The sequence below is a fragment of the Coenobita brevimanus genome, chromosome 76 (genome assembly GCF_032717465.1).
Source record: "Coenobita brevimanus isolate Jiangsu-jjx chromosome 76, ASM3271746v2, whole genome shotgun sequence".
Taxonomy (NCBI): Eukaryota; Metazoa; Arthropoda; class Malacostraca; order Decapoda; family Coenobitidae; genus Coenobita; species Coenobita brevimanus.
In genome coordinates this window covers 20,755,201-20,899,379 of record NC_137029.1, presented here as the reverse complement: position 1 = coordinate 20,899,379, position 144,179 = coordinate 20,755,201, and the positions used below count along the sequence as shown (strand labels likewise).

Genomic DNA, 144,179 nt, shown 5'->3' with positions numbered 1-144,179 from the left:
TCTGTCACACAATGAAGTCTCCTGCCACAAAGCTGGAGATCAGGGTCTGGGTGTACCCCTCTCAGCCTACAGAAGTGCATAGCCACAGTCTTAGAAGGGGAAACCGAAAACCCTTGGATGTGGCCCAGGCAGAAATCTTGTCCAAGACAAGTTCCATACACTGCTCAATAGTAGACATGCGGGAACCAGAATACCATATAGCTAAGTCATCCACATAAAGGGATGAGGATACTCCAGGAGGCAAAGTGTCAACGATACCACTGATGGCCACCAAAAACAGGGAAACACTTAAGACACTCCCCTGTGGGACACCTTCCTCCTGGCTCAGTGGCACAGAGAGGGTAGAACCCACACGGACCCAAAAGACACGATCAGTCAAGAAGTCTCCAAGCAACACAGGCAGGCGACCACGTAAACCAAAGGCATGAAGTTGTTGAAGGATGCCATGGTGTCAAGCAGTGTCATAAGCCTTCTCAAGGTCAAAGAACACAGCCACAAGATGTTGCTTAGAGGCAAAAGCTTCTCAGATTGATGCCTCGAGCCTGATAAGGTTGTCTGAAGTGCACCGTAACTTAAGGAAACCACTCTGTGACGGAGAGAGAAAGCAACCCTTCTCCAGAAACCATATAAGCCTGACATTGACCAACTTCTTGAACAGCTTACACACACATGATGTTAAAGTGATAGGGCGATAGTTGGTGACCTGGGAATGGTCTTTACCAGGCTTGGGAATGGGGAGGACAATACCCATCTTCCAAATCCTGGGAATAGAGCCCTCACTCCAAACCCTGTTGAAAAGGTTCAATAAAAACTTAAGTGAATCAGTCGGCAGATGATGAAGCAAAACGTATGGAATGTCATCAGGCTCAGGAGCAGTGTCACCACACTCTGAGAAGGCATCATGCAGCTCACGGAGGCTGAACTCTAAATTATAAGTCTCTCCGCCATGAGAACGAAAGTCAAGACCCAGTCTCTCCTGATTCCTATGAAAGGCAGCAAGTGGCTGAGAAGAATCCTTTTTTGTGACAGCATAAAATTGATTTGCAAAAGCAGAGGCTACTGCATCTGGTGCAGACACAAGCTCCCTGCAAAGTCGCAACACCAGTGGGGAGGGGGGCGAGAACTAACCAGAAATCTTGCACACCTTTTTCCACACCATGGACATTGGAGTCGAGGATGTAACTGTAGAAACATACGACCTCCACGAGTTACGGCGAGCATTCTTCATGACCCATCTATAGTGAGCACATGCTTTGCGAAACTGTATTTTAAGAAAAACAACATTACGATTGGCAGAGTACCGACAGGCAGCTGCTTTGTAAGCTCCCTTTGCTATAGAGCAGTCATCATTCCACCATGGCATAGGTCTCCGGGAAAAAACACCAGAAGTCCTTGGGATAGAATGGACCCCCGCTGAGAAAATGGTCTTAGTAAAATAACGTTCGGCATCATCAATAGTTGAAAAATCAGTAACCCTGTTGGCAAATACACATAGTTCCTCAAAGAGAGACCAATCAGCCCTATCCAGACACCAGCGAGGCATATGGGCTGCAGGAACAGAGCTAGTAGACTGGACCATCACAGGATAGTGGTCACTTCCATGTAGATCATCCAAAACCTCCCAAGAAAAATCAAAGGCACAGTCAGAGGAAGAGATAGTAAGGTCAATGACAGAATACGTGCTAGTCTGATCATGAAAATGGGTTGGCCTTCCATCATTTAGGACAACCAAATCTAAATCCCCAACCAAAGAGACAAAAAGATCACCCCGGGGATTTGAAAGTGAGTCACCCCACAAAGGATGGCGGCCATTAAGGTCACCAAGGAGTAGGAAAGGGGGTGAAAGTTGGCTGATAAGGGTTTCCAGATCAGCACGCATAACAGGAATGGAAGGTGGAAGGTACAGACAACAGATGGTATAGCACCTCCCAACGTGCATCTGTACTACTAATACTTGAAAGGGGGACTGTATCGCAAAGGAATTAAAGGGGACATCAGAATGGCACAAAATTGCACATCCACCGCTGTGACCACCAGGAGGAGATGCATGGAAGACCTCATACCCCTTAATAGAAGGGAACTGTCTGTCCACCACCATTGTCTCCTGAAGACAGACACATAGCGGGTTCAGAGCAGAGAGTAATAACTGCAATTCCTCTCAATTTGCCATGGCACCTCTACAATTCCAGTGTAATATATTGGCTGAGAATGCCATAGTATTCATTGTGAAGAAATAATCAGGATAAGGGGCGAGACAACCTTGCCTCCCCAGAGTTGTGGACACTGGGAACCTTGACGGGTTTCTGCCTATTTGGTTGAGGGTTAGGTTAAATAGGTTTCTTCCCCACAGCTATGCCCTTGGACGAGGAGCCCAAAATACCTGATTTTGAAGATAGCAAAGTAGAAGAAGAAGCAGGCCAGACAATAGTCTTCTTCTGAGGTGGAGCAAAAGATGACTTGGTAGGGGGACCACAAGCTGCCTTAGTTGGATCAGAGCAGGCAGTGACATTAGGAAGAGGTGTATGACCATCAGTGTATCCCACAGGGCTGGAATCCTGAGATGCAGATGGGGACTAAGCCCCTGACCGTAGTGGGGATACCTTGGGGTCTGGGCCCACAGCGACACCATCCAACTCAGTAGCTGTGACCGGGAATAGCACCATCAGGGGGGCCACCCTGATCGGCATGGGAAGCTTTAGTTGGGGGTACATCTATCAATGACTTGGAGGATTCACGAATGCGTTTAGAGGAGGACCGGTGAGGGTTATGTTCCACAACCTGCACTAGTTCGGAAGGAATCACGGAGATATTCTTAGACATGCTAGCCAAGGTGTCTTCTCCATCAACAGTGTCTCCCAAAGCTGCAAATTTTGTTGCTGACAGGCACCGAGGGAATCAGCATCCTATCGTACGTGCTGGAGGTTAACCGAGTACCCGGACTCTCACGTTGTCTAGAATTCTGTTCACCACCACCAGAATGGCGGCCTGACTGGATGGACCGTGACAGAACTGAAGCGAAGGAAACTCCAGGTCGAATATACATAGAGATAACTCTGTGTTTAGCCTCTTTAAAGGTAATCCTCTTACGAGTGCACAGAGCCAAGACCCCATACTCAAATTTATATCTGTCACAAGATTTGGAGGTAGCTGCATGGTCACCCCTACAATTGACACAGGTCTCCATACTAGAACAGTTCAAATTCTCATGGAAAATTCCACATGTGGTACATATCGCTGGAAGCCCCTGCAATAGTCTACGACAGTATTTGCTGACGTGGCCAAACTTTTTACAGTGATAACAAAGTCTTGGACTTGGTATATATGGCTTCACGTTTAAAGACAACCAAGCAACCTTAATGGAAGAGGGACCCTGAGTGGCACTGAAAGTCAACAAAGGGAGAGCATAGGTGAAAGGATACCATCAATCTTCTTATGGAATCTTTCCACTTTGATGACACCATGGACTTTCAGTTCCTCAAGAAGTTTTTCTTCTGAGTACCGGAGCAGCTCTCGAGAGTAGACCACCCCACGAGACTAATTGAAAGTGGGATGTGGCAAGCATGTAACAGAGGTCCCAGATTCTTTGGACGGAGCACAGAGTTGATATCTCTTATCTGGAGAGGTGCCCTCCACAAGGAGGCTTCCATCCTGTTGTGATGACATTTTCGGTTCCCTACCACAAGCAGAAACAATAGTCCGGTACACCTCAAAAATATCTAAGTCTGCCACATGGATACCCTCCACTGCCCAGATCACCAGGTACCAAGTAAAATGGGCTGGTTCATACAAGCCAGGCAAGACCTCACGTGGGGACGGGAGAGTACTAGTGGGACCAGACGCCCTACGGGACTTTGAATGAGCCTTTTGTTGATAAGGTTCCAATGTGGTGATGAGGGAAGCAGTAGCAGAAGGTGGAACCTTATCATTAGATGGGTCAGAGGGAAGTCCAGGGGCAGATATATGGTTGTCATCCTTTTGGCCATGTTGGGGATTGAAAGAATATTCCATTATAGGCAACATATGACTTCATTCCCCCACCCCCCCACCCACCAGGGAGCCCAACAAGGGGAGGCCATATGTCAGGGACGGAGCCACTGACAACCCCAGGGGTAGCAGAGGAGTATATGCAGATAACCACTGGGGCACCTGGACATGGGTGACTCCAGGACAATAGGAGCCACCAGGCTACCCAGTGCCCACTTGACCCCAGCCAATGCATTACCAGCCGATTTACCTGGTCGGGCCCAACCAGGCCACCCATCTAGCCAGAATAAGGGACCAAAGAGGTGTATTGCTAGCTGCAGGGCGCATCATGCAGCATCGCTCAACTCCCAGGACTTCTGTCTCCTAGCATTACGGGACGCCACGCACGGCAAACACGTGGGGAGGCAAGAGTCTCGCCCTAGATGGCAAATGGTCAGAGACTAACATCACCAGCAAGCCTCCTCCACCAGTGATGTAGGGGAAACTTGGTCCATGAGACCTACAAATGCCGAATCCTACAAAGGTAGGCTTGCCTCCAAAGTAGGTGGCACTGAAAACCACGCTTCAAGCCCCGCCACCACGTCAAGGTGAGCCCCTGCAGCAGGGTCTTTACCTATAAAATAAATCTAAGTTAAGGAGATGATTGTGAAGTGGATATGGTTGAGGTGATAATTTTTATCCAAGAAACTGAAAGTTTGTGCGCAAAGTGCAATTTTGAGCGATATTCACTGATAGGGGAGGAAGAGGGGGTGTATGATGTGGTGTCAGAAGAAGGAATAGGAGAAGATGGAGTATCTCCAAGTGACTCTTCCCACAGTTTAAGTACTTGTAATATTCAGTCATCCCACACGCAGGAGGATGACGTCACAAGGTCTGTCCCATACCGGGGACACAGGCGCAAAGGGGTTAAGAAAGTGGTAGATTTGTCAGTGTTTAACCTTTTTGCTCCCAGAGGTTCTGTGCAAGGGATTTTGCTGGAAGGGAGCTAGGCGTACCGCCCTCTGCCTGTCAGCTGATGGTCGTGAAGCTCATAGGTCCCTGCCCTGGAGTTCCCTTCTTTATCAAATATACCCAGTTCCGTACCATATTAGGGACACGGGACGTAAAGGAGTTAAGATGGTCTGCATGGGCCCACTTGGAAATTCTAGTGAATAGCTCCTGTATTTCATATTTGTTACCATTACAAGTTATCACGCGATGTGGGGCTGTAGATTTATCATCTAAATTAGAGCTGAGTGTATTCGAACGAGCAAAGACTAGTAGGTCTCTGACATTGATGCTGATAGGTTATGCAGATTTATGTTACATGTCCTTTTTAGATAAGGGTTTCACATACTGTCACTTTCACTTTCACATAATCATCCAGTTTGTAGAGTGGATCAGGTTTCGATGATAGCAATGAATAGGGCAATTCTTAATCGAACCCAGACAGAACAAAGAATGAAGATTTGCAAAGGATGCATTGATGGAACTTCTGTAGAGGCTGCAACTGTGGGTATTCACTCATCCCAGCATGTGCTCTGAGAACCTTAGTGCCTCGAGCACTCCAAAACTTTTTTGTTTTGCCTCTCGACAAGGCCATTGGAAGCTGGATGGTTGGGAATGACATTGCATTTATTGATGTTATACTGTTTACAAATCTCAGCCAGAATATGATTTTTAAACTCTGTGCTATTATCGGTATTAACAGTAAACAGAGTAGTGCATGGACAAATAACATGATTGATGAAGGCACGTGCGACTCCCTTAGCGTTTTTGTCTTGGAGAGGTACGAGGGCACAGTAGTGTGAGAAATGATCAACTGCCACTAACAAATACTCTGCTCTGGATTCCGTAAGAAGTAATTTAAGGAGGCCGATAGAAACAGTTTCCCATGGACATGATGGAACTGCTTATTACAAGAAGGAGGCAGGCAGATAATCTGGTTGATCTTTTATGACGATTAGAGGAAATACAAGAATCAGTGAGCATTGATGTCCTTCTGCATAGTAGGCCAATAATATGAAAGGCGTGCTTGTCTAACACTGGTCTTTACTCAGATGGGATGCATGAGGTGTGTTGTGAATGATGTGCAGAACCGCAGGTATTAAATCAATGGGGACAATGACTTGGTGTACTTCTTTATTAGGCATGTCCTTTCCTGGAATGGATGTTTTCCTATACAAAATGCCACTGTCTAACATGAGATCAATTACTGGCACTGGCAGGGTAGTTACGATTGAAGTGTCTCCTGATTCTAAGAAATAAATTACCTTCGATCACAGAGCGTCGGTGCGCTGACAATTATAGACAATGTCTGAGGCTAGAGTGGTTTAAGGAGTATCATTGGGTTGACATGGTGATACTGCCGTGGTTACATGACGCGAAATAGCATCTGCAACTACATTTGATTTACCAGGCACATACTGAAAGGTTGGGTTAAGGTCTTGGATAAAAACTGACCATCGTGCTTGACAACTTGTGAGATTTCTTCCTTTGAACAAATCACAGAGCGGGAGATGATCTGGGAACTGGATAGCCGAAGCCCTAAAGTGCTTATGAGCCTAAACAACTGCTAAAGCTTCTCAATCAGTTACTTTAAGGAGTATCATTGGGTTGACATGGTGATACTGCCGTGGTTACATGACGCGAAATAGCATCTGCAACTACATTTGATTTACCAGGCACGTACTGAAAGGTTGGGTTAAGGTCTTGGATAAAAACTGACCATCGTGCTTGACAACTTGTGAGATTTCTTCCTTTGAACAAATCACAGAGCGGGAGATGATCTGGGAACTGGATAGCCGGAGCCCTAAAGTGCTTATGAGCCTAAACAACTGCTAAAGCTTCTCAATCAGTTACTTGCATCAATACTACTCCAATTCCTACTCCAAATGCATCTGTACAAAGAAGAAAAGATTTCTTATAATCAGGGAATGCCAGGACTGGGCATTAGCAATTGCTGTTTTCAGTGTTTTAAATGCTTTATTTTTCTTTTGTAATTTAGTCAGAGGAGCGGCGATTTGTGCGTAGCTAAATCGCCAAAAATAAATACTCAGACGTAGAAAACTTTTTACATCACCAGTACTAGTAGACTCAGGAAATTTAGAAACTGCTTTAACTTTCTCATCCGTGGTAAGCTTCAGCATCAACTACGTGTCCAAGAAATTTAATTTTCTTACATAAGAAGTCACATTTACTGAGATTAATTTTTAGACTTGCCATTTGAAGGCCATCAAAGACTTGTCATAGCTTGACAAAATGTTCAGGGATGGACTTGCTTACTACAGTTATGTCGTATCTATCTATCTATATACCTAGGCTGCTTCCCCCAAGGAAAGGGAAGTAGCCGAGACAGGACGACACACTCCCCATTTACTCATCCATTCAAACACATTCATTCGCATCTTAGCCCCAAAGGGCAGAACGGACAGATCCTCACCAGACCATATCCACACAAGAGTCAACTGCGCAATGCAATCAGTGACATCCGCAGCAGGGCCTGACAGCAGAGCTGTTTTACCCCTGCCACATCATAACAGACCCATCCCCTTACCCGCACCTGACCTGACTAGCTGATCAGACCAAATGCGGGAGAATATCCCCTCAGGGCTGCATCATCACTTATTCATTCACAATTTCTCCCCATTTATTTCTGTCACGCACAGCCACTCTTCCTTGCTCAACAGGCATCCCTCTCGCATCCAGTGCTCTCTTCACACTGTCTATCCATCCTATTCGTGGTCTTCCTCTCAGCCTTACACCTTTCACATCAGATCTAGTTATCTTTTCCACCAATCGCTCATTATTCATTCTCTCCATATGCCCAAACCATCACAACACCCTCTGCTCAACTCTACCAGCCATCTCCCGAACAACTCCAGTTCTCCTTTGCACTTCATCATTTCGCACTCGATCCATACGCGTCACTCCACACATACTCCTCAGACACCTCATCTCCATTACATTCAAACTTTTCCTCTCTGCTACACCCATATTCCATGTTTCAGCCCCATATAACGCAGTCGGTACCACAACACCCTCATACAGCCTTCTCTTTACATCCATTTTAAGCGAACGTCATCTAAACGCTTTTTTCATTCCTCCCAGCACCTTTCCTACTTCATTTATTCTAAACTTCACTTCTGCATTTATTCTTCCATCCACAGCAACATGTGACCCTAGATATTTAAAACGCTCTACCTCCTCAAGCAACTCGCTATTCAAAACTATATTCATCCCCCTACCATCTACCAACCTCGTACACTTCATCACTTTACTCTTATCCTCATTTACTTTCAATTTCCTCCTTTCGCACACCCTTCCAAACTCCTCTACAAACTGTCTCAGTCTCTCCTCTGAATCAGCCACCAGTGCAGTATCATCTGCAAACAGCAGCTGCTTCAGATTCCACTTTCCACCATCAACATTCACCAGACTCAGACCTCCACCTAAACTCTTGCATTCACCTCCCTTACAACACCATCCATGTAAATATTAAACAACCAAGGCAACATCATAGATCCCTGCCGCAGCCCCACTCTCACAGGAAACAAGTCACTCACAGCATTTCCCACTCTTACACACGCTCTACTATTTACATGAAAACTTTTCACCCCATTTAGTAACCTACCATCAAGTCCATACAATCTTAAAACAGTCCACAAAGCCTCCCTATCAATTTTATCATACCCTTTCTCTAAATTCATGAATGCCCAGAACACTTCCTTGCCTTTCGCTAAATACTTTTCACACACTTGTCTCACACCAAACACCTGATCCACGCATCCCCTCCCTCTCCTAAAGCCACACTGCTCATCACCAGTCACTCCCTCTGTACCCTCTCTAACTCATAATTAACACTCTACTATAAACCTTACCTACAACACTCAACAGACTTATACCCCTAAAGCTAGTACATTCATACTTATCACCCTTGCCTTTATACAACGGGACCACACAAGCACTTGCCCAGTCAATTGGCGCCATACCTTTCACAAAGCACACATTCAACAATCTTTCTAACCAGTCACCAATAGTCACTCCACCACCCTTCAGGCATTCCACAGCACACCTATCCATACCTGCAGCTTTCCCTGTTTTCATCTCCTTTACTGCCTTCTCCACTTCCTACTTCGTGATCAAAGAATCATTCAACACTCTCAACACATTTATTCCTTGCACCCTTCCATCTGCCACAATCTCAGCCACCCTTTCCTCCTCTACATTTAATAATCTTTCAAAATACTCTGCCCATCTCTTCCTTACTGCATCCATCTCAGTTAACATCCTTCGATCCTCTGCTTTTACTCGTTCTTCCTTCCCAGACTCTCCCTTTCGCACCCTTTTCACCTCCTTCCAAAACATTTTCTTATTCTGTTGAAAATTCTCTGTCAGCCGCCTACCCCACCTCTCATCTGCTGCCACTTTAGCATCACGCACAGCCCTTCTCGCCCTATTCCTCTTTTCCTTATACCTTTCATATGACATCTCATCCTTCCCCTGCAGCCACACCTCATATGCACGTCTCTTCTCAGCCACAGCCATACTTACTTCCTCGCACCACCATTCACTTCCTTTTCTTACACCACCACCCACACGTCTGACACCACACACCTCTTCTGCATGCCTCACCACGGCACTCTTAAACAACTGCCATTCCTCCTCCACACTGCCATTTTCCTGATCTTTCACTGCGTTCCACTCATCTTTCAATTTCTCCTGATGCTCTGCCATTTTCTCTCTCTTATCCAACTCACTCACTTTCAAAACCTCCCTGCCACGCCTAACCCTCCTAGCTCTCACCCATCTCTTACCTATTCTTAACTTTCCCTCCACCAGGTAGTGGTCAAACATACCTCCACCCTCCCCTCTCAGAACTCTCACATCCAACAATCTTCCTATTACATTCCTAGACACAACCACATAGTCCATCAAAGCTCTATCAAGACCCCTTCCACCCTCCTGTCTCACCCATGTATACTTATAAATATCTTTCTTCTCAAACAGCGTATTTCCAATCACCATCTCTCGCTCAACACACATCGCTATCATTCGTTCCCCATTTTCATTTTTTCCAGGCACACCATGCATACCAACTACACCTTCAACTGCTATATTTCCCACTCTAGCATTCAGATCTCCCATCATTACCACATTCACATTCGCTCCAAAACTCTGTAGACACTCATCAACATCATTTCAGAAAGACTCCCTCTCTTCTTCATCCCTTTCACTACCAGGCCCATATGCACCCACAACACCCACAACTCACGTTGAAATTTCGCTTTCATCCACATCAGTCTCGATGACACCTCCTTCCATTCAATCACACACTGATGTACTTCCGGACTCACTAAAAAGGCCACACCTTATCTTGCTCTTCCTCTATCAACACCTGAGAATCTTCCATTCACACTTCCAAACATAGACTCACCCTTCCCTTTCATCTTCATTTCACTCAAAGCTAACACATCCAACTTTCTTCTCACAAACATTCTCCCAATCTCCTCCCTTTTAGCCTCAATCATTACTACATCCACGCACATTCATAGACCCAATCTTCAGGGAACGGGGATAACTCCATCCCCCATCCCTTTCTCTGGCCTGTCCCTTTTTAGGAACTAAAAAACAGAGGAGGGGGTCCCTAGTCCCCTCACCCCGCCCTTTTTAGTCGCCTTTTATGACACGCAGGGAATACGGTGGCAATATTCTTCCTAACACAACCTGGCCGCAGAGTAGTAGTACCACCCCATAGTGCGGCCAGATTGTGTCCCCCCCGCCACAGGGGGGTAGGCAAAAAGAGAATTATCGATCATGCCACCGAATACAGAATGAATAAACCTCATGAACATCGATGGAGCATTTCTAAGGCCAAAAGGGAGTCCGTTAAATTGATAACGTCCAGAAAGGGCACTGAATGCAGTTAATGGCTGAGACGACTCTTTCATTTCTACTTGCAGGTAGCCACTGAGTAAGTCAAGCGAGGCGAAAACTACATTACACTCACCAAGTGATGCTGGTAAATCTGTTAAAACTGGCAACAGGAATCGATCGGGTTCAGTGACTGAATTTACTCCTTTCTTGGGTACTAAGAAAATTGGACTATTTCACGGACTGAGTGTTCAATGATGTCCTTCTGTAACATATCCTGTACTATTACATCTGTTTGTTGTCTCAAGCTTTGTGGTAGTCTAAATGCTTGGACATAAATTGGTTTCGTATCGGGAGCCAATTCAGTTCGATGTCTTACCAAGTCTGTTTTGCCTATTGGCTCGCCAGGCAAGGCCACAGCATCTCTATAGATCTGCAAATGATTGGCTAATTGTTCTTTATACTGGGGATAATCACCTGAATTGTACATGTTAGGCAAGGTCAGGTGCAAGGGTGATAGTAGGATCCTTAGAGTTTATAGTATATTCACCAGGTGGCTTATCATCATCATTTTTAGTAGTTACAGAGAATGGTACTGTATATCCTGGCATAAATGTACGGCGATGAGTAGGCCAGGAAATCTCCAATCTTTGAACCACTTTTAAACTTTAATGGAGCATTTGTTACATTCAACAAGTAAAGATAACACAAATTATATTTCAGTGCAGTACACAGTGTTGACTCATACGTCAACCCATTCACGCAACGCGTTTCAGGTAAGGTTAGTGTATCCGCTCCTTCTTTTACACTTAAAACACGGACAGAGACTTTCGCGAATTCGCGTGGTAACCAAATTGTGAATCCTTTTGTTATTGCTCATTCTGTCTTCGTGCACTACAGATTGTCACTGAGACTGTTTGAGGTAGTTAAATGAGACGTAGATGAGTCAACCATTGTGTCACTGTTAGAGGGGATGTCATGAGATGCTAATGAATGCTCTTCGTTACTCTTAATTGATGGTGGAGTCACAGTGGACGCAGTAATTGAATTTACCTGTGAAAGGACAGGGTGTGGATAATCCATGCCAGATACAGAAAGCCTCTGTACTTTAATACCACCACAGGCAGGTATTAGCTCAGTAGAATGTCTATCCATGCTGCCTATTCCAGTTAAACCATCTGCAGAATGACATTGATCATTTGTGACATGACACTCAGCCGTGAAGAAGATTAATAATTCAACAAGCTGTAACTCAAAAGTTACCATGCCATTCACGTGAAATTCCGAGCCATCAACACCGCAAAGACTAATTTGAGGTGGTCCAAGGATCCGGACCCGTTTAATCGTCCCTCTAATGCTGTTTAGGGAGGATTCTGATATTAGATTTACCATACAGAGTCCATGAAAAAATGATGTAGGTACCCCTTCACCTTTACCTAGAGTAACTGTACCTAAGCAAGTCAGAGGGCCAATTTGGCAAATGGAGAGCTCAGGTTCTTCTATCGTTATTTGGAATTTGTCCGAGAGCTGCACTCCTCATCCCCCGACTGACATCATGTAAGGTAATGACACTCATCAGCGGTGTGACCAGGTGACTCTCTTTGATTCTTGCCATAGGCACGGCAGGGTCGCGAAGGTGTGTGCTGTCACAACTACCGACGAGCTCGCCAATGTTTGCGATAACAGCTCGAGTCACGGTGACTAGAGACACTGCAATCCCTGCGCACAATCGAGAACTGTTGACCCCGACGCACAGTTGACTGGTCACGCCCACTTGCAGGAGATCGGCGCAGCGAATAGGAACAAGGATTAATGGAGGCACCCCTGGTAGTCGGCAGCAAACGCAAAAACTCCATTGAAGTGTGAGAGTTATGTACTGCACGTATAGTTCCATCTATGGTAAGAGTGTCTGAGGTGTGAAAACTCGCCTGCTGAACAGCATCTGTGCCTACCTTTTCAGTTATCTCCTTTGCTAATTCAAGTAATTCACCTCCTGGTTTGAATCCGATTTTTAAAGGCAGTTTCTCATTAGTGCTTTCAAGTCGGTTTGTGAAACTAAGATAACCCATCAAAAGACCAAAGTTCTTCAATTCCATACCATCTCTCCCGTCGTTGTTACGAAATACCCATGGGGTAACCCGCAACAGCTTGCCTATTTCAGAACTGGTAGCATTTGCAGCACTCACTGCTTCATACAGTTGTGCATGTTTTGCTGAAATTTTTAAATCATCCGTCATGTCGTTAAGAAGGGTGGAGAAACCAATGAGGGATCATGCTTTAGTATGAGAACAATAAATTTTATTAGTCCTTTACAAAATTCATCAAATGTTGTGCAACGGTCAAAGTAACCAGATCGTAATCCGGCACCCGTTAGTGTTTTGCCTTGATCTAACCGACGTTTGAGATAGGAGATCTTCACCGTTATGAGTTGCCGATTGTCTGTATCAGTCTTCACTTTGCAGATGAAATCAAATACTGAGACTGAACCAGTAAATATTGGGCTGTTTTGGTCGTCAAGAAAGACTGAATGTTAGGGTGGGGCCACGTTTGCCAGAGTTGAGTTTGAAAAAGCGAGGCTGTAGTAGTCTTGTTACTGAGTGGAGACTGAGAGGCAGAATGGGGTGACTAGAGTGGTGGTGAGAGGGTGTGATGGTGTTGGTAGGAGAGTAGTGGTAGCAGTCAGTGAAGGAAAAGTAGTTTGTGAATGAGATGGAAGATCTAGAGAGTGACAGCGAGAAGGAGTATCTGGATTATAATTATCTGGATTTCCCCCAATGTTAGAAGTGGTAGTAGTAGTAGGTGTTGTAGGAGTAGTATCAGTAATAATAGTAGTAAGACTGGCTGAGTGCAATTTCAAGTAAGAATTGCTGCTGCATAGCAGAGTTGTATTTCTGTCATCAACGCAGTCATCAACTTCACTATCATCCCTAATCGTCTGGCTAATAGGAGAGAGATCAACTCTAAGGAAGTATGTCCTGAATGAAAAGGGAGTCTGAACAGGAGAGAAAAAAAATGAAGAAAATAAACAATTACAGATATGAGGAGAAAACGAATTATATACATCGAACATTTTATGAAGGAGTATGATTTATATACTAAAATGCAGTACAGTGCCACAGGGGGAGCCCCAACACCCCCACAAGGAGCCCATAGAGGAGCAACGACAGCGCGCCGGGACTAGGAGCGACAACGGCATAAGTCCGCCCGGGCCACGTGCCCCTATGACCCGGAACTCGCCCTCCGCCACCATAGCAGGAATACCAGGCTACCTTCCGGGCAAGCCTTCCCCAACCAGCTTCGGAGTGGAGCTGTTCCTCCAGCTCCTGCCAGCACCCCTGAGACAGCCAGTAGCCACTCAACCCTCCTGAAGGAGATGGCCTGTAGCCGCTCTGAAGGTGCCTTTCTCGAGACGGCCTGTAGCCGCTCAACCCTTCTGAAGGAGATGGCCTGTAGCTGCTCTGAGGGGAATCAGGAGACGGCCTGTAGCCGCTCTGAGGGAAATCAGGAGACGGCCTGTAGCTGTTCTGAAGGTGCCATTCTCGAGACGGCCTGTAGCCGCTCAACCCTTCTGAAGGAGATGGCCTGTAGCTGCTCTGAGGGGAATCAGGAGACGGCCTGTAGCCGCTCTGAGGGAAATCAGGAGACGGCCTGTAGCTGCTCTGAAGGTGCCATTCTCGAGACGGCCTGTAGCCGCTCAACCCTCCTGAAGGAGACAGCCTGTAGCCACTCTGAGGGGAATCAGGAGACGGCCTGTAGCCACTTCCACCTTCGTCAGGAGACGGCCTGTAGCCGCTCCCACCTTTGTCAGGAGACTGCCTGTGGCCGCTCTGAAGATGCCCTTCTCGAGACAGCCTGTAGCCACTCAACCCTCCTGAAGGAGACGGCCCGTAGCCACTCTGAGGGGAATCCGGAGATGGCCTGTAACCGCTCCTGCCTTCATCAGGAGATGGCCTGTGATCGCTCTGAAGGTGCCCTTCTCGAGACAGCCTGTTGCCACTCTGAGGGAACTCAGGAGACGGCCTGTAGCCGCTCTGAAGGTGCCCTTGGGTCTGCTTGTAGCTGCTCCCTCCCCCAGGCCATGGCCAGTAGCCGGGCCTTGGTGACGGCCTATAGCCATGGCCCTAGAAGGCCATGGCCAGTAGCCGCGCCCTACTGCAGGAGACGGCCTGTAGCTGCTCCTCTGTCAGGAACTGACCCCTGTTCTCCAGTCCACGACATAGAGGGAGTCCCGAGCCTAGAAGAGTACTGGAGAGGCCCCGTAATTTCCCCTGGCCTCTGCTCCCTGCAACTGGCTCTGGAGAAGACCTACCTGATGGACCCTGATGCAGGCTGGTGCCTCAGCCCCTTCCTGACGGCACCGCCAAGCACCGGAAACCGCAGCCCTCAGGAACCCCAGACCGCCCCCAGGACTCCTGGGCGGGAACTCCCCGCACCCTGATGCCGGAGATTTTCGTCCTCCATCAGGCGCCTGAGTAAGAAGTTCAGGCAGTTATTCGGCCCCAGCCCTGAGGGCTGTACTCCCGCCCCCAGCCCCGAGAGCGCGGGGCCCCTTGCCACCCACAGCCCCAGATGAGAGAGGATGCCCCTGCGCATGATCCCATGGCCTCTGGATGTTGAGGCCCCCGGCGGAACCCAGCCCCATCAGTAATAAGGCTGTGACACCTCCACCGCCTTTTTACCTGACCGCCACGACGCCCAGATCCAAAAGGAGTGACAGTGATAGTACAGTGTCCGTGACCCAGTAACATAGAGGCAGAGCAATGAACTAACTATCTAACGAAAGTCAGTGATAATACCAAAGTGGTAGAGTGAGTAACAGTGACAGTGCAACCGCGAATACGGCCACCCAGTGAGAGATGGGTCTATCATAGTGAATGAGCTACCACCAGATAATACCTCCTAATACTAAAACCGTACCCAGACTCCAGTGCCAAGGAAACACTTACCTACAGGAAACAATATCAGTGACTCCTCGAATATATAAAACCCAGACTTCCTATAAGTAATAATACATGAACCTCTGCCCAAGGTGCTATTCATTTTGATCCGAGCAGTATCCTGCACGATACTGATAACCCATATCTAGTCGTAAGAGTTATCCAGTAATTGTCCAGTGTATTTGTATCAATGACATCTACTCATTCCCCTGTCCAACTTAGTAATACACATATAAGGTTGTTGCCTTGAGTTTTTGTGTCCTACCTCTCTCCTATTTGTCTAAGCTCCGGTCTAGAAAGAGAGCCCCGCTACACACTAGGAGGGAAGCCGACCCTTAAAACACCTAGCATTACACTGGTGGACAGCGGTGGTTCTTGACCCGGGCATATGAGAGAGGTAATTAGGAAATACTGAAAAATTGCAACCAAACCGCATGTGCAATTACCTAAGTTCGACCCCGAACAGTATGATGTTCACACATACCTGGCAAGTATTAAACTTTTGCTGGATATCGGTTTCGAGGATGACAAGCAGAAATTTACAGTCACATTCCCACTACTGGGCAAAGCAGCAGCTAATATAACACCCAAAATCGTCCTGGGGCTCATCTGGCAAAATTTCACGAAACTCGTGATCCAAGCCACCACCCAATCACTACGTAAAGTGGTGGCACTATCCCAACTGGATAGTTTAACTTCCAATGGCAACTTAGACGATACTTTAATCCAGGCTAGACGCCTAGTCATTGCTGCCTACCTGGAGGCAGATGAAGAAACCCGGGAGCAACACATCTTTAATACTCTTCTGAGAGTGCTCCCCAGCATAGTCAAAGAGCACTTTACGATCTATGACCCGACTGGAGACATGGATAAGGATGTTCAACTGATACGTCGCCTCCTGACCTCCCGCCCTGCACCCCAACAAATCAGCGTGGTAAGAAAGTTTCCCACAAAGATTCTGGCTCCCCCAGTCAAGCCACGTCTGCCTATGCCATGTACCAGCCCCACCACAGCACCCAGCCCACTTAGGGCACACCCCATCCACTGATGCCCTGCCCACAGGGAGAACCCCAACCTCATCTTAGTGAAACCTGGGAATTCTCTGCGTGCAGCTCCAGGTGCCCACTGCACAATATCAGAGATCAATCAAAAGCTGCATGACAGAAAGCTACCACCCCAGGCCAATGCAAAGTTTCCTCTCTCGAGGATAAGGTAATAGAGGATGAACCCGCACCTGTGGAGGAGACTGACCCCAGGGAACAGGAGCCGGAGCAAGAAGAAGGATGCCCCAGACAGTTGGATTTTTAGGACAGCCCGCGCACCTTCCCATGGTGGCATGGGCCATTTCCCCCAAATACCCCCTCCCCCCAGTTTACCATAAGACGAAGCTGAACGGGGTGAAAGCCAGACTTCTGGTCGATACGGAAGCGGCCAGATCCTGCCTGTATAGCCATTACTTCTCCCATCACAAATTGATCTTTGGCCCGTTATGCCCAACAGTTACTCACCCTGTGGATACGGGGGATGGCCCCCTGCCCATCCGTGGGGAAACACGGGCCCTGTGACTCGACACCCATCAACTGGTGTCAACTCAGCATAAGTTCATAGTATTCGACTCTTCCTGCTGCAAGTATGACGGATACCTAGGGTTGGACCTGTTGCAGAAGTTAGGAGCGACCATCGTTTGCCACAACAGACGGCTCCAGTTCCATAAATCACCCGACCCCCCCCCCCTTGGGCCATCTGCACCTACACGCCATGGCCCCGGCCGGAAGACTATGCCCCCCCTCCTCCCCCCACTGCCCCCTCCCCCCCTTCTTTTCCTGCCACCATTTCCTCTACCATCACCATTCCCCCCCACCATGAAGCCTGAGTGCCCCTTAACTGGCCCTCCAGCACCTTTGTCCTGTTCTCCCCACTCCTGCCTACTGGAACCCTCTCGGCCTGCCTTCTGCCCCCAACTTTCCTTCCCCTGCATCAAACTGCAATCCAGATTGCCAACCTCACCCTCTTGCCCCTCACCCTCCCTAAAGGGCTCATAACTGGAGAGATGGAGGAATCTGAGCCCTGCACCCCCTCACCCTCCCACTCCCCCATACCCCTGCTCCCCATCCCCGACCATCTCTCTGCTCACCAATCAGACACCCTCCACCGCCTACTCCTGGATTTCCAGGATCTGTTTGTGGCAGGACCAGCCGAAATCGGACACACCACCTACCTGGCTCACGAGATTCATGCGACGGGCATACCGATTCGACAGTAATCCCGGCAGAAGAACCCCAAACAGCGGGAAGAAGAAGACCGCCTGGTACAGGAGATGATTGAAGCTGGAGTTGTCTCCCCCTTCACCAGCCCCTGGTCCTCCCCCGTCGTCATCATGAAGAAAAAGAATGGCACAATGTGGTTCTGCGTCGACTACTGCTGGCTTAACAACGTAACCACCAAGGATGTCACTCCACTCCTGCGCATAGACGACTCCATGGATTCCCTATACGGCGCCTCCTGGTTCTTTACCTTCGACCTCCAGTCAGGATATTGGCAGGTCCCAGTGTGCCAGGAGGACAGAGGTAAAACCGCCTTCTCAACCAGCAATGGGAAACATTATGAGTTTAATGTTTTGCCTTTTGGCCTCTGTAACGCCCACGCCACCTTCTCCAGGTTAATAGAATCCGTCCTCAGTGGCCTCACGTGGGAGATCTGTCTCGCATACTTGGATGACATCATAGTTTTCAACCAGACCTGGGCCGACCACCTGCAGCGCCTCCGCCGGGTTTTCACCAGGATCCGACAGGCAGGTCTCAAACTCCGACCCACCAAGTGCGTCCTGGCCACCAGAACCGTCTCATTCCTGGGGCACGTCATCTCCCAGGCTGGCATATCTCCCGACCCAGACAAACTCCGCGCCATTGTGGACATACCCCCACGGGATCTGAGCCTTCCTCGGCCTGACGTCCTACTATCGCCGTGTTGTGAAGGGGTTCGCCCACTTTCGGGCATACCTCTCCAGGACCCAAGTCACCATCATCACTGATCACCAGTCCCACCGGTGGCTGTGGTAGTCTGATACCTACAATGCCCAGCTCATCCGATGGAGTGAAACCCTGGAGGAATTCAACTATGAAATCTCGTACCGCCCCAGCAAACTCCATACCAATGCAGATGCCCTCCCTCGGCTCCCCATCCACGCTGCCCAACCAGAGCCAAACCTCCTCCAGCAGTGGCATCGCAAAGAGTGACCTCCCTGGATCCCCCAGCACCTTTTCAAGAAGCTGTATCGCTGGGATGACCACTTACTTACCTCATCAGGGCATATCCTCCTAGCCCCTGACACCTCCCTCAATGCCCTACGACACCTGCATACCCACACCAGCATTCACCTGGGCACAAAACAAACTACTGCAGGTCTTCAATGACACCTACTGAGCGCCAAATCCTTACGCCCATGCCAAGGAAATTATCCAAACCTGCCGCGCGTGTGCCCTTGATGAAGACATCACCCATACCGCATGTCCATCGGGTCATATTACCGCCCACAAGCCTTGGCAGCTGTTGGCGATCGACGTGATGGGACCCTCACCTCCAAAATTGGGCTATAGGTACAGTTGCAGACATATCAAACAGAAACACCCCCTCCACCAGCGAGGTGGTGTAGTAATACTGACAGGTATGGAACTTCACCAGGTTTTGTTTGGTCGCTAGGACGAACTGAACGCGATTATCATTGCCGCTGTGCGCAGTTATTGGTGCTAATGTAGTATAAAAGCAACGTTCTGCCAGAAAATATGCTGATAATAGCATATCATGCTTATTTTAAGTTTTTAAAATTATGTCTCACAATACTCCCTCTAAATAATGGCAGTTATTATGAATGACACGGATTTCATGAGTTGATTAGTTTCTAGTCATGAACCATGAAACAGTTAACAATTCATCATGTAATTAATAGTTGTCAGCTTCCCCACAGCTATCAATAGACAGAAACTTATCATGACGCCGAATGTAGGACGTTTCGGCCACGGACGTTTGGGCCATGGGCCAACAACCATAGACGTTTTGAAGTGTGAAGTGTTCTAAACCTGACCTAACCTAGCCTAACCTAACCTAACCTAACGTTACCTAACCTAACCTAACCTAACCTAACCTATGCCCAAAACGTCCTTGCGTGGTGGTCCATCGCTCAAACGTCCGAGGCCGAAACATCCGAGCATACATGAACCTCTGCCCAAGGTGCTATTCATTTTGATCCGAGCAGTATCCTGCACGATACTGATAACCCATATCTAGTCGTAAGAGTTATCCAGTAATTGTGACGCCCATCATCCCTACTGTGAACTAGACATCGGTAAACCTCTTGAAATCGAAGCAAGTTCACTACATACAGGAGGTGTCACCACAGGAGGTGGCGCAACAGCAGGTGACAGGGTGGGGGGGGGGGATCTGGGAGACAGGGGAGGTGGGTGAGGAAGGGATCAATAGTGGTCGAACTGAGGCCTAGAGGAGAGGGGTGATTGGGTAGGGGACAGTGGACTTTGGTAGACAAAAGGAGCTAGACACATTATATATATATATATATATATATATATATATATATATATATATATATATATATATATATATATATATATATATATATATATATATATATATATATATAGATATAGATATTGTGTATATATATATATATATATATATATATATATATATATATATATATATATATATATATATATATATATATATATATATATATATATATATATATATATATGTGTGTGTGTGTGTGTGTGTGTGTGTGTGTGTGTGTGTAATTATATAAGGGGTGACAGAGTGCTACACAAGTCTGAAGTTTATGGGGAGGCATGCCTACGGTTACCATCGTCTGCTGCTGCATGCATGTTGTATTGCCTCTTTTCCAAAAACATTGACGTATTTTATTTGAGGCACATGGATTAACCACACTTCAATATTTTTCAGGTTCCAGGCGATGCTCCTCAGTATACACCTTGCACCTGAAACAATCTGACGTGGACGCCTGTATCATAAAAACTGACTTGGCACAAATACTCGTATTGATCATTATCTTGCAAGTTTCATAGAGTGTGAACGCTACACGGTTGTTTAGCAAAACAAAACACACTGCAGGTAATGTGTGTGCTAGCATTTAATACAAACGATTTCTGTAACATTAGTGGTAGGTGGATGTGTTCACCATCCACTCACTCGATGTAGTGTTGCTTTGGGTTTCTGCCCTTTCTTCTAGTCCTTCCTTCCTCTTCTGTCATTCCTTCATTCTTTCTCCCTCCTTTTGTCTACGGATGACTTTAAACTCCCTCTTTTGTCTTTCCTTCATTCTTTCCTCTTCCTTTTGTTTGCGGGTAACTTTACACTCCCTCTTCTGTCTTTCCTTCATTCTTTCCCCTTCTTTCTGTCTGTGGGTGACTTTACACTAAGTGACAAGCTAAATGGTTTCCTGTACACCAGGAAACCATACACTGCGCTGGGTGGTAACCATATATTCAAGTTTTGGCTCCAGGTGGTTTAATGAGTAATTAATGCGCTCCAATCGGATTAAGTCGGTGCAGGTTTATATCCAGTGGGTGGTTGGTGGTGGCGACCATCATCCACTCACTTGATGTAGTGCTGCCTACTTCTTCCTCAGCCTTTATCATTCTTTTTCTGTGCCTGCCCTCCTCTCTTCCTATTTCTCCCATCTTTCCTGTCACTTCTTATTGCTTTTCTTTCCTTTACAGGTGGCTTTACATTGAGTGACAAGCCTGATGGTTTCCTGTAAGCCAAGAAACCATTGACAACGCTGGGTGGTAACCATATAACCAAACAATTACGTGCTTCCTGCGTGTCATCAAGTGGGTTGGTGGAGGATTAGTGCCCCTTCCTGTAAAACAAATAACTCAAGAGTCAAATTGCCACCCCTAACGGGATTATGGCATCAGGCAATAGATAGATAGATAGATAGGTTGGGGTTTATTGCTCACGTAATGCCATTCAGGGATGAGTGAGGCTGATCACTCTTATCTTAAATGTCAGGACCAACTTGCCTAGTCCCGTGCTCCTACGTTCCTCATGGGGCAACAGAAGATTGGATGATTGATGGATGGATGCATGCATTTCTGTAACTAATGTCATAGTTGATGTAATACGCAAGTGCTAAAACTGGATGACTGCAGACATTACAACCATGTTCCACCATTATTGGCTCGAGGATTTGTGAAGAAATGTTTGGTTCATATGACAGTTGCTCATTATGAACCTAAATTTAAGTAATAACCACTGGCAAAGTGTAAAACCAACAACCAAAAACGGCAGAGCCTAGTGAAAATTGTAACATAAACCTCGGTTAAGTAAATCTAGCCCTATTTTACATCGGTGCCATAAAAGATATTAATGAGAACCATAGGGACTATCATTACTGTCAGACTGTTCATATTTATAGGTAATAAAGGAAAAATCTACATAGGCCTATCCCTATTCTGTTTGCAATATCAGTCGTCATCCATGGTGATACTGCATAAAGTCACGTCTACATTAGTGGATAGTGACTGGGGGCACGAGAGAGAAGTCCGTCATCGGGCAATTTGTGGCAAGTTTGACGGGCAAACCAACTGACAGCCTGTGCCCACTCTTGAGTGAAATCGCCAGACACTGCTCGGTTTTTTCACTTTCTGATTTCTTTCTTCACTAGTCCAGCGATTATTGTGCTATTCAGTGCTATTTTTCTCGTACGAACTGTGTTGGTCATTGTCATACCGCACTCAAGCGCTACAGACTACCTACTCAGAGACCACCTATATCCTCACAGACATCACAGTCGTGCCCGACAGACTCTGCCCGGTGCAGACACAGCCCGCAAGTCACTGTCCGCTCGTCCTGCCCATGTAAAAATTGTGCAATGAGGCATCAACTCCTGCCCCCGAGAGGACGGAATTTCACCATATGAACGAGTGTTCAGGGAAACCCCTCCTCCTGCCCCTTCGGCAGCATTTGCAACCCCCCACCTCAACCCCCACAACAGACCCGTTACATCATCTCAAACGCCGCCTGACCCACCTCCAAAACTATCTGGACCTCCGCCCCGACACCGCCTCCAGTGCTTATAGGCCGGGTGACACGTTTATGATAGCCCAGCTTCCCATCCCTCACAAACTTGCACCACATTTCATGGGACCCCACACCAACATCCGCGTCCCAAACCCCTATCAGGTAACCGTCGAGTACCATGGCACTCCCAGCACCCTCCGAAACCAGCATGTGCGCCCCTTTCGCGCTCCTGCTCCCACCGCTCTGGACCCATGCCCCATCCCACCCACTACCCCCGCACTGTCCCCCCCTACCACCTACGACTTCTACATCTCCTCCTCCCCCTCTCTCTCTCCCTCCCCCTCCCCTGCCACCTCCACCTCACCTTCCATCACACCACATCGCACATCACCTGACAACCCACCGACACCACCAACTCCCAGCCGCTTCCCCACCTCCTCACTATCTGCCATCTCCTCTCCCACACCCAGCACCGCATGTCCTGCCCACACCCCCTATGCCCACCACGCCCCCACCCCAGCTGCTGCCCACCACCGCCTCCACAACTCCCATCCCACCACCTGCAAGCGCCCCCAACTCCACCTGCGCTGCCCATGCACCCACGACACCACCACCCACTCACCCTACACCCCACTTCCCAGGCCATGCTGCTCACACCCCTGCCACCCCACAGCCGCCCTCGCGTGCCCCACGCACCTCACACACACGCCAATGCCACACACCCACATCTCCACCCACACCCACCCTCAAGACAACCATCGCATGCTCCGGTAGCTTCTCCCGCCCACTCGCCCGATACACCCACTCTCCCACCCCACCCACCTCACTGCAAAATCACACCCTTACCCCTGCCCTGAATCATGTCACACTCATGATACACCAATCACAAATCCCGGCCACCTACACTCCCCAGAGACACCACGCTGCATTACCCTGGCATAAAATCCCACATTCATCGTCCATCTCCAGCATTCAACACATCCCTGCACCGAGGACAACAAATAGTGCCATGAAGAGTCAGCGAGCCGTATGGGCACCACCCCTTGGATGGAAACAACAAATCCGAGGACCTCACCATCTCCTACAACTCCTCCGCTCCTCCACCGACTCATCCACCCTCTTCCTCACCTGCGACGAACAAGACAAAAACTCCACCACTGCTGCTTGGCACGCCCTCCTCCAACACCTATAGCCAGTCTACAACACCTATGACACCAAAGTTTACCACCTCCAGTCACAGGGACGTAGCTTTTTCCCAGCAGATGGTGGTAAAATGCAGTATAGTGCCACAGGGGTGCCCTGACGCCCCCACAAGGAGCCAACAGAGGAGCAACGACAGCTCGCCAGGACTCGGAGCGACAACGGCATAAGTCCACCCGGGCCGCGCGCTTCTATGACCTGGAGCTCGCCCGCCACCATCATAGCAGGAATACCAGACTACCTTCCGAGCGAGCCTTCCCCAACCAGTTTCGGGGTGGAACTGTTCCTCCAGCTCCTACCAGCACCCCTGAGATGGCCAGTAGCCACTCAAACCTCCTGAAGGAAACGGCCTGCAGCCGCTCTGAGGGAAATAAGGAGATGGCCTGTAGCTGCTCCCGCCTTCATCAGGAAACGGCCTGTGGCCGCTCTGAAGGTGCCTTTCTCAAGACGGCCTGTAGCCGCTCAACTCTCCTGAAGGAGACGGCCTGTAACTGCTCTGAGGGAAATCAGGAGATGGCCTGTAGCCACTCAACCCTCCTGAAGGAGACTGCCCGTAGCCGCTCTGAGGGAACTCAGAGACGGCCTGTAGCCGCTCCTGCCTTCGTCAGGAGATGGCCTGTAGCTGCTCCCACCTTTGTCAGGAGATGGCCTGTAGCTGCTCCGAAGGTGCCCTTGGGTCTGTTGGTTGCTGCTCCCTCCCCAAGGCCATGGCCAGTAGCCAGGCCTTGGCGACAGCCAGTAGCCACGCCCCAAGAAGGCCACAGCCAGTAGCCGAGCCCTACCGCAGGAGACAGCCAGTAGCCGCTCCTCCATTGGGAGCTGACGCCTGTTCTCCAGTCCACGATACAGAGGGAGTCCCGAGCCTAGAAGAGTACTGGAGAGGCCCCATAATTTCCTCTGGCCTCTGCTCCCTGCAACTGGCTCTGGAGAAAACCCACCTGACGGACCTCGATGCAGGCCAGTGCCGCAGCCCCTTCCTGATGGCACCACCAAGCACCGGGGACCGCAGCCCTCGGGAACCCCGGACCGCCCCCAGGACTCCCGGGCAGGAACTCCCTGCACCCCGATGTCGGAGATCTTCGTCCTCTATTAGGCACCTGAGTGAGAAGTTCAGGCAGTTATTCGGCCCAGCCCTGAGGGCCGTGCTCCCGCCCCCAGCCCCGAGAGCACAGGGCCCTTCACCACCTGCAGCCCCAGACGAGAGAGGACGCCCCTGTGCGTGATCTCGTGGCCTCTGGATGTAGAGGTCCCCGGCAAAACCCAGCCCCATCAGTAGTAAGGCTGTGACACCTCCGTCGCCCTTTTACCTGACCGTCATGACACTCAGATCCGACTGGAGTGACAGTGATAGTACAGTATCGTGACCCAGTAACATAGAGGCAGAGCAGTGAATTAACTATTTAAAGGAAGTCAGTGATAATACCAAAGTGGTGGAGTGAGTAACAGTGACAGTGCAACTGCAAATATGGCCACCCAGTGAGAGACAGGTCTATCATAGTAAATATGCTACCACCAGATAATACCTCCTAATACTAAAACTGTACCCAGACTCCAGTGCCAAGGAAACACTTACCTACAGGAAACAATATAAATGACTCCACGAATATATAAAACCCAGACTTCCTATAACTAATAATACATAAAACTCTGCCCCAGGAGCTATTCATTTTGATCTGAGCAGTATCCTGCGCGATACTGATAACCCATATCTAGTCGTAAGAGTTATACAGTAATTGTCCAGTGTATTTGTATCAATGACATCTACTCGTTCCCCTGTCCAACTTACCAATACACGTGTAAGGTTGTTGCCTTGAGTTTTTGTGTCCTACCTCTCTCCTATTTGTCTAAGCCCCAGTCTAGAAAGAGAGCCCCACTACACACCAGGCGGGAAGCCGACCCTTAAAACACCTAGCATTATATATACAATGAACATTGTATGGGTGTAAATGAGTTACGTACAGTTCAATGAAAAGTATGTTAAAGAAAATGGCAATTTTATGAGGAGTGACTAAAGAGTGAGAGGAAAAAAAAGATTGATAAAAAAAAAAAAAGAGAATGTAATGGAAAGAATAAAATCAGAAATGAAAAATAATAATTACAATCTTTACTGAAAGCTACAGACAATCTCTATAGAAAGTGAAAAGATGGTAAGAGAACCGTAAAAAAAATATTACGAACGTATTCCTTGAGACTGAGAGCGTAGGTGTTCACTCGTGTGAGCGATGTGTCAGGTTGAAGTGGAGATTCCACCCATCCAGGAGAGTGAGGGCAGTGATTGGAGAGAATGCCAAAGTGCGATGATGCAAGTCTTGACGTGGACGTATGAGAGTTGTGTAGCATTTCCCATCGGGGCTGAGCGGCTGAGTTAATTGGAGAAGGCTGATGACGCAAGTCGTGATGTACGACGCTGTGGTTGGTCAAGCTTCTGCCCTCGATGACATGGTTATGTCGATGAGTGTAGGTGTGGTTGGGGCCACAGTCTAAGTAATATACAGTCGTCTCATGCGCAGGTGGGTGACGTCATAAGGATGACGTCAGATGGCCTTCCATAGAAAACGAAAAAAGGATAACTCAAGTGTGACAAGTATACCCTGTTCACTCAGCTCCACTTGCTAGAGGCAAGAAACGTTTGAATTAAGGCTGCTCATTGGTTTATGCAACACTGAGGAGCCTGGTAAATCTACAGCTCTTCTTATTTTAACACATATTATTGTAATCTGCTTGCAATATAAGCAGCCAGCTTGAATATGGAATAATTTCCAAAGCTAAAGAGGTCAAAGTTAGCTTTAAAAGTTTGCCATTATGAAAGAAAATTAAAGTTGATTATAACGTCTAATAAAACGATGAGTGATATTTGAAGTAAATGCAGACATGTATTATATCACAACATGCGGACGTACGTGTACACAGTGGTTGGATAATATTCTTCAAATGTCACTCATCATCTAAAAAAATTTTATAATCTTTATTTTTTTTTTATAAAGGTAAACTTTTGAATCTAACATTGACCTCTTTAGCTTAGAAAATTATTTTCACATTTAAAGTGACATGTTTTCAAATGCCGCACGTCTGAAATTCCCGCAAGAGTCAGAAGAGACTGAGGGGAGACACCTTATCCCCACTGCTGCCTCGAGCCAACTGATGGGTGCGGGACCCCGTGACGTCATGCGCGGACTGCTCCAAAATTTGAACCAAGCGTGAGATGACTGTGATTACTTAGCTTGTGGCTGGGGCTTGGTGGGGGCTGACTCAGCAGGGTTTGGTAGGCTGTGGTGGTTTTGGTGGTTGGTGGCGATGATGAATGATTTTCCCAGCATGGCAGGACAGGATCTCACCACGACAGGACCTCACCAGGAATGCACAGGATACACACACAACCCAGTTTAACGTGTAGTGAGGCAGGGAGCGATGTAAATCGGAACAATAAGTAATTGTAGGCTCCAGAAGAGCAGGTCACACACAGAGGGAGATATGCACAGTATGACAGGGCACTAGGGAAGTGGTGGTTAGTTGTGAGTCAGGCGACAGATTGTATGACAAAGGATGTGGTACAGGTAGGATACAATATACAGGGCGTGTCTTGGCAGCAAGCTCACCAATAATTGGAGGAGACTTTTTTCTTCTGCCCACTTCGCTGCCACCACTTTTATACCTTCATTAAGTCAAGAAGGTCGTACCCAAAACCCAATGTGATTTAATGGGTTTGTTTCTTGACTAGGAAATTGCAGATGCGCTTCATTCGATCCCTGGCTCAGAACTGAAGGCAGAACCGGCTCCCCTCTCGCTCTGTCCAGGTCCGAAAACATTATTTCTGCAATATTCAAGCTTGGCGCCTGCTGATACTACAATTTTAGTTACATAGGCCAAGCTACACTTATATTTTACACTTATACGAATATAGTACTAGATACACTCTAATATATATATATATATATATATATATATATATATATATATATATATATTGCCAGACGCCTCAATCCCGTTTGGGGTGGCCACAAACAAATCGCCTCCAAGTCGCCCTGTCCCCCGCCATTTCACTGCCCTGCTCCCAACTCACACACCCCTCTTTCATATACCTCTCCACCCCATCCCTCCATCTCATCCTCGGCTTCCCCCTCCCTCTTCCCCCCTCTATCTCACTCACATACACTCTCTTCGTCAGTCTTTCACCCTCCATCCTCTCCACATGGCCAAACCACCTCAGTGTGTTCCTCATAACGCTCCCTATCACATCCACATCAACACCACAACGCTCCTTTATATCCTCATTCGTCAGCCTGTCTCTCCATGTGACTCCACAGGCTCCTCTTAAATAACTCATTTCCACTGCTCTCACTCTTGACTTGTGTCCTTCCAACAACGTCCAAGCTTCACTTCCGTACGTTAGAGTTGGTATCACAATACTGTCATGTAGTAACTTTTTCACTTCCATGCTCACTTCCCTGTTTCTTATCACTGCTTTCAAAGAACCAGCAACCTTTCTTCCTTGCTGTACCCTTTCAAGCACTTCACCCTCCAAACCTCCATCCTTACTCATCACACTACCCAAGTACTTAAACGTCCTCACATTTTCCAATTCCTCACCATCCAACCTCACTGTACATTCACTGACTTCACCTCTCTCAAAGACCATCACTTTACTCTTCCCTACATTCACCTTTAGATTCCGTTTCTTACACACTCTCCCAAACTCATCCACCAAGCCTTGCAGCTCCCCTTCGTCTTCACTCAATAACACAATATCATCTGCAAACAACAGTACAGGGAGTTTCCAAACACTATCCTCTCTCACCAGGGCCACTCCAACATCCACTACCCTACCTTGTACCTCTTTTATTACCCCATCCATGTACAGATTAAACAACCATGGAGACATGACACATCCCTGTTTCAACCCAACTTTCAAAGAGAAAAATTCACTTAGTTCACCATCCACACGCACTGCAGCCTTCGCACCATCGTACATACTCTTCACAGCATTCAACAACTTCCCATCTACTCCATATATTCTTAACACTTTCCACAATCCTTGTCTATCCACCCTGTCATATGCTTTCTCCAAATCCATGAAAGCCGCATACAACTTCTTTCCCTTCTCTAGAAACTTTTCCACTAAAGATCAAAGAATGAATATCTGATCTACACAACCTCTTCCCTTCCTAAAGCCTCCCTGTTCTTCTCCAACTAATTTCTCTGTTCTTTCTCTAACTCTGTCAATAAGTATCCTACCATACACTTTTCCTATTATTCTAAGAAGACAAATGCCCCTATGATTACCACACACTTCTTTTTCCCCTTTTCCTTTGTACAAGGGAATAATTATACTTGACTTCCAATCCTCCGGGACTCTACCTTCCTCCCAGGCCAATCTCCACATATTCCATATATATATATATATATATATATATATATATATATATATATATGGAGCCTTTGTGATACAGTGGTAGAGTGTGCATCTCGCATACTGATGGATGCGGATTCTCCTCCCACCAGAGTTGTGAAAATTTTGGGAAGCGTTCACCGAACCACTTACTACATTGGCGGACATAAGGGGTGTTGTGGGTGAACCAGTTTCACATACTAGACTGCTTGCACCTAGTCGGCTTCAGGCGGGCCGATTACACTTGGTTCACAGACTACAAACACATCCAAAGCCACTCCAACACTATAATTACATTTACAAGAAATGGTAGGGAGGCGGCCTGCAGTCCTAATGGACCCAGGATCGAATCCTGGCTGGGGCAGGGAACAGTTTAAGGATTTGAATTTCACGTAAAGCAGACTTTCCTGATCTACCAGAAGACCCGCCAACATGTCGTAAAAATACCCTCGCTAATACCAATACACCAGTCCTGTATGAGACAGCGATAGCATGTATTCAATATGAAGAGTGGGTGTTAGCGCCGTAGTGGTGACATGTGGAGGTGTAGGAGGACTACTGGGCCTTGGAATAGGTCACTGTCCCCAAGAAATAGGCCCTGAAGCCTTTGCCCAGAGTCGGACACGTTAAAAAAAAAAAAAAAAAACACTTCTAACCCTACATACAGTCTCCGCCAGACAGCCTAAGCCACGAGGTAGAGATACATTAGCTAAATCGTCCCTGCTTCGGTAGGGGTAGGCGGTCCTGCAGTGGACACTCAAAAGACTGATGATTATATATATATAGATAGATAGATAGGTAGACAGATAGATATAGATATATAGATAGATAGATAGATGGATAGGTAGATAGATAGAGATATTGATATATAGATAGATAGATAGATGGATAGGTAGATAGATAGAGAGATAGATTGATAGATCTATATCAATCTATCTATCTATATACAGTATATATATAATTATATCTATATCTATCAATCTCTCTCTCTCTCTCTCTCTCTCTCTATATATATATATATACAGGGTGTAACGCGACGTATGACAAAAACTTACACCAATGATCTATCATGTAATTCTGAGTATATTTTGTTCTATAAACATATGCTCTCTGCGACCCCTGTTCAGTACCCAGCATTCGGCTGTTTTGTGTAAAAGCTCGTCTTTTGCATGCGCCATTGGGTGAGAGCTTCGCAGGGCGACGGGAGACGAGTATTATTAGCTTATACTGTACTATACATAAAAATCCCATGTCCTATCAGTACACACGAGTTTTAAGAAGAAACTTTACGTAGTCTATTGATTCTTTAACATCGTCATGCATTCATGCAATTCTTTTGCACATATCGACTGTAATTAAGGATTAAATTCAAATTTTATGGCTTGCAAGGGAGTAGGGAGGGAGGGAGGACAGGCTGGTGTGTTGTTGCCAGTTATGTAATATTTAGTTGGTAGGATGTTGCTACCAGCATTATCATAACACCCACAGCTCATTTAGTGAAAAAAAAAACTTATTCTAAAGGGAGATTAGCCTCACTTTAAGTCAGGAAGAATTTTATTATTCACAATTTTTCTGCTGCAAGTAAACGTGGCGCCATTGGGTATCTCCACCTGTGTTCCTCTCTGCAGCACATAATCGCAGAATCCGTAAAAAAATACACGATATCTGCATATTCTTCACTGCTGTACGTACGTGGCATGCTGTTTCATGAACATGTGAAGCTGAACCCGGTGAACAACAGAACGCGGAGAACAGTATTTAAAGTATGTGCCTCCCCTGCAAATGTCCCCGTTCAAATGAGTAATGACACTGGACGCAGGGTTGCCAAAATCCTTATCATCAGTCTCGCTAGTTTAGTTCTGAAAACTTGCTAGAATGTCGCTAGATAATAAACACTGCAAAACATCGCTAGAAAATACGATAAAATCTCTAGAATATCACCTAAAAATGGCAAAAATATCCAGAATGTAGCTAGATATCATGTTGCCATATGTTAGTGCCGCAAGTAGAAGCAAGAAAATAGGTCTAGCAACATAGTCGTTACATTGGCAATCCTGTATCACTGTTCTCACGTCAGCAAATGAAAAAAATGGTGCCACGTTTACTTGCAGCAGAAAAATTGTTATGAATAATAATATTACTCCTGACTTAAAGTGAGGCTAGTCACTCAGTATGATAATGTGCTTTCACTGAATGAGCTGTGGGTGTTATGATAATGTTGGTCGCAACATCCTACAAACCAAATATTACATAACTGGCACAACACACCAGCCTGTCCTCCCTCCCTCCCTACTCCCTTGCAAGCCATAAAATTTGAATTTAATCCTTAATTACAGTCGATATGTGCAAAAGAATTGCATGAATGCATGACGATGTTAACGAATCAATAGACTACGTAAAGTTTCTTCTTAAAACTCGTGTGTACTGATAGGATATGGGATTATTATGTATAGTACAAGCTAATAATACTCGTCTCCCGTCGCCCTGCGAAGCTCTCACCCAATGGCGCATGCAAGAGACGAGCTTTTACACAAAACAACCGAATGCTGGGTACTGAACAGGGGTCGCAGAGAGCATATGTTTATAGAACAAAATATACTCAGAATTACATGATAGATCATTGGTGTAAGTTTTTGTCATACGTCGCGAAACACACTCTATATATATATATATATATATATATATATATATATATATATATATATATATATATATATATATATATATATATATATTGTTACATAGCCTATGATTTCATCCTTTGTATAATTCTAACGTACAGTATGCTGCATGTTTGATCACGATTCGCCTCGTGGCTTCCATAGTGACCAAGCTTCCGTGTTCTACCTCACTGCCCCCTTCTCCTCCCTTATAGTAGAGTAAGTCGTTCTTTCTGTTGTTCAGAGCAGGAGTGTCAATTCTTTGTCCCCTATGGCTTCATTTGCGCGTCCTTCTTACAAGTTGTATCAGGCTCTGCTGGCCCCTATATAATGAGCTCAGTCTCTGCATTAATTGCCACTTAGATCTACTCCTCATTTTGTTCACATCTCTGTCCTCCCCTGTACAGTTGTTATTATTTTTGTGAGTGCTCAGGAAGTCTCCAACCATCTAGCTGCTGTGTAATTTGAGTATAAGTGTTATTACATTTTTTCTTGTACTGTATAGCATAAGGTGTTAATTCGTGGGCCTTGTAAGGTTTTTGTGATTCATGTGGAAATTTTTGATGTCAGCCTTTATTAATAATATTTTGTATCTGTAATAATATATATTGCATTAACTGAGCATTATCCGGTTTTCTCATTTTATCAGGGCTGACTTAGATAAATTTACTCTTGCTAATTTCGTGTTAATAGAGGCTATTGCAGTTAACCATATATTTAACCTGTTTTTTGCCATTACATTATCCTTATGAGTCCTGAATGTTTAGTTGTTAGTTTGAGCATTAAACTTTAACTTGTAATTTTACCTAACTCTTTTGTTTTGAATCTGGGAATTTGCGGAATAGTAGTGATTTTGGTGTTCTCACTTGAAGTGTTCATTATCTCTCTCTGTTCCGTAACATAAATTTGGCGACCTCTTATCGGGATATTCAGGATATTATTATAAGGATATTGCTTGATATATTTGTGACTGTGATTTATTCATGATGTCTACTATTACTACTCTTGATGAAGCCAAAGATTTTTTGTCAAATGTGCAAACAGTGTGTGATGTAGAAAACAGAACAAAGAATGAACTTAAACTTGTTGCTCAACAATTGGGAATTGCTGTTCGCTCTCATCATTTTAAAGATAAAATTGTTGACATGATTAATGAAAGCTTCTTTAATGTAACTCCTCCAGATGAGCAAACGCAGATTGAAATAGCTAAGTTACGGCTAGCCCTGCAGGAGGCTCGTGCTAAGGAGGCTGAGTTTCAGGCAAATGCTAAGGAGGCTGAGTTTCAGGCACAAGTTGAACTTGCTAGGATTCAGGCAGACCATGAGTATCGCATGAAACAAGGTGGAACTGGATCATCTAGCTCTGATGATTTTGATGTGGCTAAAAATGTTAAACTTGTCCCTCCTTTTAATGAATCTGATTTAACAAAGTATTTTCAGTTGTTTGAGAGGGTAGCTACAGGTTTTAATTGGCCCAAAAAGTATTGGCCAGTACTCCTTCAAACTGTTCTCACCGGTAAAGCTCAAGTAACTTATGCATCTTTGCCTCAGGATCAATCTGATAATTATGATGTAGTTAAGAGCTTGATTTTTAAGGCCTATCAGCTTGTTCCTGAAGCCTATAGAGTAAAATTTAGGACAACTTATAAGCAAGATAAGCAATCCCATGTTGAGTATGCAAAAATCAAAGAAGATCTGTTAGAGCAGTGGTAAAATTCTAAGAATGTGGATTCTGATTTTGACAAATTTAAGCAGATCATTTTGTTGGAGGACTTCAAAAGGTGTATTAATAAAGATGTAAGCCTATATCTTGATGAGAAAAGAATAGATAATTTGTCTGATGCTGCAGTTTTAGCTGATGAATATGTTCTCACTCACAAGAGATATTCTAAAGAAAAAAGGAAAGCTGAGAGTAAACACGTTGCCTCTACTCAGAGTACAGGTAACAGGAAAGAGAATAAAGATGATGTTTCTCAGGAAGTAAATACCAGCTTCACCTCTAGATTTCAGAAAAGTAAATGTACTTATTGAAGTAAGCTTCGTCATACTACGGAGAAATGTTTCAGGAGATTGCGTGATGTGAACAAAAAGGAGACTTTAAATATTCAGTCAATTGGTCTAGTGTCCACCCTTGAGAGTTCCCAGAATTCTTTAACCGAGTTAACTGAACCTGCTTAGAGGGGTAAATTAAATTCTCATGATGGAGCTCCTCTTTTGAGCAGTAACGTGGGTGACACTCTCAAGAGTTCATGTGCTAATTTCCTGTCTGATGGTTTTGTCAGTCCTCTGGACAGTAATGACAGGAAATCAGTTAAAATATATCGTGATACAGGTGCTTGTCAATCCCTTATGCTGACCAGTGTTCTAGGCTCTAATGTTAATTCCTCTGATGAAACTGTAATCTTACAAGGTGTAGGGAATAATTACTTCTCTGTCCCTCTGTGCAGAGTGAATTTAGAGTCTTGTTTTGTTACTGGTTCCGTTATGGTTGGGTTGGTTGAGACACTCCCAATGTCAGGTGTAACTTTCTTACTTGGAAATGATATTGGTGGAAGTCAAGTGTGTCCAGCTCCTCAGTTGTCTAGTGAGCCAGTGGCTGCGACCCAGGATTGTGATGTCCCTGATGTGTTCTCTGCATGTACTGTCACTAGGGCTAAGTGTAAAGTTACTGGTGACTTAAAGGATAATGATGATGATGACACTTTTCTTGCTAATTTGGACCACTCACCAGATGAGGCAGTACCCCGTAGTGTTGATAATTTGTCTCGTCAAGAGTTGGTTGAGTTGCAGGTTCCTGACCCTGAGTTGAAAGGTCTAGCTAACTCTGCTTGCAGTGAGGAAGAGTCAGCTGGTGCTTCTACTTGTTATTATATAAAGTCAGGAGTACTTATGAGGAGGTGGAGACCCCCAACAGCATCAGCCGACTGTGAATGGGAGGTTGTACATCAAGTTGTCATCCCTCGTGTTTGTAGGCAGGATATCATTAGAGTGGCTCATGATTCCAGTTTGGCAGGACACCTTGGAGTGGGGAAGACTGTGGCACGCATTTTGAAACACATCTACTGGCCAGGTATCTTCAGAGATGTTTCCTGGTATTGTAAGTCTTGTCAAACCTGTCAAGTTGTAGGGAAGTGTAATTAAACCAAAAAGGTTGCACCTCTAGTTCCCATTCCTCCTTTTGAGGCGCCATTCACCCATGTGTTGGTGGATATTGTGGGCCCTCTTCCTAAGACTTTTTCAGGATTTTCTTATGTGTTGACCCTGATTGATATGGCTACTCGTTATCCTGAAGCCATTCCACTTAGAAATATCTCAGCAAAGAACGTGGTTAAGGAAATGCTAGGGTTCTTCACCAAGTTTGGTCTACCTAAGGAGGTACAGTCAGACCTGAGAATTAATTTCATGTCAAATGTTTTCAAGCAGTCTCTGAAAGAGTTGGGCATCACCCAGATCACGTCTTCAGCTTACCAAACCCAGACCCAAGGAGCGTTGGAGAGATATCATCAAACACTCAAAACGATGCTCAAGAAATACTGTTTGGAACATCAGAAAGACTGGGATAAAGGTCTTCCATTCGTTGTATTTGCCGCAAGAGAATCTCCAAATGAATCACTGGGCTTCTCACCTTTTCAACTACTGTTTGGCCATGCGAATGAATGTGTTTGAATGGATGAGTAAATGGAGAGTGAGTCGTCCTGTCTCGGCTACCTCCCTTTCCTTGGGGGAAGCAGCCTAGGTATATAGATAGATAGATAGATAGTTTGGCCATGAAGTAAGAGGACCCCTTAAGTTACTCAAGGAATGCTGGCTGTCGGAGGAAGATGACATCAACCTCCTGGAGTATGTGATGAAGTTCAAAGAACGGCTGTCCACTGCTTTACAGCTGGCGAGAGAGAATTTAGGAGCTGCTCAGGAGAAGATGAGGACTTGGTATGATAAGAAGTCCAGGTTACGCCACTTTCAGCCAGGAGATCAGGTTTTGATTCTGCTACCGGTGCATGGACAACCTCTTCAAGCCAAGTTTAGTGGTCCTTATTTCGTGGAGAAGAAACTCAGTGATGTCAACTATGTCATCGCCACACCAGATCGTAGAAAGAACAAGCAACTTTGTCACATTAACATGCTAAAGTTATATCACAGGCGGGACGAAAATAATCCAGTCTGCACTGTAGCTGTTCCACCCGAGTCTGCAAGTGAAGTTCTCCCATGCAGCATGAGCCTGAGTGATAGTTTGGGGATGAATCCTGATATCATGAATGATCTCCAGACTAAGCTTTCTGATCTAGCTCCCGAGGAAAGGCAGGAGTTTTCGGCATTACTGCAGGAGTACCCGCAAGTGTTCCGTGCCACTCCAGGAAGAGCCACTGTGTTGATGCATGATGTCGATGATGGAGACGCAAAGCCAATTAAACTGCCTCCTTACCGTGTGAACCCAGTGAAAGTTCCTCTCATCCAGAAGGAGCTTGGCTACCTGTTGGACCACAAGATGATTGAGCCCTGTCAGAGAGAGTGGAGTTCTCCTGTCACTCTAGTCCCTAAGCCAGGTGGGTCACAGTGGCTTTGCATCGACTATAGACGTGTTAATCAGATAACCAAAACAGACACTTACCCTCTCCCTCGCGTGAAAGATTGCATAGACAAGATCGGAAAGGCTAGGTACATAAGTAAGTTTGATTTGTTAAAAGGATAGTGGCAAATACCCATGACTGAACGTGCTAGGGAGATCTCATGTTTTGTAACACTAGGAAAGACTTTTGCATGTTCTGTAATGCCATATGGTATGAAGAATGCACCAGCCACATTTCAGAAGCTCATGAATGTTGTAACAGAGGGTTTGGCATGGTGTGTTGTTTATATTGATGATGTATTAATCTTCAGTGACAACTGGAAATATCACCTATACCATGTCAGTAAATTTCTTGAGCGTTTGGTTCAGGCTAATCTTGTAGCTAATTTACCAAAGTGTGAGTTTGGTCAAGCTAAAGTTCAGTACCTTGGGTACGTAATTGGTGATGGACACGTTGCACCACCAGCAGCTAAGGTTCAGGTTATAAGTGATCTTCCCAGACCTAAAAGTAGGAAAGAGCTACAAAGATTTTTGGGAATGGTAGGTCATTACAGGAGATTTGTTCTTAACTTTTCAGTTCTTGTATCACCACTTACAGACCTACTGAAAAAGGGAGTTAAATTTGTCTGGACCGATGACTGTGAATCTTCTTTCAGCAAACTTAAAACTATCCTATTAAGTCAGTCAGTGCTCGCTACTCCAACTTTTGCTAAGCCTTTTAAGATGGCTGTTGACGCAAGTGATACGGAAGCTGGGGCTGTTTTGCTGCAAGAGGATGATCAGGGTATTGAACACCCTGTATCTTATTACAGTAAGAAGTTCACTCCACCTCAAAAGAACTACTCAGCTATTGAGAAAGAGCTTTTGGCTTTGATTTTGGGTTTACAGCATTTTTCATTTTATTTGTGTTCTGGTTTTGACCCCATAGTCATTTATACCGATCATAACCCACTGAAATTCCTTAGTAAGTTTAAAGATAAAAATCAGAGATTGACAAGATGGAGTCTACTTCTTCAGGAGTATTCATTAGACATACAACATGTCAAGGGGAAAGAAAATGTTATTGCAGATTGCTTATCTAGACTTTAGACAGATTGTTTTAGAGTAATAAGAAATTTCCTTTGTAAATTTCTTTTTTTTGTGGGGAGATGTTACATAGCCTATGATTTCATCATCCTTTGTTTAATTCTAACGTACAGTATGCTGCATGTTTGATCATGATTCGCCTCGTGGCTTCCATAGTGACCAAGCTTCCGTGTTCTACCTCACTGCCCCCTTCTCCTCCGTTATAGTAGAGTAAGTCGTTCTTTCTGTTGTTCAGAGCAGGAGTGTCAATTCTTTGTCCCCTATGGCTTCATTTGTATGAAGCTCTGCCGGCCCCTATATAATGAGCTCAGTCTCTGCATTAATTGCCACTTTGATCTGCTCCTTATTTTGTTCACATATCTGTCCTCCCCTGTACAGTTGTTATTATTTTTGTGAGTGCTCAGGAAGTCTCCAACCATCTAGCTGCTGTGTAATTTGAGTATAAGTGTTATTACATTTTTTCTGTACTGTATAGCATAAGGTGTTAATTCGTGGGCCTTGTAAGGTTTTTGTGATTCATGTGGAGTTTTTGATGTCAGCCATTATTAACAATATTTTGTATCTGTAATAATATATATTGCATTAACTGAGCATTATCCGGTTTTCTCATTTATCAGGGCTGACTTAGATAAATTTACTCTTGCTAATTTCTTGTTAATAGAGGCTATTGCAGTTAACCATATATTTAACCTGTTTTTTTGCCATTACATTATCCTTATGAGTCCTGAATGTTTAGTTGTTAGTTTGAGCATTAAACTTTAACTTGTAATTTTACCTAACTTTTTTGTTTTGAACCTGGAAATTTGCGGAACAGTAGTGATTTTGGTGTTCTCACTTAAAGTGTTCATTATCTATCTCTGTTCCGTAAGAATATATATATATATATATATATATATATATATATATATATATATATATATATATATATATATATATATATATATATATATATATATATATTCTATCTATCTTTATATATATCTATATACTGTATATATCTCTCTCTCTCTAAATCTATATATCTATCTATCTATCTATCTATATATATATATATATATATATATATATATATATATATATATATATATATATATATATATATATATCTCTCTATCTATATCTATATCTATCTATCTATCCATCTATCATTCTATATATATCTATATCTATATCTATCTATCTGTATCTATCTATCTATCTGTATCAATCTATCTATCTCTATCTATATATCTATATCTCTATGTTTATCAATCTATCTATCTATCCATCTATCGATCTATATTTATATATATCTATATCTATATATATCTCTCTATATATATCTATATCTACATCCATCTATCTATTTATCTATCTATATCTATCTATCTATATCTATCTATTTCTATCTATATATCTATGTCTATCAATCTATCTATCTATTCATCTATCGATCTATATTTATAGATATCTATATCTATATCTATATCTCTCTCTATATATATATCTATATCTATCTGTGCTATCTATCTATCTATCTATCTATCTATACACATCTCTCACACTCTCTCTCTCTCTGTACTATATCTATATATTATATCTACCTATCTATCTATCTATCTATCTATCTATCTATGTATATCTATCTATCCATCTCCTTATATATTTATATATCTATATCTATATCTATCTATATCTATATATATATATCTATATGTACAGTATGTATGTATGTATCTATCTATTTATACTTATATATGTCTATCTCTATCTATCTATTTATCTATCTACAGTATCTATCTATCTATCTATCTATCGATATATCTATCTATCTACATATATATGTCCATCTATCTATCTATCTATGTCTGTCTACATCTATCTATATCTATTATATATATGTCTATCTATCTATCTATCTATCTATCTATGTATATCTATCTATCTATGTATATCTATCTATCTATTTATCTATCTATCTATCTATCTATCTATCCATCTATCTTTCTATCCATCTATTTATCTATCTATCTATCAGTCTGGTTTGTAAGAAATTAACAAATCATTGTAACATTAGGATGTGCCCATACTGTAGAATGGGCTCCCATCTGCTAACTACTGCCACTACTGTTATTACAGCTACTACTACTACTACGACTACTACTACTACTATTACTACTACAACTGCAGGTATCCTGGAATATCATCCCTTTTAGATTTTCCACTAGTGCTACCATATTTTTATACTGGGATACTGCCTTCTTTTATGATAAAGAAATATTTTGTAATTCTTTCAAATCGCCATCCGTATAGCAGAGTTAGGTACACAGTTTCCATGTTTTTTCTGAATGCAGAGTAAGAAACTGCATAAATACTTTATCTCTATGGTCCCTTAGAGTGAACTTAATAAATTTAAAGAGAAAAAAAAAACTCGTATGTGCATCATACTATTACATGTAGCACAATGAGTATATGCAAGTTACTAAGACAGAAAGACAGTTTACAGCAAACTTTAATTCCTCAATACTGCTTTCTGTAATGTGAGGTATTCATCGTTGTTGCTTTACTGTTTACCGTTCGATGCTAATTATTTGTCTTAAAATAGTTATATATCTATTTGCATTTCGACTGTTAACTCTTTCACCTGAGCGGTTTCTATTCAGCTGGCGGTAGCAATGCTGAAATAGATTCCATTATATTCATGGGAATAACTGGACTGCTTAACAGTCCTTCACAGGTAGTGTTTTTTAATTATGCTTGTCTGGTCGTTGACGCATAACATTAAAAAGATGTCACCGTAATAATGGGACAGAATACCGCAAAGGATGAATGGAATTATCGTGTGCTTTTCTCAGTATAATGAGAAACCGTAAAATCTTTTATAGCATTGCATTTTTTTTTTTTTCAGAATGACAAGTCAATTTATAGGTAAAAAGGTAAGGAGCAGGTCTAATTTGTATTGTACAGTTTCACAAAAATATGTTCCAACATAAAATGGTTAGTTCTTTATTAGCTGTAGGCATCTGTATAAATTTCAATGAGTCTGAAAAAAAAAATGCAATAATGCTGGGTACAGTTGATAACATATAAAACTGGGACGGCATCAATGTATGGCATAGATCTATAATCACATCTTTGTTGGTGGCATTAATATTAATAAACAAAGGTGACACGTATTTACTGAAATGACCAAGTACCTGATTCATCAACAGCGGAAATTGTAGCTACACCTCCGCTTCACAGACACGGTCCCGGGCTCATGAGTTGTCAACTGTACACTGACGGTCAAAAGTTCTGTCCTGATCCCAGGCACAACATGAATCTCTACCAACTGAGGTTCAAACAACAGTGCTTCAGGAGGGGGGGGAAGCGAGGTGCCTGGGTGGCAGGAGACGGGGTCAGAGGGAGGGATTCAGTGCTCACATCCATGGGTAGATAAGTAACCAATATTGCCATGATCTCAGTATGATTCACAGATAAGGTTATATTAAATTGATAAGTATGAACATGATAATATGCTGGTAACTATATACTTCGTCAGACATAATTTTATATAAGGTGATTCAAAGAATCATGGTTAGTACTACATGTTTCTCAGTCCTCGCAACGTGGAAGCAATCAGTTTGTATTTCATTTTTTAAATCATCGTTTCCGTAACTATGATTCGTTGGTTTCTTTGCAAAGGGGCCAGTCGTCGGTTATTACTGGATATGAAACTTTTCAGTGTATATTATGGTTATACTTTTCTGTCTTTAATAAGGTTATAATTCATACAACACTTACTGGTGTACTACCGTGATATTGAGTCTGTTCAGATAAGGAAGGACTTTAGGGCAAAAGCCTGATCATTTCAATCAGTTTCGGGACAAGATGCTCGGGATGAAGTTAGAAAATGTAGCGGCAAATAATAATTTGAAAACATGAGTTATACAAATACATTTATGTCAATCAAACACTATTAATGACACACATACAATAAAGAAGTTAGTCTATTTATGATAGAGAATTGGAATATTACTACTTACATATACAAGTTACCCACCTTGTCTGTATTAAGAAAAAGACATTCATGTATAATTACACTAATTTACGGTAACCCTGGATACCATTAGCTCTCACAGAGGAAACAAAGGGTTATATTGACATAAACATAATGCCAGGCTTTTGATAAATCATTGTCTACAGTATACACATGTCGACTACATACGGTATTACTTATTATGAAAGCTACCTCACAAGGAATAAAAGAAAATTACGGAATCAAGCATTCAAATGTTGCAAACACACCAATACAAGGTCCAGCCACCTTGAGCTTGAACAACTTCATCAACCCTCCTGGGTAGGGATGCTACTAAATTATGACAGACGACGGTTCTTCACAGACTCCCAAACCTCAAGGGCTTAATGTTCAAACGCTTGAACACTTATTTTCTTCATCCACGTCCCAGTCCTTGCACATAATGACCCATAAATTCTCGATTGGGTTTAGATCACAACCCTTTGAAGGCCAATAGAGGACTTCCACTTCCGGGTGCTGATTTATCCAATGCTTTACCACTCTGCAAATATGCACAGGACTCCTGTCGTGAACAAGTCTAATAGGATGAGGAAGTATTATTGTCATATTTCGTAGAGCTGGCAGTATAACGTTTTCTAACACGTCAATATGCGTTTGCCCAGTAAATCTTCCTTCTACAGTATTTTCGTCAATTCTCCAGGTCCATTGGCCCACATCCATCCCCCAAATGATAGGTTCACCCTTCCACTTTTGCCCTTCTGTATATTTTTCACTTCATACCGTGTGTTTACTAGTCTCCAGCACGTTAGAGGCCCTGCTTCCACCGACGTGAAGCATTTCTCATCAATAAATATTACCGTGTTAAAAAAATCTACGCCTGCTCCTAAATACTGTAAAGCAAAGCCTACTACTCTTTACTGGCTTGAGAGAGTTTTTATTTCTTGGCCGTCCTGTAACAGTGAATGCCTATCTTGGGAATGCGTCTTCTCGTCGACCGCGGATCGTAAGAGAGCTGTAACGTCCGAGTAACCTGAAATGCTGAACACTGACTGCTCGTGTACCATGTCCGCTATACGGGCGACGTCTTAACGAGTGAGAACCCGAGGTTTTCCATTGCAAGGCTTTGTTTTCACTGAGCCCTCCATTTGCCACCGACCAATCCATCGATTCACAGTCCTGACAGAGACACCTGTGAGGAGGGCAATTTCTCTTGATGACTTTCCCACTTCCCACATCCTGTCGATACGGCCACGGAGGGTAATGACCTCAGGATTGTTTGCACTGTTACCTTCACCCACCGGGTTGTCACGTCTCTCTGCCATTTCTACAGTGAATACAAAATAGTGCAATAGTTGGTAATGTAGTGTTAGACTATTCATAGTTCACTGTTGATTGCATTGCACGATAACAATGGTACAACCATCTTGCACTGCCTCTCTCGTCTACATTCACAACAACCTCTCTCTCTCTCTCTCTCTATTTAGATCAGCCACTCTTATCATTGCCCTACATGTCGTAAAAATACCCCCGCTAATACCAATACATCAGTCCTGTATGAGACAGCCCTAGCATGTATTCAATATGAACGGTGGGTGTTAGCGCCAAAGTGGTGACATGTAGAGGTGTATGGTATGTAGGAGGACTGCTGGGACTTGATAGCAGGCTATGAAGCCTATGCCCAGAGTCGGACACACACACACACACACATATATATATATATATATATATATATATATATATATATATATATATATATCTATATATATATATTCGTGCAATGGATAAGGGAAGGTTTGGAAAATGAGTATTTATGCTGATAATCAAGAGTCTATGCATAAAGCTGGTCAGACTGTTTCTAGATAATAATTATGTAACGAATGTCGTGGTATACGTAGCATAGGGAAACTTTCCACTATACCATTTAGTCTTCAAATCACCAGGTAGCTTTCCCTGTATTTTTTTTTTTTTTTTATCACGTATAGCACTGGATCCAAATAGGAGGTCTATAGACCCTCAGGGGAGGAAGTAAATAGGTGGGAAGAGCGAAATTGAGCGAAAAGAGGTAAGGAAGAGGGAGGTAAGGGTTGGAGGTTGACAGGAAGGATGAGAATGGGTGGAATGGAGTTCGAGATGTAAAAGAGAGGGATGGAGATACAGGGTAATACAACAAAATAATATCCAGAGCTACTTTCTTTGACTGAAGTTGGTAGTAGTCTGGCATAGTTGTATAATCTGCTTAACCTTACCACTTCATGCTGTCCGTTTCCTTCACCACTGCACTGCAGAGGCTGAAAATCGCTACGAGTATACCAAGGCTGACATTCACGTATTCTCAGTCTCATGGAATACTTGACCATACTCATATTATTGTAAGTCTTCAATATCACAGTCCAGCATTATCAGTGAATCATGCTGAGATCATTGCAATACTGGTTACTTATTATGACACTGAATACCTCCCTCTGACCCGTCTCCTGCCACCCCGGCACCTCGTATCCCCCTCCTCCCGAAGCACCGTTATTCGAACCTCAGTTCATAGAGATTCATGTTGTGCCTGGGATCAGGACAGAACTTTTGACCGCCAGTGTACCTTTATCATATCTGACCAAAATATGCTTCTAACCAACCCTTACGTATAGCCTCGGGCTCAGAGCAGCAACACTCACTTTGAAACCCTTACATTTAATGAAAAATATACTGTTAAAAATAGACAGTCAATTCTATACAATTAGTTAAAAATAATTTGTAAATGATCCAATATAATCATGACACATATTGCAGATTACTGATATCTTAATTTACCCTGAGCTGCACACAACGTTGAACAGATTATTGTATCAGAAATGAGGGAGAAGAGTGCGCTATTTCATAAATTTAGCTTTGATTTATAATAATACTTAAAATGAACAAGGGCATTGCAGAACCGTACCATAACTCATTGGCATATGGTACAATACTTATACTCTTCATGAAATCAATCCAGGTTTGATTACTGACATAGCCTGCACATGAATCTGTTTGATTCTGAACACTCCATATCAGCGAGGCCGTAAACTCCATTGATGAAGAGCATGCGGGCACAGTAGCGTAGGGGACCATCGGGGTCATTGGGGCCCCATTCTTCAGGCTTCACTGTACGCCCATCCACCCACATTCTCTCCTTCACGCCAACCCACACATCTGAGGACAATAAGAGAATAAGACATAATTATTTGTACTGTACTCAGACAAGAGATTCAGATGTTCTCTGTCTGTCTGTCTGTCTGTCTGTCTGTCTTTCTCCTAGTTGACTATCACGCTTTACCAACGACACAGATAAGTAAACCTTAAATGTGAAGAGAGATGTCCAGCAAATTTTTGTCAGGCTACGAACATACACACACACACACACACACACACACACACACACACACACACACACACACACACACACACACACACACACACACACCTCGCTGGCTCAGTGTCACGGGGTTTTTGAGAATTTAAAAATTAAGTAAAGGTTATGTGTTTTGCTTGAAAATAGAGACAAGGAATTGACTTGTGAAATCAAGCAGTAAGTTTTACTTTACGCCGGCTTACTTCGCCGATTCTCCAAGGATGAGAATTTATAAACTTTCTCAACAGTACACAGCAGAGTCTAATTACTCACGAGTGCTGTTTGTAGTACTGTCAGCCTCTCGAGAAAGTGACTCCACCCCTGACAATCAATAACTAATACTAATAGTAATAAACAGGTTCTTGCCGGTGCATTAACTCCTGGTTGGCACAACGGATTTAAGCTTAATACAAAAGGACTGGCCTAAGTACCAGTCATGAATAATGCAAAGCGTTTATGCAAACTAGGAGCTGCAACTAGAATAAGCTCATTGTGGAGAAATAAAACACGAGTTTACATTACATAAAGCTCAAAGAAAAGGAACTGTAAATTTATTAATTACAATGAAATAAATTTACGTTACATGAGAGTTTTATGTAGACAGAAAGAGAGAGGTGAAAAGATTAGTAAGAGAGAGTAAGAAGAGAGCAGATGAGGAATTTGGAGGGAACTTGAGTGTAAAGTGGAGGGACTGTAAGAAAATGTTCTGGAAAGAGGTGAAAAGAGTAAGACAGGGTGGAAGCGAAGTTAGCAGCGAGTGAAAGATAAAAATGGTAGATTACTAGTGGAGAAGGGAGAAAAAGTGAGCAGATGGAGAGAACACTTTAATGAATTGTTGAACATAGAGTATGGAAGTAATGCAAGTGTAAGTGGCTGGGGAATGGCTGGGAGGAGGAGGGAGGTGAGAAGACAGGAAGAAATCAGTAGGATAGAAGTTGTGGAAGCAATGAAGAAAGTTAAATTGGGGAAAGCCCCAGGAATTGATGGAGTGTGTGGTGAAATGCTGAAGTATGGGGGAGAGATAGCAGTAGAATGGATGTGGAAAATGTGCAGATTGGCCTGGGAGGAAGGCAGAGTCCCGGAGGATTGGAAGTCAGGTATAATTATTCCCTTGTACAAAGGAAAAGGGAAAAAAGAAGTGTATGGTAGTCATAGGGGCATCTGTCTTCTTAGTATAATAGGAAAAGTGTATGGTAGGATACTTACTGACAGAGTTAGAGAAAGAACAGGGGAATTAGTTGGAGAATAACAGGGAGGCTTTAGGAAGGGAAGAGGTTGTGTAGATCAGATATTCATTCTTAGATCTTTAGTGGAAAAGTTTCTAGAGAAGGGAAAGAAGCTGTATGCGGATTTCATGGATTTGGAGAAAGCATATGACAGGGTGGATAGACAAGGATTGTGGAAAGTATTAAGAATATATGGAGTAGTTGGGAAGTTGTTGAATGCTGTGAAGAGTATGTATGATGGTGCTAGGGCTGCAGTGCGTGTGGATGGTGAACTGAGTGAATTTTCCTCTTTTAAAGTTGAGTTGAAACAGGGATGTGTCATGTCTCCACGGTTGTTCAATCTGTACATGGATGGGGTATTAAAAAAAAAACAAGGTAGGGTAGTGGATGTTGGAGTGGCCCTGGTGAGAGAGGGTAGTGTTTGGAAATTCCCTGTACTGTTGTTTGCAGATGATACTGTGTTGTTGAGTGAAGATGAAGGAGAGCTGCAAGGCTTGGTGGATGAGTTTGGGAGAGTGTGTACGAAACGGAATCTAAAGGTGAATGTAGGGAAGAGTAAAGTGATGGTCTTTGAGAGAGGTGAAATCAGTGAAAGTACAGCGAGGTTGGATGGTGAGGAACTGGAAAATGTGAGTACGTTTAAGTATTTGGGTAGTGTAATGAGTAAGGATGGAGGTTTGGAGGGTGAAGTGCTTGAAAGGGTACAGCAGGGAAGAAAGGTTGCTGGTTCCTTGAAAGCAGTGATAAGAAGCAGGGAAGTGAGCATGGAAGTGAAAAAGTTACTACATGACAGTATTGTGATACCAACTCTAACGTATGGAAGTGAAGCTTGGACGTTGCTGGAAGGACACAAGTCAAGAGTGAGAGTAGTGGAAATGAGTAATTTAAGAGGAGCTTGTGGAGTCACATGGAGAGACAGGCTGACAAATGAGAATATAAAGGAGCGTTGTGGTGTGGATGTGGATGTGATAGGAAGCGTTAGGAGGAATACACTGAGGTGGTTTGGCCATGTGGAGAGGATGGAGGGTGAAAGACTGACGAAGAGAGTGTATGTGAGTGAGGTGGAGGGGGGAAGAGGGAGGGGGAGGCCGAGGATGAGATGGAGGGATGGGGTGGAGAGGTATATGAGAGAGGGGGGTGTGAATTGGGAGCAGGGCAGTGAAATGGCGGGGGACAGAGCGACGTGAGGCGATTTGTTTGTGGCCACCCCGAATGGGATTGAGGCATCTGGGAATAGATAGATAGTCTCAAAATGAATTCAAAATAACAAGGAGAGTACACTCACTCGCTCATTCAAACGCTAACACTTAAACCTAGGAAAAACGAAAAGAAATACCAGTCAGTAGAGGGGGCTAAGCAGAAACTGGACGTCAGTGCATAGGACGGACGCTGCACATGCTAAACCTCTCGCTGATTCACCATCTAGGTGGAGATTTCAGGAACTCGCTGTACACGAACCTTCTCTCACAACGCTGTAATCCTGACTAAGTTCGAATTATGGAAGGGGGCGAGAGATGGCCGTGCTTGGTTCAACGGTCAACGAAAATAAAGTGAGCGATACACACTCACAATAAATCACTCAGCGAAGGAGCTAATGTCACGTGCAAGGACGATCACGTATGATACAGTGAAAATTGTTCTGAAAACACTCCCAGTAGGGTGAATACAAGGACGGTTAAACTGAGTGATAAACAGTGGAAATTCCACTAGAATTCGCGGTTTTCACTCTGAATAAAATGTTACGAACTTATAAACACGCTCACGCCAATTCTTGACATTACACCCCATCAAAATCAATTTTTTTTTTCTTCAGAAAAAAAAATTTCGATATACATACATATAAATCCTAACTCAGTCACACAAGATTCACACTGTGGTGTGTGTACTACCCTGCTACAGGAGAAAATCACAGTCGTCCATGAGCGTAAAAACCTCGTATTTACGTTAATAGAAGCAAGCTTGAGGAAAAAACTCTGTGACGACGGTGAAAAATCCTGTACTCAGGTCAAACTGAGCGAAAAGTTCGCTACATTTACATTAACAACTAATTGTTATGTAGCGTGATGTATGTAATACACGGTGTAGGTGTGACAGTTGTGGTATAACTGTGCCTACGTGTTGTCACGAGTCGGCTAGTGACATTGGCTTTTGTGGGAAACCGTGAACACTAGTGGAATCCCAGTTTATCGTTCAGTTAGCCGCTCATTTGGTCGGGAGTCCTTTCAAATCAATTTTTCAGTGTCATAAGTGATCGTCTTTGTGTGAGACATTAGCGTTTCGCTGAGCGATTTGTTTTGGGCACGTTTCGCTCACTCTAGCCGTTAAAAATGCGGCCCTAGCGCTCCTTTTTCCCCACGAGTGTCAGTCAAGTGTCTGTCGTGACGGAGTGAGGTACTGTGCTCCAGCAGTGAGAGAGGTCGGCTAGCACCCAGACTTCACTAGACTACAGTTCTCCAGGCTCCCACCCTTCTTGGTGATGCACCACATTCATTGACCAGTATTTCCTTTTTGTATTTTCCTAGGTTTAAGAGTTTAGTTAAGTGTGCTGTTTCCTTACATGCTAGCCGGCTGCGCTGCATGTTGTTTTTTTTGGCGTAAGAATTTAGCTTTTGAGTGAGTGAGTGAGTACGATCTCTTTATTTGAATTCATTTGAAGTGTAACGTTAAATTTATTTCTTTGTAATCAATAAATTTAACAGTTCTTTTTCTTGAGCTTAATGTAATGTAAACTCGTGTTTCATTTCTCCACAATTAAGCTTATTTCCCTTATAGCTCCTAGCTTGCATAAACGTTTTGCCATTCATAACTGGTACTTAGGCCAGTCTTGTTGTATTAAGCTTAAAATCCGTTGTGCCTTCTAGGAGTTAAGCATCAGCAAGAACCTGATATCATTAATAGTATTAGTTATTTATTGTCAGGGGTGAAGTCACTTTCTCCAGAGGCTAACAGTACTAATAATCAGCATTTGTGAGTAATTAGTCTCTGCTGTGTACTGTTGAGAAAGTTTATAAATTCTCGTTCTGAGAGTCCGGCGAAGCAAGCCGGTATAAAGTAATCATTGCTTGATTTAGCAAGACAATTCATTGTCCTTGCTCTTCAATATTATTGAACATTATCATTTTAAATAATTGCATTTATTTTAAAAACCCCGTGACAATTGGCGACCTCATTCCAGGATATTAACTCCTAGCTCTAAAGCTATTCACGAGATAATACTCACTCATTCATATTTAGGTATTTATCATTAAAGTTTATAGGCACAAGCTTACTGGTGTTTACCGTTAGTTAGCAAGTGAATTTTTGCTTTATTTTTGCCAGTTAACTAGATAAGACTGGTCACCACTAGCTTGTGTCTGTATTCTCTACTTGTGTTATTAGCATTCGTTTGTGAAGCAGCAGTCAGTACTGAGTCGCTAGTTTTTTAGATTGAGCTAGCATCATGGCAGCCAGTGTCTATGTACAGGAAGCGAAAGATATGGGCCTCACTGACCCAGAAAAAATTCAAATCTACGTCCTTTCACGGTTTAATATCGAGCATGAACGTGAGAAAGATGCTCGTGACGAGCGTAGAATCCAACGCGAACACGAGCGAGAACAGCGTGAATACGAGCGAGAACAGCGCGAATACGAGCGAGAACAACGCGAACACGAGCAGAAACAACTCGAACTCGACTTAGAACACGAGCGAGAACAGTGTGAGGAACGAGAGAGAGAACGAGAACACGAACGTGCCGAGCGAGAAGCACGCGAAAAACATGAACTTGAAGTGCTGAAGCTCAAGCGAGATTCCTTGGCTTCAGACACGTCTGGTGCAGTTGGTCCAAGCTCCACGAGCGTTCTCCCTGCACATGTCCTGGCGACCCCACGCATCAAGCTTCCTTCATACAATGAAAGCGAGCGAATCGAGCTGTACATAGCTCGTTTTGAGGACATGGCAGACATGTATCAACTGGATGAGGCAGCTAAGCGGCTCCAATTTCTTAGTTTATTTGAGGGCCCTGCCCTCGACATTCTCCACAGAATTCGTGGAGACAATCTCACATATGAGATGATGAAAGCTGCACTCATTAAGGCGTATGGTCTCACAGTAGATGACGCCAAAGTTCAGTTCATGCGAGCTCATCTCCAAGACAAGGAGAAAGCTGTTCAGTTCCTCGACCGTCTCACTGTTTACTTAGGTGAGTGGATGGAGAAAGATGAAACTCCTTCCACGCGTGAGGGGATAATTGACCTTATGCTGCGTACACAGCTAGAGAGGTTGTGGCCTGTTGAGCTCATAGCACAGCTTAAGATCTGCCAGGTGAAAGATGCCAGCCAAATGGCAGAAAAGGCTGACGCATATTTTAGTGCATACGGGTACCAAACTCGTAAGCAAAACACCTGGAAGAGAAAACCTGATAAATCTGGGAAACCGTCTCAGACTGAATCCCAGCACCAAGGCCGTTCTCAGAGTAATGGCCAAGGTCCAAGCAAACAGCAGAAGGACCAGGGGCAAAATACACAGCAGCCTGCTTGGAAGCGGTACAACAAGCACCCCAACCAGCAGCAGTTCCCCAAGCAGCAGCAGCAATATAAGGACAAGCCACATAACCCTCAGTCAGGTCAATCAGTGTATCGGAGGCAGGAGGCAAACACAGCCTTCATTTCACAAGCACGTGGTGGTGCCATCAACTGTGCTTCCTAACAGTTCACGAGTCCCCCTCCGACCATGAACTCTCCTTCACAGGTGGTCAATGCTCCACCTCCTCAGATGGTGAGTACGACTCCTCAGACACCTAGTTCTCAGGGAGCTACGTTTGCTGCATCGGTTGTTCCGCAGTCTCGTGAATGACTGGCTGCTACCTCCTCAGACCCTTCCACCAGCAACACTGCCTTTCTTGTTCAGCCAGGGTTTGTGGGAGGTGTTTCTGTAAATGTTCTGAGGGATAATGGTTCCTCAGGTTGCTTTGTTAAGCAGAGTTTAGTTCGGCCTGATGAGTATACAGGTTGACAGATCCAAGTTAGACTTATTGATGGATCAGTGAGATTGTTCCCTGAGGCACGTATCCAGGTGGCATCTCCATTTTTCACTGGCCTGACAGCTGCAGTTGTCATGCCAGAACCTTTGTTTGACCTCATATTAGGCAACATACTTGGCATCAAAAATAGTTGCGCTGTAGATGTTCCTACTCAGACTTTGGCTGCTGCGGTAACACGAGCCATGGCCAAGGCTCCAAATCGCATCACTCCGTTGACCGTCGCAATGCCGCAAGATCTGATTTGTAGTCAAGATGTTGTCCAAGAGCAACAGACTGACTCAACACTTGCCTCAGTGCATAAGAAGCTGGAGAGTAAAGTGATTAAGTATTCACGGGGAGGACAAGCCAGGTTCCTTCGTAAGCGAGGACGGCTGTACCGTGAGTCACAGACACCCCAGGGTGAGGTTCGACTGCAGTTTGTCGTTCCTGCAAAGTATCGCCGAGCAGTGTTTGAATTAGGTCATTGTTCAGCGATGGGAGGTCACATGGGTCAAAAGAAGACCTCTGACCGCATCCATGCTGACTTTTTCTGGCCAGGAATGGGACGGGAAATAATGAGGCTCGTACGTTCCTGTGATGTGTGTCAGCGTACCACTGACCGGGGACGTGTCCGTCCTGCGCCATTGAAACCAATGCCTGTAATCTCTGAACCATTCGAGAGAGTAGCAGTTGACATAGTTGGGCCAATCTCCCCTAGGGCTAATGATGGATCAAAGTATATCCTCACTATTGTTGATTTCAGGACACGGTGGCCTGAAGCCGTGGCCCTTAAGAATATAGAGGAGGCCGTCACTGTTGCTGAGGCATTAATTGAAGTGTTCTGTCGTGTAGGTATCCCTAAGGAGGTCTTAAGCGACCGGGGTTCGCAGTTCACTTCAGCAATGATGAATGAAGCGTTCAGGTTGCTGTCCATCCGTGGCTTACGGACTACACCGTATCATCCCATGTGTAACGGGTTGTGTGAGAGGTTCAATGGGACTCTCAAGAAGATGTTGAGGTGCATGACTGCCGAACAGCCAAAGGAATGGCCGTGGTTCATTGCTCCTCTTCTATTTGCTTATCAAGAAGCCCCACAGCATTCATTGAAATTCTCACCCTTTGAACTGATGTATGGAAGGTCGGTCCGTGGACCACTTCAAGTCCTTCGCGAGTTGTGGGACGATGAAGAACCTGACCCTGAAGTCAAGACCACCTACACCTACGTCCTTGATCTAGCTGACCGCCTCCAGTCGACATGCGAGTTAGCTAAGGAAGAATTGATCAAGGCGCGTGAAGTTCAGAAAGCCTATTATGATAAGAAGGCATAGCTTCGGAAGTTTAGTCCAGGCGATAAGTGCTTGGTGTTACTCCCCACTGCCCAGAACAAGTTGTTGGCGCAGTGGAAGGGTCCATTTGATGTAGCAGAGCGCATTTCAGACCTCAACTACATAATTCAGATGGGGAATCTTCGTAAAAGGTTCCACATTAACATGTTGAAGGCTTATCATGAGTCAGACCCCGAGGAGACTGGCCTATGAGTAGCTGACGATAGTGACCAGCCACTGGAAGAAACCGGGGCAGCCGCGGTGATCCCAGCTGATGACCATGATGATGAGCCCTTAACCGCTCAGTCCCGTCAGGAAGAGACTGTCGGAGATGTTTTACTTAACCCTGACTTAGCAGTAGGAGGCCAAAATGCCTTAAGGTCACTGCTCTGTCAGTATGCTGATGTCTTCTCAGACCAACCTAGACTTGCAAAGGTTGCGTGTCATAAAATTGAGTTGACCAGCAATGCTCCCATAAAGGTTAAGCCATATCCGATTCCCATGCGACTACAGGACGCAGTAGACAAGGAAATTGCCGACATGGAGACAGGCATTATCGAAAAGTCCTCATCTCCTTACTGTAGTCCGATGGTAGTAGTTCGCAAGAAAGATGGTGGAGTCAGGATTTGTGGCGACTATAGAAGGCTCAATGCAATCACCAAAGTGGATGCTGAGCCAGTGGGAGACCATATTGCCATCTTCTCCAAGCTGGCAGGGTCACGATATTTCACGAAGCTCGATTTGGCAAAGGGATTCTTCCAGATTCCCCTTCATCCTGAGAGTCGTCAGTTCACTGCCTTTGCTACTCCTAGGGGGTTGTGCCAGTATAAAGTCCTACCGTTTGGACTTACCAATTCCCCAGCAGTATTTAATCGTGCCATGAGACAAGTGTTCCATGGTATCGTAGGAGTAGAAATATTCGTTGACGATGTTCTCATTCATTCTGCCACGTTGGAGGAGTACCTCAGACTCTTGGAAATTGTCTTCAGTAGACTCCAGAGTTTCAACATAACTGTGAAGCCTAGCAAATGTAAGATTGCTCACAGTGAGGTGGAGTTCCTTGGACATATTGTTGGCAACAATCACTGCAGGTGTCAGGGTGACGAGATCAGGAAGGTTAGAGAAGCCCCGAGACCCGTGACCAAGAAACAGGTTAGGACATTCCTTGGCCTAGTGGGATATTATAGGAGTTTTATCCCCAACTTTGCTCTCATTGCCCAACCGTTGTACGAGGTGCTACGGAAATATGCTCCAAACACCATTGAATGGGGAGAAGCGGAAGAGAGATCTTTTATTGCTCTTAAGAACATGTTGTGCAAGGAGCCTATCTTGCAGTTGCCTGATTCCAACAAACGTTTCATACTGCGCACTGATGCTTCACAAGATGGAGTAGGTGCCGTATTGATGCAGGAATCGGAAGGTGGAATCTTCCCAGTGGCATACCACAGCCGTAAACTAAAACCCACCGAGAGGAATTACAGTACTGTTGAGAAGGAACTCTTGGCTGTGGTTGATGGTGTTAAAAAATATTATTATTATTTATTTGGGGCACCATTCACTCTGGAAACTGATCATATGCCACTCACTAGTCTTAGCAAGACCAAGACGGCTAATGCAAGGTTGACACGCTGGACACTGTATTTACAGCAGTTTAACCTTGTTGTGAGATACATCAAGGGAAGTGATAACGTAGGTGCAGACCTGATGTCTCGCCTGCTAACTGCTGACTAACACGGGCAACTGTTGTATGCTGGGTTCCGTAAGATAGGCGTCCTCAGAGATTTGAGTAATCCAAGGACCAGCCTGGTTCCCAGTTAAAAGTGTACCAGTAATTGTGAACGTCTCGCCCGTTGGCCCCACAGGACACAGTATGTCCAGGGCCTGTACATACATGTATACCATAAGCTAAGGTGCTGTTCCCTCACATGCTGGCCAGCTGTGCCGCACGTTGAGCGAGGTGGACGCCAGGTTAGAGCTCCCCCTAAACTCGGTGATGGGATGTTGTTAAGGTGCTGTTCCCTCACATGCTGGCCGGCTGTGCCGCATGTCGAGTGAGGTGGACGCCAGGTTAGAGCTCCCCCTAAATTGGGTGATGGGATGTTGTTAAGGTGCTGTACCCTCACATGCTGGCTGGCTGCGCCGCATGTTGAGCGAGGTGCATGCCAGGTTAGAGCTTCCCCGCTAAGAACCCTTACGACTACGTTTCCTAGTTAATAATGTATCTAATAAATTAATGGCGACCTCGAATGTACGAAGCTTAGGCTGTCACTCGTATTTTTCAGCTAGAGCGTACCTTTTGTAGCATGTACTGATTGCTAGGCAGAGAGAGAATAATTGTAATGTAATAAGAATTTTTGTATCATTGACACTTTTGATGCTCCACCTTAATTGATTTTGCAGGTACAGCAATGGGTGTAGCAGTTTTGCTGGGCGGGCCAGCTGATCATCTGATGCATGCTGCCGCCTCTTCTCCTCTGCCTTCGTTGTCGCCATATTATTAATATTTACTGTGTTATTTTACACGTAGGTACAGTTACACTACAACTGTCACACCTACACCGTGTATCACATACACCACACTACACAACAATTAGTTGTCAGTGTAAATGTACCAAACTTTCGCTCAGTTTGACCTGAGTACAGGATTTTCACTGTCGTCACGGAGTTTTTTCCCTCAAGCTTGTCTCTATTAACGTAAATACGAGGTTTTTTCGCTCATTGGCGATAGTGATTTTCTCCTGTAGCAGGATAGCACACACACCACAGTGTGAATCTTGTGTGACTGAGTTAGGATTTATATGTATGCATATTGAAATCTTTTTTCTGAAGAAAGAAATATTTGATTTTCATGGGGTGTAATGTCACGAGTCGGCTAGTGACATTGGCTTTTGTGGGAAACCGCGAACTCTAGTGGAATCCCAGTTTATCGTTCAGTTAACCGCTCATTTGGTCGGGAGTCCTTTCAAATCAATTTTTCAGTGTCATAAGTGATCGTCTTTGTGTGAGACATTAGCGCTTCCGCTGAGAGATTTGTTTTGGGCGCGTTTCGCTCACTCTAGCCATTAAAAATGTGGCCCTAGTGCTCCTTTTTTCCCACGAGTTTGTCAGTCAAGTGTCTGTCGTGACGGAGTGAGGTTCTGTGCTCCAGCAGTGAGAGAGGTCAGCTAGCACCCAGACTCCACTAGACTACAGTTCTCCAGGCTCCCACCCTTCTTGATGATGCACCACATTCATTGACCAGTATTTCCTTTTTGTATTTTCCTAGGTTTAGGAGTTTAGTTAAGTGTGCTGTTTCCTCACATGCTGGCTGGCTGCGCCGCATGTTGTTTTTTTTGGCGTAAGAATTTAGCTTTTGAGTGAGTGAGTGAGTACGATCTCTTTATTTGAATTCATTTGAAGTGTAACGTTAAATTTATTTCTTTGTAATCAATAAATTTAACAGTTCTTTTTCTTGAGCTTAATGTAATGTAAACTCGTGTTTCATTTCTCCACAGTTAAGCTTATTTCCCTTATAGCTCCTAGCTTGCATAAACGTTTTGCCATTCATAACTGGTACTTAGGCCAGTCCTGTTGTATTAGGCTTAAAATCCGTTGTGCCTTCTAGGAGTTAAGCATCAGCAAGAACCTGATATCATTAATAGTATTAGTTATTTATTGTCAGGGGTGAAGTCACTTTCTCCAGAGGCTAACAGTACTAATAATCAGCATTTGTGAGTAATTAGTTTCTGCTGTGTACTGTTGAGAAAGTTAATAAATTCTCATTCTGAGAGTCCGGCGAAGCAAGCCGGTATAAAGTAATCATTGCTTGATTTAGCAAGACAATTCATTGTCCCTGCTCTTCAATATTATTGAACATTATCATTTTAAATAACTGCATTTATTTGAAAAAACCCGTGACACGTGTAAAATGATATGATACAAATTAACAGTGAAGAGACGACGAGGCAGAAGAGAAGAGGCGGCAGCATGTGGCAGGGACGATCAGCTGATCTGCACGACAATCGAAACGAATCAACATGGAGCATCAAAAGTGTCATTTCTCTCTTTCTGCCTAGCAATCAATACTTATGTTTATTATTAACCAGGAAACGTAGTCTTTGGATTCGCAAATCTCTCAGGACCCCTGTAGTTTACTGGTTAACCTAGTGTTATTAACCAGGAAACGTGCCAGTTCTTGAATTGCCCAAATCTCTCAGAATGAGCAGTTTACTGGTTAACCTACATTATTAACCAGGAAACGTGCCAGTTCTTGAATTGCTCAAATCTCTCAGAACGGGCAGTTTACTGGTTAACCTAACTCTACACTTACAATTAATGATAGGAAGCTGAGAATCCCTAAGCAAATCTCGAGCAGGTCACATTTTAACACCCACCGTGGGTGTGAACACTCATGTTGATAATGTGCATTCTCCAGGAATCCTCAGAGAGGCCCACAGCTCGAGATGTTCCACAAGGTAATTCATACACAGCCTCGAATTGTCTCTATGAGGTTCTCGAACTTTCCCCTTAACCTATGGTACATATGTATGTACAGGGCCTGGACATGATGTGTCCTGTGGGGCCAACGGGTGAGACGTCAGGTCTGCACCCACTTCACCACTGCCCTCTCTTTCAACTGCCTCAGAGATTTTGGGTGTGATTTCAAATGGCACAGGAAGGACGTGTCCCTGATTGGCGTTACGTGGACACACGTTGCATGAACGTACAAAGCTATTTCTGGTCCCATCCCTGGCCAGAAAATGTCAGCACGGATACGGCCCTGGGTTTTCCTTTTGCCCATGTGACCTCCTGAAGCTGAACAATGACCCCATTCTAACACTGCTTGGCAGTACTTTGCGGGAACAACAAACTGCAGTCAAACCTCGCCCTGGGGTGTTCATGACTCACAGGACAGCAGTCCTTGTTTACGAAGGAACTTGGCTTGACCTCCCCGTGAATACTTTATCACTCTACCCTTTTGTTTCTTCCGCACGGCAGCAAGTGTCGGGTCAGAATGTTGTTCTTGAACAACAACTTGGCTACACATCAGATCTTGCAGTGATTCAATGGTCACCGGGGTGACACAGTTTGGAGCCTCAGCCATGGCTCGCGTTACTGCAGCCGAAGTCTGAGTAGCGTCATCTTCAGTGCAACTATACTTGGCACCAGGAATATTGCCTGTTATTAGGTCAAATAAGGGTTCTGGCATGACAACTGTGACTGTCGTACCAATGTAGAATGGAGATGCCACCTGGATACATGCCTAAGGGAACAATCTCACTGATCCATCAATTGGATCTGTCGACCTGTGTACTCCTCAGACCGAACTAGACTCTGCCTGACAGAACATCCTGAGGACCCATTGTCTCTCAGGACCTTCACAGGAATGCCTCCCACAAACCCTGGCTGAACAAGGAAAGCACTGTTACCTGTGGGAGGGCCTGTGGAGGAAGCAGCCAGCCACTGATGAGGCTGCTGAATAAATGATGCGACAAACATGGTGGCCTGCGAACTAGATACTTGAGGGGTTGTACACACTGTCTGGGGAGACGGAACATTGGCCTCCTGTGGAGGAGTGTTCACTGTCACTGAAGGACTAGTGAACTGTGGGGAAGTACCCGTACTGCTAGGGACGACACCACCGTGCTGCTGCCATTGAGGAATGAAGGCTGCGTTCGCCTCCTGCCTCCGATACACTGGGGCTGATGCTGAAAAGGATAGTCCTGACGGTTGATTGCATGGCTGATATTGCTGCTGGTTAGGGTACTTGTTGTACCTCTTCCACTCAGGTTTCTGGGTATTTTGCCCCTGGTCCTTCTGCTGCGGTTTTGGACTGTGGCCATTATTCTGAGAACGTCCTTGTTGCTGGGGTTCAGTCTGAGATGGTTTCCCAGATTTGTCAGTTTTCCTGTTCCAGGTATGCTGCTACTAGTTTGATAATTGTATGCAGTGAAGAATGCATCAGCCGTCTCTACCATTTGGCCGGTATCCCTTATCTGGCAGATCTTAAACTGAGCCATAAGTTCAGCAGGCCACGACTTTTCTAGCTGTGTGTGCAGCATAAGGTCAATTATCACCTCTTGCGTGGAAGGAGTTTCATCTTTCTCCATCCACTCATCTAAGTAAGCAGTAAGCTGATCAAGAAACTGAACGGCAGTCTCTTTTTCTTGTAAACGCTCCCTCATAAACTGACTCTTAGCATTGTCAACTGTGAGACCGTACGCTTTGACGAGTGCAGCCTTCACCATCTCATACATGAGATTGTCTCCACGAATTCTGTGGAGAATATCGAGAGCATGGCCCTCAAACGAGCTAAGGAACTGGAGCCGGTTAGCTGCATCATCCAGCTGGTACAGCTGAGCCCTGTCTTGAAAACAAGCTATGAATGGCTCAATTCCCTCACCTTCCTTGTATGGAGGAAGCTTGATGTGTGGGGTTGCCAAAACGTGTGCAGGGAGAGCGCTTGTGGAGTTTGGGTTAGCTGCACCAGATGTGTCTGAAGCCAAGGAGTCTCGCTTGAGCCTCAGCATCTCCAGTTCATGTTTTTCACGTGCCTCATGCTTGGCATGTTCATGTTCTTGCTCTCTCTCTCGCTGTTCTCGCTCGTATTCTTGTTCTCTCTCACGTTGTTCTAACTCGTGTTGAAGTTCTCTCTCGCGTTCCTCACACTGTTCTCGCTCATGTTTGCGTTCTCTTTCACATTGTTCTATCTCGAGTTCACGTTGTTTTTGCTTGTATTTGCATTGTTCTCACTCGTGTTTGCATTGAATTCTATGCTATTCACGAGCATCATTCTCACGTTGCTGCTCGTAACTAAAGCGAGAGAGTACATACTCTTTAACTTCTTTGGGGTCGCTAAGCCCCATATCTTTAGTTTCCTGTACATAGACGTTGGTAGACATGATGCTAACTCAGTCTGAGTGAACTAAAGACTAAGTACTGACTGCTATTTTGGAGAGAAATGCCAATAATTAAGAGTAAAGAATATAGGCACAGGTTAGTGGTGACCAGTTTTATCTAGTTAAACTGATAAAGAAAGAAAATAAAAAAAACATCTGACTGTAAAAACTATGACATAAAATTAATAGAAATGAATCAATAATCACCAGTAAGATAGTGCCTATAGGCTTTAATGATAAATACCTAAGTATGAGTGAGTGAGTATTATCTCGTGAATAACTTTAGAGCTAGGAGTTAATATCCTGGCGAGGTCACCAGATGTCGCGGGGTTTTTGAGAATTAAAAAATTAAATAAAGGTTATGTGTTTTGCTTGAAAATAGAGACAATGAATTGACTTGTGAAATCAAGCAGTAAGTTTTACTTTATGCCGGCTTACTTTGCCGATTCTCTAAGGATGAGAATTTATAAACTTTCTCAACAGTACACAGCAGAGTCTAATTACTCACGAGTGCTGTTTGTAGTACTGTCAGCTTCTCGAGAAAGTGACTCCACCCCTGACAATCAATAACTAATACTAATAGTAATAAACAGGTTCTTGCCAGTGCATTAACTCCTGGTTGGCACAACGGATTTGAGCTTAATACAAAAGGACTGGCCTAAGTACCAGTTATGAATAATGCAAAGCTTTTATGCAAACTAGGAGCTGCAACTAGAATAAGCTTAATGTGGAGAAATAAAACACGAGTTTACATTACATAAAGCTCAAAGAAAAGGAACTGGAAGTTTATTAATTACAATGAAATAAATTTACATTACATGAGTCTCAAAATGAATTCAAAATAACAAGGAGAATACACTCACTCGCTCATTCAAACACTAACACTTAAACCTAGGAAAAACGAAAAGAAATACTGGTCAGTGGAGGGGGCTAAGCGGAAACTGGGCGTCAGTGCACAGAACGGACGCTGCACACGCTAAACCTCTTGCCGATTCACTGTCTAGGTGGAAATTTCAGGAACTCGCTGTACAAGAACCTTCTCTCACGATGCTCTAATCCTAAGTTCGAATTATGGAAGGGGGCGAGAGATGGCCATGCTTGGTTCAATGGTCAAAAATAAACTGAGCAATACACACTGACAATAAAGCACTCAGTGAAGGCGCTAATGTCGCGCGCAAGGACGATCACTTATGAAACAGTGAAAATTGTTCTGAAAACACTCCCGATCGGGTGAATACGAGGACGGTTAAACTGAGTGATAAACAGTGGGAATTCCACTAGAATTCGCGGTTTTAACCCTGAATAAAATGTTACAAACTTATAAACACACTAGCGTCAATTCGTGACACTCAGTACACCGTTAACTGGCTCAGTGGTAGCGTTCTCGCTTGCCATCTGGTAGACGGGAGTTCGCACCTCGCTCAGGATGCGAAATGTTTCACCGACGAAGTGGATGGTTACTGTCTCCCTTGAACAAGTGGACGGGTGTGTGCTAGTGTGAAGGTCACAGGCTTGCCCTTAGATCAGACTATTTGAGCTCTTAGCTCCCTTCCAGGAGGGTAAAAGCTGACGATCACGACCATCAAGTGAGCCTGACGGACCCAGTGAATTACATACACACACACACACACACACACACACACACACACACACACACACACACACACACACACACACACACACACACACGAAAATAATATAAGTGCTTATCTCAAGTTTTGGAGTATAGCATAGGTGGATGTATTCATAATTCAAGAGGTATAACACTGTTTGGAGATGGTTCCAACTCGCCCATAAGTCTTAACAGATAATATTCTTCATTTTAAGCATATAGCCTTAAATCTCATGCCTTTCAATACCTGAAACATCTAAAGTGGCTAGACCAGAACGTTAAGACACTAAAATAACGTTAATAAGAATCCCGATTTCTTCATATTCTTCCTCTTTCTTCCACATTCTTAGCTATTTCTAGCTTAAAGATGATAAAACCAATCTTTTTTTTTTTTTTTCACAATGAATATTCATTTCCCACTAAATCGGATGAAACGTAGATTTTGCCTCCCAAAAGGTCAAATGTCAGAAACAGGTAAACTTTTGAAGTTTTAATCCAGCTTAAACCAAACTCATCATATCTACCTGTCTATCTATCTATCTATATCTATCTATCTATCTATATCTATCTATCTATCTATCTATCTATCTGTCTATATATATATACATATATATATATATATATATATATATATATATATATATATATATATATCTTTTTTACAAGGAAGAAGGAACCAAAAGCTGAGCCCGCATGAACGTTCCTTCCAAGAAAGAAAAACAAAATCGATACAAAAGAGAGCCAAATTCAAGATCCATTCATTTCGAGATGCCTGGACACACTGCGTTTAGACTGGAGATCATAGGAAGTAGGAAATACAGACAGAGGGAGACAGTTCCAGAGTTGACCTGTTGCATAAATGAAGGACTGGGAGTAACGGTTAACTCTTGCATTATAGAGTTGGACAGAAAAGGGATGAGAGTTTGTTGCTAGACTGGTGCTACGCGCCCGTCGTAGTGGTAGAGGGATGCAAGCATACAGTTCAGAGGAGCAGTGACCATTGAAGTAGTGATAGAAAAGAGATAAAGAGGCAACAGTGCGGCGAAGAGATAGTGGTTGAAGGGAGTCAGTAAGAGGAGGAGAGTTGGTGAGACGAATAGCCTTTGGCTCCACCCTGCTGAGAAGAGCTATATGTGAGGAGCCTCCCAGCACATGAGAGTTGTGCTGTACACAGAGGCGAATAAAACCCGTTTAAAAAGTCAACAACTATGCAAGGGTAAAGAAGGCACGGAGTCGGCTTAGCACACCTAATCTCTTAGAAGCAGATTCTACAAGAGATGCAATATGATCTTTCCAAGATAAGTCCCTTGTGAATGAACCCCCAAGCATGTTCAAGGATGATGCAGGATTGAGCTGGATAGTATTAAACATTAGTGGGTACTCCTGTGGAAGATTTTGACGGGTTGATAGGTGTAACAACTGAGTCTTTGATGCATTAAATACAAAAAGATTATTTTTACCCCAGTCAGAGATACGAGCCAAGTCAGATATTAGGTGTGCCATAGCCTCATCCTTTGTTTGTTAAAGTAACTGCTGAGATGGACTTTGCTGGAACCGAATGGAAAGGTGAAGAGTGGAATCATCAGCATACGAGTGGATAGGATTAGATGTACAGCTTAGAAGATCATTGATGAATAAAGGAAGAGAGTTGGTAATAGGACAGAGCCTGAGGAACACCACTGTTGATAGATCTAGGAGAAGAACAATGGCCGTCTACAACAGCAGCCATAGAACGACCAGAAAGGAAGCTAAAGATGAAGGCACAGATAGAAGGATAGAAACAGTAAGAGGGCAGTTTGGAAATTAAAGATTTCTGCCAGACTCGATCGAAAAAGCCTTTGAGATGTCAAGTGCAATGGCAAAGCTTTCGCCAAAGTCCCGAAAGGAGGATGACAAGGAGTCTGAAAAGTAGGCGAGAAGATCGCCAGTGAAGCGTCCCTGATGGAACCCATACTGACGATCAGAAAGAAGGTTGTGCTAGGAAAGATATTTTAAAATTTTTATGTTAAGAATAGTCTCGAAAACTTTCGAGACACAGGATGTTAAAGCAATTGGACGATAGTTAGAGGGTTGGGAATGGTCACCCTTCTTTGGGACTGGATGAATGAGAGCAAACTTCCAGCAAGAAGGAAAGGTACAAGTTGAAAGACAAAGGTGAAAGAGTTTACCTAGGTAGTGTGTAAGCACAGAAGAACAGTTCTTGAGGACAACAGGAGGGACTCCATCAGGCCCATATGCCTTGTTAGTATTGTGGTCAGTGATGGCAGAACACACATCAGCTGAAGAAATTTTAATGTCAGTCATGAGGAAGTCAGAGGGGGGAAGTGATGGAGGAACAGCACTGGAATCGTCTAAGATGGAATTGGAGGAGAAAGTCTGAACGAAGAGATCTGCTTTATCAGTAAAAGAAATAGCTACATAGCCATCAGAGTAGAAAAGAGAAGGGAAGGATGATGAGGTAAAGTTGTTAAAAAGATTTTTGGCAAGGTGGCAGAAGGAGCGGGAAGAATTCGAGTTGGAGAGTCGAGAGCATTTAGTACAGATGAAATTATTTTTAGCAGAGCGAAGAACAGACTTGGAACGATTCCAGGCAGAAACATAAAAAAGATGTGATTTAGGGGTGGGTTGGCTCCGGTACCTTTTGTAGGCCCTCTCCTTGTTGCGGACAGCATCAGAACAAACGTGATTAAACCAAGGCTTTCTTGCATTAGTCAGAGGATATGAGAAAGGAATGTATGCTTCCATGCCCGAGAGAATAACCTCCGTAATGCACAAGGCACACTCAGATGGCTCTAGGCCATGGAAGCAATAATCAATCCAGAGAAAATCAAAGAAGTACTGCCTGAGGGCCTCCCAATCCACAGCTCCAAAGTGCCACAGATGACGTTTCTTCGGAGGTCCACAGGCCGTACCGGAGCGATAGGACAGGCTATGGTAACAAGATCATGATCGAAGGAGCCCGATCATATATATATATATATATATATATATATATATATATATATATATATATATATATATATATATACACTAGGGGGATAACCAAAAAAATCCATTATAGTTCCCTTCAAAGTAAACCCCTTGGGACACTGTACATTTGGTCCAGCAATGTTCCCATTCCTGGAAACACATCCGGTAGTCGCCTTTTGCCACTTTGTCCAGAGATTCCTACCGTTTTTTCTGGATTTCTTATAAATTGTCATTTCTTCTGTCTTTCAGGTCTGATTCAACCTTTGGGAAGAAGAAAAAATAACAGTTTGGCCGAAAATTGCTGAACTGACAACGCGGTGTGTGATGGGGCGTTTTCTTGATAAAAGAACAATTTCTGGGCAAGGCTGGCATTACGGTGCGGTACGGTACGGAGTACGGTAGAGTGCTGTTGGTTCGTTTCTACTGCTAGACGCTTTAATCCCATTAAGGGGTGGCCACCAACAAATCGCCTCCATGTCGCCCTGTTTCTCACCATTTCACTGCCCTGCTCCCATCTAACACTCCCCCGTCTCTCATATACCTCTCCACTCCATCCCTCCATCTCATCCTTGGCCTCCCCCTCCTCTCCCCCTCTCCACCTCACTCACATACACTATCCTCGTCAGTTTCTCACTCTTCATCCTCTCCACATAGCCAAACCACCTCATTGTGTTTCTCCTAACGCTTCCTATCACATCCACATCCACACCATAACGCTCCTTCACTTCGTCATTTATCAGTCTGTCACTCCATGTGACTCCACATGCTCCTCTCAAATAACTCATTTCCACTGCTCTCACAATCGACTTCTGTCTCTCCAGCAAGGTCCAAGCTTCACTTCCAAACGTTAGAGGTGGTATCACAATCCTGTCATGTACTAACTTCTTCACTCTCATGCTCATTTCTCTGCTTCTTATCACTGCTTTCAAGGAACCGGCAACCTTTCTTCCTTGTTGTACCCTTTCAAGCACTTCATCCTCCAAACTTCCATCCATATTCATCACACTACCAAAGTACTTAAGAGCACTCACATTTTCCATTTCCTCCTGATCCAACCTCACTGTACATGCACTAACTTCACGGTTGGTATTTAATCAAAATGTACTGTACGGAATTACGGTACGATATTATCCTCGAAGTACGATATGGCACGATTCATGTAAGGAAAAATGGGCGAAATTCCCCACCGTTCCGTACCCCAGGCTTAAAACACGACCATGTAGTTACTGCTGTCCATGTGGCTACCTCTTATTATTCAATCATCGATATATTTCAAACATGTCGGTCTAATTTGAAAATTATTAGTTAAAATATGTATGGGTAGATTATTTTCCTGTTTTGATAATAAGAGTTAATAAAAGAATTGCTTCAAGCTTAATTTTCAAATCCGATGCCAAACACTATTGCTAGCAACATGGTATGAATATTTTCTATTCATTACGGATAATATGAAGTTTGTTGAATAAAACTTTATATATTTTTGCCCTTTTCTACATAGCCAAATCATCCTGCATGGTTTTGATAAATAAAATTTCCCAGCAATATATGTTTTATTAATCAAACAAATAAATATATTAGCCCTACCTCGAACAAAGGTGAATAAGAATAATTACTATTAGTATTATTCTTATCATTATATTTACTGATCAGTATCATTATTAAAACAACTGAAACATTTTTAGGCTATAGGCTACTTTAATTTTTTTTTCCAGTCAACACATGTGCCCAGATAAAATGTTCATAAATAAAGGATTATATTGATGTAAATTAATTATGCTTATGGTACGGTAAAAGAATGGATAAACGGTACAGTATTTTTTTCTGTACTGTACAGTGCGGACAAATTATTGAGGATACGATTAGAAACTATTGTACGGTATTGCAGCCAGGTACGGAGTACGGAAAAACATTCCGTACCGTACTGCACTACAAGCCTCGTTTCTGGGTGCACCACTTCTCCGAACGTTTGCGCGCCTAATGCTTTTCCGTAGACGCCTCAGCACTGTAATGTAAAACTGTTGGTTCACAGTCTGTGCACGGGGAACAATTTCTTTATAAATAACTCCCTCACTGTCAAAAAAATTTCAACATTGACTTGACCTGACGCGCTTTTTTCGATCTTGGAGATGTTGGTATCTTCCAGTGACTAGAGTGCTGCTTGGTTTCTTGGTCATACCCGTAAACCCAGGTCTCATCACCCGTAATGACATTTATAAGCAATGCTGGGTCATTTCACAACTGTTCTCTCAGGCCCTGACACACATTCACACAATCTGCTTTTTGATATTCCGTTAGAAAACATGGGCCGAATTGTGCCAAGACTCGGTGCATGTCAAAATCTTGTGTCAAAATCCGTTGAACTGAGGTTCAAGCAACGCCTATGGCCTCCATTATTTCGTTAACAGTGCGACGACAATCCTCCATGATTGCCTGTCTAAGTTTTTCGATGTTCTCTTATGTAGACGTTCTTACCTAATGGCTCTTACCTAATTGTATCTTTACAGGAATGAGTCAAGCTCGTACTGTCCCGTGTCTTAAACCATATTTATTGTACATATCCTTAAAATTGTGAATTGTTTAGGCACACACTACTTCATTCGGTAGTGCATTCCACTGATCAATTGCTCTATTTGGGAAACTAAATTTCCTTACGCCTTTATCACCTCTCTTCTTATGCAGTTTTTTGCAGTGTCCTCTTGCTGATGCTTCCCCATAGGTTAAGTAATCATGTCTATTTTCTCCTTCCCTGATATGCATTTATATAACATAATCATGTCACCTCTTTTCCTTCTCTCCTGTAGTGTTGGTAGATTCAGTTTATTTAGTCTTTCTTTGTAGCTTAGATCCCTTAAACTTGGTACCCATCTTGTAGCGGCCCTTTGAACTTTTTCAATCTTGTCTATGTGTTTTTTGAGAAGAGGACTCCAGACTTCTGATGCATACTCCAGGGTTGGTCTGAAGAATGATGTTATTATCTTTCTTAGCATGTCTTCATTTATGTATGTGAATGCTATTCTCATATTTGCAAGCAATGTATACATGTTCCGTACCTTCTCACTGATGTGGTCAGCTGAAGATAGTCTGTTATTGATAATCACACCTAGGTCCTTCTCTCTTTCCGATGTGTGTAGGGTTTTATTTCCTAATGTATAATCCCAATCAGGTCTTTTTCCACTTTTACCAAACTTGATTACATGACACTTGTCCACACTGAATTCCATTTGCCATGTATTACTCCATTCATGAAGTTTATTTAATTCTTCTTGTAGCTCTTTACAAGAGTCTGTGTTAGTAATTCTCCTTCGTATTTTTGCATCATCTGCAAACATATTTAAATAGCTTTGATTTCCAGTGTTGTTGTCTATATCATTTATATACACTAAAAACATGATTGGTGCCAGCACTGAACCCTGTGGTACTCCACTACTGTCGGTTTCAGAGGCCATGTCGCATCGTTTTTTGAGAATAACGTAGTAAGTAACAGTTGGATCAGAATGATATTTGGCCACAGTGTGTTTCACACCCTGCGGTAATTTTTGGCAGCATAGTGGAGTACGTAAATGAAATAATTAAGGCAATTGTCCTTGAGAAATGAGGCTGAATGTCAAAATAAAGGACAGGGATACGAACGATACTACGGAAACTTAGTACCTGCCCCGTGAGTGACGTCAGTAGACAGGCTCCTCCCACCACCCACACGGGACACTCCCACCCCTACCATCTCCCTCCTTCCCTCCCTCCCTCTCTTCGAAACCATGGTCGAAACTTCAATCATCAGCACATGCTTTATAGCCTATATAATGATATATTATGTAATTGACGCATGCAATATGTGTTACTATAGTTGCTATATTTGTATTGATAGTGACACATAACAGAGCGAAAGTAGGGTAGAATGGGGCTGACAATGCCCGGCATGATAGGAGAGTCGAAGTCATGGGTGATGTGTCACCGTGTGGAACGGGCTGATGACCGAACCGAAGTCGTAGACTCAGAGGTAGATGTTATGTTGACTCCAGCAGTGTCCATCATGGCGAACATGCTACGTTGTCCTCGTGGCTGCAAGAACGCGTTCATAATGTGACTGTACTCACTCTACATCAGGAAGAAAGCAGACAATGGACTACGGATTACTTTAAATACGCAAGTGCCTATGATTATTTTTGTTTGCCACAGACAAATAATAATGGTGTTTTGCTGCAACCCATATCTTGAAAGCACTAAAGTGGCGAGTCCCAGAGATACAAAATAGTGATGATGCGATTGCTTCCATAATGTAATAAATAACGATTAATTAAGCAGCCAAATGTGAAGAAATGTTTTGTTAATTATTAAATTAAACCTTAATATCATTGAATACCAGTATTTAATTTTATGTGGCCCATCCGATATGCATAACTGCCTTCCTCCATAGGCCGTATCACCGTGTTGCTGAAGCCATGGGCATGACAGTGGATGCGGTGCAGAAGATGGTGCAGCGCAGTACCAAGTGTCAGCCTGGAACACCGACAGTACCACCACCACCACCACCACCAACCCCGTCCGTCTTCGACAACTTTACCATCGGTGCCATTCGCCGCAACATCCACACTAAATTTGCTGCTAGAGAAACATTCACCATAGCAACCCTGATGGAGGACCTAAAGACAGCAGCCATCATCCCGGAGGGAATCTCGTACACATCAGTGTGGCGACTCCTCCTTAACATGGGATTTCGCTACAAGACATCTCAGCAGAAGATGTATGTGAGGAAGGAGTCCCATGATGTTGTATGCCGTCGAATCAGTGCTCTCAGGGCACTCAAATGCCACCGACAGGAAGGCAGGCAGGTGGTGTACCTGGATGAGACGTAGTTCACCACCAGGATGGGCCACAGCATGGAGTGGGTAGACGGCACTCAACCTGTCACCAGCACCAAATACAGCCGTCAGGTTCCACCTGGGGAAGGAGAGCACTTTGTGGTGGTCGCAGCTGGGATGGCCGACGGTTTTGTCGATAATTCGTTTCTATGCTTCCCTACGAAGAACACTAGCGGCAAGTACCACGGGGAGATGAACGGCGAGCTGTTTCTCCGCTGGCTGACATCGCAACTCCTGCAGTCACTGACTGAGCCGTCAGTACTGGTCATGGATAATGCCCCTTATCACAGCCAGCTGACGGAGGAGAGTCGCTGTCCCACCACCTCCACGAAGAAAGCGGATATTATAATATGGCTGGAGCAGCACAATGTACCCTTCCCACCACACGCCACACGGCCTGAACTGCTCCTCATTTCAAAGCAAAACAAGACAGAGCCACAGTACAAAGTCGACAACATAATACGCTCATGGGGCCATGAAGTTGTGAGGCTGCCACCCACTCATCCCGAGCTCAATGCCATCGAGCAGGTGTGGGGGTGCTTGAAACGCCACGTACGCTCCTCACTACACCATTTCACCTGAGCAGACCTGCAAGCCAGGCTGGAGGAAGCAAGGCTGTGTGCCACTGGAGAGGTGTGGGGTGGTGTGGTCAGACGTTCCCAAGCCTTCGAAGAAGAGTACTGGGCCACAGACAACATACATGAACAAGTGGATCCCATCATCATTAACCTCGAAAGTGATGATGAGAACGACTTGTTCCTGGATAGTGAGGAGTAAAATACTTATGTATTGAATTTGTTTCTTTTGTCCACCCGTTACATATATGCTTCATTTCATTTACAATGATGTATTACTGAAATCTGTCCAACATATACCATAAAGATAACAATAAGCCTAAGCTAAGTAACCGACTCAGCATCGGTGTAGACTGGGACGTAATCATGATATTGGGTGCTTCATGATAATACTTGATTACGATACTGCTTAAATCAAACATTATACGACAGTTATGAGCTATAATCGATAGTAATTACAAAATAGAATTAACCCAAGGCTGACGAGGACCACATAACTCCTTATATAATGGCGTATCATTCCACCACAAAACTACACCACTCCTCACTTCTACCGAACCAATGCCCTCCTATCATGCCGGGCATTATCAGCCCCATTCTACCCTACTTTCGCTCTGTTATGTGTCACTATCAATACAAATATACCAACTATAGTAACACGTATTGCATGCGTCAATTACATAATAGATCATTATATAGGCTATAAAGCATGTGCCGATGATTGATGTTTCGACCATGGTTTCGAAGAGAGGGAGGTAGGGAAGGAGGGAATTGGTAGGGGTGGGAGTGTCCCGTGTGGGTGGTGGGAGGAGCCTGTCTACTGACGTCACTCACAGGGCTGGTACTACGTTTCCGTAGTATCGTTCGTATCCCTGTCCTTTATTTTGACATTCTGCCTCATTTCTCAAGGACAATTGCCTTAATTATTTCATTTACGTACTCCACTATGCTGCCAAAAATTACCGCAGGGTGTGAAACACACTGTGGCCAAATATCATACTGATCCAACTGTTACTTACTACGTTATTCTCAAAAAACGATGCGACATGGCCTCTGAAACCGACAGTAGTCACTTCTTTCAATGTTGAGTAATTTCCCCTTAGTACTGTTCTCATTTCTCTTCTTATGAGAAAATCTTGCATCCAACAATACAGTTTGCCTCGAATTCCTCCTTGATGGTACAGTTTCCATAAAAGTCTTTGGTGTGGTACTGTGTCAAATGCTTTCTTGAAATCTAAATAGATCCTGTCCACCCATCCTTCTCTTTCCTGTAATGTGTCTGTTACTCTGTCATAGTAGCTCAACAGATTACTCACACATGATTTTCCTTTTCTGAAACCAAACTGTCTTTCTGTTATCATATTGTGTTCTAGATGATTTACCCAAGCTTTTCTTAAAAGCTTTTCTAATACCTTGCTTACAACACTGGTTAGTGATACTGGTCGGTAGTTGAGTGGATTTTGTCTATTCCCTTTCTTGAATAAGGGAACAATGTTTGCTTTCTTCCAAATATCAGATAGTTTACCTTGATTCAAGGATTTCTTGAAAATTAAAAATAATGGTTTACTTAACTCCTTTGCACATTCACGTGGTACCCAACATGAAATTTCATCAGGGACCATTTTCTTTTCCTTTGTCTAATTTACTTAGCTCCTCCTGTATTACTTTTTCTGATGTTTGTATATCTGGTAGTATGTGTGGGCATGCATGTTCCACATAATCTCCCTCAAAATTTGTTTTCCTCTGTAAAAACTGATTGGAATTTCTTGTTTAGTGCTTCACAAATATCCTTCTCTTGTGTATAGGTGATTCCCTCGTCCGTAATGGATTGTGTTTTATCTTTTACTTTGGTTTTGCTTCTGATGTAGCTGTAAAATAGCTTCGGTTGATCATTACTTTTATTTATGATATCCTCCTCAAACTGTTTTTGGGCTTCCCTCCTTATTCTTGTATAATCGTTTCTTGCCTGTTTGTAATTATTATATGCCCTTTCACTATTGTGTCTTCTGTATCTATTCCACAACAAATATCTTTTTTCTTTTGATTTTTACATTCTGTATTGAACCATTTCTTTATTTTCTTTTCTGCTTCTTTGTGCTTTGGGTTGTACTTCTGGACTCCTATTTCATAAAGCTCACAGAATTTTTTATACATAGCCTTTACATCTTGTCCTCTAAGCTCCTTTCCCCAATCAGTTTCTAAGAAGTACTTCTTTAGGTCATGATAGTTTCCCTTTTTATAGATAGGGCTCTTTTTCTAACTGTCATTGCTGTTTACTATGTCATATGCTATCCTGAAGTTGCAATTTAGTATTGCATGGTCGCTTTTGCCGAATGGAGGGTGGTATATTAAATTGTCAATATCGTTTTCTTGCCTAGTAAATATGAGATCTAGCATTGAGGGTATATCGAGTCCTCTTTTTCTGGTGCTTTCCCTTACATGTTGAGTTAGGAAAAACTCTTGAACGAGATCCAGGAGCTTTTGGTCCCAACAACTTTCTTCGCTTATTATATTTAGAGTATTCTAATTTTTATTTGTGTTAAAATCTCCAGTTAGTATAATTCTTACCGATTTCTCTTCCATTTTTTGTAGTAATGATCTTAAACTATGAATTGTATTCTCTGCCAAGTCCTCATACTCGTCTCTTTCCCATGTGTTTGACTTGGGTGGCATGTACAAATTGGCTACAATTACTTTCCCTTCAGATGTATTGATCTCTACTGCAATCAATTCTACCTGTCTGTGTTCTTACCTAATCGTTCTTACCTAATTGTATCTTTACAGGAATGAGTCAAGCTCGTACTGTCCCGTGTCTTAAACCATATTTATCGTACATATCCTTAAATTTGTGAATTGTTTTGGCACACACTATTTCATTCGGTAGTGCATTCCATTGATCAGTTGCTCTGTTTGGGAAACTGAATTTCCTTACGTCTTTATCACCTCTCTTCTTATGCAGTTTTTGCAGTGTCCTCTTGCTGATACTTCTCCATATGTTAAGTAATCATTTATGTCTATTTTCTCCTTCCCTGATATGTATTTATATAGCATTATCATGTCATCTCTTTTCCTTCGCTCCTGTAGTGTTGGTAGATTCAGTTTATTTAGTCTTTCTTCGTAGCTTAGGTCCCTTAAGCTTGGTATCCATCTTGTAGCGGCCCTTTGAACTTTTTCATTCTTGTCTATGTGCTTTTTGAGATGAGGACTCCAGACTACTGATGCATATTCCAGGGTTGATCTAATGAATGATGTTATTATCCTTCTTAGCATGTCTTCATTTATGTATGTGAATGCTATTCTCATATTTGCAAGCAGTGTATACATGTTCCGTACGTTCTCGCTGATGTGGTTAGCCGGAGATAGTCTGTTATTGATGATCACACCTAGGTCTTTCTCTCTTTCTGATGCGTGTAGGGTTTTATTTCCTAACTTACAATCCCAATCAGGTCTTTTTCCACTTTTACCAAACTTGATTACATGACACTTGTCCACATTGAATTCTATTTGCCATGTACTACTCCATTCATGAAGTTTATTTAATTCTTCTTGTAGCTCTTTACAAGAGTCTGTGTTAGTAATTCTCCTTTGTATTTTTGCATCATCTGCAAACATATTCAGATAGCTCTCATTTCCAGTGTTACTGTTTATATCGTTTATATACACTAAAAACATGATTGGTGCCAGCACTGAACCCTGTGGTACTCCACTAGTCACTTCTTTCCATGATGAGTAGTTTCCTCTTAGTCCTGTTCTCATTTCTCTTTTTATGAGAAAGTCTTGCATCCAACAAAACAGTTTGCCTCGAATTCCTCCTTGATGGTACAGTTTCCATAAAAGTCTTTGGTGTGATACTGTGTCAAAAGCTTTCTTGAAATCTAAATAGATACTATCCACCCATCCTTCCCTTTCCTGTATTGTGTTTGTTACTCTGTCATAGTAGCTCAACAGATTAGTAACACATGATTTTCCTTTTCTGAAACCAAACCGTCTTTCTGTTATCATACTGTGTTCTTCTAGATGATTTACCCAAGCTTTTCTTATAAGCTTTTCTAATACCTTGCTTACAACACTGGTCAGTGATACTGGTCGGTAGTTGAGTGGATTTTGTCTATTTCCTTTCTTGAATAAGGGGAAAATATCTGCTTTTTTCCAAATATCAGGTAGTTTACCTTGACTCAACGATTTCTTGAAAATTAAAAATAATGGTTTACTTAACTCCTTTGCATATTCTCGTAGTACCCAACATGAAATTTCATCAGGACCCTTGCTTTTCCTCTGTCTAATCTACTTAACTCCTCCTGTATTATTTTTTCTGCTATTTGTATATCTGGTAGTATGTGTGGACATGCATGTTTCACATAGTCCCTCTCAAAATTTTTTTCTTCTGTAAAAACTAATTGGAAATTCTTATTAGTGCTTCACAAATATCTTTCTCTTGTGTATAAGTGATTCCCTCGTCTGTAATGGATTAATTATATCTTTTACTTTGGTTTTGCTTCTGATATAGCTGTAAAACAGCTTTGGTTGATCACTACTTTTATTTATTATATCCTCCTCAAACTGTTTTTGGGCTTCCCTCCTTATTCTTGTATAATCGTTTCTTGCCTGTTTGTAATTATTATACGCCCTTTCACTATTATGTCTTCTGTATCTATTCCACAACAAATCTCTTCTTTCTTTTGATTTTTTACATTCTGTATTGAACCATTTCTGTATTTTCTTATCTGCTTCTTTGTGCTGTGGGATGTACTTCTGGACTACTCTTTCATAAAATTCACAGAATTTTATATATACAGCATTTAAATCTTTTTCCTTTAAGCTCATTTTCCGAATCAACTTCTAAGAAATACTTGTTTAGGTCTTGATAATTTCCCTTTTTATAGTTTAGGCTCTTTTTGTAACTGTCATTGCTGTTTACTATGTCATATGCTATCCTGAAGTTATAATTTAGTACTGCATGATCGCTTTTGCCGAATGGAGGATGATATATTAAACTGTCAATATCATTTTCTTGCCTAGTAAATATTAGATCTAGCACTGAAGGTACATCAAGTCCTCTTTTTCTGGTGGTTTCCCTCACATGTTGCGTTAGGAAGAACTCTTGTACGAGATCCAGGAGCTTTTCGTCCCAACAGCTTTCTTGGCTAATTATATCTAGAGTATTCCAATTTATATTTGTATTGAAATCCCCAGTTAGTATAATTCTTTCTGATTTCTCTTCCATTTTATTTAGTAATGATCTTAAACTCTGAACTGTACTCTCTGCCAGGTCCTCATGTTCATCTTTTTCCCATGTGTTTGATCTGGGTGGCATGTACAAATTGGTTACAATTATTTTACCTTCAGATGTGTTGATCTCTACTGCAATCAGTTCTACTTGTGATGGTATATCTAGTTTTATTTCATTGACTTTTATATTTTTCTTAGTTAATATTATAATTCCTCCTCCTTTTTTTTTTTTTTTCATTTCTGTCTCTTCTCCATATATTGTATTCCTCTAAGTTTAGTATGTCATTGGATATCCTTGGTGTTAATTTTGTTTCAGTTAGGCATATTATTTGTGGTTCATTATCTCTGACATAATCATTCATCTCTAGTAATCTAGATACCATTCCATCCACATTTGAGTACATCAACTTTATCATCTTTTTTATATACTTGTCATGACATGGTTCTACTACCTTCCTTCTTTTTATTCCATCCTGTTTGTGTACCACTTTCGTACTGCAATCCTATTACTTTGTAAAAAAATTTCTTCTTCTCCTCTTCTGATCTTCCCTCATTTTTTGCTTTTGCTTCCTCCCTTTTCTCTTTCAGTAATTCCAGTTCCTCTTGTGTTAGGCATCTTTTTATCCATACATTTTTGAACTCCTCTTTTTCCATAAGATTCTTTGCATTTTTTAGTATCTCTTCCACAGTGTTTACACTCTGGAAAGTCACCTTTAGAGGTCTCGTCTTGCTTTTCTCATATTTCCCTATCCTTTTGTGTTCCTTAATGTCTTTACTACAGATTTCCTCTGATACTTCCTTCAGTAAGCTCATTTCATTTGTCATTTCCTTTTTGTCTCTTGTGATCTTGTTTTTTAGTTCTTCCTCTTCTATACCAGTGATTACTATAGATTTGTTTATATCTACTGAATCTCTGACTAACTTTGGATTGTTTTGGATTATTCTTTTCACTTCCTTTTTAATGCTTTTTTTCCTCCACCCTTGTTTCTAAGTCTTTTTTCTTACTTTCACCATTTCAGCATACGTGGTTTGTACATCATTTTTGTAGCTTTGCACAACTTGATTCACCTGTGTTATCTTCTCCTCAATATCACTGCTCTGGTCCATAAGACTACTTGCTTGCCTAATTTTCTCTGTGTCATTTTTGAACTCTTCTATAACACTCTCGTGATTGACTACTGTACTTGCCATTTCACTCATTTTCTTTCTAAGTGTACTCAGTGCCACTGTTAGTTCACTGATGGTTGTGTCTTTCTTATTGGCCTCCCTTCCTAGTTTTTCTATTTCTTCCTTTTGCAAGTGCATCTGCTTCTTTATTTCATCAGTTTCATTTTTGAAAGCCATTTGTAGTTTCTTTACACGTTCAACCAGTCTATTGTGAGTCTCCACTTCAACCAGTTCTTGGTAGATATCATCATTTTGCTTTTTACCTTTATCCCTTTTCTTTTCCAAATTTGCTTTACTAAAGTATGTATCCATTTTGCAATACTAAAAGTTCAAGGTATGTACTTACAATCCCTGTGTTGTTGTAGTCTAAACAAACCTTAGATGACTCAGCATATTCTTTCGTCTTGTTTCGCTTTCCTGTTTGAACAAGTCTTGTTTAAACTTATTATTTTTTCCTTTTAATAATGAAAAATCATTTAGTCTAACCTAGTACAGAGCTTGACTCATACAAAGATACTAATTTAGGTATTGCCACTGGCCGTGTTGGTTCGGTACGGAGCGCCGATGTCGCACGTCCTTCTCGGTTGAATCTCTCTAAGTGTGTGTGTGTGTGTTTCAGTACCCTGTTCCTTGAAAGCTTGCACAAGCATTGGCACTGCCTCAGCAGCAGTTTTCCTGACAAAAAAATATTAATTTTTACACTCTTTGCTCATTCAAAACTGCGAAAGTGGTTTGAGAACGAAAGTCACAGAAGTCACTTGCACAAATAAAGAAAAAACGTCAGAAATGTGGACTCGACCCTATCAGCGCGATGCTACCTGGGGGAATGATTCACCAGACTGCATGCAAGTGGTGTCTGCCAGAGCAATTCCCCGCTATTGATATATTCCGGGCATTCTACAGTCCCCCTCGTGTATTTATATACAGTTATATATATATATATATATATATATATATATATATATATATATATATATATATATATATATATATATATATATGTATATATATATATGAAGTGAAAGAGAGATTGTTCAGGTGCTTGAGGATGCAAAAGTGGATATATGTGGATTAACTGAAACTAAATGGGAAGGTGAAAGGGTGAGAGAATGGGAATACGGTGTAGGTATATGTGCGGGAGTCAATGAAAATGAGAGGGCAAGAGAGGGAGTATGTCTGATGATAAGCAAGAAGTGGAAGGAGAATATAAGAGAGTATGGAACAGTGGGTGCAAGGATTGTATGGGTGAGGATGAAAGTAGGTATACAAGTGTGGGCGATTGTATGTGTGTATGCCCCGTCAGAGGATCGAGTGGCAAGAGTGAAAGATGAGTTTTGGGCGAGTGTAGAAGAGTGTATGGACAAGTTTGAGAGGAGCGAGAGAGTGCTGTTGATTGGAGACATGAATGGCAAAGTTGGGAATGTACGAGTGGATGGAGTGGTTGGTCAATGGGGTGTGCCAGCTGACGTAGATGGGAATGGAAGTGCTTTGGTGGACATCTGTGCTTGTAAGGGGTTGGCAATAGCCAATACCTACTTTCGGCATAAGATGATCCACCGGTATACATGGAGAGTAATGAGGAGGATGGATGGTGAACTTGTTGAATGAAAGGCAATGATAGACTACGTGTGTGTGGATGAGCGAATGAGAAGACAAGTGTTGGATGCAAGGGTGTGGAGAGGGTGGGGGAATGGAGTCTCGGACCATCACTTAGTGATGGCCAAGGTAGAGCTGCAAAGAAAGTGGTTGAGGAGACGAAGGGGAAGACAGGAGGAAGCAGCTCCTGTGAGAAGAGTGGAGAAATTGCAAGATAGTGAGAAAATGACATAGTATAAGAGCATAGTGGAAGAAAGACTGGGAAGGTATGAGCTAGAGCAGATGGAAGAGGTGGAAGACATATGTAAGATATTCACGGAAGAGATAGGCGCAGCGTGTGAGGCGGTTTGTGGAGTGAGGAGGAGATGCAAGGGTGTGCAAGGGACAGCATGGTGGAATGATGAGGTGAAACGAGCTGTGGAACAAAAGAAGGCATATAGTGAATGGTTAGTGAGTAGAGGTAGGGGAGAAGATGAGAGAGAGAAGAGAGAGGTATATGTAAGCAGGAGAAGGGAGGTTAAGAGACTGGTGAAAGAGAGTAAAAAGAAAGTGGATGAGGAGTTTGGGAGGAATCTGAGTGTGAAATGGAGGGAGAGTAAGAAATTGTTTTGGAAGGAGGTAAAGAAAGTAAGGCAGTGTGAAAGGGGAAATAGTAGGGGAGTGAAAGATAGGAATAATAGATTGTTGGTGGAGAAGAGAGATAAACTGAGGAGATGGAAGGAGCACTTTGAGGATTTGTTGAATGTGGAGAGTGAGAGCAGTGCGAGTATAAGTGGTTGGGGAATGGCTGGGAGAAGAAGAGATGAGAGGAGGGAGGAAGAGATCAGTAGGGCGGAAGTAGCGGAAGCGATGAAGAATGTTAAGTTGGGAAAGGCCCCAGGAATTGATGAAGTGTGTGGTGAAATGCTTAGGTATGGGGGTGAGATTGTTGTGGAGTGGATATGGAAGTTGTGCAGATTGGCTTGGGAAGAGGGAAGGGTTCCAGAGGACTGGAAATCAGGTATAATTGTTCCTCTATACAAAGGAAAAGGAGAGAGAGAAGTATGTGGTAACCATAGGGGTATTTGCCTACTTAGTGTGACTGGTAAAATATATGGTAGAATACTCATTGATAGGGTTAGGCATATAACAGAGGAGCTAGTTGGAGAAGAACAAGGGGGATTTAGGAAGGGAAAAGGGTGTGTAGATCAGATATTTGTTCTAAGATGTTTAGTGGAGAAGTATCTAGAGAAGGGAAGGAAAGTGTATGCTGCCTTCATGGACTTGGAGAAAGCTTATGACAGAATAGATGGGCAAGGTATGTGGAAGGCATTAAGAATATATGGAGTGGAGGGGAAATTGTTGAGTGCTGTGAAGAGTATGTACGAGGGAGCTAGGGTTACGGTGCGAGTGGATGGTGAGCTGAGTGAGTTCTTTGATCTCAATGTGGGACTGAAACAGGGTTGTGTGATGTCTCCATGGCTGTTTAATATATACATGGATGGGGTTGTAAAAGAGGTGCAGGGTAGGGCAGTGGATGTGGGGGTGGCTCTAATGAATGAGGGTGAGATTTGGAAGCTTCTGGTGTTGCTGTTTGCTGATGATACAGTACTGTTGAGTGAAGATGAATGGGAGTTGCAAGGTTTGGTGAATAAATTTGGGACAGTGTGTAGGAGGAGGAATCTGAAAGTTAACCCGCGGCGTCCCGGGGACGTACTTCCACGTCCTCACGTTTTGTCACAGCTAATCCCGGGGACGTACTTCAACGTCCTGCAATTGCAAGGTTCATAATTTCCACAATTTTCAAAATTCGCGCGAGATTTTCGTTTCGCCCGGGTACCCAAGCCTCCCCTACCTGCCGCCAGGTGGGCAGCGTCCTAGACCCCGCATGACCCGCCCTCGCCCTTGTCTCGGTCACTCACCTGCTAGCAGTGACCCAGGTCAGACATGGCGTGGAAAGGTCTCTCAGACAAGGAAATCGCATCCGTCCTGGAAGCCTTCACTGGAGACAGTGATTCTCCACTCGATGATGATGTGGTGGATCGCGATTATGTCCAGCCAGAGGAAGAAATAAGTAGCAGTGATGAGGAGGTCCCTTCGCCCCGAAAAATGCGGTATGTGACATACCGTAAGGCAAGGGAAGACCAGCCTGCTCCCCAACCACGTGCAAAGCTATCTCTCCATCCTGAATCTGATAAGGACGAGGATGAGGACGATGAGGATGATGGAGGCCTAGGACGTGATATTGCCGCGTGGTTGGGAAAAGAGAAAATATCACCACGAGGATCAGAAGGTGGGGCAAGACGACACATAAGGTATGGTGAAAGTACTTTGTCTGGGGAAGTGGCAAGTGGTGTGGTGGGATTGCTGGGAGAAAGGGAAAGTGTTGTGGCGGCAGCGCGGGGTGAAAGTGAGAGTGGTGTGGGGGTAGTGCGGGGTGAAGGGACAAGTGGTGTGAGGGAGGCAGCACGAGCACGTGGTGCTCGTAGGCCTAGGGGAGAGGAGGTTGAGTCACTCCCCAGCACTTCTTTCGCCCCTGAATATTCCCAAACTTCCTCCCCACAGCCCCAGGATGTGATGAAAGGAAAGAAAGGGAAGGGAAAGGGTAAAGGAAAAGGGAGAGGGAAGATAAGTGCGAGTGATGAGAGGCGCCGCTCTCCACCTCCCCAACCTCCCCCACCACCCTCACCTCCCCACCCTGACGAAGGGGACGATGGTGACGTGGTTAGTGTAAGTGGAAAGAATTGTTATCAAAACTACACCCATTGTGTAAATCTGGTCAGTAAGTATGTGATAGCAAGGAAATAAAGTGGAAACGGTTGTAATGTTAGCATGAATAAAACGTATAAGTTGAACATTACTGAAGTTGTCATAATTGATGTCACAAGTACACCCACATTCTGGTCAGTAAGTATGTGATAGGAATTATATACAGTGGAAGATGTTGTAATGTTAGTAGTAAGGTATTTTATAAGTTGATTGCTAGTGTAAGATGAAACAAATGATATCGCGATAACACTCCCTGTGTAAGTACGCGCAAATATGACGCTCAGTTCCATCGTAAGTTCAGAAATGATGTGATATCAATCATATCAAGCGTTTACATGTGCAATGTTAGTGGAGAATTATTATATAAGTACAAAAATAGGTTGTAAGTTGAAATAGTTGTCATAGCGACTTCACCGTGTGTGTTATTATGCACTATTATTACGCTATATATTTACGTAAGGCCTGAAATAATCTCAAAACAGTTCTATAAAGTTGAAAAGTGTATAATAATATTAGAAAAGTATTATGTAAGTAGAAAAAGCACAATACGAGTTGAAACAACAGTCACAGCGAGTTCACTCACTACGTAAATAAGCGCTAACATTACGCTAAAATGTTATCAAAAGGCCTGTGAATACGTAAAAACAGTTCAATAAAATGTAAAATGGTATAATGTTATTGTAGAAGTATTATGTAAGTAAAAAAAATTATATGTATCATGATTTTAGAATGTTAGCGATTCATCGTGACCAAGTTGGCCGATTTTGCTCGTTTTGCACAATGGTACAATGCTTATTTCTGCTCTATTTTTGTATAAAATCCAATATACTCTTTTATCACATGTTTTTATGTTTGTAATAAATTCATTTCTACTTACTTTCATTGGTTTCCCAGACTTATAATACCATAGAAAACGTTTGAGGCTCAGACCGCCTAGGGAGAACACGGGGCCAGGTGGGACCAAGGCATACCTGGTTAAGCTAATTAGGGACCCCGGAGACCAATTTCTTTGCCACTGACCATTGTTTCTGACCAAAAGCGAAAGTTTAAGCAAAAAAAAAAAAAGGTCGAAAAATGGTCGGGATTGGGGGGTACCAGTGGTCGAAAAGTGGTCGGGACAGGGCGGGTTAATGTAAACAAAAGTAAAGTTATCGTGTTTGAGAGGAATGAAGTCACAGAGTGTGCAGTGAGGTTGGATGGTGAGGATATGGAGAATGTGGGTGCATTCAAGTGCTTGGGTAGTGTAATGAGTAAGGATGGAACTTTGGGGGATGAAGTGCGTGAAAGGGTACAGCAGGGAAGGAAGGTCGTTGGTACACTGAAAGCAGTGATAAGAAATAGGGAGGTGAGTATGGAAGTTAAGAAGTCACTGAATGATAGTATTGTGATCCCTACCCTGACGTATGGAAGCGAGGCATGGACCTTGCAAGAGGGGAACAAGTCAAGAGTGAGAGCAGTGGAAATGAGTTACTTGAGAGGAGCATGTGGAGTGACGTGGAGGGACAGGTTGACGAATGAAGAAGTGAAGGAACGCTGCGGGGTGGATGTGGATGTGGTTGAGAAGATTAGGAGAAATACACTGAGGTGGTTTGGACATGTGGAGAGAATGGAGAATGAAAGACTGACTAAGAGGGTGTATGTAGGTGAGGTGGAGGGAGGGAGAGGGAGAAGTAGACCGAGGATGAGGTGGAGGGATGGAGTTGAGAGGTATATGAGGGAGGGGAGGGTAAGTTGGGGGGAGGGTAGTCGAATGGTGGGTGACAGAGCGACTTGGAAGCGTTTTGTCTGCGACCACCCTTTGCGGGATTAGGGCATCGGGCTATATATATATATATATATATATATATAAAATTTTCATCCGAACTTCCTTTCCCACCCTAGGGCAGAGTGAGGAATAGCAATGTCCAGACAGCTCAAGTTTGCCCAGTCCAATGGGCCAGGTTTCCACCCACCCATCACTCAAGCTCCCTGAATCCTGGCTCTATTTGATACGCCAAATACTTTCACCACATTCTGTAGCTTCTCATAATGGAATCCAATCAAGTCAGCCCGAACTCTGTCACGTTAAAAAAGGGGGTCATATCCCTGATCATGCATTTCTTCTCACAACATTCATTCAACCAGCTCGATCTCTTGTCAGGCCCCTAGGCTCACCGACTTCCATACCTCTCTTCCTCACACACTTATCCATCATATCCCTCCACCTTCTCCTTGGCCTACCTCGCCTCCTCCCTCCTTCAAATTCGCTCAGATGTACCGTTTTCATCATTCTATTGTAATCCATTCTCTCCACATGACCATACGATCTCAGTACACTCTTTTTCATTCTGGTGTCCACAGACTTCCTCACTCCGCATCTTTCATGAATCACATTATTCTTTATCCTATCCACTCTCTGTACTCCACATTCATTCCTCAGCAGTTCCATCTCCACTGTTCTCACTCTTGACTTTTCATTGTCATGCCACACCATAATCTGACATCCATTTGTTACTGCTGGCACTAAAACTCCTTCATGTAAGCCTTGCGCAGCTGCAACACTCAAGCCTCTGTTTCTTATCAAGGCCTCCAGAGCACCAGCTACTTTCCTTCCCTGTGTCATTCTACATTCCACTTCTTTTGCACATTTTGCTCTCTTTTCTATGACTGTCCCCAGGTATTTGAACTTTCTCACCAATTCCAGTTTCTCCCCTTTCACTGCAACATCAACTCGGAGTCACCTTCTCTCTCGATTACTATCACTTTATTATTTTCTACATTCACAGACATCAGCAAAACTCTGCGCTACCGTACCAAGTTCTTGTCCGGTATTCTTGTTCTTCAATCACGCCCAAATCAATGGCCAGAAACCCTCCAGCCCATATAGATTCTGAATTAGGGTGACCCAAGGATGGTTTTAGGGGGGTCAAAATTCAGATCTGGGTCACATGAAGTCACCGGTAGAGTGTTCATGTTTTTCACCCAGGCTACGCCGGGTACCCTTGAAGCCCAATTTTTGGCACAGAGTCTCACATGACCTCAATTTCGGACATAAGTTGACCTCCGAGGTCATTTGAGGTCACTGGGCGGTCATTTGAGATCATCAGTAATACACGCTCTGAAGACTGGACCCAGCAACCTAATTTTTGGCATGCAGACTCACATGACCTCCAGTTCGGACATAAGCTATGTGAGGTTGACCTCCGAAATAATTTGAGGTCAACGGTCGGAGGTCATTTGCTGTCACCGGTAATAGTAAAAAGTGTGTACAAATGCTGTGCGTTAGTGTGCTAAAGCTGAAATAGAAAGTTCCTGGACCTCTTACAATCCTTCTTCAAACATAATGGTACATGGTCTTTCTGGAGTAGAAAGAAACATTGAAATAGAACAAATAAGATTAGAATGTTCACCTTTTTTACCCTGGCAATGCTGGGTACTCCTGCTAGTATATATATATATATTTATTTATGCGAAGAAGAAGGAACCAATGGCCACAAGCCCGCAAATTGTTCCTTCCAAAAGAAAAACAAAATACATGAGAAAGCCAAATTCAAGATCCGTTCATTTCGAGATGCCTGGACACACTGCGTTTGAAAGACTGGAGATCATAGGAAGCAGGAAATACAAACAGAAGGAGACAGTTCCAGAGTTGACCTGTTTCATAGATGAAGGACTGGGAGTAACGGTTAACTCTTGCATTAGAGAATTGGACAGAAAAGGGATGAGAGTTTGCTGCTAGACGGGTGCTACGCGCTCGTTGAAGAGGTGGAGAAATGCAAGCAGACAGTTCTGAGGAGCAGTGACCATTGAAGTAGCGATAAAAAAGAGTTAAAGATGCAACAGTGCGGCAAAGAGACAGAAGTTGTACGGAGTCAGTAAGAGGAGGAAAGTTAATGAGATGAGAAGCCTTTGACTCCACTCTACTGAGAAGAGCTGTATGTGGAGAACCTTCCCACACATGAGAGTTGTACTCCACACAGGGGCGGATAAAACCCGTATATAGAGTCAACAATTGTGCAGGGGTAAAGAAGGAACGGAGTCGGCTTAGCTCACCTAATCTCTCAGAAGCAGATTTTACAAGAGATGCAATATGATCTTTCCAAGATAAGTCCCGAGGGATTGAAACCCCAAAACATGTTCAAGGATGATGCTGGATTAAGCTGCATATTATTAAATATTAGTGGGTACACCTGTGGAAGATTTTGTCGGGTTGATAGGTGTAAGAACTGAGTCTTTGATGCATTAAAAACAAGATTATTTTTACCCCAGTCAGAGATACGAGCCAAGTCAGACATTAGGTGTGCCAGTTTCATCCCTTGTTTGTTGAAGTAACTGCTGAGATGGGCGTTGCAGGAACCGAATGGAAAGGTGAAGGGTGAAGTCATCAGCGTATGAGTGGATGGGGTTAGATGTACAGCTTAGAAGGTGGTTGATGAATAAGAGGAAGAGAGTTGGTGATAGGACATAAGGGATCACCACTGTTGATAGATCTAGGAGAAGAACGATGGCCGTCTACAACAGCGGCTATAGAACGACCAGAAAGGAAGCTAAAGATGAAGGCACAGATAGAAGGATAGAAACAGTAAGAGGGCAGTTTGGAAATTAAAGATTTATGCCAGACTCGATCGAAAGCCTTTGAGATGTCAAGTGCAATGGCAAAGCTTTTGCCAAAGTCCCGAACGGAGGATGACCAGGAGTCTGAAAGGTAGGTGACAAGATCGCCAGTGGAGCGTCCCTGATGGAACCCATACTGATGATCAGAAAGAAGGTTGTGATAATAAAGATCCTTTAAAATTTTTGTATAAAGAATTGATTCGAAGACTTTTGAGATACAGGATGTTAAAGCAACTGGACGATAGTTAGAGGGTTGGGAATGATCACCCTTCTTTGGGACTGACTGAATCAGAGCAAACTTCCAGCAAGAAAGAAAGATACAAGTTGACAGACAAAGGTGAAAGAGTTTGCCTAGGCAGGGTGTAAGCACAGAAGCACAGTTCTTGAGAACAACAGGAGGGACTCCATCAGGCCCATATGCCTTGTTAGTACTGAGGTCTTTGATGGCAGAAAATACATCAGCTGAAGAAATTTTAATGTCAGCCATGAGGAAGTCAGAGGGGGGAAGTGATGTAGGAACAGCATCGGAATCGTCTAAGGTGGAATTGGAGGAGAAAGTCTGAGTGAAGAGATCTGCTTTATCAGTAGAAGAAATAGCTACAGAGCCATCAGAGTAGAAAAGAGGAGGGAAGGATGATGAGGTAAAGTTGTTAGAAAGGTTTTTGGCAAGGTGCCAGAAGGAGCGGGAAGAATTCGAGTTGGAGAGTTGAGAGCATTTGGTATGGATGAAATTACATAGATTGATAGATAGATAGTTAGATAGATAGATATACATACATATAGATAGATAGATAGATAGATAGATAGAATATATATATATATATATATATATATATATATATATATATATATATATATATATATATATATATATATATATATATTGTTTTTTAACGTTTATAAAGGTTCCCACATGCATGCGTCTGCCTTGGGACCCATTGGTGGCGGCTCTCCATGCTGCACGATCTCTGACAACCTATTTGTTCTGTCCTTTATCCTTGAAGTAACACTCAATGACCTCATCCCAGATCTTTTTCGGTCTTCCTCTCACAACCCTCAACCCAAAGTTCAGACTTCTCACTTTGCGCACCCAACTCTCATCCTCCATCCCCTCCACATGCTCAAACCACTTCAATCTACCTCTCCTCATCACAATACTAATACATTCGAGTCCCATCTTTCCTCTCAACTCTTCAGTCATAAACCTAGCCCTCCCATCAAGACCTCTCATTCAAGGACGCACTGCACATCCAGCTAATCACTATCATTTCTGTACTTTTGAAGCTACGTTTATCTTCTTCCTTTACTGCCCTGATCTCACTTCCATACAGATTAGTCCTAACACATGACGCATGCATAGATGCCTAGGCACGGAGGGAGTGCCCTCTCAATGTCAGGAAGGGCAACAGCTCCCATGACATGTGCCCCAAATAACAATACTCTTCCACACACCCAAGAGACTCATCAGCAGGATCAATCCCCTCACACCTAACAATCTCTACACGCCCTCTAGTCAGCACACCACATACACGAAATCAGCATTGTTTCTCAGTCTAACACTAATACAACTACATCTCTATGTACCCACTTATGACAAATACTTCACAGGATGGTGTTATTTTCCACACTCTTGTGGCAAGCCGCACATGACCATTCTTCCTCTGCTCTGACAGTACCGCCACCAGCCCTAGTTATAACTTTTACCTGCGTTTTCTCTCAAACCCTGCCCCATTCCATCTCTCCACTTCTCGAATCTTATCTCCACCTCCCTTTCATTCTCTGCAATCAACACCAGGCCATCAGCATACGACATCTCCCATTGGAATCTATTTCTGAAGTAATTTGAGAAACTTTCAAGCACCATGACACAATAAGAGGCTCAGGACTGACCCCTGGTGGACGCCAACATTCACGGAAAACTCATGACTCAAATCTCCATTCACTCTTACCTGGGCGCAAACAGCCACATACTGTACATACCCACAGTCACTCTAACCAGGCACTCCTCGATCCCAAGCTTTCTCATTGCCCACTTCACTACCTCCCTAGGGACTCTGTCAAAGGTCTTTGATAAATTAGTCAAAACAAAGTACACCTCCTTTTTCTTTCCTACATATTTTTCCTAAAGCTGTCAGACAATGAATATGGTATCAGTGGTCTCCTTGCCTGACAAAAACCCAAACTGGATCTCATCAATATTTACTCTTTCCCTAATCATACCTTCTAGAACTCTCTCCATTACCTTCATTATCTTGTCCAAAGATTTATGCCTCAACAGTTCCTCTTTCCAGGGCATCCCATTTCCCCTTGTACACATTTACAGTCACACTCTTCAAACAGTAATCTTGGACAATACGCACATATATAATTGTATTCATGAAATCAGTAAACTCATTCATATATCTCTTGAGACCTTCAACGTTTCAACAGTCAACCCAGACACCCCCGCCGCCCTCCCTAATTGCACGTGCCTATTGCTCTGCTCACAGTAGCAGCATCAGTCAAAGGTCAAGGGCCAAACACTGGATCTGCGGACTTTAAGCCTTCCCTGCTCAAGCCAAATTCCTCGTTCAACAACCAGTTATAATGCTCTTTCCAGTTTTCTTTGATATCCTCACTGTTCCCCACTACCTTCGCTTCATCATTCTTCACACACTGCTCACCATTGATATCCCTGTTTTACTTCTTCAACTAGTTTGCCACCTTAAATACCATATTTTTCATATCAGAGTTATTTAGGTTATTTGGTAAAATTATCTGAAACTCAGGTTTTTATCTGTATGCCTCCTTTAAAGCCCTACGCTTAGCAGCCAAGTATTCTTCTTTGCTACCAACCTTTTTCATTCGTGGAAGAGCCTTCTTTTCTCCTTTATCTTGGCTTCCACACCCTCATCCCACCGTTGTGTTACCTTATGTATCGGTGGGCCTTTTGCCAATCTACACACTGAATCAGTAAGTCTTAGTAGATTTTTCTTGAGAGCTCTGTACTGTTCGTTAAAACTTTTGTCTACAGTTCCCTGTTCAGTCGTAACTCTTCTCATCTCGCTATAGAGGGCATTCCTTGCTGCTTGCTTTTTCAACATGCATATTTTCTTTCTAGGTCCATAGGTCCCTTCCTTCACCACCCACTTCTTAAGTTACATGTCACATACAAGTAATCTGTGTTGCTGCACACACTCTTCACTCCGTATAACTTTAACACTCCTCACGAACCTCATATTAGCTCTACTGACCAAGGAGTAGTCAGCCTGGCTGCTATTTCTCGTTCCTCGTACCATATGCACATCCCTCACATACCATTTACCTCTTCTTATCCTTGAGCTGCTTCATCCAATGTCTTTTTCTACATCATCCAAGCCAGCCTGTGCAGCATACGCTGATGCAAGTGAAATTGTGAGTTTGCCGAACAATATTCTCACTGATGTAATCTTTTCATTTACTCTCATTAAATTCATGACACATTCCACCCACTTTTCTTCAACCAGCAAACCCACACCACCATATCAGTCTACACTTCCCTGCCCAAACATTTATACTTACATTCTTCCTCTGTAATCATTCTGGCTGATCCTTCCTATATCCGGCCTCCTGCACGTAACTAACATCGACCCACCATCTAGGGCCTATTCAATGCCTACTCCACTTGTCCCGCTCTACCCATCCAACTACCCACATTCCATGATGCTACTCCGAACCTCTTGGGTGATTTGATTTCCTCAGGCATGCTTAAATTGTTCTTTCTCATTTTGTCTTAAGTAGGTAAAATAAGGGATGAGAGAAACCACTGGCCCCACCCACCCGCACAGTCCCAAGCTAGAGCATGGGTACCTAGGACCCATAACCCAACAGCTGCGGCCAGTGGTTGAGGCGGTGGCTTCTGGGGCACCTTGCCAGGACAGCCACAGTGACACCCTCCAAGCGTCCCCTTGCACTGTAATTGCCCTGCCATTATGCAATCATTGATAGGGCATCCTCTTGGGGCGCTACTCCCAGATTCGGGACAATCTCTATTGGGCAGAAGCGGCAGCCAGGGAACCGTAATGCTCTGTACCCTCTGGCATGGATCTGAACCCCATCCCACCCCGTTCCCAAAAACTATGCTAGCGAAGCCCGTGCCACGCCTCCTCTTAAGTCGCCACTAGGCAATGGGGGCAAAGTTGTCTGGCTGCATGCCTTTGCTGACATCAACCCCTGCGACATCGTGGGGTACATTGTTTGGTATGTAAAATGAATGTAGAGATACAAAAAAGAATTTGGGAGAGCATACTGGACTACTCCTTGTTAGTGTCGCACTGAAAACGAAAGCAAGGGGGGATGGTCAGGATTTCCTGATGGCTTGTATAAAAGGAGCTCCAGCTCTTCCTACCACCAGTATTCCTATTCTCCACGGGAGTACTGTCCTGATTGGCTGGTGCTACAGCCTATTCCCTACACAGTACACACACACACACACACACACACACACACACACACACACACACACACACACACACATATATATATATATATATATATATATATATATATATATATATATAAAATCACCATCATAAGACTTCGTCTGGTGTAACCTCAGGTAAACTGTGTCAGCTGAAAATTTAAGTATTGATACTACTGTCTTCGATGCTTTCATCTTTGTAAAATTTTTCAACTCTCTTCATCATCTTACCCCTGCATTTTATGACTTCACCGTTTTTGTCTTTCAGCGATATAATTTGTTGCTTTCCTAGTGCCATGTTACTTCGGACTTGTTTCAGACTTTTTTTTTAATGGTTTCTTTGATCTGATCCATGTTTCTCTTTCTTTTTTCTTCTCTTTGTCTCTTGTTGATAACCTTGAATTCCGCTAGATCTATTTCATCTTTGTTTTTACTTTCATTTCCTTTCAATTTTTCATCAGCTCGAGTGTCTTTTCTGAATACTCCATGGTTTGGTTGTATTAGGTTTCCGTATTACTTACGCTGATTCTCTTAGCACTTTTGTTAGTCTGTCAATCAACTCATCAGTGTCACATTCAGGATTACTTAGAGCCTGAATCCTGTTTTTTATTTCGAACTGAAAGGCTGCTTTGTTTTCATTTACTTTTATTGGGCATATCTTTTTATTTTTAATGATCTTTCTTTCACTTCTGAAATTGAATCTGTCTGTGCAACCCACCATTCTATGGTCACTTCCAATATTTACTTTGTTGATAACTGTGACATTTGTGATCGCGTTATTCTCATCTTTTTTTTTTTTTTTTTTTTTTTTTTATGCGAGGAAGAAGGAACCAAAGGCCATGAGCCCGCAGTAACAGTTCCCTCCAAGAGAAAAACAAAATACAATATAGAGCCAAATTCAAGATCCGATCATTTTGAGATGCCTGGACACACTGCGTTTGAAAGACTGGAGATCATAGGCAGCAGGAAATACAGACAGAGGGAGACAGTTCCAGAGCTGACCTGTTGCATAAATGAAAGACTGGGAGTAACGGTTAACTCTTGCATTAGAGAGTTGGACAGAAAAAGGATGAGAGTTTGCTGCCAGACGGGTGCTACGCGCCCGTCGTAGAGGTGGAGGAATGCAAGCAGACAGTTCAGAGGAGCAGTGACCATTAAAGTAGCGATAGAAAAGAGATAAAGATGCAACAGTGCGGCGAAGAGACGGAGGTTGAAGGGAGTCAGTAAGAGGAGGAGAGTTAATGAGACGAAAAGCCTTTGACTCCACCCTATTGAGAAGAGCTGTATGTGGGGAGCCTCCCCACACATGAGAGTTGTACTCCACACAGGGGCGGATAAAACCCCTGTATAGAGTCAACAATTGCGCAGGGGTAAAGAAAGAGCGGAGTCGGCTTAGTACACCCAATCTCTTGGAAGCAGATTTTACAAGAGATGTAATATGATCTTTCCAAGATAAGTCCCGAGTAAATGAAACCCCAAGCATGTTCAAGGATGATGCAGGATTAAGCTGAATATTATTAAACATTAGTGGGTATACCTGTGGAAGATTTTGTCGGGTTGATAGGTGTAAGAACTGAGTCTTAGATGCATTAAAGACAACCATATTATTTTTACCCCAGTCAGAGATACGAGCCAAGTCAGACATTAGGTGTGCCATAGCCTCATCCCTTGTTTGTTGAAGTAACTGTTGAGATGGGCGTTGCGGGAACCGAATGGAAAGGTGAAGGGTGGAGTCATCAGCGTATGAGTGGATAGGGTTAGATGTACAGCTTAGAAGATCATTGATGAATAAAAGGAAGAGAGTTGGTGATAGGACAGAGCCCTGAGGAACACCACTGTTGATAGATCTAGGAGAAGAACGATGGCCGTCTACAACAGCGGCTATAGAACGACCAGAAAGGAAGCTAGCGATGAAGGCACAGATAGAAGGATAGAAACCGTAGGAGGGCAGTTTGGAAATTAACAATTTATGCCAGACTCGATCGAAAGCCTTTGAGATGTCAAGTGCAATGGCAAAGCTTTCGCCAAAGTCCCGAAAGGAGGATGACCAGGAGTCTGAAAGGTAGGTGAGAAGATCGCCAGTGGAGCGTCCCTGACGGAACCCATACTGACGATCGGAAAGAAGGTTGTGATAGGAAAGATGCCTTAAAATTTTTCTATTAAGAATTGACTCAAAAACTTTTGAAATACAGGACGTTAAAGCAATTGGACAATAGTTGGAGGGTTGGGAGTGGTCACCCTTCTTTGGGACTGGCTGAATGAGAGCAAACTTCCAGCAAGAAGGAAAGGTACAAGTTGACAGACAAAGACGAAAGAGTTTGCCTAGGCAGGGTGTAAGCACAGAAGCACAGTTCTTGAGAACAACAGGAGGGACCCCATCAGGCCCATATGCCTTGTTAGTACTGAGGCCAGTGATGGCAGAAAATACATCAACTGAAGAAATTTTAATGTCAGCCATGAGGAAGTCAGAGGGGGGAAGTGATGGAGGAACAGCACCGGAATCGTCTAAGGTAGAATTGGAGGAGAAAGTCTGTGCGAAGAGATCTGCTTTATCAGTAGAAGAAATAGCTACAGAACCATCAGAGTAGAAAAGAGGAGGGAAGGATGATGAGGTAAAGTTGTTAGAAAGATTTTTGGCAAGATGCCAGAAGGGGCGGGAAGAATTCGAGTTGGAGAGTTGAGAGCATTTAGTATGGATGAAATTATTTTTAGTAGAGCGAAGAACAGACTTAGCACGATTCCGGGCAGAAACGTAAAGATGATGTGATTCAGGGGTGGGTTGGCTCCGGTACCTTTTGTAGGCCCTCTCCTTGTTGCGGACAGCATTAGAACAAGCGTGATTAAACCAAGGCTTTCTTGCGTTAGTCAAAGGATATGAGAAAGGAATGTATGCTTCCATGCCCGAGAGAATAACCTCCGTAATGCGCAAGGCACACTCAGATGGCTCACGGCCATGGAAGCAATAATCATTCCAGGGAAAATCAAAGAAGTACTGCCTGAGGGCTTCCCAGTCTGCGACTCCAAAATGCCACAGACGACGTTTCCCTGGAGGGTCCACAGGCCGTACCGGAGTAATAGGACAGATTAAGGTAATAAGGTTGTGATCGGAGGAGCCCAACGGAGAGAAAAGATTAACAGAGTAAGCAGAAGGATTAGTTGTGAGGAAGAGGTCAAGTATGTTGGAGGTCTCTCCAAGGCGGTCAGGGATACGGGTAGGGTGCTGTACAAGCTGCTCTAGGTCATTAAGGATAGAAAAGATGTAGGCTTGTTCACCAGGTGGATCCGTGAAAGGAGAGGAGAGCCAAAGGTGGTGGTGAACATTGAAATCTCCAAGAATGGAGATTTCAGAGAAAGGAGAAATGGATAGAATGTGTTCCATCGTAGAAGTAAGATAGTCGAAGAATTTTTGATAGTCAGTAGAATTAGGGGATAAGTAAACAGCACAGATATATTTAGTCAGAGAATGACAGGAAAGCCGAAGCCAGAGTGTGGAGAATTCAGAAGAATCAAGTTCAGGAACACGAGAGCAAGATATGTCGTTGCGTATATATACACAACAGCCACCTTTGGCTTTGAAATGAGTATAGAGAAAGTAGGAGGATACAGAAAAGGGTTTGCTGTCAGTTGCCTCAGACAGCTGAGTCTCCGTTAGAAAAAGAAGGTGAGGTTTAGAGGAGGAGAGGTGGTGCTCAACAGAGCGAAAGTTAGAGGAAAGGCCGCGAATGTTGCAGAAATGAAGAAGAAGAGAGTCAGACAGTGGTTCCAGGCACCTTGAGTCGTCACCGGGAGAGGGGCAGATGGTGGGGGCATTTATGGTCCCCCCCCCTGGGGACTCCGAGGCTTGATATAACGACGCCATTTTAGGTAAATTTTGAATAGGAAGTGTAGTGTGTACTGTGCATGTAGTTTGGTGAAGATAGTTAGAGAAATTTGTACTGGAGAGCATGCTGGCCTACCCTCTGTGTAACTGAGACACTGAAAAAGTTCAGCAAAGGGGGATGGTCAGGAACTAGTCCTGAGGGCTGATGAAACGGGAGCTCCAGCACTCCCTGTCATCAGCTTTCCATCCACCTTGGGAGTACTGCCCTGCTCGACTGGTGTTACAGTCTACTCCACATGAAGTCGATTTCAATCTTTGTTTTTACATTTGGACTAATCCACGTTCATTTTCTCCTTGTTCTTTTGCGAAAGAATGTGTTCATTATTCTCATGTTATACATTTCAGCAAAATTTACCATTATTTCTCTTTCATTCCTTTCTCCAACTCCAAATTTTCCCTTACGTGCTTCTCTATTTTTTGATTTGCCAACTTTTGCATTGAAGTCTCACATGAGTTTAGTATATGTGGTCTTTTCTTCTTCCATAATCTGGGAGATGTCATCATAGAACGCTTCTATTTCTACATCTGTGCCTTGAGAAGTCGGTGCATAGAGTTGTATTACTTTCAGAGTCTGTTTTTTTCTCAGTCTATTGACAATCCATGTTGTTCTGTCATTTACGCTGCTTAATTTGACAATGTTGTCTTCAAATTTAATTAGAAATCCTACACCACTGAGTCTTTCATTTTGCCTTCCTCTGTAATAAAATAGGTGTTGCTGTCTTCGAGCTGAATAACTTATTCTTCTTCTCTGTTGATCTCATTCAAACCTACAATATCTCGATGTTTTCCAGTTCAGTCATTAAGTTATCAAGTTTTATAATCTTCTGCGAGGCTTCTTACATTGTCTGTAAAGATCTTCATGGAAATCAGTTTCTTTAATATCCCATTCTTTAATTTGCCCTCACAGTGCCTACTCATTTAGGGTGTTCCTTTGAATTTGATGTAGTAAAGTAGTAGAACGCTTTTGTCGGCGAGGTACGAGAGAGGCCATTTAAATCCGAAAGCATTTATATGTCGCCTTACTCCCCGAGGATGCCTAGAGTATATTGATGGCTATCTACCTACCAAGCTTCACTCCTTTGCAACAAACTGCCTGGCCTGTGGCCCTCATTTGAAGATTTTTGACATGCTGCCCTTGGCACGTGTTACGTGCCACGTGCACAGCCTGGATGTGATGAAACCTATCAAAAGCAAATCTTAAATAATTGGGCTATCATCTGGTGCAAACCATGCAATGATCGGCCCTGTGGTTGCTGAGATTTAAGCTTCTCAAACGCTTTACGTTCGGGTCGGATCAGGCCGGGCCACGTTGGGCCGGACCGGGTATGGCCACTCATACGAGGATGTGAGAAAATGCCACGGTTTGAAGAGAGACTCGCGAGGGCTTCGCCTTCGCTCGTGACAATATGCTCCCAGTTCTGTAAAAGAATGATCGATACTGAAGTATATTTAATGGCTGCACATCACCTTGGGTTTTACTCTAGATGACTCTGAAGAACCAGATATAGTCGGCATGAAATATAGGGTGTTTGTTTAACATAACGCGACCCTTGTGCCTTATCTGACCTAGATTTAAATCTCCTAATAACTAATTTCTTGATACTACAGTGTTAGATAAGCTGAGTTAGGTAAATTCTTGTTAAAACTTTCTCAGGAAAATTGCTACTTACGATGCTTCCACCTAAGGTGTAATGGTCTATCATATTTTGATTTACTATGTACGTAACCATTAACCATAGATTTTTATTTTTATGGTTGAATGTTATTTTCAGTTAAGCTTCCTAGTTATAAGGCATATTTATATCTGACTGCATGCCATTCTTTAGCTGCTAACTTTACATCATTCATAACATTAACTTTACAATAACAACAGTGTAGTATTGGCTAACTTACAATCTATAAGTATATCCACACTGCTCAATGAGTTGTTGAATATCATAGCCGATGGTTTTGCAGTCTCTAGTTCATTTTCTATTATTTATTCATTATCCGACAGGTAGTGACTGACAATGACAAACTCAAGTAGAAAACATTACCTCATAACCCCCCAAGAGAACATCAAAGGGCCGAAACTCTCATCAACAGGGGATATGTTGGGAGTTCTTCTGTATCTCCATGTTGAGAGGAACAAAGCCGTTCCTGAAGTAGCAACGGAAGCAGGAAATATGATTTCAAATTCTGAACACGTGCTAGGATCCACCAAAAGAGGTGAGATCCTATGATACTGGAGGTCAAAGAGCTTTAGAGAGAAAAAAAAAAAGCCCCTGAAAAAGAAAACATAATCAGCGATAGGCTCCTCAAGGCCGAAAAAGAAGTCTTCCATGTGGCCCATCAAGATGCCTTAAAGCAGACCAGGATCTGGACGACCGAGAGTTTCTTCCTGCACAATGAGAACCAGGCAGTCCAGGAAGCTTGGGAGTAGTCAACAAAGATTTTGTTCCAGAGTAAGCCAGGGCTGCTGCACGTTTTGCTGCTGAACTCAGTAGGGCTGAAAATGCAAGGGAAAAAACATCCACTTCAGACGAGAAGGCCCAGCTCGCACTGTTGACTAGTAGTGCAGGTTCTGAGTCAGACTCAGCTGATCAAGCCCAAGCCTATTGAACGTGCAAAGAGGGACAAGAACATCACGTCCGCAGGTTTGAGTCCTACCACTGATCAAGTGAAACCCACTAACAACCAAGCGGTCATCGTACTTACAGAAACTTCTCGCACATTCAAGATGTTCAATATTCCCACGAACTTCCACAACAAAACCAAAAACTTGGACAATCTCAGAATCATTTCAAAGGGCAAAATCTTTTGGCGACAGCCTTTCACTTGTCAACGATCATCCTGAGTTTGGAGTGGCGCTAATTCAGTACCTTGACTGCATTATAACCACTTATGAAGAACAGCTACAGTTTCTCTTGCAAATAGTAAGTAAGCACCGAAAGACCTTCCCAGGTGCCAAGAGGAGGACCCCGGGGGCAACTAGATCACAAAGAGCGGGTTCCATAGGGGGTGACGTCCGTTTTTGAGGGGATAAACCAATGGAGGGTCCATAGAAGGGGACCGGAGCCCACCAGGCAGTGAAGCAAATTCAAGGTCGGTGTGCAACCCCTAAATATGCTTGGATCTTCATCAAATCTGGCTTGCCGCCATTATTTTACGTACCAAATTTACTGAAAGTCTGGGAGTAATAAAAATTATATATATATTTTTTCACCTATTTCTACGGACAACCTCAAACAAGTACCGGTACTGTATACATATATATATATATATATATATATATATATATATATATATATATATATACATCCATCCATCCATCCATCCATCATTCAATCCTACGTTGCCCCATGAGGGGCATAGGAGCCCGGGGCTAGGCAAGTTGGTCCTGACATTTGAGATGAGAGTGACCAGCCTCACTCATCGCCGCGTGGCATTACGTGAGCAATAAACCCCAACTATCCCTTGGACATAATCTTCATCAGCTCAATCCGATTGGAGCGCTGTAATTACCCACTAAACCACCAGGCGCCAAAATTTGATTATACGGTTACCACCCAGCAGGTTTCCTGGTGTACAGGAAACCATTTGGCTTGTCATTCAGCGTAAAGTCACCCACAGGCTGAAGGAAGAGGAAAGAATGAAGGAAAGCAAGACAGAAGAGGGAGCGTAAAGTCACCTGAAGGCAGAAGAAAGAGGAAGGAATGAAGAAAAGAAAAACAAAAGAGGATGAAAGGAAAGAAGGATGGAGGAGAGGAAAGGGCAGACACTCGAGAGCAGCACTACACTGAGTGGGTGGATGGTGAGCTCCCCCACCTACGACATATTATATATCTAGATCTAGATCTATCTATCTGTCTATATATTATGTGTTTGACTCAGGGCTTGGGCTTCACAGCCTGATTTCAAGGCCCAGTAGTCCTCCTACATACCATACATTTATCTACATGTCACCACTTCGGTGCTAACACCCACCGTCCATATTGAATACATGCTAGGGCTGTCTCATACAGGACTGGTGTACTGGTATTAGCGGGGGTATTTTTACGACATGTCGGCGGGACTTCTGGTAGATCAGTAAAGTATGATTTCATGAAATTCAAATCCTTAAACTGTTCCCTGCCCCATCGGGGATTTGAACTTGGGTCCGGTAGGACCGCAGGCCACATCTCTACCGATTGAGCCACATCTTTACCGAGGGGGTTTATATATATATATATATATATATATATATATATATATATATATATATATATATATATATATATATATATATATATATATATATATATATATATATATATATATAACAGATCAGTTGAAGAAAAGAACTATTGTCATCGATTGTGAGTTTGCAGAGGCATGTACAGTATACTGTAGAATGTCTTCATGATGGGGAGTTCAGACCCGTACTGACCTCTAGCAAGGTCTGTGAAGGCGGTTCGGTTGACAGGGTGTGTGTGTGTGTGTGTGTGTGTGTGTGTGTGTGTGTGTGTGTGTGTGTGTGTGTGCAGAGTTTTGCTGATGTCTGTAAGCGTCGTTCCTTGAGAGTAAATGTGGAAAAGAGTAAAGTGATGGTTATTGAGAGAGAAGGTGACTCCCAGTGCAATGCAACAGTGAACGGAGAGAGACTGGAATTGGTGAGAGTTCAAATACCTGGGTACAGTGATAGAAAAGAGAGGAAAATGTGCAAAACAAGTTGAAAGTAGAGTGACACAAGGAAGAAAAGTAGCTGGTGCAATGAAGGCCTTGATACGAAACAGAGGCTTGAGTGTTGCAGCTGCACGAGGTTTACATGAAGGAGTGTTAGTGCCAACTTTAACATATGGATGTGAGACTATGGTGTGGCATGAAAATGAAAAGTCAAGAGTTAGAGCAGTGGAGATGGGACTGCTGAGGAATGTATGTGGAGTACAGAGGGTGGATAGGATACGAAATAATGTGATTCGTGAAAGATACGGAGTGAGGAAGTCGGTGGACACCAGAACTGAAGAGAGTGTACTGAGATGGAATGGTCATATGAAGAGAATGGATAACAATAGAGTGGTGAAGAAGGTATATCTGAGCGAATTCGAAGGAGGGAGGAGGCGAGGTAGGCCAAGAAGAAGGTGGAGAGATATGGTGGATGAATGTGTGAGGAAGAGAGGTTTGGAAGTCGGTGAGGCTAGGGAACTGACAGAAGATCGAGCTGGCTGGATGAATTTTGTGAGATGTGCATGATCAGGGATTTTTGGCACCCCTTTTTAACTTGGCAGCGTCTGGATTGACTCTGTCGGATACGATATGTGAAGTTACAGAACGTGGTGAATGGTTTTGGCGCATCAGATAGAGCCAGGATTCCGGGGTCTTGAATGATCAGTGAATGGAAACGTGGCCCATTGGATTGGGCAATTTTGGGCTGTCTGGACATTGCTACTCCTCACCCTGCCCTTGGGTGGGAAAGGAGGTCCGGATGATGATGATGATGATGATAATATATATATATATATATATATAGGACCGGCCTATCCCGACCGGAATGGAGACGATACAGCCAATGTATCTCTACCAAGTGGCTTAGGCTGTCTGGTTGAGATTGTATGTAGGGTGAGAAGTGCTTGTAAGTGTAATTGTAGTGTTGGAGTGGCTTTGGATGTGTGTGTAGTCTGTGAGCCAAGTGTAATCGGCCCCCTTTGGGGGAGGCGTGGCTGAATCGGTAAAGAGGCGGCCTGCAGTCCTGATGGACCCAGGTTCGAATCCCGGCTGAGGTAGGGAACAGTTTAAGGATTTCAATTTCATAAAAGGCAGACTTTCCTGGTCTACCAGATGACCCGCCGACATGTTGTAAAAATACCCCCGCTAATACCAATACACCAGTCCTGTATGAGACAGCCCTAGCATGTATTCAGTATGGACGGTGGGTGTTAGCGCCGAAGTGGTGACATGTGGAGGTGTAGGAGGACTACTGGGCCTTGGGATAGGCTACTGCCCCTGAGATATAGGCCCTGAAGCCTATATATATATATATATATATATATATACATTTGTATGTATGTATGTATATATCCAGACTATGTATCCCTATATACAGAGGGCAATCTTGATATATTACGAATTATTGGCATTAACAGATCAGGGCTCCCTCAGTTAGTACGTTATAGGTTGGGTCTAGTGTACCGGTATATACCATACCTCCAAACACACACACACACACACACACACACACACACACACATATATATCTATCTATCTATCTACTGCCAGACTCCTCAATCCCGTTTGGGGTGGCCACAAACAAATCGCCTCCAAGTCGCCCTGTCCCCCGCCATTTCACTCCCCTGCTCCCAACTCACACCCCCCTCTCTCATATACCTCTCCACCCCATCTCTCCATCTCATCCTCGGCCTCCCCCTCCCTCTTTCTCCCTCCACCTCACTCACATACACTCTCTTCGTCAGTCTTTCACCCTCCATCCTCTCCACATGGCCAAACCACCTCAGTGTGTTCCTCATAACGCTTCCTATCACATCCACATCAACACCACAACGCTCCTTTATATCCTCATTCGTCAGCCTGTCTCTCCATGTGACTCCACAGGCTTCTCTTAAATAACTCATTTCCACTGCTCTCACTCTTGACTTGTGTCCTTCCAACAACGTCCAAGCTTCACTTCCGTACGTTAGAGTTGGTATCACAATACTGTCATGTAGTAACTTTTTCACTTCCATGCTCACTTCCCTGTTTCTTATCACTGCTTTCAAAGAACAAGCAACCTTTCTTCCCTGCTGTACTCTTTCAAGCACTTCACCCTCCAAACCTCCATCCTTACTCATCACACTACCCAAGTACTTAAACGTACTCACATTTTCCAATTCCTCACCATCCAACCTCGCTGTACATTCACTGACTTCATATATATATATATCTATCTATCTGTCTATTTATCTTTCCATCTGTATCTATCTGTCTATCTGTTTATCTATCTATCTACCTATCTATTTGTCTATCTATCTATCTATCTATAAGGATTTTTATTACTATGTATATAAGGATTATTGTTACTAGGGTTCTGTAGGAACATTGTCAATGGTGACGCTTCGCAGAATCTCATTTTATCATCGGACCTAAAAAATCATGTGTGTTCTTGATCAAACTTTGTTTCCAAAATGACAGTGATAACTTTACATGTACTGAAAAGAATGGGTATCCTACCGAAGCTGAGAGCATGTAGTAATAATAATAAAAGCTGAAGTCATGTTTACACGTTAAAATGCTAAGTTCAGGTGAGCTGCAACAAAATCGCAGGTTAACTGAATCAAAGCTGATTAACATATGTGTGCACATCAAACCTTTCAAAACACATCAGTTTAAGAAAAGAACTATTGTCATCGATTGTGAGTTTGCAGAGGCGTGTATAGAATGTCTTCATGATGGGGAGTTCAGAACGGTACTGGGCCACTGGCCTCTAGGAAGGTCTGTGAAGGCGGTTCGGCTGACAAGGTGAGTGTGTGTGTGTGTGTGTGTGTGTGTGTGTGTGTGTGTGTGTGTGTGTGTGTGTGTGTGTGTTTTGCCTGATGGTTAAATTGGATGGTTTAATGAATGGTCACCTGTTCGAGCATATGTACACTCGGCAAGGTTTCCGACTGGACCACCTGTTGCGGGATTTGGCTAACGTGGCAACAGCGCGCGCCCGTGTGTGCGTGTGTGTGTGTGTGTGTGTGTGTGTGTGTGTGTGTGTGTGTGTGTGTGTGTGTGTGTACATGTCCGACAATTTCTCGGATGGCTAAGCTTCATCCTCCGAATTATATTATGCGGCCATTGTATTATGCTATGATATAAGCAAATAAATATTATGTGATTGTTTAGAATAATAGGTTGTGCACTATACTATTTATAATCTGAGTTATATAAAATAATTCTCTTGCCTTGTGGCGTGAACCACAATACAGGATGGGTTGTGGTTCAGAAACAGAGGTCATGTTCACCCAGAAATGGCGCGATGTAGGGGGAAGGGGGGAGTATGGGAGTGAGCGGCCAACAGTTATATATTCTTAGTCATTACAGTATAGTTATTAAGGTGTCAATGATATCCTGCACCCTGGACAATAATAAACCTGTTTTTTTATATTATCTTTATATAGACCCGATTACACACTAGGATACCCCCTCCCTCATTAACGGAAATAATGCAGCCTGCTCCACCGCCTCGACTCTCTCTCTCTCTCTCTCTCTCTCTCTCTCTCTCTCTCTCTCTCTCTCTCTCTCTCTCTCAAACTTCTCAGCTGGCTATCAGTACACACACACACACACACACACACACACACACACACACACACACACACACACACACACACACACACACATTATCAGATTGTGTTAATGAGTAATGACATTGATTTAGTATGTTTACCTAAAATTTAAAACTGTGTCAAAATACAAGTGCAATACTTAAGCACCTCACATTACGGATTACGTTAACCAGTAATCAATACTTATTTGCATGGTTCATGTTTCAGTAATAGTCATAGGGTAGCCATAACCACAGTGATATTCGTTAATGTTAAAGGTAATCGTGTATTCATTAGCCGGATACCAGCTAGAGGGGAGGTGGCCGCTGACACCTCCAATCCTCATAGCAACGGACACTTATTGACATAAGTGGAGGTTCCTGTTCCTCCACTTATGTCAATAATTAAAATTAACATACTGATGAACAGCCATTTCTTACGAAAAATACAAGTAGTCTATATGGAACTCTGAAAATACCTTTATGAAGCATACTGTGGGAGCTTTCCAGCTCTCACGCACCAGTCACAGTCTTGGTCCTTTGTTTCAGTATTGCCATCCTGACAGTGTGTAGTGTTAAAGAACATGCTATTAATGTTAGTTCTATATGTTTATTTACATTTGGAACAACAGAACTCAAAGCAGGATTTCATTCAGCACACAGAATGCCAAATACTGTATATGTGTGTGCGTGTGGGTGTGGGACAATACGTGTGGTGGGGGATGGGGGGAGTATAGTGAGTATGAATTGTGTCATAATGGTAATGTGGGTGTGTGCATACGTGGCTAAGGACGTCCAAGACTAATATGTAATCTTTGCCTTTAACACTTGATGACACACACCTCAGTATTTATTTAGGTTTTATTCATAAATTTGTAGCATGTTACATTATTATATGATTATGATTATGTTTTGGGGGTGAAACCTGAAACAACATATAAAGACAAACACTGATGTATTATAATACTGTAATATGGAATCTATATTACATGGATAACTATTTCCTCAGATGTTAATGTTCATTACAAAATTACTCTGTAGGAGCATCTGTTTTTAAAAGTAGCTTACCAGATTCTCACCGATCAGTTTATTAAGCTATACTATTGCATAGATTTATGCAATATATCCATTATATATTGTATTAACTGTCATGAAGGCTCACACAGTGGACGTTCATGTAAACTACTTCGAAAAGGCAGCAAGTTCAGTGTTTGATAGGTTGCGAAATTCACTTATTTTTTGGTGTGGTTATAAATCCAGCTGTTCTTTACTGGCCAATGTAATTCGTTATAAATTAAGAGTGGTCAGGAGTAAAACCAATACCCTATGTCGCATAGTAGTTTGAAAATGATCACTGATAGTAATATATGATTACTGCTTGATCCTCTCGAATGACCACACCCAGAATCTTTGTTTTATTTATTTTAATGTTGGGCCACTTGGAACAGATATGAGTAATTGACACGATAGCCCACGTGGATTTGTTGAATATAACCCAGCCAGTATGAAGGTTCTTGATTTAAATAAGATATGTGGGTGTATTGTTATCAGTAAAAGTGAGAACCTACACACACACACACAATATATATATATATATATATATATATATATATATATATATATATATATATATATATATATATATATATATATATATATACAACGCTGTTTCCCCCAAGGAAAGGGAGGTAGCCGAGACAGGAGGAAACACTCCCCATTTACTCATCCATTCAAACACATTCATTCGCATCTTAGCCCCAAAGGGGAGAAGGGACAGAACCTCACCGCACCACACCGCACAAGGGTCAACTGCGCAGTGCAATCAGTGACATCCGCAGCAGGTCCCGACAGCAGAGCTGGTTTACCTCTGCCACATCATAATAGACCCATCCCCTTACCCGCACCTGACCTGACTAGCTGATATATATATATATATATATATATATATATATATATATATATATATATATATATATATATATATATATATATATATATATATATATATATATATATGACTGTTCCCAGGTATTTTGTGTTCATAAATTTTAATGATAGATGAAAGATTTCTGGAGGCGACAGTACTCTAATGCATATGTACAAATTTACTGATATGTATAGCAAAAATATTTTTATCCCGTGTCACTAAACAATTTTACTATTATTAAAAAAAACATTTAGGAATCAATTGATATTCATAGTAATAATATGTCTTGATGAACGCATATTACCAACACTTGCACCACTGTTTATTAAGCCTTACAATCCCCATAAAATATACCAAACAAACAGTGGATAATGAACCATATCATGAAAAACGGTGACTTTTCCCGAAGCGTCAAAGATATTGGAAATGAAACTATATGAACGATGTGTAAATATTATATTCACGTGCAGTTTCGACCGTAGGAACATCTACGAGGAGGCCAGGGCCCGTATGCATAAAAGGTCCTGGGACCTAGGAACTAGTCGCAAGTCGTAGGAACTGATCCCAAGTCGCAGGACTTGTTTATAAACGCTCCCACGTCCTAGGACTGGTCCTAAGACACGGAGATTTTAGGTGTAGCCAGGGAGGTGACTTACGACTTAGGAATATTCCTAGGACCTGAAAATGGCTGAACAACAACAAGCTCCGAGGCGTCAGCAGAGAACTTTTCGCCCACGTAGGGACGTGTTGAATGAATTAAGTGATGCAGAACTGATAAGCAGATACCGTTTGGATCGTGCAGGAATTATTTTTGTTACTGACTTGGTAAGAGATGTCCTGCAAAGTCCATCTGAGAGGAACCAGGCACTTACCCCGGAGATGAAAGTGATAATTTTGTTGAGATATTTGGCCACAGGTAAAATGCAACTATGCTGCAGTGATGATTTGGGACCCTCACAGCCTACAGTCAGCAGATTTATCTCACAGACATTAAATGCGTTCTACGGACGTGAAATAATGTGTAGATTCTTGAAGTTCCCCACAGACCCCCAAGAACTACAAAGGAAAAAAAATCGAATTTATGGAGATTGCTGGCTTCCCCGGGGTGGGTGGAGCAATTGATGGGACACATGTGAGAATAATAGCCCCAAAAGAGTTTGAAGAAGAATATGTGAACAGAAAGCGGTATCATAGCATTAATGTACAAGTTGTTTTTGATGCCAAGTACAGAATTATTAACTGTTTGGCCAAGTGGCCAGGGTCAGTGCATGATGCTAGGATACTCAATGAATGTGGACTTAAAAGAATGTTTGAAAACCGAGAGGTTCCACCGGGGCGCATTCTTCTAGGAGGTTGAATGCTCCCGCGCGGGCCGCGCCGTCTGTATGTTTACAATACACGATAGCCTAGCGTCCACAGAAAAAAGAAAATGTAACTGGAAAATAGATACTTACATTCATCAAGAAATCCACCTACATTATTTCTATAATCATTTTGTGACTTAGAGTATTTTACTAAATAATATATCTCTCTATCTTGACCAAAAACTGCATTTTCGAAAAAAAATATTGCTACGGTTAGCATTTTTCCTAAGTCTGGGACTTGGGAAAATTCCTGGGTAGGAATTGCCATGTACGTCCTAGGTAGTGTTTATGAATCGATTCCCAAGACACGGTCCCAGCTGAGAGCAGTTCTTAGGACTTTCCTAGGAACGTTTTTGAATAGGGGCCCAGAAGTGGACACGTCACCGTCAATGTCTGGGGATGGGTGTGCATCCACGGCCTGGGTGACGTCACCAGGATAGAAGGGAGTTTCACTGCTAAATATTACACTGAAATTTTGCAGGATGTTTTCCTCCTTTCAGTTCAAAAGTGGAACTATCCGTTTCCTCCTGGCCCTATAATTTTTGTTCGGGACCGCTGTCCCATCCACACGTCCATCGAAAATGTATGGGGGAATATGGTTAACTGTTGGGAGCCTGAGAGTGAACGGACACCACATCCATGCCTAGTGGGAACAGTTCATAAGCCAGCAACAGCTCATATAGAACCATAACGCCTCTATGCCAAACAGACTGCGAGAGGTGATCGAGGAGGAGGGTGGGTTGCCTTCCTACTAATGAATGAGTTCCGTACAAATCTATTTTTTATTTATTATCCTCTGATTATAATGGATATTATTCCATGCAATATAACAGTCTAACAGTAACTTTGATAACTTACTGTAACTTACCTGACAACATAACTGATACGATACTATCTTACATATTTTGCTCACTGACATGATTTTTATTACGGGGCACTTATACAGGAATTAGTGACGTTTATGTTCATTTCTTAACGCAACTTTCCTGCTACAATAGCAGATTTTTTCCATTAAAATATGATCCTTTCTTGATTGGCACAATTACAACTCTCTAGACATTTTGCCAACTCGCAAAACGTCTTGCCACCTGCTGACATGCCTAAGGTGCTGTTTTCCAATCGTGATCAAGATTTTAAAAAATTACTCAGGAATAAGTTGGTCAGTGTGTGATCAATAACAAATACCGGTAAACTATGAACGATTGCTGCCTGTTCGATGTAGTTTTAAGTGAACGTCCACCATGATATCACTTATAATACAGTATATAACATATTGCTTAACTCAAAGCTGCAGTATAACGTAACATACTGATCAAAGGAAATCCGATAATCTAAGCTTAAGAAACGCTGCATCTACAACGAATTTAAATAGATGTTATAATACGGCAATATTTCTCCCTGAAATATTGCTATTCATGTATTTTGCCACACATAATGCATTTTTAAAAATATTTCAGTGTTTGTCTTTATATGTTGTTTCAGGTTTCACCCCCAAAACATAATCATAATCATATAATAATGTAACATGCTACAAATTTATGAATAAAACCTAAATAAATACTGAGGTGTGTGTCATCAAGTGTTAAAGGCAAAGATTACATATCAGTCTTGGACGTCCTTAGCCACGTATGCACACACCCACATTACCATTATGACACAATTCATACTCACTATACTCCCCCCATCCCCCACCACACGTATTGTCCCACACCCACACGCACACACATATACAGTATTTGGCATTCTGTGTGCTGAATGAAATCCTGCTTTGAATTCTGTTGTTCCAAATGTAAATAAACATATAGAACTAATATTAATAGCATGTTCTTTAACACTACACACTGTCAGGATGGCAATACTGAAACAAAGGACCAAGACTGTGACTGGTGCGTGAGAGCTGGAAAGCTCCCACAGTATGCTTCATAAAGGTATTTTCAGAGTTCCATATAGACTACTTGTATTTTTCGTAAGAAATGGCTGTTCATCAGTATGTTAATTTTAATTATTGACATAAGTGGAGGAACAGGAACCTCTGCAGTGACACTACAACTCACCGCCGTTGCTATGAGGATTGGAGGTGTCAGCGGCCACCTCCCCTCTAGCTGGTATCCGGCTAATGAATACACGATTACCTTTAACATTAACGAATATCACTGTGGTTATGGCTACCCTATGACTATTACTGAAACATGAACCATGCAAATAAGTATTGATTACTGGTTAACGTAATCCGTAATGTGAGGTGCTTAAGTATTGCACTTGTATTTTGACACAGTTTTAAATTTTAGGTAAACATACTAAATCAATGTCATTACTCATTAACACAATCTGATAATGTGTGTGTGTGTGTGTGTGTGTGTGTGTGTGTGTGTGTGTGTGTGTGTGTGTGTACTGATAGCCAGCTGAGAAGTTTGAGAGAGAGAGAGAGAGAGAGAGAGAGAGTCGAGGCGGTGGAGCAGGCTGCATTATTTCCGTTAATGAGGGAGGGGGTATCCTAGTGTGTAATCGGGTCTATATAAAGATAATATAAAAAAACAGGTTTATTATTGTCCAGGGTGCAGGATATCATTGACACCTTAATAACTATACTGTAATGACTAAGAATATATAACTGTTGGCCGCTCACTCCCATACTCCCCCCTTCCCCCTACATCGCGCCATTTCTGGGTGAACATGACCTCTGTTTCTGAACCACAACCCAACCTGTATTGTGGTTCACGCCACAAGGCAAGAGAATTATTTTATATAACTCAGATTATAAATAGTATAGTGCATAACCTATTATTCTAAACAATCACATAATATTTATTTGCTTATATCATAGCATAATACAATGGCCGCATAATATAATTCGGAGGATGAAGCTTAGCCATCCGAGAAATTGTCGGACATGTACACACACACACACACACACACACACACACACACACACACACACACACGGGAGCGCGCTGTTGCCACGTTAGCCAAATCCCGCAACAGGTGGTCCAGTCGGAAACCTTGCCGAGTGTACATGTGCTCGAACAGGTGACCATTCATTAAACCATCCAATTTAACCATCAGGCAAAACACACACACACACACACACACACACGTGCGCGAGCTGTGCCACGTTAGCCAAATCCCTCAACCAGGAGGTCCAGTTGGAAATCTTGCCGAGTGTACCGAAGTGTTCGTTTATGCGTGTTTTTACACGTCTCTTTGTTTTTCCGGTATCTGACGCCTGGTAAGAGTCACACGTAAATCTGTGACAACAGAGGACTCTAAGCGTAGGGGTACCTTGTCTATGATTTTGATGGCGATGCCTATGTTCTTGGTACTAAAAATTTTTCTAGAAGGTAGTTGTGGGAATACGCAGCTGAGTAATTTATTTTGTTTGTTTCTCAGGGGAAACTATATTTACTTCTGTACACAAGTTTAATATAAATAGTTTTTCTCCGGTAGTTTGAACCTTTTGAGTCAGATATTGTCAATGACTTTGTCATTGCTAGAATCTGAAAAAAAATCAGGGAACTCAATATCGTAAAGCGATTTTTTTAATGGTAATCACTTATAGGCAAATGATAAGAAATTTCAAGCTCCTAACAGTAAAGATTCAAGGACCAAAGAACTGTTGAAAGTAGCATGGCAGAGCCGGGCAATATTCACTGATAAAAAATTTTCAGGGTATTTTTGGGATTAAAAGTGTCTGGTTAAGCTTGAGAGTGGTCGAAAGCCTTACATCTGTCTGTCTGTTTGTCTGTCTTTATCTACGAGTATCAATCTGTTTTTCTATCTGTGTATCTATCCATCTGTCTACCTATCTATCTATCTACCTGCCAAACTCTCTCTCTCTCTCTCTCTCTCTCTCTGTATATATATATTTGAGTGATGAGTTTCCCGTGAATGTTGACGTGGATCACGGGTCAGTCTTGAGCCCTCATTGTTTTTCATGGTGCTTGGAGCTCTCTCATGTGACTTCAGAAATGGACTGCCTTGGAAGATGTATGCTGATCACATGGTGTTGACTGCAAGGAAAGAGGGAGGTGGAGGGAATATTTAAGTGAAAAGGTGTGGCACAAGAGTTAGACAGTAAATGAGAATGAAATGAAAGTGATGACATCTAGGGCTGGTGGCGGTATAGTTAAAACAGAGGGAGGGTAGCCATGAGCAATTTGCATAAGGGTGTGGGAAGTAACTCCATCTTGTGCAGTGCTTGTGAGATATAGTGGTGACAAAGGTAGACCACGAGATAATGCTGACTTCGTGTGTGAAGTGTATCAGGGAGAACATGTAGATATTGTCAGGCATTAAAGGATTCTCTCTCTCTCTCTCTCTCTCTCTCTCTCTCTCACACACACACACACACACACACACACACACACACACACACACACACACACACACCTGTAGGTGAGTCTCTTGAGTCTGTGGGAGAGTTTTAACATTTGGGAGACATGTTATGTGATGGAGATGGGGCTGGAGCTAGCTTTGTGGCTAGTGGCTGGAGGAAGTTCAGGGAACTGTTGCCTCCCCTGACAGTGAGAGGGCTAAATCTCCATGCTAAGGGATCTTGGCATGCAACATATGTTTGGAGTATAATGCTGTATGGTAGTGACACCTGGAAAGTAAAGAAAGAGGACATTCGTAGACTCAACTGTACAGAAATGACAACGGATGTGTAGTGCGTCCTTCAAAACAAGGCCTGAGTGGGCTAGGTTTACAACTGAAGAGTTGAGAGGAAGGATGGGACTAGAGTGTATCGGTGTTGTGATAAGGAAGGGTAGATTGAGAGGGTTTGGGCATGTGGAAAGGAGAGAGGATGACAATTGGGTGTAGAAAATGAGAAAAGAACGTCAAGGGCACGGTTGCGAGAGGCAGACCAAGAGTGTGGCCTCAGGGATAAGGGACTGAATATATAAGCTGCCGAAGATCAAGCAACGTGGACAGCACCCAGTAAGTGACCAAGACCGAAAATAATATTAGATCCATCCTAGTTAATACTCTAACTGTGAATATGTATGTTCTTAGAATCTTGTTTGTTTAACACCTCATGATGGATTTAGATGGTTCCAAAATATCGTGAAGCAACACTGAAACATGTAAAGTCTGCAGATGGAGTTCATCTTGCTCCCGTCCTCTTGTTTATTTTCAAGATTTGTTACCCTGGAGGCCAAGGTACAACTGATACTGTATTCACCAAACACTTTCTTTTTATGCATTCATTCCCCTACGTAAAGGTTGGACCTCACTGCTTGCTCCAAGCAGGCCATGGTTACATACCTTTCTTCTTATGTTTTTCATAATAAAGAAAAGCACAGAGATTAGTTACAAAAAAATAATTTATTAGCCTTGCACTCCTAGGAGTCTCACATCAGCTGGGTAAAATGGCCTGGTATTAGCCTGCATGAAGTTCACACTACACCCTCGTGTTTTAGGGTTTAATATGCAATAGATAAAATATTCCTTAAATGATCTCTGTGCTAAAGGGTTAGTATATAACAAACTGATCAATGTTTTGAAATGAAATTGAGACAGCCCTTTATAACAGATATGAGTTAGTGAGACACTGATATATAAACCCCAAACCATGAGACAAAACGAGTGTTGAAATATCTGCATCTACTCACTATCTCTTGTTGTCTGAGCAAGGTAATCTCTGAGGGCCGTGTAGGTGCGTGGAATGAGCAAGTCTCCCCCTGTCCTCAAGCAGTGGTTCCGAGCCTCCAGCCATGTGTTCTTGCTTTCAGACAAGTACACACATCCAATTCCCGGCAGCACTGTATACGGCACGCTACAAGGAACTGAAAATCATGATGTATCTTCAGGTATGGAGATCCTAGGAGCACTGATTCCACTACTCCCTCACAATAAACACAGTATTCGTACACTAATATAATTTAACCATTTCAGCAAATCACGACACTGGGAAACAATAGACAAGATATTGTAATAGTAGTACCATAAGTGATATTTATGATCTGGAAGGAAATACTCACTGGACTATCCATGGTCTTGTAATAATAATTCAGTCTGATGCACAGAGATGAAAAATGCTATGGCAATCCTCATTATTCTGTGCCCTTGTGAATCTATGAAATTATGGCCTTGGCCTCCAGGAAGCAACACATCCACCCACCCACAAGCTCCACTCATCCACCCACCCTACCCACCCTATGCATCCACCCAGTCTTATCCCCCTACCAACTCACATCACCCATCTTACTCACCCTCCCACCAACCCATCCACCACATCAACCCACTCCATTCATCCACACTGCCCACCCACCCCACCTGTGCATGCACCTACCAGCCTTAAATTCTGCTGTCTTCACTCATCCACCCACTCACCAACCCCAACCAGCCTGCAAACTCATCCGAGCTATATACCAATCCAGTGATCCCACTCGTTCACCCAGCCCACCCACTCACCCACTCCTCCATCAAAAACCGCCCTTCCCCCCATCTACCTAACCCACTCAACCACTCACCCACTCACCCACCAAAAATGCTCAACCACTAGTGCATCCATCTAACCTTCCCACCCACACCATCCACCACATCCACCCAACCCATTCACTCACCCTACTCCAGTCTCCATGCCCACACCATTTGTCCACCCAGTAATTCACCCACTAAACCCATCCTAACCCTCCACTCACCAACCTACCCGTCAGCCCGTCAAACTCTATCAGCAGGAAAGCTTGCAAGTTTCAACACACACACACACACACACACACACACACACACACACACACACACACAAAGGAAGAGATAGAAAAACTAGGAAGGGAGGCCAATAAGAAAGACACAACCATCAGTGAACTAACAGTGGAATTGAGTACGCTTAGGAAGAAAGTGAGTGAAATGGCAAGTACAGTAGTCAATCACGAGAGTGTTATGGAAGAGTTCAAAAATGACACAGAGACAATTAGGCAAGCAAGTAGTCTTATGGACCAGAGCAGTGATATTGAGGAGAAGATAACACAGGTGAATCAAGTTGTGCAAAGCTACAAAAATGATGTAGAAACCACGTATGCTGAAACGGTGAAAGTAAAAAAAAGACTTAGAAACAAGGGTGGAGGAAAAAAGCATTAAAAAGGAAGTGAAAAGAATAATCCAAAACAATCCAAAGTTAGTCAGAGATTCAGTAGAGATAAAGGGGAAGAAGTAAAAAACAAGATCACAAGAGACAAAAAGGAGATGGCAAATGTAATGAGCTTACTGAAAGAAGTATCAGAGGAAATCTGTAGTAAAGACATAGAGGAACACAAAAGGTTAGGGAAATACGAGAAAAGCGAGGCAAGACCTCTAAAGGTGACTTTCCAGAGTGTAAACACTGTGGAAGAGATACTAAAAAATGCAAAGAATCTTATGGAAAAAGAGGAGTTCAAAAATGTATGGATAAAAAGATGCCTAACACAAGAGGAACTGGAATTACTGAAAGAGAAAAGGGAAGCAAAAACAAAAAATGAGGGAAGATCAGAAGAGAAGAAGAAATTTTTTTTACAAAGTAATAGGATTGCAGGTACGAAAGTGGTACACAAACAGGATGGAATAAAAAGGAGGAAGGTAGTAAAACCATGTCATGACAAGTATATAAACAAAATGATAAAGTTGATGTACTCAAATGTGCATGGAATGGTATCAAAATTACTAGATATGAATGATTATGTCAGAGAAAATGAACCACAAATAATATGCCTAACTGAAACAAAATTAACACCAAGGATATCCAATGACATACTAAACTTAGAGGAATACAATATATGGAGAAGAGACAGAAATTTAAAAAAAGGAGGAGGAATTATAATATTAACTAAGAAAAATCTAAAAGTCAAGGAAATAAACCTAGATATACCATCACAAGTAGAACTGATTGCAGTAGAGATCAACACATCTGAAGGTAAAGTAATTGTAGCCAATTTGTACATGCCACCCAGATCAAACACATGGGAAAGAGATGAATATGAGGACCTGGCAGAGAGTACAATTCAAAGTATAAGATCATTACTACATAAAATGGAAGAGAAATCGGAAAGAATTATACTAACTGGGGATTTCAATACAAATATAAATTGGAATACCCTATATATAATTAGCCAAGAAAGCTGTTGGGACCAAAAGCTCCTGGATCTCGTACAAGAGTTTTTCCTAACGCAACATGTGAGGGAAACCACCAGAAAAAGAGGACTTGATGTACCTTCAGTGCTAGATCTAATATTTACTAGGCAAGTAAATGATATTGACAGTTTAATATATCACCCTCCACTCGGCAAAAGCGATCATGCAGTACTAAATTATAACTTCAGGATAGCATATGACATAGTAAACAGCAATGACAGTTACAAAAAGAGCCTAGACTATAAAAAGGGAAATTATCAAGACCTAAAGAAGTATTTCTTAGAAGTTGATTGGGAAAATGAGCTTAGAGGACAAGATTTAAATGAGGTATATAAAAAATTCTGTGAATTTTTTGAAATAGGAGTCCAGAAGTACATCCCACAGCACAAAGAAGCAGATAAGAAAATACAGAAATGGTTCAATACAGAATGTAAAAAATCATAAGAAAGAAGAGATTTGTTGTGGAATAGATACAGAAGACACAATAGTGAAAGGGCATATAATAATTACAAACAGGCAAGAAACGACTATACAAGAATAAGGAGGGAAGCCCAAAAACAGTTTGAGGAGGATATAATAAATAAAAGTAGTGATCAACCAAAGCTGTTTTACAGCTATGTCAGAAGCATAACCAAAGTAAAAGATATAATACAATCCATTACGGACGAGGGAATCACTATACACAAGAGAAAGATATTTGTGAAGCACTAAATAAGAATTTCCAATTAATTTTTACAGAAGAAAAAATTTTTGAGAGGGATTATGTGGAACACGCATGTCAACACATACTACCAGATATACAAATAGCAGAAAAAGTAATACAGGAGGAGTTAAGTAGATTAGACAGAGGAAAAGCAAGTGGTCCTGATGAAATTTCATGTTGGGTACCACGTGAATGTGCAAAGGAGTTAAGTAAACCATTATTTTTAATTTTCAAGAAATCCTTGAGTCAAGGTAAGCTACCTGATATTTGGAAGAAAGCAAATATTGTCCCCTTATTCAAGAAAGGAAATAGACAAAATCCACTCAACTACCGACCAGTATTACTGACCAGTGTTGTAAGCAAGGTATTAGAAAAGCTTATAAGAAAAGCTTGGGTAAATCATCTAGAAGAACACAGTATGATAACAGAAAGACGGTTTGGTTTCAGAAAAGGAAAATCATGTGTTACTAATCTGTTAAGCTACTATGACAGAGTAACAAACACAATACAGGAAAGGGAAGGATGGGTGGATAGTATCTATTTAGATTTCAAGAAAGCTTTTGACACAGTACCACACCAAAGACTTTTATGGAAACTGTACCATCAAGGAGGAATTCGAGGCAAACTGTTTTGTTGGAATGCAAGACTTTCTCATAAAAAGAGAAATGAGGACAGTACTAAGAGGATACTACTCATCATGGAAAGAAGTGACTAGTGGAGTACCACAGGGTTCAGTGCTGGCACCAATCATGTTTTTAGTGTATATAAATGATATAAACAGTAACACTGGAAATGAGAGCTATCTGAATATGTTTGCAGATGATGCAAAAATACAAAGAAGAATTACTAGCACAGACTCTTGTAAAGAGCTACAAGAAGAATTAAATAAACTTCATGAATGGAGTAGTACATGGCAAATGGAATTCAATGTGGACAAGTGTCATGTAATCAAGTTTGGTAAAAGTGGAAAAAGACCTGATTGGGATTATAAGTTAGGAAATAAAACCCTATACACATCAGAAAGAGAGAAAGACCTAGGTGTGATTATCACTAACAGACTATCTCCTGCTGACCACATCAGCGAGAAGGTACGGAATATGTATACACTGCTTGCAAATATGAGAATAGCATTCACATACATAAATGAAGACATGCTAAGAAGGATAATAACATCATTAATTAGACCAACCCTGGAATATGCATCAGTAGTTTGAAGTCCTCATCTCAAAAAGCATATAGACAAGATTGAAAAAGTTCAAAGGGCCACTACAAGATGGATACCAAGCTTAAGGGACCTAAGCTACGAAGAAAGACTAAATAAACTGAATCTACCAACACTACAGGAGAGAAGGAAAAGAGGTGACATGATAATGCTATATAAGTGCATATCAGGGAAGGAGAAAATAGACATAAATGATTACTTAACATATGGAGAAGCATCAGCAAGAGGACACTGCAAAAAACTGCATAAGAAGAGAGGTGATAAAGACGTAAGGAAATTCAGTTTCCCAAACAGAGCAATTGATCAATGGAATGCACTACCGAATGAAATAGTGTGTGCCAAAACAATTCACAAATTTAAGGGTATGTACGATAAATATGGTTTAAGACACGGGACAGTACGAGCTTGACTCATTCCTGTGAAGATACAATTAGGTAAGAACACACACACACACACACACACACACACACACACACACACACACACACACACACACACACACACACACAGCTTTTAAAGTACGTATTACACCCGCATTCGTCATCGAAGAAATGGTGTTTAATGTGTGTTGTGGGGTGAACAAAACTGTTGGTGGAGGGGTTCAGGATCTACAGAAGAGTTGACCGTTTGTTTTGGAAAACAATCGATGAAAGACCAAGATCAAAGGGTTAAAATTTGTCCCAGCAAAAGTCAACTTAAAGAAATTTGTATCCAATTTAGGCCAGACTTTGGGACATGTTGACGGTGAAACAAGAACAATTTGTCAAAGACCAAGGTCACAGGGCAAGGTCAAAGTTCGACCCATATGTCTATGTTTGGACACTAAAACAGTTTTGATATGATCTGGATTAAAAGTGATACTGTGGAATGGCTGACACACTGTTTTTGAGAACAATAGGTCAGGAGTCAAGGTCATTTTTTTTTTCTAAATCTGATTTAGATCAAACATAGGGGAGTCGCCCAACGAAAAACAGTAATAACGAAATTCGGTTTCAAGAATAATTGAAGGTCAAGGGCACAGGGAAATGTCAAAAGTCAAACTCCCAGAGTAAGGTAAACTCAAACAGTTTTGATCTTATTTGAACTAACCTTGGTGAAAGTGTTAAGGATCAGCAAGGGCAAAGGAATTCAATTTGAAGAATAATCAGCTAAAGGTAAAAGTCACAAGGCAGGGTCAAAGATCGATCTGTGCTTTTGTATGAGAACAAAATAATCAACTCAGGGTTGATCTGATTTCAATCAAATTTATGGCTGGATTTAAGATCACTCAAGGGGATGACTCAGTTTTTTTTTATTTTTTTAACAATAGATCAAAGGCTAACATCACATGGCCAAGCCAATATAAAATGTTTTTGTCCAATTTACAATAAGGTCTGATGAAGGATTCGGAGTTAAGCAGGGTTGAAAGGATTTGATTTTTAGTACAATCAGTCAACGTTCAAGGTTACAGAGGAAGTTTATCTCAAGCAGCTCTGATACGGTATAATCTGAATCAAACTTGGTTAAAATGTTAAAGGTCAGGAAAAACTGCAGTAAATCAATTTTGAGAGCAATCTTCGGAGGCCAAGGTCACAGTGCAAAGTTCAATGCTCGGTCCTCTGAAAGTCGACAGTGCGGATATATCATCCTCTGAATGCCTCGTTTTATGAAAATACAGAGTGTCCCAAGAGTTGATGTATTGTCATTAGGTGACTCTGGAGGTCGTTCTACAACATAAATATTCCATGGCCATGTGTTCGAGTTGCATCGGCTATGGAGTTAAACTGCATTTAAATGGTGGTAATGGGAAAAATTAATAATCTATCATCACCTCATGCTACCATTCACAGTACTCATCACTGCTGTATTTTTTGGCTAGATTTTCCAAAGTGTAACTGTTGATTTTTATTTGTCTTCGCCAGTAAATATAAATAAGTGAAGAGTATAGAAAATAGTAACATGGGCATGTAATGATTAATTTTTACCCTTACTACCACTCAAATTTAAACGCGCCTTATCTCCATAACCGTAGAACAGTTGTCGTATAATCACTTCAGGAATCACCTTCTGAAGCTAGTGAACCAACGTCTGGAAAACCATGTATGTGTTACTTGAGATAAAATATGATTTCATTCATTAGGTTAGAGTTTTCATATCTACAGAACATTTTTCGAAAAGGAAAATTTATTTTCCACAGAAAAGATTAATTCAGCTGTGCAATCATTACACACAGCAGAAGATTAACCTCTAAATACGAGGAGGTCTCTCCGGAGCGGAACATACTCGTGTAACCTTAGCAAGAACAAAATAAAAGACGATTACATCCTAGCGAAAGATTGTATGGAAATTCTGTTCAAACACAACACAGAAATCGTTTTATTTGTCTTAATGAAATCGCCTGTCTACTGACAGAATAAATTCAATTCTCTGACAGCCCTACCTTCCCAGATTTTATATTACCCGTTTAACATGATGACATAATTTCAATTTAGGGGGAGGTGGTGGCTCAATCGGTAGAGAGGTGGCCTGCAGTCCTACCGGACCCAGGTTCAAATCCCCGCTTAGGCAGGGAACAATTTAAGGACCTGAATTTCAAGAAATCAGACTTTACTAATCTACCAGAAGACCCGCCGACATGTTTTAAAAATACCCTCTTAATACCAATACACCAGTCCTGTATAAGACAACCCTAGCATGTACTCAATATGGACGGTGGGTATTAGCGCCGAAGTGGTAACATGTAGAGAGGTGTATGGTATGAAGGACTACTGGGCCTTGAGAGCAGGCTGTGAAGCCTATGCCCAGAGTCGTATATATATATATATATATATATCGTACTACAATTCAGGGTAATTACCTCTCCTTTATCATGTTGTGTATTTAATATTGATCTAATATGTAGTCAAAAAACTTTTTAACTGAAAGAGTTATTTTCCTGTTTTGTAACATATTCTTAACACCTTCACTTCGATGATGTATTAATTATAATCAGGGAACCATCAAGAGCTCTTACTCAATTGAGAAAGGCCCTTCAGTTATTTTCCCTGTTTTGTAACATATTTTTAACTCCTTCATTTCGATAAAGTTTTAATTTTAATCAAGGCACTTATTCAAGTGAGAAAGGTCCTTCAGTAGTGACGGAGTAAGTGAAAGCATTATATAAACTTTCCAGATAGAAAAATAAAAGCCATTGTTGTGCTGAAGATGTTAAGTCTTTTGATTCTGGTACAACTTGCCTCCGTATAAACTCCCTGAGCCACTCGCTCACTGAGGGTAAATGCTGCTGCGGCAAATAGCCTCATTCACTTTCCAACTCCTCCCACATAATTGATAATTGCCACTCCACAGTGACTTAAAGTCATAGTCCGACCCAATCCCAAATCCATATATGCGTTGAAAATGAGGGGCACGGGCACATTTTACTCAAGAATTTATTATAGAAAATGAAAACATTTGTTCCTCTTTCACGTGTGGCAGCACTCTCAATGTCATAGAACAGGCCAGCTATGAGCCGGAAAATCTTTCAATGAACTTCACTGCGTCGCAGTTCCCACAGTGCCTTTCCATTTAGTGAGCTAAACGACTTCTTGAAATCAACATAGACCGGTAGCAGACCCTCTCAAAACTCACTGTGACGTTTCACTGGAAATCAAAGCGCCAGGTTTGGTGAGGTGTAGACTGCTAAATCTGGACCGAGATACACAAACAATTTTTTGATCAGTTCTCTGTCCTAACTATGACCTGCTTTTGCAGGAAGGCCAAAAAGAATTCAGAACCATTGCAAGTTTCTTCATCTCTCAAAAACAGGTTTTAGGGAAACAAATTATCGAAAGTTATTTCTCTTTTTAGAGACGAGGAAAGGAAAGTGCAGTCATTCTTCCTGCAAAAACAAATCCTAGTTACGGAAAGGAACCGTAAGTTTGTTTGTGTATCTTGACTCAGGGTTCCTCAGACCTCGCAAACTAACAAGTGGCCGAGGATTCGCATCAAAAGTATACGACTTTTGACTTTTTAAAGTGTAAAGGCGTGAGTAATAATGACAACTACTGTACATACACAATTTTAAGTCGTAACATACTAAAGACCGCAGCATTATTTGTTGTTAATAAATGATCTGACTATAGCGACGGGGGCTTTTATGATTACTCATATTAGCATATGCTCACAATTTCTAACCATAATGTGTGATTGTCCTATTTTAGTACACTAAACATTGGGTATGTTGTTGATAATTCTCTTTTCTTCTATTTACTTGTTAGGTCGGATGAAAGGTGAAACTAATGGTGATGATGATAATGATTTCCTCATTAGACTAACCATGACATTTGCTTGAGTAAGCAGAAATATCGGTGGGTAATGGTGGGGTGAGAGGCAGACCGTCAAGCTCAACATCGTAGAGGCCACAAATACCGGATTTGTGAGTGAACAAGAGGCACCAGGGAGTAGCGGAAGCAGCTGCGGCACAACTGACTTTAGTGTCCAGATGGAGAAACATGAAGGTGGCAGAGGCGAGTTGACTCTTAGAAACGTGTGTGAGGTGCCAGTTGGTGACCTCAAATGCTGCAGACCCCGACAAAAGAGCAGTTATCAGCGCCATCACCAACACCGCCACCAGCGACATCTCTTCTTACCAGCTTTGCCTAGTCTGAATCAAGCCACGGCAGTTGGTAGTATTTCAACAAACGCCAGCATGAAGGACGGATGATGAGCTGAACTTTGAACATATATCTACGTACGTTTTACTAATGCTTCATTAAGCATATTAATGTAGGCTAAATGGGATAAATTAACCCTCTAAGGGGTCTAGTTTTATTAAGCTGACCATAATTTACAAGAACAAAAGTATCCTGTCTCTCCAGTAATGGTGCAACTTGGGTATCGAACGAAATGTAAAGACAAGGCAGATAATGACGTTTACAAAACACCACTAAAATACTTTGTCACTGGGAATTGATGAGTCATATACTAACGCACACAAGCTACGCAGCTCTTAGAACCTCAGTGAAGTAGTCTGGAATATTGTTAACAGAAACTCTTGACTTAGTTTACATGAGGTATACTGGAATATATAAAGAACAATCACAGTGGTTCAAATAAAGGAAGGGTGTATAGTGCTCTCTCTCTCTCTCTCTCTCTCTCTCTCTCTTGTGTATGTGTGCAACTATCTGTGCGTTTGTTCGATTTTTTTTTTTTCACGAGAACGGTAATAGACATCTAAATAATTCTCTTTGTATTAGGTCGGGGTAAGTCCAGGAAGTGTCAGAAAAATACCAAACACAAAGTTAGGCGATCGCGCGCGACGGGACGGCGCGAAAATGTCGAAAACTGCGACACGCGAAAACATGTGAAAAATATTTCTTCAACTTTTAAAAATCAGAATTGGTCAATTTGGGCCCAATAATGTTGTGGAAACAAAGATAATTATAACTGCAAACATTTTGTGATGGGAAGGGTATCAGTTAGTTTCGTAAATTTTAGTGGGCAAGTACTAGTCTAATGAAAGAAAAACATTTGGGAGCCGAATGATAATCGCCCGCCAGAATATGCTGTTGGGCAAGTCGAAGATTTTGGCCATATCTTGATACCCTGAAGGTTACATGTTGACAGCTCAAGCCATTTATGAGATATAATGGTGCTAAGGCGGGTGATGAAAACTAGTTGACATTTGACAGCCATCTTGGTGACCTTGACCTTGATCCCGAGTGCCCATTTTCGAACTCGGCGAAGATTTTGGCCATATCTTGATATCCTGAGGGTTTCATGTTGGTTGCTCAAGCTCTTCATGAGTTGTAATGGGAACACACACACACACACACACACACACACACACACACACACACACACTGAGGAGGGCAAAAACATTATCGCTCTACCTTGTAAAGGAGAGAGATAATGAACTCAAGCTGTGTATGTGTATGTCTATGTATTTGTCTCATTCACGAGAATTGGTAATCAGTATTGACTTAATTCTTTTTGCATTTTTAGGGTTAGGTTCAGGGAATGTCAGGAAAAAAAAAATGGCGACTTTGCGAAACTGTCTGAAATCGTGACATGTGCAAATGTCTATCTGGGCGTTTGTTCGCTTCTCACGAGAAAGGTGATAGATATCGACCCACTTCACTTTGCAGTAGCTCTAGGTAAGTCCAGGAAGTGTCGGAAAAATACCAATTATAAATTTTGGTAATCGCGCACAACACGACGTCTCGAAATTACCGGAAATTGCGACAGGCAAAAATATGTGAAAATAATTTTTTCGACTTCTTGGTCAAAACTGGTCACTGTGGGCCCAGGAAAGGCACAGAAACAATGATAATGGTCTTTGCAAACATTTTGTGACAGAAGGGTTATTAGTTAGTCCCACAAACTTTTGCGGGCAGGCACCAATATATATATATATATATATATATATATATATATATATATATATATATATATATATATCATAAAAGACTTTGTGGTTCCTTTGTGGTTATATATATATATATATATATATATATATATATATATATATATATATATTAGACTTGTGGACGAGCGGTTTTTATATCTTGGAGTAGCTTGTAGTAGATAATCTTCTTTCCCATTTGTCATGTAGTGACAGGAGAGGTAAAGAATAGTATGGGACTATTTTTATTTGTCTTGGAAATATTAACAAGTCTCTCACACAGAGCGGAGTATAGAGTCCAGTCCCGCTAGCTATCTCTCTGTCTCGCTCTCTCTCTGTCTCTCTCTCAAGTTGCCAAGCCCTTCTCCCTGTGACCTGCCTCGTGTATGGCTTGTCTCCTTCTGCTCCTGCCTGTTCTGTGGCTAACCTCCCTCTGAGCTCTCTTTCCTAAATTCTGGTGAAACAGAAGATGTATCACGTGTGTTCCCTGTGATGGAAAGTTCTAGAAGCCTGTGTGTGAGTATGTGTGTATGTGTGTGTATGGTCACTAGGCGCTGTCGTGTGCCTATCAAGCATTCCTTGAGTTAAGAATGTGTAAGCATGTTTAGCATTGCTCGATTTTCGCAGACACAATACCTTTTCATCATCTGACTCCCTGCTTCTATCTGTCTCTCTATCTATCTATTTATCTATCTATCTATTATGATTTGTAATTATAATATGGAGCCCTAACACATTGCTCGGCCGCGCGAAAATGGCGTACCATCGACAGTTAATAGTCCTAACATATTGATACATATTATATACACATTATAATGAACTTATAAGCTAATTAAGTGAAATACATAATATTGTAAAAGTAACATAATTGTATGAATATTGTATACATATAATATTCATAGTAAATAGTGATTATTTAGTAATATTACATTTTAAACAAGTTGTATACATTTTGTGAGATGTGTATGTATAACAGACATACGCATATAATTGTGCAATGGTAATACTGCTAGGTTATACATTACATATTTGAGTTATCACTCTAGTAATGTCTAATATTTCACCTAACTTGTATGATGATACTGGTAATACAGAATTGTGCTATAGTTGTATGACTTATAATATTGTACTAACATTGTGGTAATACATAATTGTAATATTTTATGAATTGTTACACAATATTGTGGTAATGCATAATTGTGTAGTTACATTTTGTTAATGCAACTGTTACATATGTTGTACATATTGTTTGTAGTTACATAATTGTAGTTAAAGTTACATAAAAGTTACATCTTGTTAATGCAACTGTTACATAAATTGGTACATATTGTTTGTAGTTACATAACCGTAGCAAGTGTAACATAATGCAATCGTTTGTCGTTACATAATTGTTACATATAGTTTGTAGTTACATAATTGTTACATATCGTTTGTAGTTACATAATTGTTACATATCGTTTGTAGTTACATAATTGTAGTAAATGCAGTTCTAACATATGCTGCGGTCGATGATATGATGTGTCATGCCACTTGCTGGTGGAGACAACAATTTTTTTTTTTTTTTTGTAGTTTATGTGGTATTTTGGCATATGTAGTAACACTTACACTTATTTTCATTTGTTTGTTATGTGATCTTACTCTATTTCTCTCTTTTTCCTTTCTTACTTTTTCTTTCTTTCTTTTTTTTTTTTTTTTTTGTATGTATTGATTTTCTATAGTTTGTTTTTCTTCGCTTGTGTACGCTTTTTCCATGTTGTTCATGGTTGCATAATTACTGGCTAATTTCCTTGGGATACTTTTTTAAAGTTTAGTTTATATTGCACAGAGATTATAAAATGATATTATATAGTCCCATATTTTGTTATTTTATATAAAAAATACATATACATATATACAGTATTAACTATATACACTGACTTGTTGTTCACTTGTACCTATCGTGGGCAATATGTGTGTCAGCACTGTGTGGAAATCATTGTCTTCACGATTGTGTTGAAGATGTTCACTCTTGCTAACGTCATTTGTGTTGGCCATTTTTTTTTTCTCTAGTTTACCTTGTAACTTAATTTGTCTGTTTCCACTAGGTAGCTTTAATTAATAAATGTTAAATACAGTTCTTTTAATTGCTCACTGAGTAACTGTGATGGTATATTTTCTTTATTACTTTGTAGATGTAATAATGTATAGCTGTATGTATGAAACACGTATTTTATGTAGGTATAAATGGTAACACTCGTTGGTAGTAAATAAATGTTATAATAAATGAATGAATATATACTGTGTAGAATATTTATTGTTGGTGCAAGTATTTAATGATTGAATTATGAAGATAATTGAAGTAGGTATATGAATTTAAGTTGTAACTATACAACACGTTTTATATGTTTGTGCAGAAGCTTATTGTCTATCACTGTGTATTGTATAAATGAAGTAACTATGTAACTCACTCATTTTTACCGTGGAGGAAATGGTGTGAGTGGTGTTGCACGTGGTGATAGCATTGTCCTTCACGGGTTGATTAACGTGTTGTCGTCTCAGCACATCGTGACGTCGGCTTCCCACACTAGTAGCTGTGGTGAATACTGAGTAGCGATGCTTAAGCTGGGTGAAGAAAGGTAAGTAAGTCGCGTTATAAATGTGAATCTGGTGTTTTGCTGCGTGTCTTGACCTCTGCGTCAGGCGTAGGCGGGAGAGAGTGGTGGGGGATTGTGTGCTTGTTGCTTTGGTCTTTCCTCGTCTTTACTTGCTTTGTTTTATATTCTTCTTGTTGCTGCTTGAAGTTACGTGAAGATTATAGAGTTGTTTTGTAGACTTGTAGGCTATTTGCATTGTAAGCTGTATTTTGTAAGAATCACTGTAGAACTGAAGCTAATCTTGTAGAGTTTCGCCTGCTTTTGTAGAAATTTGCTTTTGATTCGGAGACGATGTCCGTAGATTCGCTGCTACCAAATGTCATAAATGTCATTGTGGTTCCTTTGTAAAGGAGGGAGATAATGAACTCAAGCTGTGTATGTGTATGTCTGTGTATTTGTCTCATTCACGAGAATTGGTAATCAGTATTGACTTAATTCTTTTTGCATATTTAGGGTTAGGTTCAGGGAATGTCAGAAAAAAAAAAATGGCGACTTTGCGAAACTGTCTGAAATCGTGACATGTGCAAATGTCTATCTGGGCGTTTGTTCGCTTCTCACGAGAAAGGTGATAGATATCGACCCACTTCACTTTGCAGTAGCTCTAGGTAAGTCCAGGAAGTGTCGGAAAAATACCAATTATAAATTTTGGTAATCGCGCACAACACGACGTCTCGAAATTACCGGAAATCGCGACAGGCAAAAATATGTGAAAATAATTTTTTCGACTTCTTGGTCAAAACTGGTCACTGTGGGCCCAGAAAAGGCACAGAAACAATGATAATGGTCTTTGCAAACATTTTGTGATGGAAGGGTTATTAGTTAGTCCCACAAACTTTTGCGGGCAGGCACCAGTATATATATATATATATATATATATATATATATATATATGTATATATATATGAAATGCATGGCTTACAGGATAGTGCCCCCGAAAACAAGGTGAGAGAAGAACAGCGTAGTGCCCCCAGAAACACACCGACACCCCTACCTGGACCCCATGGAGTAGCTGCATCCACACTAGGGGATCCAATGCGACAACGGCGTAAGGCAGCCTGGGCTGTGCACCCTTATAACACCCAACCGTCGCACTGCCACCCTAGCAGGAGGAGGACACTACCTTCGGGGAGTGGGATTGCCGGATCAGCCTGGGGTGGAGCTGATATCTCAGTTCCTGACAGCGCCCCTCTGGAGACAGCCAACTGCCACTCCCGCCTTCGTCAGTCGGCCAAGCATCGCACTGAAGGGTTTTCCCTCGAGGCGGTCTACTGCCACTCTTCTCTTCTGCCTCAGGAGACGGCCTACTGCCGCACCTCCCTCCTGCTGAAGGCAGTGTAATTCTAGGTGAAAAAGGCCTGACTCCTCGGTCCTAAAGCACCTAACGTGTAGCGGGGTCCTCTTTCGAGACCGGAGCTTAGTGCAATGAAAGAGAGGCAGGACACAAAAACCTCAGGCAATAACCTTTTACAGATATATTACCACAGTCAGACACAGCAGATATTACAACACAATATATGACAGAAATAAAACCTTAACTAGGATATTAGTATCTCGCAGGATACTGGCTTAACTAATACTTTTGCCAATACAGAAAGTCTAGTGAACAGGTGTACAGGGAACACGGGCACGCATGGGAGCGTGGGGAGAGTTCACACGAGGGGGGGAGGGGGAAGGACTCGTGATGGACCGGGACAGAGTTATGGTAATATTGGGAAAAGGTAAGTATTATTAATTCCAACTTAGTATCACCTGATAGCAAAGGAGTTTTGACATTTGATTCTATCTCTTGTTTACATTACGCTAGCTGTTGGGAGGAGATTCTTTAGGAAGCGAGGGAGTAGAGGGACACTGGATATTCACTGTGTTTATGGTAAAAGAAACGGGAGGATGTTATTCTCATTTTCTCTATTATTTTCTGGTAACAAGGGACATGGGTATGTTTTCACTACAGAGGATTCGTCGGGGGAAGAGTTTTACTGGTTTTCTACAAGGGCGTCACTTGTGAGTCAGATTCCTCAGAACGCACTCACTGTACTCGTTCTTACTCATCCACCCGTGATTTCACTCACCCTGATATTTGACATACATTAAGTCACTGTATCACTGTAACCTGTTTTCTAGGACAATGTCACACTTAACATAATTTCACTTCACTAGTTCTGGAGCAACACCACACTTAACATAATTCACACGTGTCATGGGGGCAGTGGGGAGACACACCAGCATCTATTCTGCCGGACTAGGGGCACCGCCAAGGGAGGGCGTGCCGAGAGGGCATGGGACGGCTCGCAGGGGCATCCTCTTGCATCCAGGGCTGCAGGTGGCACAGGAGCCCGCAGTCTCCGGGCTAGGTTTAGGGGTGTGGCCCTCAGGGCTGGAGCCAAACAGGTCCAGGAATCTCTGGCTCAGGTTTCGGCCGGAGATGGAGGGCTTACGCCGTCTCTTGGGCATGGAGAGGTCACGCCCAGGTGTCCTGGGGAGGGCCTGGAGGGACTGAGGACTGAGGTCCCCAGAATCTAGGGGCACCATCAAGGAGGGGCTGCGGCACCGTCCTACACTAGGGTCCGTCAGGTGGGTCTTCTCCAGGGCCAAGCATAGAGACTGGAGGCCAGGGGAAGCCGTTAGGCCTCGCGGGGTCTCTCTGGTGCTGGGCAGCCGGGCGCCTGCCTCATGCAGGGGCGATGACAACACCTCATTTTGGCCGTGGGGCCCGGCAATTGGCCGTGGCTGCCCAGGGGTGCAACTATAGGGCTCCAAGGCCCGGCAATTGGCTGTGGCCTGTGTGGGGGAGTCACCACACCTCTGGTCACCTCTTGAGCGACAGTAGGCTGTCCTCTTCTGCAGGATGGGGTAGCGGCAGTAGGCCATCTCAGGGGCAGTGCCTTCGGAGTGGCAATTGGCCATCTCCTTCGGCAGGAGGGAGGAGCGGCAATCGGCTGTCTCAGGGGCAGCACCTTCAGAGCAGCAGTGGGCCGTCTCCTTCGGCAGGAGGGAGGAGCGGTAATCAGCCGTCTCAGGGGCAGCACCTTCAGAGCAGCAGTGGGCCGTCTCCTTCGGCAGGAGGGAGGAGCGGTAATCAGCCGTCTCAGGGGCAGCACCTTCAGAGCGGCAGTAGGCCGCCTCCTTCGGCAGGAGGGAGGAGCGGCAATAGGGCGTCTCAGGGGCAGCACCTTCAGAGCGGCAGTAGGCCATCTCCTTCGGCAGGAGGGAGGAGTGGCAATAGGCCATCTCAGGGGCAGCGCCTTCAGAGCGGCAATAGGCCGTCTCCTTCGGCAGGAGGGAGGAGCGGCAGTAGGCTGTCTCCTGGGGCAGAAGAGAAGAGCAGCAGTAGACCGTCCCGAGGGAAAACCCTTCAGTGTGACGCTTGGCCGACTGACGAAGGTGGGAGCGGCAGTTGGCCGTCTTCAGAGGGGCACTATCAGGAACTGAGATATCAGCTCCACCCTGGGCTGATCCGCCAATCCCATTCCCCGAAGGTAGTGTCCTCCTCCTGCTAGGGTGGTGGTGAGACGGTTGGGTGTTATAAGGGCGCACGGCCCGGGCTGCCTTACACCGTTGTCGCATTGGATCCCTTAGTGTGGATGCAGCTACTCCATGGGGTCTGGGTAGGGGTGTCGGTGTGTTTCTGGGGGCACTATGCTGTTCTTCTCTCACCTTGTTTTCGGGGGCACTATCTTGTAAGCCACGCATTTCACCACTCTCCCCTTGGAAAAAGTCACGTCCCCGTGGCTGGAGGTGGTATACGTGAGTGTCGTGGGTGGCGTATGCAGGCTGGAGATGCTGGAGTAGGGCTTGCCAAGCGGTGGTGTAAGAGTTTTCTTCCTGCTCAGTGTCGTAAGTGAGGAAGAGCGTGGAGACGGTGAGGGTGGACTGGAAGAGGGTAAGCATGTGGTGTGGTCCTCTGAGTTGACGATATTTGCTGATGGTAGGCGCCCATATGGCTCGTCTCACCTTCATTCTGGTCGGTGTTGTTGCTGGTGTGATAGGGGGCTGTATGCTGGACACTGAGGGTTGGGGCTGGGTTTTGTGCCATGGTAATGTGGTGTCGAGTCTCTGGGGAGTATAGGTGGAGGGGATTTGGGCCTGATGTATCATAATGGTGTGAAGTTGTGGGGAGGCGGGAGGTGTAGGGGTATGGGTGTATCGGGCGGGTGGGTGTGAGAGTCGGCCGGAGTGGGTGGTGGTGGTTCTGAGTGTGCATGGAGAAGTGCATGTGCGGGGTGGGCCTAAAAATCCAGCTGTCTGGGGCTTTCATTCTCCTGTTCCTGCTCCTGTTCTCGCACATGGGGCTTGCCCATGGGTGCCAGCTTGTCTTCTGGAGCCTCACCTTCCAAAGAGGATACCTTACGTGAACCCGGGGCTGTGGGTCTGTGGCGAGCAGCTTTGAACTGGTCCCATATATCATGTAGGGGACAGCGGGAGCTGCAGGCTGTGAATTCCCATGGATTCACCAAAATCAGAATTGGATTTTCCCGTGGGGTGGGGCGCTGGCGGGAGGGGTGTGCCCTAGGTGGACCGGATGCTGGGGAGGGCTGGTGTGAGGCATGGGCGGTCGTGGCATGGTTGGAGGAGCCGGGGGTTGAGTGGGAAATCTCTTCACCAAGCTAATCAGCTGAGGAGTAGGGCAGGTGGTCAGGAGGCACCGTATTAGCTGGATATCCCTATCCATGTCTCCAGTTGGGTCGTGGATAGTAAAGTGTTGTCTAACAACATTCGGAAACACTCTGAGTAGTGTTAAACCTGTGTTGATCCCGGGTTTCTTTGTCTGCCTCCGAGTAGGCAGTAGTAACTAGGCGTCTTGCCTGTATCAGGGTATTGTCTAAATCCCCGTCAAATGAAAAACCATCCAATTGGGATAGAGCCACCACTCTCCCTAATGATGGGGTGATGGCTTGAACAGCGAACTTTGTAAAGTTCTGCCAGGTGAGCTCCGGGACGATTTTCGGTGCTATGTTCGCCGCCACTTTGCCCAATAGTGGGAGTGTGACTGCAATTTTCTGCTGGTCATTTTCAAAGCCAATATCCAGTAAGGGTTTAATTATTGTCAGATACGTGTGTATATCGTACTGGTCAGGGTCAAACTTGGGTAACTGTACGTGTGGTTTAGTTGCCATGTTGCCAAATATTTCTCACTACCTCTCTTCTATGCCTGGGTCAAGAACCACCGCTGGCCACCAATGTAATGCTAGGTGAAAAAGGCCCGACTCCTCGGTCCTAAAGCACCTAACGTGTAGCGGGGTCCTCTTTCGAGACCAGAGCTTAGTGCAATGAAAGCGAGGCAGGACACAAAAACTTCAGGCAATAACCTTTTACACGTATATTACCACAGTCAGACACAGCAGATATTACAACACAATATATGACACAGAAATAAAACCTTAACTAGGATATTAGTATCTCGCAAGATACTGGCTTAACTAATACTGTTGCCAATACAGAAAGTCTAGTGAACAGGTGTACAAGGAACATGGGCGCGCTTGGGAGCGCGGGGAGAGAGAGTTCACACGGGGGGGGAGGGGGAAGGACTCGTGACGGACCGGGACAGAGTTATGGTAATATTGGGAGAGGGTAAGTATTATTAATTCCATCTTAGTATCACCTGATTGCAAAGGGATTTTGGCATTTGATTCTATCTCTTGTTTACATTACGCTAGCTGTTGGGAGGATATTCTTTAGGAAGTGGGGGAGTAGAGGGACACTGGATATTCACTGTGTTCATAGTAATATAAATGGAAGGATATTATTCTCACTTTCTCTATTATTTTCTGGTAACAAGGGACATGGGTATGTTTTCACTAAAGAGGATTCCTCGTGGGAAAAATCTTACTGGTTTTCTACAAGGGCATCACTTGTGAGTCAGATTCCTCAGAACGCACTCACTGTACTTGTTCTTACTCATCCGCTCGTGATTTCACTCACCCCGATATTTGACATACATTAAGTCACTGTATCACTGTAACCTGTTTTCTAGAACAATGTCACACTTAACATAATTTCACTTCACTAGTTCTGGAGCAACACCACACTTAACATAATTCACTCGTGTCGTGGGGGCGGCGGGGAGACATGCCGGCGTCTATTCTGCCGGACTAGGGGCACCGCCAAGGGAGGGCGTGCCGAGAGGGCATGGGACAGCTCGCAGGGGCATACTCTCACGTCTAGGGCTGCAGGTGGCACAGGAGCCCGCAGTCTCCGGGCTAGGTTTAGGGGTGTGGCCCTCAGGGCTGGGGCCAAACAGGTCCAGGAATCTCTGGCTCAGGTTTCGGTTGGAGGTGGAGGTCTTACACTGTCTCTTGGGTGTGGAGAGGTCGCGCCCGGGTGTCCTGGGGAGGGCCTGGAAGGACTGAGGACTGCGGTCCCCAGAATCAAGAGGCGCCATCAGGGAGGGGCTGTGGCACCGTCCTGCACTAGGGTCCGTCAGGTGGGTCTTTTCCAGGGCCAAGCGTAGAGACCTGAGGCCAGAGGAAGCCGTTAGGCCTCGCGGGGTCTCTCTGATGCTGGGGAGCCGGGTGCCTGCCTCAAGCAGGGGCAATGACAACACCTCCTTTTGGCTGTGGGGCCCGGCAATTGGCTGTGGCTGCCCAGGGGCGCAACTATAGGGCACAAAGGCCCGGCAATTGGCTGTGGCCTGTGTGGGGGAGTCAGCGCGCCTCTGGTCACCTCTTGAACAACAGTAGGCCGTCCTCTTCTGCAGGATGGGGGAGCAGCAGTGGGCCACCTCAGAGGCAGTGCCTTCAGAGCGGCAATTGGCCGTCTCCTTCGCAGGAGGGAGGAGCGGCAATCGGCTGTCTCAGGGGCAGCACCTTCAGAGTGGCAGTAGGCCATCTCCTTTGGCAGGAGGGAAGAGCGGCAACTGGCCGTCTCATGGGCAGCGCCTTCAGAGCAGCAGTAGGCTGTCTCCTTTGGCAGGAGGGAGGAGTGGCAATAGGCAGTCTCAGAGGCAGCGCCTTCAGAGCGGCAATAGGCCATCTCCTTCGGCAGGAGGGAGGAGTGGCAGTAGGCCATCTCCTTCGGCAGGAGGAAGGAGCAGCAGTAGGCCATCTCCTGGGGCAGAAGAGAAGAGCGGCAGTAGGCCGTCTCGAGGGAAAACCCTTCAGTGTGATGCTTGGCCGACTGATGAAGGCGGGAGTGGCAGTTGGCCGACTGATGAAGGCGGGAGTGGCAGTTGGCCGTCTCCAGAGAGGCGCTGTCAGGAACTGAGATATCAGCTCCACCCCGGGCTGATCCAGCAATCCCACTCCCCGAAGGTAGTGTCCTCCTGCTAGGGTGGCAGTGCAACGGTTGGGTGTTATAAGGGCACACGGCCCGGGCTGCCTTACGCCGTTGTCGCATTGGATCCCCTAGTGTGGATGCCGTTACTCCGTGGGGTCTGGGTAGGGGTGTCGGTGTGTTTCTGGGGGCACTACGCCGTTCTTCTCTCACCTTGTTTTCGGGGGCACTATCTTGTAAGCCACGCATTTCAATATATATATTGTTATGGGGGTGTATATTACGGTGCACTCTTATCCCTTAATGAAGCACCAAAAGGGATAAGATAAAGTTTGCAAGAAAACTAACTTAACTTTACTGTACACTATAACATACACAACCAAAGAGGAAACCAGGGTTCGTTTTACAAAAGGGAGGATTCATATAGTCCTCAGGATACAAATACAAACAAGTTATTTCTTACCTAACCAGAATACACTCAGTGGAAGCTAAGTACTCACAAAGCTCGAGGAAACGTGGAGACTTCAAAGGTTAAATCCAGATATAAATCACACACTAGTGTACTGTAAATGGAGGACTGAATAAAAAACGGGAAATGATGCACAAACGGTGTGTTTTGTAATCAAAGTCACGTAATGAGTAGTGTTGGGGAAAAGTGCAACACAATGTGACAAAAGTGTAACGTGACAGTAAATGTGAACAAATGTGTATAAATGACAAAATGTGTACAGGGATGTGTGTACAAAATGTGATAAAAATCTGTCTCTTCACACTTTCCTGGAGCTTATTAAGGAGCTTACTCCGCCTTTCTCAGCTAATTAACCACTAGGCTGTCTTAAAAATAATCTCTGTCCATACAGAAACAATAAAGGCACCTGCTACCAATGAGGGCCTCATACACTTCAGACAGAACCAATTGGGTTCCATCAAGAACGCTGCGAAAGTGCCGTTTAGTCTTCTAATTGGCAAACATCCCTACTTTGCTCATACCACATTATGTCACACCCACAGTTCAAGGACAAGAGGAACTTTCTGTGTAATTTGTGAGGAAAAACATCTGGTGTCTTATCAGTTGAGAAGGCAAAAGTGACCGCTGGTTAAACACAGCTGGGGACCAGGGTTACCCTTTACAGGCAGCAAAACTGATAAGTAAAATGATTTACTGTTCTTAAGGCTCGCTTCTCTCTCCTTTCATTATCATCCTATTTTTATTTCATCCATTCACTACTGGGGTAAGTACGTCAGTGACAATATATATATATATATATATATATATATATATATATATATATATATATATATATATATTTGTGGTAAGTGGGGGCGCTCATCATCCACTCACTCTCCTTCATCCTTCTTTACTTCCATCCTCTTCTGTCTTTCTTTCCATCATTCTTTCCTTGTCCTTCTGCCTACGGGTGACTTTACACTCCCTCTTCTGACTTTCTTTCCTTTATTCTTTATTCTTCCTTCTGCCTGAGTGAGAAGCCAAATGGTTTCCTGTACACCAGGAAACCATGTACTACGCTGGGTGGTAACCTCATAACAAAATTTTGGCACCTGGTGGTTTAGTGGGTAATTATTGCGCTCCAATCGGATTGAGCCGGTGAAGGTATATATCCAAAGGGTGGTTGGGGTTGATTGCTCATGTAATGTCACTCAGGGATGAGTGAGGCTGGTCACTCTCATCTTAAATGTCGAGACCATCTGCCTAGCCCAGGGCTCCTATGCTCCTCATGGGGCAGTGTAGGACTGGATGATGAATGGATGTATATATATAGAGAGAGAGAGAGAGAGAGAGAGAGAGAGACATATAGCTAGATAGATAGATATAGATATAGATATATAGATATACATATGCATATCTATCTATCTATCTATCTATTGCCAGATGCCTCAATCCCGTTAGGGGTGGCCACAAACAAATCGCCTCCACGTCGCCCTGTCTCCCACCATTTCACTGCCCCGGTCCCAACTCACACCCCCCTCTCTCATATACCTCTCCACACCATCCCTCCATCTCATCCTCGGCCTCCCCCTCCCTCTTCCCCCCCGCCACCTCACTCACATACACTCTCTTCGTCAGTCTTCCACCCTCCATCCTCTCCACATGGCCAAACCACCTCAGTGTATTCCTCCTAACTCTTTCTATCACATCCACATCCACACCACAATGCTCCTTTATATCCTCATTTGTCAGCCTGTCTCTCCGTGTGACTCAACAGGCTCCTCTTAAATAACTCATTTCCACTGCTCTAACTCTTGACTTGTGTCCTTCCAGCAACGTCCAAGCTTCACTTCCATACGTTAGAATTCGTGTCACAATACTGTCATGTAGTAACTTTTTCACTTCAATGCTCACTTCCCTGCTTCTTATCACTGCTTTCAAGGAATCAGCAACTTTTCTTCCCTGAGTACCCTTTCAAGCACTTCACCCTCCAAACTTCCATCCTTACTCATCACACTACTCAAGTACTTAAACATACTCACATTTTCCAATTCCTCACCATCCAACCTTGCTGTACATTCACTGACTTAACCTCTCTCAAAGACCATCACTTTACTCTTCCCTACTTTCACCTTTAGATTCCGTTTCTTACCCACTCTCTCAAACTCATCCACCAAGCCTTGCAGCTCTCCTTCGTCTTCAGTCAACAACACAGTACCATCTGCAAACAACAGTACAGGGAGTTTCCAAACACCACCCGCTCTCACCAGGCCACTCCAACGTCCACTACTCTACCTTGTACCTCTTTTATTACCTCATCCATATACAGATTGAACAACCATGGAGACAGGACACATCCCTGTTTCAACCCAATCTTCAAAGAGAAAAATTCACTCAGTTCACCATTCACACACACTGCAGCCTTAGCACCATCATACATACTCTTCACAGCATTCAACAACTTCCCATCTACTCCATATATTCTTAATACTTTCCACAATCCTTGTCTATCCAGCCGGCCACATGCTTCCTCCAAATCCATGAAAACCGCATACAACTTCTTTCCCTTCTCTAGAAACTTTTCCACTAAAGATCTAAGAATGAATATCTGATCTACACAACCTCTTCCCTTCCTAAAGTCTCCCTGTTATTCTCCAACTAATTCATCTGTTCTTTCTTTAACTCTGTAAATAAGTATCCTACCGTACACTTTTCCTATTATACTAAGAAGACAAATGCCCCCATGATTACCATACACTTCTTTTTCCCCTTTTCCTTTGTACAAGGGAATAATTATACCTGACTTCCAATCCTCCGGGATTCTACCTTCCTCCCAGGCCAATCTGCACATTTTCCACATCCATTCTACTACTCTCTCTCCCCTATGCTTCAGCATTTCACCACACACTCCATCAATTCCTGGGGCTTTCCCCAATTTAACTTTCTTCATTGCTTCCACAACTTCTATCCTACTAATTTCTTCCTGTCTTCTCACCTCCCTCCTTCTCCCAGCCATTCCCCAGCCACTTATACTCGCATTACTTTCATCCTCTATGGTCAACAATTCCTTAACGTGTTCTCTCCACTGCTCACTTTTTCTCCTTTCTTCACTAGTAATCTACCATTTTTATCTTTCACTCCCCTGCTAACTTCACTTCCACCCTGTCTTACTCTTTTCACCTTTTTCCAGAACATTTTCTTACAGTCCCTCCACTTTACACTCAAGTTCCTTCCAAATTCCTCATCCACTCTCTTCTTACTCTCTCTCACTAATCTTTCCATCTCTCTCTTTCTTTCTAAATACAGTGGGGCACCAATTTTCGCGCCTAATTGGGTCCAAAAATAATGCGCGAAAGTGGAATTAGCGAAAGTTGGGGCATTGTCTTTATGGCAAAAAGGCTAATTGGTTCCCGGTTATCCTAAAGTAACATCAGATTTTCATTTTCACTTGCAATACAGTACATCAAATCACTATTGTACATTGCATCGTGATATACAAACAATAAAAACTGTACAGTACACATTATATGGGGAGAAACATACCACAGAGACCAGGTTGAGGTGTTTAATGGATGTTGGGGGTAAGTATCCGAGGCGCGCGGCGGGCTTATTTAGCCACGCCAGACGTATTGGCGCCACCTCTTGCTGCCTCGCTACCACTCTCTCTCTCTGCCTCCTCTCTGTTTCCTCATACTACGCACTGTCGATTCTGGGATGTTAAATATACGGCAGATTTCACTGTTTTTTGCGCCCTTGTCCATGTGCTCAACTATCTTCCTTTTCATTTCATTATTATACTGCCGTTTCTTCACTCCAACACGATGCTCTCTTTTAGCCTTGGCCTTTCCTCCCGACTTTGAATGTCCCGGCCACTTTTTATCACCACCACTGCCTCCCGGCCCTCCCCCCACACCACCAGGCTCTCCCCCCACACCACCAGGCCCTTTCCCCACACTACCAGGTATAGTAGAGGCCATTGAACCTTGAGAATCCAACACAATGGAGCTAGCACGCTCGTACACAATGTCGGGAATGGGTGGACAGAGTGTTGACATGACGTCATTCAAGATGGCGGTGGGTTGTGGGCGGGCGATGCAGGAATTCAAAGTTCAAAATATTGTCCCAAACCCAAAATTTGTGCGCGAAAATCGATTTTTTTCAAGCGAAAGTGGAAGTTAGGGAATATTTGGTGCATGCCGCGAAAGTGGATTCTGCGAATCCTGCTGTAGCGAAAGTTGGTGCACTACTGTATAACTCTCTCTTCCGCCTCTCAACTTCTTCCACGCCCCTATTTCTCATCCATTCATTGTATGCTTTCTCCTTTTGTGCCACAGCCTGTTTCACCTCTTCATTCCACCATGCTGTTCCTTGCACACCCCTCCGTCTTCTCTTCATCCCACACACCACATCACATGCTGAACATATTTCTTCTGTGAATATCCTGCACACACCTTCCACGTCCCCCATCTGCTCCAATTCATATTTGCCCAATCATTCCTCCACTTCTCTCTTATACTCTGCCTTTTTCTCATCTTCTTGTAACCTTTCCACTCTCCTTGCAAATACTTCTTCTTCCCGTCCTTCCCTTCCTCTATTTCTCTATCTTAAATGGATCTTGCCTCTGGCCACCACCAAGTAGTGGTCAGAAAGTCCACTCCCCCAACCTCTATAAGCTCTTGCATCCATTACACATTTTCGCATCCTTTCATCCACAAACACATAATCAATCATTGCCTTCCTTTCATTCAGTTCACCACCCACCCTTCTCATCACTCGCCACGTATACCTGTAGATCATTTTGTGCCTGAAGAGGGTAGTGGCTATCACCAACCCCCTCCCAGCACAAATGTCCTCTAACACACTGCCATTCTAATCTATCTCAGCAAGCACACCCCACTCACCAACTATTCCATCCACCTTCACATTCCCTTCTTTACCATTCATATCACCGATCAAAAACACTCTCTCATTCCTTCCAAACTTTTCCATGCACACTTCCACATTTGTCCAGAACTCATCTCTCACTCTGCTTGCACGATCTTGCGTTGGCGCATACAGACACACATTCGCCCACATTTCTATTCCAACTTTCAGTCTTACCCACACAATCCTTGATCCATCTGATCCATACTCTCTTATGCTCTTCTTCCATCTTTTGCTCACAACTATACATACTCCTTCTTTTTCCCTCTCATTCTCACCTACTCCTGCACATATATCCCATCCATACTCCCATTCTCTCACCCTCTCACCTCTCCATTTAGTTTCAGTTATTCCACATACATCCACTTTCGCACCCTCAAGCATCTGGACAATCTCTCTCTCCTTCACTTCATCATTCGCTCCCCTTTCATTCCACGTTCCGATTACCATGTCCTTTGTCCAGTCCTTGGTCGTCATCTTTTGGTCAGTCCTTGTCCGAGGCTTATTGTTTGTCTTTTTAGTTAGTTGTTTTCCGGGGAGGGGCACTAACCCTCCACCAACCCTTTTAGTCGCCTTTTACAACAAGCAGGGATATATATTGTTACGGAACAGAGAGAGATAATGAACACTTCAAGTGAGAATACTAAAATCACTTCTGCCCTGCAAAGTTCCAGGTTCAAAAGAAAAGACTTAGGTAAAATAACAAGTTAAAGTTTAATGGTCAAACTAACAACTAAACATTCAGGACTCATAAGGATAATGTAATGGCAAAAACAGGTTAAATATATGGTTAACTGCAATAACCTCTATTAACACGAATTTAGCAAGAACAAATTTATCTAAGTCAGCCCTGATAAATGAGAGAACCGAATAATGCTCGGTTAAAGTAAGATATAATATTATTACAGATACAAAATATTATTTATATTGGCTGACATTAAAAACTCTACATGAATCACAAAAACCTCACTGGGCCTACGAATTAACGCCTTATGCTATACAGTACAAGAAAAAATGTAATAACACTTATACTCAAATTATACAGCAGCTAGATGGTTGGAGACTTCCTGACCACTCACAAGATAATACACTATACAGGGGAGGACAGAGATGTGAACCAAATGAGGAGTAGATCTAAGTGGCAATTAATGCAGAGACTGAGCTCATTATATAGGGGCCGGCAGAGCTTGATACAACTTGTAAGAAGGACGCGCAAATGAAGCCATAAGGGACAAAGAGTTGACAATCCTGCTCTGAACAACAGAAAGAACGACTTACTCTACTATAAGGGAAGAAGGGGGGAGTGAGGTAAAACACGCAAGCCTGGTCACTATGGAAGCCACGAGGCGAATCGTGATCAAACATGCAGCATACTGTACGTTAGAATTATACAAAGTATGATGAAATCATAGGCCATGAAACACCTCCCCACAAAGAAAAAGAAATTTACAAAGGAAATTTCTTATTACTCTAAAACAATCTGTCTAAAGTCTAGATAAGCAATCTGCAATAACATTTTCTTTCCCCTTGACATGTTGTATGTCTAATGAATACTCCTGAAGAAGTAGACTCCATCTTGTCAATCTCTGATTTTTATCTTTATACTTACTAAGGAATTTCAGTGGGTTATGATCGGTATAAATGACTATGGGGTCAAAACCAAAACACAAATAAAATGAAAAAGGCTGTAAACCCAAAATCAAGGCCAAAAGCTCTTTCTCAATAGTTGAGTAGTTCTTTTGAGGTGGAGTGAACTTCTTACTTTAATAAGATACAGGGTGTTCAATACCCTGATCATCCTCTTGCAGCATAACAGCCCCAGCTCCTGCATCACTTGCATCAACATCATCTTAAAAGGCTTAGCAAAATTTGGAGTAGCGAGCACTGGCTGACTTAATAGGATAGCTTTAAGTTTACTGAAAGAGGATTCACAGTTATCGGTCCAGACAAATTTAACTACCTTTTTCAGTAGGTCTGTCAGTGGTGATACAAGAATTGAAAAGTTAAGAACAAATCTCCTGTAATAACCTACCATTCCCAAAAATCTTTGTAGCTCTTTCCTACTTTTAGGTCTGGGAAGATCACTTATAACCTGAACCTTAGCTCCTGGTGGTGCAACGTGTCCATCACCAATTACGTAACCAAGGTACTGAACTTTTGCTTAACCAAACTCACACTTTGATAAATTAGCTACAAGATTAGCCTGAACCAAACGCTCAAGAAATTTACTGACATGGCATAGGTGATCTTTCCAGTTGTCACTGAAGATTAATACATCATCAATATAAACAACACACCCTGCCAAACCCTCTGTTACAACATTCATGAGCTTCTGAAAAGAGGCTGGTGCATTCTTCATACCATATGGCATTACAAAACATGCAAAAGTCTTTCCTAGTGTTACAAAACATGAGATCTCCCTAGCACGTTCAGTCATAGGTACTTGCCAGTATCCCTTTAACAAATCAAACTTACTTATGTACCTAGCCTTTCCGATCTTGTCTATGCAATCTTCCACGCGAGGGAGAGGGTGTCTGTTTTGGTTATCTGATTAACACGTCTGTAGTCGATGCAAAGCTGCTGTGACCCACCTGGCTTGGGGACTAGAGTGACAGGAGAACTCCAATCACTCTGACAGGGCTCAATCATCTTGTGGTCCAACAGGTAGCCAAGCTTCTTCTGGATGAGAGGAACTTTCAATGGGTTCACACGGTAAGGAGGCAGTTTAATTGGCTTTGCGTCTCCAACATCAACATCATGCATCAACACAGTGGTTCTTCCTGGAGTGGCACGGAACAATTGCGGGTACTCCTGCAGTAATGCCGAAAACTTCTACCTTTCCTCAGGAGCTAGATGAGAAAGTTTAGTCTGGAGATCATTCATGATATCAGGATTCTTCCCCAAACTATCACTCAGGCTCATACTGCATGGGAGAACTTTACTTGCAGACTCAGGTGGAACAGCTACAGTGCAGACTGGGTTATTTTCATCCCGCCTGTGATATAACTTTAGCATGTTGATGTGACAAAGTTGCTTGTTCTTTCTACGATCTGGTGTGGCGATGACATAGTTGACATCACTGAGTTTCTTCTCCATGAAATAAGGACCACTAAACTTAGCTTGATGAGGTTGCCCATGCACCGGTAGCAGAATCAAAACCTGATCTCCTGGCTGAAAGTGGCGTAACCTGGACTTCTTATCATACCAAGTTTTCTTCTTCTGAGCAGCTCCTAAATTCTCTCTCGCCAGCTGTAAAGCAGTGGACAGCCATTCTTTGAACTTCATCACATACTCCAGCAGGTTGATGTCATCTTCCTCCGACAGCCAGCATTCCTTGAATAGCTTAAGGGGTCCTCTTACTTCATGGCCAAACAGTAGTTCAAAGGGTGAGAAGTCCAGTGATTCATTTGGAGATTCTCTTGCGGCAAATACAACGAATGGAAGACCTTTATCCCAGTCTTTCTGATGTTCCAAACAGTATTTCTTGAGCATCGATTTAAGTGTGATGATATCTCTCCAACGCTCCTTGGGTCTGGGGATGGTAAGCTGATGACGTGATCACGGTGATGCCCAACTCTTTCAGAGACTACTTGAAAATATTTGACACGAAATTACTTCCCCGGTCTGACTGTACCTCCTTGGGCAGACCAAACTTGGTGAAAAACCCCAACATTTCCTTAAGCACGTTCTTTGCTGAAATATTTCTAAGTGGAATGGCTTCAGGATAACGAGTAGCCATATCAATCAGGGTCAACACATAAGAAAATCCTGAAGAAGTCTTAGGAAGAGGGCCCACAATATCCACCAACACATGGGTGAAAGGCGCCTCAAAAGGAGGAATGGGAACTAGAGGTGCAACCTTTTCGGTCTGATTACACTTCCCCACAACTTGACAGGTGTGACAAGACTTACAATACCAGGAAACATCTCTGAAGATACCTGGCCAGTAGAAGTGTTTCAAAATGCGTGACACAGTCTTCCTCACTCCAAAGTGTCCTGCCAAACTGTAATCATGAGCCACTCTAATGATATCCTGCCTACAAATACGAGGGATGACAACTTGATGTACAACCTCCCATTCACAGTCGGTTGATGCTGTTGGGGGTCTCCACTTTCTCATAAGTTCTCCTGACTTTATATAATAACAAGTAGAAGCACCAGGTGACTCTTCCTCACTGCAAGCAGAGTTAGCTAGACCTTTCAACTCAGGGTCAGCAACCTGGAACTCAACCAACTCTTGACGAGACAAATTATCAACACTACGGGGCACTGCCTCATCTGGTGAGTGGTCCAAATTAGCAAGAAAAGTGTCAGCTAGGATAACGTCATCATCATCATTATCCTCTAAGTCACCAGTAACTTTAGACTTAGCCCTAGTGACAGCACATGCAGAGAACACATCAGGGATATCACAATCCTGGGTCGCAGTTACTGGCTCACTAGACAACTGAGGAGCTGGACACACTTGACTTCCACCAATATCATTTCCAAGTAAGAAAGTTACACCTGACACTGGGAGTGTCTCAACCAACCCAACCATAATGGAACCATTAACAAAACCAGACTCTAAATTCACTCTGCACAGAGGGACAGAGAAGTAATTATTCCCTACACCTTGTAAGATTACAGTTTCATCAGAGGAATTAACATTAGAGCCTAGAACACTGGTCAGCATAATGGATTGGCAAGCACCTGTATCACGATATATTTTAACTGATTTCCTGTCATTACTGTCCAGAGGACTGACAAAACCATCAGACAGGAAATTAGCACATGAACTCTAGAGAGTGTCACCCACGTTACTGCTCAAAAGAGGAGCTTCATCATGAGAATTTAATTTACCCCTCAAAGCAGGTTCAGTTAACTCGGTTAAAGAATTCTGGGAACACTCAAGGGTGGACACTAGACCAATTGACTGAATATTTAAAGACTCCTTTTTGTTCACATCACGCTGTCTACTGAAACAACTCTCCGTAGTATGACCAAGCTTACTACAATAAGTACATTTACTTTTCTGAAATCTAGAGGTGAAGCTGGTATTTACTTCCTGGGAAACATCATCTTTATTCTCTTTCCTGTTACCTGTACTCTAAGTAGAGGCAACGTACTTACTCTCAGCTTTCCTTTTTTCTTTAGAATATTTCTTATGAGTGAGAACATATTCATCAGCTAAAACTGCAGCATCAGAGAAATTATCTATTCTTCTCTCATCAAGATATAGGCTTACATCTTTATTAATACACCTTTTGAAGTCCTCCAGCAAAATCATCTGCTTTAATTTATCAAAATCAAGATTTACGTTCTTAGAATTTAACCACTGCTCAAACAGATCTTCTTTGATTTTTGCATACTCAACATGGGATTGCTTATCTTGCTTATAAGTTGTCCTAAAGTTTACTCTATAGGCTTCAGGAAGAAGCTCATCGGCCTTAAGAATCAAGCTCTTAACTACATCATAATTATCAAATTGATCCTGAGGCTTTACCGGTGAGAACAGTCTGAAGGAGTACTGGCCAATACTTTTTGGGCCAATTAAAACCTGTAGCTACCCTCTCAAACAACTGAAAATACTTTGTTAAATCAGATTCATTAAAAGGAGGGACAAGTTTAACATTTTTAGCCACATCAAAATCATCAGAGCTAGATGATCCAGTTCCACTTTGTTTCATGCAATACTCATGGTCTGCCTGAATCCTAGCAATTTCAATGTGTGCCTGTGCCTCCTGAATACGAGCCTGAGACTCAGCCTCCTTAGCACGAGCCTCCTGCAGGGCTAGCTGTAACTTAGCTATTTCAATCTGCGTTTCCTCATTTGGAGGAGTTACATTAAACAAGCTTTTATTAATCATGTCAACAATTTGATCTTTAGACTGATGAGAGCGAACAGCAATTCCCAATTGTTGAGCAACAAGCTTAAGTTCATTCTTTGTTCTGTTTTCTACATCACACACTGTTTGCACATTTGACAAAAAATCTTTGGCTTCATCAAGAGTAGTAATAGTAGACATCATGAATAAATCACAGTCACAAAATATCAAGCAATATTCTTATGATAATATCCTGAATATCCTGATAAGAGGTCGCCAAATTTATGTTACAGAACAGAGAGAGATAATGAACACTTCAAGTGAGAATACTAAAATCACTACTGTCCCGCAAAGTTCCAGGTTCAGAACAAAAGACTTAGGTAAAATCACAAGTTCAAGTTTAATGGTCAAACTAACAACTAAACATTCAGAACTCATAAGGATAATGTAATGGCAAAAACTGGTTAATTATATGGTTAACTGCAATAGCCTCTATTAACACGAATTTAGCAAAAACAAATTTATCTAAGTCAGCCCTGATAAATGAGAGAACCGAATAGTGCTCAGTTAAAGTAAGATATAATATTATTACAGATACAAAATATTATTAATATTGGCTGACATTAAAAACTCTACATGAATCACAGAAACCTCACCGGGCCTATGAATTAACGCCTTATGCTATACAGGACAAGAAAAAATGTAATAACACTTATACTCAAATTATACAGCAGCTAGATGGTTGGAGACTTCCTGAGCACTCACAAGGATAATACACTATACAGGGGAGGACAGAGATGTGAACCAAATAAGGAGTAGATCTAAGTGGCAATTAATGCAGAGACTGAGCTCATTATATAGGGGCTGGCAGAGCTTGATACAACTTGCAAGAAGGACGCGCAAATGAAGCCATAAGGGACAAAGAGTTGACAATCCTGCTCTGAACAACAGAAAGAACGACTTACTCTACTATATGAGAAGGGGGGAGTGAGGTAGAACACGCAAGCCTGGTCACTATGGAAGCCACGAGGCGAATCGTGATCAAACATGCAGCATACTGTATGTTAGAATTATACACAGGAAATGATTGATTGATTGATTGATGATGAAATCATAGGCTATGTAACAATATATATATATATATATATATATATATATATATATATATATATATATATATATATATATATATATATATATATATTTACACGAGGTGCTACCCAAAAGTTCCAGAAAGTTGAATATTGTAGTAAAATAATTTACCTTACCTCCTAGTTCTCACTGTGGCTTTCGAAGTAGTCCCCTTGGGCATGTATACAATGGTCCCAGTATTTTTTCCATGAGTCCATGCATCCGTGAAAGGCTTCAGGCGTGATGGTCTCAAGCACCTCCTTCGATTCTGTCTGGATCTCCTCAGTCGAGTCAAATCGACGCCCTTTCAGTCGTCATTTCAGCTTGGGAAACAGGAAAAATTTGCCGGGGGCAATGTCAGGCGAATAGGGTGGGTAGAGAATGAAACCCTGTGTTAGTGGAAGCCAGGAACTGCCGCACAACAACTGATGTGTGGGCGGGGGCATTGTCATGATGCAGGATCCAGTCCTTGTTCTTCCACTGTTCTCGATGTTTGCAGCAGATGTTCTCCCTCAGATGCTGCAAAACTTCTCAGTAAAACTTTCCACTGACAGATTGACCGGGTGGGACGAATTCCTTGCGAACAATCCCTTGGATATCGAAGAAAACGATCAACATCAACTTGACATTGCAGTGAACTTGACTCACTTTTTTCAGCCTTGGTGAATTGGAAGATTTCCATTACGATGACTGCTGCTTTGTCTCCAGGTCATAACCATAAACCCATGATTCATCACCAGTTACGACCTTGGAGATGAAGGTGGCATCATCTCTGATCTGATTCTTGAGCTCCCTGCAAACTGAATCACGATGTGCCCTCTGCTCGTCACTCAGCAGTCTTGGCACAAATTTTGTAGTGATGTGTCTCATACCCAACACGTCTGACAAAATA

At 43.0% G+C, this 144,179-nt stretch overlaps 1 protein-coding gene across 1 annotated transcript; it reads right to left on the bottom strand.

The window, feature by feature from the left end:
• Positions 1-44,713: 44,713 nt before the first annotated feature.
• On the bottom strand, positions 44,714-119,372 carry LOC145408197 (uncharacterized). The gene is made up of 3 exons (XM_080278952.1): positions 119,069-119,372; positions 110,354-110,527; positions 44,714-44,904 (listed from the first exon to the last, which is right to left on the bottom strand). The coding sequence occupies exons 1-3, from the start codon at positions 119,370-119,372 to the stop codon at positions 44,714-44,716; spliced, it is 669 nt and encodes a 222-aa protein (XP_080135078.1).
• Between the last annotated feature and the right edge of the window lie 24,807 nt (positions 119,373-144,179).

Bases quoted from the DNA above. Each gene is read 5' to 3' on its own strand.
- LOC145408197 (XM_080278952.1), bottom strand. From the start codon at position 119,372: ATGTCGCTGGTGGCGGTGTTGGTGATGGCGCTGATAACTGCTCTTTTG. The intron at 110,528-119,068 runs GTTAGTCTAATG...CATGATTTTCAG, and splicing joins TTACTCAAGCAAATGTCATG to TTCCTTGTAGCGTGCCGTAT. The intron at 44,905-110,353 runs GTGAGTAGATGC...TATTGTCCTCAG, and splicing joins TGCTCAGACAACAAGAGATA to ATGTGTGGGTTGGCGTGAAG.